Source organism: Staurois parvus, unplaced genomic scaffold (genome assembly GCF_062004578.1).
Source record: "Staurois parvus isolate SC_StPar_1 unplaced genomic scaffold, SC_StPar_1.0 ptg003158l, whole genome shotgun sequence".
Classification (NCBI taxonomy): Eukaryota; Metazoa; Chordata; class Amphibia; order Anura; family Ranidae; genus Staurois; species Staurois parvus.
Genome location: NW_028320954.1, coordinates 1 through 144179, shown reverse-complemented (window position 1 = coordinate 144179; position 144179 = coordinate 1). Strand labels below are relative to the sequence as shown.

The window sequence follows — 144179 nt, the reverse complement described above, 5'->3', positions numbered from 1 at the left end:
TTGACTTCTATCAGTGTCCAGCCGAGCACAGGTTAAAACTCGGAGGAGAAATTTTATTTCTGCTCTAGAAGGATGCAGAACCTCTGACCTCTGTCTGGACAGTGCTGGTTGGCCCTGTGCTGATCACATACACTCTCCCAAGAAAAAAATAAACCTCTCTAGTAATACAAACCAAACTGAGCATGTGCAGACTGTCTCCACACTATATGTCTTATCAGGAGATAAGAGGGGGACACTGGAGGAAGGGGAGGATCAGAGAAGACAGGATCAAACAGCCATTTTACACAACACAGAGGATTAACCCCTTAGGTTCCACAGTGAGTATAAGAAGCGTGCTTTACTGTATATACAGACTGATTGTACTGTGGGGGGTTTAGTAACACTTTAAGCTTCAATGGCGATGTTCAAATGCCATGGTTGCAATGGTCACAAACATATTGCAATCGGTAGGTGGCAAGCACACTGAATGAGACCCATTCAAGCAAACGGGGAAGCGCAGCAAACGCCTCGCGTTCACGTGCAGTGCGGATGGTTGTGCCGCATTTGTTTGGTGAAAAATTGGGTTAAAATAGGCGATGAGAAGGTGTCACATCACCTCCTCACCGCCCGTCAACTGCCTCTGAAAAGCTGTTGACCACCCATCACAACCAAGCTCAAACATATGACTGGTCCCTATGGGCAATGGTACAACTTTAAGGCTCTCCATACACAGCACAATTTAACGGTACAATCGCCTTAAGACTCCATTTACACGGCGTTCCGTGAACACACAGAAGGCACTTGTTGCACATGCGGTGCCGTTCATTATCAATGGCACCCCGAATGCGGCAAGCAGAAACGTGTTATTGGATTTGTTAAAATGCACAGTTCACAAACACATGAAGCCCGAAGCCATAAAAAGTACAGGAGCTTCTTTGTTACGTTTGTCGCACGTAAGCAGCACATTGAAATAAAAAATGCACAAAAAAGTACATGAAAATGTGTGTTCACGAGACGCTAGGTGCAAACCTGTGCTTTAACATGGTTGTAGACCTCAGACGTGAAATATGAACACAGCAAATCCCTCTATAGTGTGCACTTGTCCCAATCCAGAGCACGAAGTGTCATTTTTGTCTGCTGCCTCCTTTCTCTGCTATCAGCACAAGTCTCTTCTGACAGGTTTTCCTGACTCCAAAAGAAAAATGGTGACAGGGGAGGGACCTCCAGCAGATTGACTCAACTCTGGGCAACACAGTGGCTAAATGGTTAGCACTTCCGCCTGGCAGTACTAGGGTCGTTGGTTCGAATCCCAGCCATGGCACCTCCTGCCTGGAGTTTGCATGTTCTCCCTGTGCCTGCGTGGGTTTCCTCCGGGTTCTCCGGTTTCCTCCCACACTCCAAAGACATGCTGGTAGGTTAATTGGATCCTGTCTAAATTAGCCCTAGTATGTGTATGTATGAATGTGAGCTAGGGACCTTAGATTGTACACCCCTTGAGGGTTAGGGACCTTAGATTGTACGCCCCTTGAGGGTTAGGGACCTTAGATTGTACACCCCTTGAGGGTTAGGGACCTTAGATTGTACGCCCCTTGAGGGTTAGGGACCTTAGATTGTACGCCCCTTGAGGGTTAGGGACCTTAGATTGTACGCCCCTTGAGGGTTAGGGACCTTAGATTGTACACCCCTTGAGGGTTAGGGACCTTACATTGTACGCCCCTTGAGGGTTAGGGACCTTAGATCGTACGCCCCTTGAGGGTTAGGGACCTTAGATTGTACGCCCCTTGAGGGTTAGGGACCTTAGATTGTACGCATGTGTGGTGAGCATGAATCTAAAGTTGATTGTATGGTCAGGTTATAACGTGTGTGGTGATCCTTGGTTTTACCAAAGCTATGTAATATGGGGACAATGTTAAACTATCCAAGCAATTTGTATCCAATCAGGCAGGTCCTTGCACTACATACACGACCATAACTTGGCGCTGTAAACGGGTCTAATAGGGAGCAAAGCTTTTTACAATGTCTTCACTGGGACTGTGTTGGGCACCTTGTATTTGCCATGTCTTGTGTCGGGACTGCCCTGGGCACCTCGTCTTTGCCATGTCTTGTGCTGGGACTGCCCTGGGCACCTCGTCTTTGCCTTGTCTTGTGCTGGGACTGCCCTGGGCACCTTGTCTTTGCCTTGTCTTGTGTTGGGACTGCGCTGGGCACCTTGTCTTTGCCTTGTCTTGTGTTGGGACTGCGCTGGGCACCTTGTCTTTGCCTTGTCTTGTGTTGGGACTGCGCTGGGCACCTTGTCTTTGCCTTGTCTTGTGTTGGGACTGCGCTGGGCACCTTGTCTTTGCCTTGTCTTGTGTTGGGACTGCGCCGGGCACCTCGTCATTGCCTTGTCTTGTGTTAGGACTGAGCTAGGCATCTCATATTTACCATGTCTTGTGCTGGGACTGCCCTGGGCACCTTGTCTTTGCCTTGTCTTGTGTTGGGACTGCGCCGGGCACCTCGTCATTGCCTTTTCTTGTGTAGGGACTGCCCTGGGCACCTCATCATTGCCTTTTCTTGTGTAGGGACTGCCCTGGGCACCTCGTTATTCCCTTGTCTTGTGTTGGTACTGCCCTGGGCACCTCGTCTTTGCATTGACTTGCATTGGATCTGTGGTGACCATCTTGCCTTTGCCATATCTTGCTTTAGACTGCGTTGGGCACCTTGTCTTTGCCTTGCCTCACTTGGGACTGCGTTGGGCACCTTGTCTTTGCCATTCCTCACTTGGGACTGCGTTGAGCACCTTGTCTTTGCTATGCCCAACTTGGGACTGTGCTGGGCACCTTGTCCTTGCCTCCTTTTTTATTGAGACTGCGCTGGGCACCTTGTCTTTGCCATGTCTGGTTTGGGACTGTGCTGGGCACCTTGTCTTTGCCTTGCCTCACTTGGGACTGCGTTGGGCACCTTGTCTTTGCCTTGCCTCACTTGGGACTGCGTTGGGCACCTTGTCTTTGCCTTGCCTCACTTGGGACTGCGTTGGGCACCTTGTCTTTGCCTTGCCTCACTTGGGACTGCGTTGGGCACCTTGTCTTTGCCTTGCCTCACTTGGGACTGCGTTGGGCACCTTGTCTTTGCCTTGCCTCACTTGGGACTGCGTTGGGCACCTTGTCTTTGCCTTGCCTCACTTGGGACTGCGTTGGGCACCTTGTCTTTGCCTTGCCTCACTTGGGACTGCGTTGGGCACCTTGTCTTTGCCATTCCTCACTTGGGACTGCGTTGGGCACCTTGTCTTTGCCTTGCCTCACTTGGGACTGCGTTGGGCACCTTGTCTTTGCCTTGCCTCACTTGGGACTGCGTTGAGCACCTTGTCTTTGCTATGCCCAACTTGGGACTGTGCTGGGCACCTTGTCCTTGCCTCCTTTTTTTTATTGAGACTGCGCTGGGCACCTTGTCTTTGCCATGTCTGGTTTGGGACTGTGCTGGGCACCTTGTCTTTGCCTTGCCTCACTTGGGACTGCGTTGGGCACCTTGTCTTTGCCTTGCCTCACTTGGGACTGCGTTGGGCACCTTGTCTTTGCCATTCCTCACTTGGGACTGCGTTGAGCACCTTGTCTTTGCTATGCCCAACTTGGGACTGTGCTGGGCACCTTGTCCTTGCCTACTGTTTTATTGGGACTGTGCTGGGCACCTTGTCTTTGCCATGTCTGGTTTGGGACTGTGCTGGGCACATTGTCTTTGCCATGTCTGGTTTGGGACTGTGCAGGGCACATTGTCCTTGCCTACTGTTGCACTGGGACTGCGCTGGACATCTTGTCTTGCTTTGCGACATCTCTGGACAATTTGTTTTAGCCTTGTGGCCTGTTGGGACTGCGCTGGCCCAGGTGTGTTGGGACTGCCTAGTGTTGCTCCAACACATTTGGATCGAACAAGCCCTCGAAGTTTGCAGACGAACAACACAGTCCTTTACAACATGGACTTGAACTTAAAACTAAGAATAACAGATGTACAGTAAGCACACATTACTACACAATCTACACATTGAACCCGAAAGGGGGGCAGCTGTGCATGGCGGCGGCGGAGGAGGAGGAGGAGGGGGGGTTTGACTACAATTTTGGAATGTGATCAGCAGCTTTTACATAACAGGACTTCTCTTTTGGCTCGTTTTGCCCGTACACAAACTGTCCCAGATTAAAAACCAAGGAAGATATATATACGGAAGGGACTTACCATGATCTCTCGGGGGTCTTGCTTGAGGGTGAAGGTGGTCTTGGGTCTGGGCAGCATGGTGCCAGGTCTGGAGATGTGTAGAAAGGACAGAGCTGTATAAACAGGCAGAGTCAGCCTCTTTCTGCTGTTGCGGCTTCCATGGTGACTGTATAAAGAGGACTTTGTTCTGCTGCTGTGCGGACGAGAATGGCCCTGGGTAGGGGCTGGGGACAGTTAGTCACCCCGAACGGCAGTGAGAAGTCTACAGCAGGCAGTGGCGATCGTTGTGTGGCTGGGATTCCCGTTGATGGAAGGAGGGGGAAGAAGGTTACAGGCTCCCTCCCCTGCGTCTGCTTTTCAGTCTCATCGCCATAGTGAAACTGACACTGTGACTGCAAGTGCCCAACTCTTAAAGGAGAACTTTCTGTGCTTTCCGTCACTTAAAGCAGAACTTGGACCCGAGCCGAATACTTTTTGAACAGGAAGGATTTTTATTGTATAAAAGATGTATTAAGTCTCTTCTGCAATAAAGGCGTATTACAAGACGCCTAAAGCTGGCCGTACGGGGTTAGGTTTTAATACCAACAGTCTTCCAAATGTTCTATGGCGTTCTTTCTTGCTAATGAGTCAGTTAATTTTGTTTGAAATCCTTTAACATTTTTGCTAGATCTGCCATTTGTACGAAATCCTAGATACGATTTCACATGGGCAGCCCGGGGACATTAAAAAGTAGGTGATTGACCCCTTGATTTTACCATCCCTTATTACCCATGTTAGATTGTGCATTTATTTATTTATTACAGGTACTTGTATAGCACTGTCAATTTACGCAGCACTTTACATATATATTGTACATTCACATCAGTCCCTAACCCTCAAGGGGTGTACAATCTAAGGTCCCTAACCCTCAAGGGGTGTACAATCTAAGGTCCCTAACCCTCAAGGGGTGTACAATCTAAGGTCCCTAACCCTCAAGGGGCGTACAATCTAAGGTCCCTAACCCTCAAGGGGCGTACAATCTAAGGTCCCTAACCCTCAAGGGGCGTACAATGTAAGGTCCCTAACCCTCAAGGGGCGTACAATCTAAGGTCCCTAACCCTCAAGGGGCGTACAATCTAAGGTCCCTAACCCTTAAGGGGCGTACAATCTAAGGTCCCTAACCCTCAAGGGGCGTACAATCTAAGGTCCCTAACCCTCAAGGGGCGTACAATCTAAGGTCCCTAACCCTCAAGGGGCGTACAATCTAAGGTCCCTAACCCTCAAGGGGCGTACAATCTAAGGTCCCTAACCCTCAAGGGGCGTACAATCTAAGGTCCCTAACCCTCAAGGGGCGTACAATCTAAGGTCCCTAACTCTCAAGGGGCGTACAATCTAAGGTCCCTAACCCTCAAGGGGCGTACAATCTAAGGTCCCTAACCCTCAAAGGGCGTACAATCTAAGGTCCTTAATCCTTAAGGGGTGTACAATCTAAGGTCCCTAACTCACATTCATACATACACATACTAGGGCCAATTTAGACAGGATCCAATTAACCTACCAGCATGTCTTTGGATTGTGGGAGGAAACCAGAGTACCCAGAGGAAACCCACGCAGGCACAGGGAGAACATGCAAACTCCAGGCAGGTGGTGCCATGGTTTGGGTTTGAACCAACGACCCGAGTACTGCCAGGTGGAAGTGCTAACTATTTAGCCATTGTGCTGCCCATGCATTACTGCAATGGGCAGCACAGTGGCTAAATGGTTAGCACTTCCGCCTGGTAGTACTAGGGTTGTTGGTTCGAATACCGACCACGGCAACACCTGCCTGGAGTTTGCATGTCCTCCCTGTGCCTGCGTGGGTTTCCTCCCACACTCCAAAGACATGCTGGTAGGTGAATTGGCTCCTGTCTGAATTGTCCCTAGTATGTGTATGTATGAATGTGAGTTAGGGACCTTAGATTGTACACTCCTTGAGGGTTATGGACCTTAGATTGTACGCCCCTTGAGGGTTAGGGACCTTAGATTGTACGCCCCTTGAGGGTTAGGGACCTTAGATTGTACGCCCCTTGAGGGTTAGGGACCTTAGATTGTACGCCCCTTGAGGGTTAGGGACCTTAGATTGTACACCCCTTGAGGGTTAGGGACTGATGTGAATGTACAATATATGTAAAGTGCTGCGTAAATTGATGGCGCTATATAAGTACCTGAAATAAATAAATAAATAAATGTGCAGCACCTCACTGTAGATGAGCATTTCTTGTTGTTGCAACGCAAAGGTAATTGCAGCCCAGTGAATGTCTAGATGCATATGCCCTGTGCGTTTTGTTACCCTGCTTTGAAAAGAAAGCCATGAAGGGCCTATTTTTCCATGACATGAGGTGTGCTGTAGCACACTATTTTTTTTATGTGAATAGGCGCAAAATGTTTTTATTATTATTTTTGCCTTCCTCTGGATCAACTGCAAGTTTAGGTTTCTCAGAATGCAAGGGACTTGTAGTAATTTATTTTTATTTTTGGTGGAACTCAAAGAACGTGTGTATTCTTTAAGCTCAAGTAGTGATCTTACTATGTAAGATTAGTGTCGTGATATTTAAAGTTCTTTTCATGTAGTTGTCACATGTTTACTTTCCTGTGTTGCCGTTTAAAGACCATGTCTTGGAGATTTGTAGACTGTCCCGGTCTAGTGGCTGTCTGTACACCAGGGAGAGTGATTGGCTAGAACAATGAGGCACATAGAGAGGTCTTTGTTTTCAGTCAGTCTAAGCAGATGGATTTGATGGGCATTTAGAGGTAGGTTAGACCAGCCTTTCTCAACCAGGGTGCCTTGAGGTTTCTTCAGGGGTGCCTTGGCAAAATGTCTAAAAATTGCCCAAAACTTGTATACAAGTCAACGGGTGGAACAAGCCTGCCTTTTAGTTACACAAAGCTGCAGGTTTTAATTGCGCACCATTTAAGACCTTCTAGCCACCATGTCCTGATAACCAATGGCATCATCAGTTGATAAGGAGGATGTCAGCTGCCTACACAGCATCCTAGTTTGACCCTCCCCATCAATACTGAGGCCACATTAGGTCAGCGATGGAAAAAACTGAGGGGGAAGAGAAACATTGGAATACTAGTCAGTACCAGTGAGCAACAGTGTGTTGGCTCTGGAAGTATAATCGCCTCTAATGTTGGGTGTCCTACATGTGTGGATGTTGCTGCGTTATATAAAACTATTAGAATAGTTTTTCACATTTTAGAATGGGGTGCCCTCTTAAGATTTAGGATAGTTTTGAGGCACCCTTTAAAATTATGGACAGTCTTGAGGCACCCCATCTAAAGATGCCTTCCGTTCTCGTTTTCATAGGTACTCAGATCTGATGAGTGTTTAGGGTCTATGCTGTGGAATGAGGAGAAAGGTGGTAAATGGTGACATCTAGGTCTATGCTGTAGAATGAGGAGAAAGGTGGTAAATGGTGACATCTAGGTCTATGCTGTAGAATGAGGAGTAAGGTGGTAAATGGTGACATCTAGGTCTATGCTGTAGAATGAGGAGAAAGGAGATAAATGGTGACATCTAGGTCTATGCTGTAGAATGAGGAGTAAAGAGGTAAATGGTGACATCTAGGTCTATGCTGTAGAATGAGGAGTAAGGAGGTAAATGGGGACATCTAGGTCTATGCTGTAGAATGAGGAGAAAGGAGGTAAATGGTGACATCTAGGTCTATGCTGTAGAATGAGGAGTAAAGAGGTAAATAGTGACATCTAGGTCTATGCTGTAGAATGAGGAGAAAGGAGGTAAATGGTAACATCTAGGTCTATGCTGTAGAATGAGGAGTAAAGAGGTAAATGGTGACATCTAGGTCTATGCTGTAGAATGAGGAGTAATGAGGTAAATGGTGACATCTAGGACTATGCTGTAGAATGAGAAGAAAGGAGGTAAATGGTGACATCTAGGTCTATGCTGTAGAATGAGGAGAAAGGTGGTAAATGGTGACATCTAGGTCTATGCTGTAGAATCAGGAGTAAAGAGGTAAATGGGAACATCTAGGTCTATGCTGTAGAATGAGGAGTAATGAGGTAAATGGTGACATCCAGCACTGGTGCTTGGTTAAGGTTTTCCAACTTGTCAGTTGTGTTTGTAAGTGCGAACAGATCAATGTCTGGGTCAACCAGCTGGATTTGGCGATGATCACCTGTAGGCTCGCTCTCTGAAAAATAACTTGAAATAGATTGTAGGTTGGGTAAACTTTCTTTTAAGCCCCGGAGTCCAGAAATGACATGGCCAGCCAGCTGCTCCTGGGACAACCCGAGGCTTTGATAAGATGTTCCTGAACACTTCTCTCTCAGCCCTTGGTCTGACCACTTGCTACAGACAAATCTCACTTTTCCAGCATGTAAGGCTAATCATATATGTTGTGATCTGATGTTCCTGATTAGACAACTTGTAGGGTTTACTTAAGAGGCCATGCTGACCCACTTCCAAATATTTGGAAGCTGACCCTTCTGTTTTTCTTAGAAGGAAAGAAAACAAGTATACTTGGCTTTGATGAAGTGAGCCAGCCTCTGGAGTCTCTATACTGTATGTCTTGGAAGCTCCAGTGGTGAGATCTCCTGGCCATAATTCCTGGCCACCTGGAAGATTTGGGTGTTCTTGTTTTACTTGGTGTGTGTTCCAGCTTTTCCTTTTAGAATCTATATTATATAAAACATAAACAAGATCCACAAGGGATGGTGTGAGACCCTCATAATTGGCGCAACAGATGTGTAGACCTGGAATTTCGGAGATCTCCTCAGAAAGAAGAAGATAGTAGAGACTGGAAGGGGGGTAACTTTCCAGTAGGTGACAAGCTTCGGTTTGGTCCAAACCCAGAAGTTAGCTGTCATTGTTGGGCCAATTTGCTAAACACAGGATCTTATTAGGTCATATTGACCCAGTATGGCTTTGTGCCCAAATGAGGTTGATTTTGTGTACATCAGCTACGCTGCATGGAACCTCTTGCCCACGGCTCATTGGCCTAGCAATGACTGAAAACTTTTGGGTTAAGACCAAACCCAAGTTCATCCTATTTTTCACCATTCACTAAATAAGAAAATATGGGTTTTGAGTGGACTGACCCTTTTAGCGGTTAGGGCTCATGCAGCACTGGGACTTGATTTCAAATCCTACCAGAGATACCATTTGTGTAGAACAGGAGTCTCCAAAATTTCTAAGCAAAGGGTCAGTTTTTTTGTCCTTCAAGCTTTAGGGGGTCCGGACTGTGGCCAGTGGGAGTAGAAAATGTGCTGACATAAGTGCCCCATCATTGCTTTTAATGGGAGCAATAGTGCCCCATCGATGGTGTCAGTAGTGGGAATGGTGCCCCATCATTGGTGTCAGTTGGTGGAATAGTGGCCCAAGGGCTAGATAAAGGCAAGCAAAGGGCCACTTCTGGCTCTAGGGCTATAATTGGAGACCACTGGAATGCTATAGTTGAAAACATGCCATAAAACACGTGTTTGTATTGCAGAAAATCAGCTGGGTGTTACACATCCTTTGGTTAATAAGGAATCATCCGAATGCAGAGTTTGCTCGCTGTCCTTAGTGTGAACTGGTCATTAGGAGAACTTTGAGTTGGAATTTAATTTCCTGACTCTTCACAATATTCTCAGAACAGCCAGCCAGTCCAAGCCGCCATAAGTTCCAGTTTGAGCAGTCAGGTTTGCCCCTTAGGGCTAGGTTCACATCTCCGTGTTCCTTCGGGCCACGTTTTGTGCGGGCACTAGAGCTCATTCATTTGAATGGACTCCCGTACCTCGGGACACACAGGGAAGACGTCCCTGCACTTCTTCTGAAAACGCAGCAAGCACGGGAACCTCAGTTCCCAGTACAGTTGTGATTTCCAGTGCGGGCGGCATGCCCAGGGGCAGACTGACCATTTGGAAACTCGGGCACCGCCTGGGGTCAGTAGGGGGCCCCATGAGATGCCCCTGGTACCTTTTTCATAGGCTTTTTTGAGTTTGGGCAAGGACACAGGGGCCCCATGATCCCCTATTGCCCGGGGGCCCCATGAGTTGTCAGTCCGCCCCTGGGCATGCCATTAGAATTAATGGCACTCGCACGCGGGTCCGCATTCCTCTGTGCGGGTGCACGGATTTTTGTGTGGATCCGCAGTGGCACCACCCACACAGATGTGAACCAGGGGTAAGTCATGGCATGGGAAAAACTGGGAACCCTTATTGAAGATTTAGATATTGTTTACGTTCATTCCATTAGATGCTTCGTTAAATGGGACCCACTGCGACCATCTCCCAGGCAAGGAAACTAAAAACGTTTGCAACGCAATAAATAAAAGCTCAACCTATGATTAAAGCAGACCCTTCCCCACTACACTAAAAATCCCTGGTACGGCACCTCTACAGCATTGGTGACATAGCCAGGACCTCACAGATGCCCCCTGGAAAGGCTATGTCACCAGTGCCCTACAGGGCCATCTTGGCTGTACCATGCAAGATCTCAGGAGAAAGGGCATTTGCTTTAATCAGATGACTGCAGGGTTTACATTCGTGTCCATGTGCAGATTTATGCAAGTACCGCCATATGCCCATGTGTAGCCGTGGGTGGCTCCACGCAGGAGCTGTTGAAAGCAGATGATTTTCATGCAGGCTCTGTACACTCCTGCACGCTATATAGCCACCTTGGGGCTGTGTGCATGAGCTCTTAAATTCTCTGTTTGCACACTGTGGTGAAGTGATTCTTAACCACTTCCAGTCCGGACACTTTTACCCCCTTCCTGACCAGGGCAATTTTCAGCATTTAGCGCTATCACACTTTGACAATTGCGTGGTCATGCCACACTGTACCCAAATGAATTTTTTACCATTTTTTTTGAGACAGATAAAGCTTTATTTTGGTGGTATTTATTCACCGCTGGGATTTGTATTTTTTTTGCTATGTAAATGAAATGTCCAAAAATTTTGAAAAAAAGTGTTTTTTTAATAAAATTTTGCAAATAAATAATATTTCATCATAAATCTTAGCCAAAATTTATTCCGTTATCTTTTTTTGTAAAAAAAAAAAAATCCAAATTAGTTTATAACCAAAAATTATAATTTTTAAACATTTTGTTTTACATTTTTATTTTATTTTTTTATATTATTATTTTTTATTTTTTTTTTTTTACATACTGTCACCCTAGCATTACAGTGTCACCATGGTGACACTGTACTACTTGTGGGGGGTGATGAAGATTTTTTTATTTTTTTTTACACTGATTGCTTTTACACCAATATAGGATGTAAAAGCAATCATTTCTCTTTCTCTCTGTCTGCATTCTTGCACTCATTGAGAAGTACTGAGTGAGCTGTGATTGGTCACACCTTGTCACATGGTACAAGGCTGTTGTGAATAGCCTTGTACCATGTGACCTCTGTGATCATTCACAGATTTCACACGTAGTAAGCAATGATGTCACAAGTGACATCTTGCTTACTACTTTGCATGTGATCACTGATTGGCCAATCAGTGATCACATGATCGGGACCTCGTACAGAGGTCCGGTCCGACGATCGGTGTTTCACTGTGTCCGGAGGACACAGCGGGCACCGGATCGTGGTGCTGCGCGCTCCCAGGGAGCGCGCACAAGCAGGGTGCAGGGAGGCCATTTATAAACGGCCACCCGACCCTGCAGTGCCACCGTCCGGCCGATTATATGCAACGGCCGGTCGGGAAGTGGTTAATAATGGACTGTTCATCTTCCTCAAGCGTAGAAGAAAGTTAAATTAAAGCGGAGCTCCAGTCAGTTTTTTTTTTTCCCCTGCTAAAAAACACCCCAGCGATAGTCGCAGTTTATCTAATCCATTCCAGCATATGTTGTAAATGTAGTCTTTTTTGTGTTAGGCCCCATGTACACGGGACACTTCTGAACGATGGAAACTGACTGCTGGAAAACGTAGGTTAAAAACGTCTGTTTAGCCACATTCGCATACCGCGTTTATGAGCGTTTGTGTTTAGAAGCGTTTTTTTAAGATAACCTCAGGAGACCTTCCAAAATGCCCAGAATGCACTGAAAAACAGTAAAAAATTAACTAATTCAGACATTTTGAGAGGCATAGAGAGAGCAGTACACCGTGTTCCAAATTATTATGCAAATGATATTTTTCTCATTTACCTAAATAATTGATGTAAATAACATTCAGCATAATTCTCATGTTATCAGCTATTAAGAGTACAATTCAACTTTTATTGAACAAACCTCCTAATGATAACAGGATTTTTGTTCCAAATTATTCCGCACAGTAAGTATCAAAACACTTTATAGGTTGTAAAGAACTGAAAATTGTCATTTGTTGTGTTTGCAGCATATTTACTGAAATCAAAGCTATTTCAATCAAACTTTTAACAACATTTTAACTTTTTAAACATTTTAACAGATCACGTTACATTGTAACATCGGACCCCTTATTTGCTAGCAGCTTCACAAGTCTTGCATCCATTGAACTTGTGAGTTTTTGGACAGTTTCTGCTTGAATTTGTTTGCAAGATGTCAGAATAGCCTCCCAGAGCTGCTGTTTGGATGTAAACTGCCTCCCAGCCTCATCGATCTTTTGCTTGAGGATGCTCCAAAGGTTCTCAATAGGATTGAGGTCAGGGGAGGATGGAGGCCATACCATGACTTTCTCTCCTTTTATCCCCATAGCAGCCATTGATGCAGAGGTATTCTTTGCAGCATGAGATGGTGCATTGTCATGCATGAAGATGATTTTATTACGGAAAGCATAGTTCTTCCTTCTGTACCAGGGAAGAAAGTGGTCAGTCATAAATTCCACATACTTTGCAGAGGTCATCTTTACACCTTCGGGGACCCTAAAGGGGCTGACCATCTCTGTTCCCATGATTCCGGCCCAAATCATGACTCCACCACCGCCTTGCTGACATCGCAGCCTTGTTGGAACAGGGTGGCCGTCCACCAACCATCCACTACTCCATCCATCTGGACCATCCAGGGTTGCACGGCACTCATCAGTGAACAGGACTGTTTGAAAATTAGTCTTCTTGTATTTTTCTGCCCAATGCAGCCGTTTCTGCTTGTGAGAATTGGTTAGTGGTGGCCGAATAGAAGGTTTCTGCACAGTTGCAGGACTCTGGAGGACTCTACACCTTGATGTCCGTGGGACTCCAGAGGCACCAGCAGCTTCAAATATCTGTTTGCTGCTATGTAATGGGATTTTAGCAGCTGCTCTCTTGATCCAATGAATGGATCTGGCAGAAATCTTCCTCAATGTGCCTTTATCTGCACCAACCCGTCTGTGCTCTGAATCAGCCACAAATCTCTTAATAGTGCGATGATCACGCTTAAGTTTTCGTGAAATATCTAATGTTTTCATACCTCGTCCAAGGCATTGAACTCTTTCACTCTTTTCGGCAGCAGAGAGATCCTCTTTCTTCCCCATATTGCTTGAAAATGGTGCTCTGCTTAATAATGTGGAACACCCTCCTTTAGTAGTTTTTCCTTAAATTGGGCTCACCGGCCAATCTAATGATCACAGGTGTCCGACATTGTTTTCAGTGATCAAAAGAGCCCTGACACACAATGCCACCCATGAGTTACACTGAAAAACAAAATATTTCATCTTTGTGACACTTAAATAGAATTTGCATAATAATTTGGAACACGGTGTATATGTTAAGATTAGCTGCCTTTTTTTTTCATGGTATTTGGATGTGTTCCGGCTCATTTCTGTGCAGAAATTATTGCAGCAGTGTCTAACATATTTTTTTTTTCATGACTCCTGGGATTGATGACACTTCTATCCCAGGAGCCAACGGGTGGTTGGATAATGACGCACCTTGCCACGTCCAGGTACAGCAGAAGCAGAGATGTTTATTGACCCTAAAAGGTCTTGTAAAAAAAAAAATCCGAACATTAATGGCATTGCGATCAGCGACACCGGGGGCCGAGCTTTTTACAATAGTGTGGAAATCCACTTGAAGAGATATCCGGTAAGTTCCCAGCTAGGAATATTTTTATATTCGTGAGTTAAATCCCCTCGTAGGCAGCTGTCACTGGAACAAGTTTCCCAATTGAAGGATATTCCCTCTAATCTGTTCTGGTGGCAGCTGAAAATTTTGGATTTAGCTTTGCTTTCGTTCCTGGTGATATTGGTGAATGTAGATCGGGGGGGGGGGGGGGTCTAAAACGTTCTAAACAAAGGGCCAGTTTACTCTCCTTCAGACTTTAGGGGGGGGGGCAGTTGAAGTATAAAATGCCCCAGTGTCAGTGGGGGAAGACAGTGTCTCATGCTTAGTCATTGTAAGTAAATAAATGACATGGTACCTGTAGTCAGTAGTAATAGGAATATTACTCCAGCTCTGGCATTTAGTAAGGAGACTAGCACTCAATTATTTATATTAGTCGGAGGAGTTATGCCCCATCGGTGGTATCAGTGAGCGGAATTAAGTCCCATCTGTGGTGTCCGTGGGAAGAATAGTGCCCCATCATTGGTATCAGTGCGAAGAATAGTGCCCCATCATTGGTATCAGTGCGAAGAATAGTGCCTCATCATTGGTGTCGGTGGGAGGAATAGTGCCCCATCATTGGTATCAGTGGGTGGAATAGTGCCCCATCATTGGTGTCAGTGGGAGGAATAGTGCCCCATCATTGGTATCAGTGGGAGGAATAGTGCCCCATCATTGGTGTCAGTGGGAGGAATAGTGCCCCATCATTGGTGTCAGTGGGAGGAATAGTGCCCCATCATTGGTATCAGTGGGTGGAATAGTGCCCCATCATTGGTGTCAGTGGGAGGAATAGTGCCCCATCATTGGTATCAGTGGGAGGAATAGTGCCCCATCATTGGTGTCAGTGGGAGGAATAGTGCCCCATCATTGGTGTCAGTGGGAGGAATAGTGCCCCATCATTGGTGTCAGTGGGAGGAATAGTGCCCCATCATTGGTGTCATTGAGAAGACTTGTACCCCATTGTTGGTATTCGAGGAAAGAATAGTGCCCCACTGTTGGTGTCAGTGGGAGGAATAGTGCCCTACTGCTGGTCTCAGTGAGAGGAATTATGCCCCGTCATTGGTACCAGGGAGAGAAATAGTGCCCCATTGTTGGTGTCAGTGGGATGAATAGTGCCCTATTGTTGGTGTCATTGAGAGAATTGGTGCCCCATTGTTGCTATTAGAGGAAGACATAATGCCCTATTGCTGGTATTAGTGGGAGGAATAGTGGCCCATTTTTGGTGTCAGTAGGAGGAATCTTCCCTTATTGTTGGTGTCAGTGGGGGGAAAGGGTGCCCAATTGTTGTCAGTAGGAGAAATAGTGCCCCATTGTTGGTATCAGTGTGAGGAATAGTGCCCCATTGTTGGTGCCAGTGGGAGGAATAGTGCCCCATCATTGATATCAGTGGGAGGAATAGTGCCTAGTTGTTGGTATCAGTGGGAGGAATAGTGCCCCATTTTTGGTGTCAGTGGTGTAAAGAGTTCCCCATTGTTGGTGTCAGTAGGAGGAAGAGTTCCCCATTGTTGGTGTCAGTAGGAGGAAGAGTTCCCCATTGTTGGTGTCAGTGGGAGGAAGAGTGCCCCATTATTGGTGTCAGTGGGAGGAACGTTTAAAAGCAAGTGCCTTCATTATTGACACCAATGCATGTTTCCCAAAGGGCACAATTTTTCTGCATTCTCCCAACTTTTGCTGAATTTGGGGGAAAAGAAAAGTCAGTTTTGCACATTCCTAGTAAACCTGAATGATGGACATAGCCTAGGTGTCTATGTTTGGGAGGGCAGCACCAGGGGCGGACTGACAACTCATGGGGCCCCCAGGCAATAGGGGATCATGGGGCCCCTTTGTCCTTGCCCACACTCAAAGCACACACAAAAAAGCCTATAAAACGGTACCAGGGGCATTTCATGTGGCCCCCTACTGACCCCGGGCCCTCGGGCAGTGCTCGAGTGCTCAGTCCCCCCTGGTCAGCACACATTGTGAGTGCCGGAGCGCAGTTGGACCATATACAGTGAACATGCCGGATGCCCCATGGAGAATCGGTGATAAAAATAAATGTCTGTCCAGCTATTACCAGCATCCAAAGGAAGTCTATTGTCAGAATCGGACGTCTTTAAAATGTTAATAAAGTTGTGTAAATTTGGATAAAAATACAGGATTTTGCCAGTTCATGAATATTCAGCCGACCTCTGATAGTGAATGGAGGAATTTATCAACGAGTAAAACAGACTTGTGTGTGAGCTGACAGAGAGCCGATTATACAACAAAGGAAGGAATGTAACAAAGGAAGGAATTTGGATTTGTTTCACTTGCCAAGTATAAGCCGATCGAGTGACCGAACCTTAAACTGGCGCTGACACACCCTGAATAGACAGGTGTCTGGAACCCGACACTGCGAGACACCCCAGATCCCATTACTCTATGGATCGCCACAATCAACAGATCCCTATTCATTATTAAACAGCAGTGACAACCCCGCTGGGTCATCACCTATTATGTGACCTGAAAGGGAACCGGAAAAAATATCAACTGCTAGAATTCTGATTTCTTTTTTCGTTACAGCGAAGGTACACATCAGTCAAGAAAGATTTACATTTAAAGAGCCAGTACATTCAGTGGGAGGAATAGTGCCCCATCATTGGTGTCAGTGGGTGGAATAGTGCCCCATCATTGGTGTCAGTGGGAGGAATAGTGCCCCATCATTGGTGTCAGTGGGAGGAATAGTGCCCCATCATTGATATCAGTGGGAGGAATAGTGCCCCATCATTGGTGTCGGTGGGAGGAATAGTGCCCCATCATTGGTGTCGGTGGGAGGAATAGTGCCCCATCATTGGTGTCGGTGGGAGGAATAGTGCCCCATCATTGGTGTCGGTGGGAGGAATAGTGCCCCATCATTGGTGTCGGTGGGAGGAATAGTGCCCCATCATTGGTGTCAGTGGGAGGAATAGTGCCCCATCATTGGTGTCGGTGGGAGGAATAGTGCCCCATCATTGGTATCGGTGGGAGGAATAGTGCCCCATCATTGGTGTCGGTGGGAGGAATAGTGCCCCATCATTGGTATCAGTGGGAGGAATAGTGCCCCATCATTGGTATCAGTGGGAGGAATAGTGCCCCATTATTGGTGTCAGTGGGAGGAATAGTGCCCCGTCATTGGTGTCAGTGGGAGGAATAGTGCCCCATCATTGGTGTCAGTGGGAGGAATAGTGCCCCATCATTGGTATCAGTGGGAGGAATGGTGCTCCATCATTGGTGTCAATGGGTGGAATAGTGCCCCATCATTGGTGTCAAGGGGAGGAATAGTGCCCCATCATTGGTGTCGGTGGGAGGAATAGTGCCCCATCATTGGTATCAGTGGGAGGAATAGTGCCCCATCACTGGTGTCAATGGGTGGAATAGTGTCCCATCATTGGTGTCAGTGGGAGGAATAGTGCCCCATCATTGGTATTAGTGGGAGGAATAGTGTCCCATCATTGGTGTCAGTGGGAGGAATAGTGCTCCATCATTGGTATTAGTGGGAGGAATAGTGCTCCATCATTGGTATTAGTGGGAGGAATAGTGTCCCATCATTGGTATCAGTGGGAGGAATAGTGTCCCATCATTGGTATTAGTGGGAGGAATTGTGTCCCATCATTGGTGTCAGTGGGAGGAATAGTGTCCCATCATTGGTATTAGTGGGAGGAATAGTGCCCCATCATTGGTATCAGTGGGAGGAATAGTGCTCCATCAATGGTGTCAGTGGGAGGAATAGTGTCCCATCATTGGTATTAGTGGGGGGAATAGTGTCCCATCATTGGTATTAGTGGGGGGAATAGTGCCCCATCATTGGTATCAGTGGGAGGAATAGTGCCCCATCATTGGTATCAGTGGGAGGAATAGTGCCCCATCATTGGTATCAGTGGGAGGAATAGTGCTCCATCAATGGTGTCAGTGGGAGGAATAGTGCCCCATCATTGGTATCAGTAGGAGGAATAGTGACCCAGCATTGGTATCAGTGGGAGGAATAGTGTCCCATCATTGGTATCAGTGGGGGGAATAGTGCCCCATCATTGGTGTCAGTGGGAGGAATAGTGCCCCATCATTGGTGTCAGTGGGAGGAATAGTGCCCCATCATTGGTGTCAGTGGGAGGAATAGTGCCCCATCATTGGTGTCAGTGGGAGGAATAGTGCCCCATCATTGGTATCAGTGGGAGGAATAGTGCTCCATCATTGATGTCAGTGGGTGGAATAGTGCCCCATCATTGGTATCAGTGGGGGGAATAGTGCCCCATCATTGGTGTCAATGGGTGGAATAGTGCTCCATCATTGGTGTCAATGGGTGGAATAGTGCCCCATCATTGGTATCAGTGGGAGGAATAGTGCCCCATCATTGGTATCAGTGGGAGGAATAGTGTCCCATCATTGGGGTCAGTGGATAGACTAGTGCCCCATCATTGGTGTCAGTGGATAGACTAGTGCCCCATCATTGGTGTCAGTGGGTAGAATAGTACCCTATCATTAGAGCCTGTGGAAGGAATAGTGCCCCATCATTGGTGTCAGTGGGAGGAATAGTGCCCCTTCATTGGTGTCAGTGGAAGGAATAATGCCCTATTATTGGTGTCAGTGAGAGGAATAGTGCCCCATCATTGGTGTCAATGGAAGGAATAGTGCCCCATCATTGGTGTCAGTGGAAGAAATAGTGCCCCATCATTGGTATCAGTGGGAGGAATAGTGCCCCATCATTGGTATCAGTGGGAGGAATAGTGCCCCATCATTGGTGTCAGTGGGAGGAATAGTGCCCCATCATTGGTGTCGGTGAGAGGAATAATACCTCATCATTGGTGTCAGTGTAAGGTATTGTTCCTCATCATTGAGGTCAGTGGGAGAAATTATGCCCTATCTTTGGTGTCCGTATGAGGAATAGTGCTCAATCATTTATATCAGTGAGATGAATTATGCCCAATTGTTGGTTGGAATATCATTGGTGTTAGTGTAAGGAATAGTTCCCCATCATTGGTGTCAGTGGGTGGAAAAGTGCCCTATCATTGGTGTCAGTGTAAGTTATTGTTCCCCATCATTGGTGTCAGTGGGTAGACTAATGCCCCATCATTGGTGTCAGTGGGTAGACTAATGCCCCATCATTGGTGTCAGTGGGTAGACTAATGCCCCATCATTGGTGTCAGTGGGTAGACTAATGCCCCATCATTGGTGTCAGTGGGTAGACTAATGCCCCATCATTGGTGTCAGTGGGTAGACTAATGCCCCATCATTGGTGTCAGTGGGTAGACTAATGCCCCATCATTGGTGTCAGTGGGTAGACTAATGCCCCATCATTGGTGTCAGTGGGTGGAATAGTGCCCCATCATTAGGGTCAGTGGAAGGATAGTGAAATGAGATGATAACCAAACTGGAAGTGCGTTGTTTTTCAATGGGTCAGCTGACCCTTTTTAAAAATGTGTGTGTGTATATATATATAAATAATTTTATTCTGTATAAATTTATCATTTTTAAATGTAAAATTTAGTTAGTTTTTTTTATATATACATATAATTTTCAAATTGGATTTGAAAATACTTTTCAAATTGCAAATATGTGTGAATCCTGGGAGAAAGTTGCAAGAAAATCTTTATAAATGCCCCCCCCCCCCCCCCCCATAGACTTGCCTTGTGGGAAGGAACAGTAAAGCACAACCATGCTGTATGATGCTACAAACCAGGAAGCAGATTCTGTATGAGGAGCAAAAATGCTTCAAGCCAGGAACAAATATGGCCCCCATACACATAAATAATGATAGATGATACATAGAAGGATTTGTAAACATGAAAACACTTCAATAAGATTTGTTGTGGGGGGGATAACGCTTCTTTACTTGGTTTTTGAAATATAAAATGGACAGGACAATCCCTTTAAGGAAACGCCATGATAATGTTGTGGTCACCTGGAATAGCTGTGAGAAGGCGCAGTGCGGGAGGGGGGGGAGAGCCCGGGAAGGAAGGGGGGGGGGAGAGCCCAGCCCTGTCTGTACAGAAGTCCATCTGGAAGAAATCAGCACACAGGCCTCTCGCTCTCCTTCTCTCCTGAAAACCGTTCATTTCTTCCACATCATATAATCCTCACATACATATTTAGCCTGGAAACGTGCGGCAGAGCCCTTGATGTGTGACGGCATCACGTGGACTCGTCTGGCTGTACCCACAGAAAGAACTGGCCGGAGTTCAGTCACGGCTCGCCACTAAGTAATCCCCTATCCTGGCAGCCATTTTGTTCTGCTGAGATAAACACAAAAACGAGGGTCTGTAGAAACACGAGCACCCTCTGTTTTAGTCTCTTTTGCCGGGTGGTGAGCGAGTAGTATTTTAGCGTATTGCACTGTTTATTTTTTTTTCTAACTTTATTGAGACAGTACAAAGTTACACTCCAAGTTTCTGCACTGTAGCGCGTTGTGCTGCGGTAACATCCAATGTGCTATGGACAAATGCAGCATGTCTGAATTTTTACACACCAACGTTGCATATCTGAATTTTTACACGCCATTGTTGCATGTCTGAATTTTTACATGCCATTGTTGCATGTCTGAATTTTTACACGCCAACGTTGCATGGCTGAATTTGTACACGCCAGAATTTTTACACGCCAGCGTTGCATGGCTGTATTCATACGCGCCACCATTGCACGGCTGAATTTTTACATGCCATTGTTGCATGTCTAAATTTTTACACGCCAACAATGTATGTCTGAATTTTTACATGCCAGCGTTGCATGTCTGAATTTTTATACGCCAACGTTGCATGGCTGAATTTTTACACGCCAACGTTGCATGGCTGAATTTTTACACGCCAACGTTGCATGGCTGAAGTTTTACACGCCAACGTTGCATGGCTGAAGTTTTACACGCCAAAATTTTTCCACGCCAGCGTTGCATGGCTGAATTTATATGCGCCACCATTGCACGGCTGAATTTTTACATGCCATTGTTGCATGTCTAAATTTTTACACACCAACGTTGCATGGATGAATTTTTACATGCCAACGTTGCATGTCTGAAGTTTTACACGCCAACATTGCATGATTGAAGTTTTACACGCCAACGTTGCATGATTGAAGTTTTACACCCCAACGTTGCATGGCTGGATTTTTACACGCCAACGTTGCATGGCTGAATTTTTACACGCCAACGTTGCATGGATGAATTTTTACACGCCAACGTTGCATGGCTGAATTTATATGCGCCACCATTGCACGGCTGAATTTTTACATGCCATTGTTGCATGTCTAAATTTTTACACGCCAACGTTGCATGGATGAATTTTTACACGCCAACGTTGCATGTCTGAAGTTTTACACGCCAACATTGCATGATTGAAGTTTTACACCCCAACGTTGCATGGCTGAATTTTTACACGCCAACGTTGCATGGCTGGATTTTTACACGCCAACGTTGCATGGCTGAATTTTTACACGCCAACGTTGCATGGCTAAATTTTTACACGCCAATGTTGCATGGCTGAATTTTTACACGCCAACGTCGTAGAGTGAATGGGGCACCAAGAAAACAATTGCCAGCAGCTGTTTTGCTCTGCTGAGGTTAACACGGAAGGGCCATCAAGGTCTGTTCACAGCAGCAGGATGATGTCCCTTTTTCTGGGCAGTGAGGGGGCAGTATAAGGGACAGTTTTTGCGTTTTACATTTCTTCTAACTTTATTGAGACTGCACAAGGTTACACTCCATTCAAGTTTTTGCACTGTAACTCGTTATGCTGACTTGCGATACCATCCATTGCGCTTTGGGAAAACGCAGCATGTATGCTTTTCTCCACACTGCGCATTACGCCGGAATTGCAGTGTAAATGGGGCACATAGAAAACAATTGTCAGCAGCTGTTTTGTCCTGCTGAGGAAAACACAGAAATTTAGGGCTTTTCAAGGCCCAGTCACCGCGTTTTCACTTGCGGGTTTGTGTTTGTTTTCCCAGGTGGTGAGGGAGTGGGGCAATGCATCACACTGTTTACATTTTTTTATAACTTTATTGAGAGTGTATAAGGTAACACTCCGTTCAGGTCTCTGCACTGTCTGTAGTGCGTTGAGCTGACCTGTGGGGCCATCCGATGTCTGTACATGCTACTTTCTGTGCTGCACATCATGCCAGTGTTGCAGTGTGAATGGGGCACATCGAAACAATTCCCAGAAGCCATTTTGTCCTGCTGAGATAAAAGATGGAAACTAGGGGCCTTTGAGGCCCATTCACATGGTCTAAGCACACAGTCTGGTGTCCTTTATGGTGGTCGGTGCGGAAACCGTGTGATGATCTGCTTTTGTGCAGCACACTGTTTACATTTATTTTCGAACTTTATTGAGACTGTACAAGGTGTTCACTTGCCGATAGGTGTCTGTTTTGCTGGGCGGTTATGGAGCAGTGCAATGCTCTGTGTAAGTGCATCACACTACATTTTTTTTAAATTTATTGACAGTGTACAAAGTTACACTCCTTCAAGACTCCGCACAGCACCCATTCACATGGTCTAAGCATACAGGCTGGTGTCCTTTATGGTGGTCAGTGCGGAAACCATATGATGCTCTGTTTCTGTGCAGCACACTGTTTACATTTATTTTCTAACTTTATTGAGACTGTACACAGTTACAGGTCAGGTCTCCGCAATGCTGCTTGCTGTGACCTGTGGTGCTGTGTGAGGTGCTGGGGAAAAATGCTATGGATGCCATATTGTATGGTGAACGGGGCACAAAGAAAAAAAAAACATTGCCAGCTACCCTGCTGAGGTATACATAGAACGTAAAGGCCTTTAGGGCTCATTCACACTAAGCTGCTCCATTTTTCCAGGGAGCAGTGAGATGTGCTGTTTACATTTTTTTTTTAACCTTTATTCAGAGTGTGAAATGTATTAGCAGGCCGGCTATTTACGGCAGAGGAGACATGCAACGTCTTATCTGCAATAAGATTTACTTACCTGCCTGCTCGTGGTCTTCTGTGGCATGTAAAGGGAGCTCTGCACGTGGACGTAGCTCAGTTGACATCACCGGCATAGTCTTTGTGTGCCATGACGACGGACTTCTGAGCATGTACAGGAGTTACATCATCCCGCACCAGCCATTAACCCCCCTGGCGGTATTCTCGAGTGTAGCTCGGGGTAAAGTTTCAGTACCACAAGCGGTAACCCCGAGCTACACTCAGGCTTACCATGCGGCGCTGCTCCAGGATCTGTTCTTCACTTACCTTGTCCTGCGCTCCCGCGATGTCCCTCCTGCAGTGTCCCCTGTAATGTCCTCCGGCCGATGCCGGCATCTGTCTTCTGGGTTCCGTTCCCTGTGACGTCATGACGTACGGGGGACGGAACAGCGGGAAATTTGAAAATGACAAAAAGTGACATTCACTAAATTCACTAAAATCACATAGTAAAACATTACTGTATCAAACCATTTCACATACATTTTGTCCCGAGTGCTTTGTCCGGCGCCCTGCCTGCATTTTTACTGTTCTTTCTGCCTGGAAACTGAGAAACGTCCATGGCGTCCAAAAAGCGTCCCTTTAGGTCAAAAGCGGTTTTAGATCAGCTAGAGAACAACGATAGTAAATCAGAACCACTTGCAGAATTGAGTGATAATTATTCATGGGGGAAATTCGTCATCAGACACTGAAAACGATTTTGCGAGTTTGTTAGTGATGTGCGAACTTGGCGCTATATTTCAAATTTCAGTGTTTTTGGTTTGATTATATTATTGAATTAAATGTATTATTATATTATTATTTTTTATGATTATTTATTAAATTATAATTTATGATTTCGTGTTTCAAATTTTATCATACCCGGGATGTTTACTAGACTCTTGTTCGGACAGATTTCAGTGAGTTATTCCTAAAAATTACAGGCCTACAATAAAAAAAATACATATTTCCATGCAAAAAAATGTACCGCTTTGAGCACAGAAATACTGACATAATCAGACCGCTAGGGAGGTTAGAGATGCTAGAAAACCAGCAACTTGGAAAAAGATGCCGTCGTGGGTGAAGGACACCTTGAAGACTTTAGATCGTTAGAGAAATCGTCATTATAATTCCCTTAGTTCCATTTTAAAGCGTAAATAACACATTGATTGAACTGTTTCCCAAAACGGGCAATGATTACAGTTGCTTGTGCTCTCAACTGAACGGTCAAACCATCAAATGGTTGGTGTCATAACTGATCACGCATGCAGAACAATGGCAACTGTGGATTAAACCAAAGCCAAGATGAGAAGATTGGGTGTAAGAGAGAGGAGGGTCTAGTTCAGCTTCAATGCCATGCATGCCTCATTCTCATTGGTGCTGAGGCCCTTTGTCCGTGAATGGGTCTTGTGTTTCTGTGGCTTGAGTTCCCAGGTACTGCAGCGTTGGCGTGATCAGTGGTGCCGTCCGATGGGCTGTAGAAAAATGCAGCAGGTAACCTTGTGGTGAATGGTATTGATCAGGTGTAGAAAAACGCCAGTTTTCAGACGTGGTGCGAACAGTCCTGAGCCGAATGATTCAAGCAAACCTCCAGCCCGAATTTTTTTTCTCATTCTTCGTTGGAGTGGAAAAGAGGGCTCCTTTACCAGCAGTGTTGGACCGTGTTGGGCAGCCCTGCTCAACGCAATCCCAATGCAAGAACAGAGCAACTGGCTTTATATCCTATGGCTTAAATCTTGATTCACACTAATGTAAACACCGGTGAAGCGCTAGTACTAAAAATGTAAATGACATATAAAATACATATAAACAGCAACAAATATAATGCATAAAAGTGTAGTGAACCTATAAAGTGCAAATCCACTTGAATCAAATAATGTGCTGCAAAAATGGAGTAGATAAACCTCTATTTATAAACGTGATCCCTTTCCAAATGGAAAAAGATTAAACAAATCAACCCCCCCGTCCACACAGGGGACTAATGGTGGATATATGGGTGACCCCTCGGGGGGTAAGAACACACAACAGCTGTGACAAATACAGTGTCCACATAATAGAACCTCAGCCAAATAACATAATAAATGCACATGCAAAAAAACATGTAAACACATATAAATGTCCAGACAACACTATGTTCAACACACAGGTGTCTATATGTAATAAAATCCCAAAGGATTGCAGACAAAACATGTAGGTGCTCGTGATGGGTGATCTTCAAACAAGGTGACAGGAATCCTGAATGGCAGAAATGCCCCCTCACCTCCAAGCAGTGACCACAAGGGCCAGATCGCTTTATGACTCCCACCACGATACCACGTCCAGATCAAGATGTTGCACAGGGTACTTGTCCACTAATAATTCCAGGTCACACTCCCCACAGAGCCACACCGTCAAAAATACAAGCACAGAACATACTCCATAGTGTAACACGTTTATTAAACAGCAATTAGTAAAATAAGATTGCCAACTCACATATACAAGGTGAAAAAATCGCTTTGCCACCACTTAATATGGGTGTACAGCATGGATCCTCAGACAGAGCCCAGCCTGGCGTCCAACCGGAAGTGCATCACTGGAACTGGCGTACCGACGCGTTGCGTCACGATCACGTGACTTCCTCAGGGTATCTGTCAGGCATGCGGGTGTGACCAGAAGTGTGTGGACTGACACAGGGAAACGCAGGCTTCAGATATGGTATAAATAAGACAATTTATTAAGACTAACAATACAAACATAAACACAGTGCACCAAACCCCAAGCTAACACAAATACATACAACAAGGTGAAACAAACCTAAACTGATATAGATACACAGGTACATACATATACAGTATAGAGCACAACGTAGTCAGGCAGGCCGGGTCGATAACTATCAGGCAGGTAGGTACAGGAGGAGCAGACGGAGAGTAGTCAGGTCACGAGCCGGGTACAGCAACTAACGGACAGGTAGGTACTGGGGGTCAGGCAGAGAATGGTCAGGGTCACAAGCCAGGGATCAAACAGGAGAAGTCAGCAGAGGTCAGGATCAGGCAGGGTCGGCAACAAGTCAGGCAGAAACAGGAACAGGAATGCAGGTTACAAGATACAGGGGCCCATGGAAAACCACACACCAAGGCACAGACTGCAGGTCTGGCCATCCCTTAAATACACCACCTGCAATCAGCCCCAGGTGATGGCTAATTGCCGAAGTGAACCTCTGGTTGTTGAGAGCACCCGCTGGCCAGCCCTGGTACTGCAGCCCACAAGGCAGGTGAGTCCCTCCACTATTGGCAAGTCCATTCCTGACAGTATCACTACACTTAATGGTAGATGTCCTTCAGCCAGGAAATGAGGTGGAGCTTCCTTGCTGCAGCTTCTAATGCACATTGGGAGTAGCTCACAGTGTGCGGTGAAATCAGAGTAAGTCCAGGAGAGGAGCCGGTACAACTGGGCAAGACTGAAGGGAAGAGCTAGGTTCAGCTTTAAATCGATGAAGATTTTCCTTTACTTCCTGTCCTATAGACGCAACAGGAAGTGAGAAACAAACTTTCCAGAATGAGAGAAATCCCCTCTTAGATCAAGGAAGGGTTCCCCCTCTATTCTTTTTCCTGGTGACAACTCCATTTTTTATTTGTTCATCACTTCCTCTCCTGGTGTTATTGGTCTATGCTCAGCGCTTTTCCCACTTCCAACTGAAGGTTCTCCAAAGCTCTTAGCTGGTCATGTGATGTCATGGATGCCTGCCTCCACCCTGGGCTTGGCAATGCCCAAATATGCAGCAAGTAGCATTGAATTGATAATGTAGGCAATGCTTTCTGCTCCATTACACAGTGACCGCATGGTACCATGGTGACAGGCCCATGACACCCTGTACTCACAGTATATTCTAAGTCTCAGTTGGATGACTTTGGGTGTCATTCAACCTGGAAGACTGAAGACATCTTGTGGCAGTAATGCAGCGGACAGGAGTGTAGGTGAGTACTGAAGCCTGAGCTGCCTTTTTTTTTAATACAAACACTTTTAACCCAGAATTGGGCTTTAAATACACATAGAATATCCAGCTTGCTGTACAGTCTCTGTTCACATGGGCATGTATCATTCCCCTTTTTAGGGAGAAGTGGGAATATCTGCATTATTACAATGCCAATACCTGCTGATTGCAGCAGGTCACACTAGAGCAGCGACCAGTTTAATGTATAACGAAAGGCAAACATTTTTTTTTTTTTAGATGGATTAGAACACCTGTCAGATTGTATTGCTGTCTGTGCCCCCATTAGGGAGATTCAGCCTATTTTGTTCTGCATACCATTATCATTGAAAGTAAAAGAAAATCTCAAGCTGCACAGATTTTGCACTCTCCACTTTTAGTAAATCAACTTCCATGATTGGCTCATTTCTTACATACAAAGTTAGTCTGGCTGAAAAAAGACAAAAGTCCATCCAGTTCAACCATAGAAAAAAAAAAGTTCTAATCCTATACCCACAGTTGATCCAGAGGAAGGCAAAAAAAACCCAGCAAAGAACAATCCAATTTGCTCCTGCAGGGGAAAAAAATTCCTTCCTGATCCCCCGAGAGGCAATCGGATATTCCCTGGATCAACTTTACCTATAAATGTTATATCCAGTTATATTCTGTGTATCCAAGAAAGAATCCAGGACTTTTTTGAAGCAATCCACTGAGCTGGCCAGAAACAACTTTTGAGGGAGTCTATTGCACATTTTCACAGCTCTTACTGTGAAGAAACCTTTCCATATTGGGAGATTAAATTTATTTTCCTCCAGATGTAAAGAGTGCCCCCTTGTCCTCTGTGATGGTCTTTGTCTGTAAACCCCTCCCTCCTCTCCTGCATTCATGGCTGTCCTATTGACTAGTTTAAAGTGTTCCTAAACCCAGGACCCTGCTTTCACTATATCTGGTCTCCCACAGTATAAACAACGTGGAAATGCAGATTTTTTAGTAAAGATAAAAGGCTAAATACGTTTTCTCATCAGCAGTATATAGCAGTCTTGTGACTTCTATCAGTGTCCAGCTGAGCACTGGTTAAAGCTTGTAGAAGGAGTTTTCATTCTGCTCTGGCTGTCCTATAAGGCTACATAACCCCTGACCCTCTGTCTGGACAGCGTTGATTGGCCCTGTGTTGATCACATGCACCCTCCCAAAGAGAAAAAAAAAACCTTTCTAGCAGTACCCAGCTAACTGAGCATGTGCAGAGTGACTCCTAGATCTCTGCACTATGAGTAGATGGATTGAGGTCAGAAGAAGGGAAGGATCAGAGAAGTCAGGATCAAACGGCTTTTTACACAATGCAGAGGATTAACCCCTTAGGTTCCACAGTGAGTATAAAAAGAATGCGTTACTGCATCTACAGACTGATTGTACTGTTGTGGGTTTAAGGATACACTTTAACTGCTTTCCGACCGCCCTATAGCAGAAATACTGCTACAGAGCAGCATGGGTGGGCAAAATCACGTGTATATATATACGTGATTTCGCATTTACGGGTAGGGGGCGCGTACTCGCCTTACCCGTGCCGCCAATCGCTGCCGCGAATGTCAATCACCAGGTCCAGGCCGGTGACTACTTACCGGCGGCTGGTGATTGCTGAGGATCTCTGACGGGGAGGAGAGCTGTTTGTAAACAAAACGGTTCTCCTCCCTGTCAGCTCGTGCACACTGCTTTGGATGGCTCTGCACAGCACAGCCATCCAAAACAGTGTGCTTACAGTGAAGAACACGGACACGGCCCCCTAGTAAAACACACCCAGCACACAGTTAACCCTTTGATCGCTCCTCATATTAACCCCTTCCTGCCTAGAGCCATTAGTACAGTGTCAGTGCTTTTTTTTTTAGCACTGATCACTGTATTGGTGTCACTGGGGATGTCAGTGACACCAAGTCAGTGCCCCCCCCCCATGTCAGAAGGAATGCCCGCCGCAGTTCCACTATAAGTTGCTGATCGCCGCCATTACTAGTAAGAAATAAAAAATCCCAATATATATACCAGTGTTTCTCAACTCCAGTCCTCATGGACCCCCAACAGGTCATGTTTTCAGGATTTCCCTCAGATGAAACAGCTGTGGTAATTACTAAGGCAGTGAAACTGATCAAATCACCTGTGCAAAATAATGGAAATCCTGAAAACATGACCTGTTGGGGGTCCATGAGGACTGGAGTTGAGAAACACTGATATATACCAACATTTGTAAACACTATAACTTTCACGTAAATCAATTAATTTACACTTATTGGGATCTATTTTAGGAAATATTTAATAGCAAAAAGTCAAAAATATTGTTGTTTTTTTTTCGCAAAATTGTCAGGTTTTTTTTAATAGCGCAAAAAATAAAAAAACCGCACAGGCGATCAAATACCACTGAAAGAAAGCTAAATTTTTGTGAAAAAAGGGCGTAAATTTAATTTGGGTGCAGTGTTGCATGACCGCGCAATTGTCAGTTAAAGTAACGCAGCGCCGTTACGCAAAAAAATGGCCTGGTCAGGATGGGGGGTAAATCCTCTGGAGGGCGAGGGGTTAAGGATAAGCCAATGGTATTAGTGGGACTTCATCTTGCTAATGCCCAACATAAGATGAACCATACATTGTCTGATAACGGCAATCTTCTTGGGCAGGGGGAGACGAAAGTAGAGTAACAAAGTAACAAACTCCCCGTAATTACTGGGGTGAGGATGTAATTACAGTCCTTCTAGAAAAGCAACCGGTTTAAAGGATAAGCCAATAGCCTCAGTGAGACTTCAACCTATGGTGGAGCCAGGGGCGAACTGACAACTCATGGGGCCCCCGGGCAATAGGGGATCATGGGGCCCCTGTGTCCTTGCCCAAACTCAAAAAGCCTATGAAAAAGGTACCAGTGGCATCTTATGAGGCCCCCTACTGACCCCAGCCCTCGGGCAGTGCCCGAGTTTCCAAATGGTCAGTCCGCCTCTAGGTGGTGCATACATTGTCTGAGTAACACACTCTCTCCCACGATCACCATGATTGGCTCGTTTCTGTCTCATTCTGTAAGCCCCTGAGCCACATATAAACAAGGCAGTCCTACTAGAGCTGCGACCAGTTTAACCACCTCCCGTCCGGCCATTGTATATAAACGGCCTCCCCGCCCCCTGCTTGAGCGCACTCCTCCGGACACAGTGGAACACCGATCGTCGGACGGGACCTCTGTGCGAGGTCCCGATCATGTGATCACTGATTGGCCAATCGGTAATCACATGCAGAGTAGTAAGCAAGATGTCACTTCTGACATCATTGCTTACTACGTGTGAAATCTGTGAATGATCATAGAGGTCACATGGTACAAGGCTACTCACAACAGCCTTGTACCATGTGACAAGCTGTGACCAATCACAGCTCTCACAGTATTTCTCAATGGCTGCAAGAAAGCAGCCAGAGAGAAGGAGAAATGATTGCTTTTACAGCCTTTATGGGTGTAAAAGCAATCAGTGTACAAAAAAAAAAAAATCTTCATCATCCCCCACAAGTAGTACAGTGTTACCATGGTGACACTGTACTGCTAGGGTGACCGTATGTAAAAAAAAAACCCAAAACATAAATAATATAAAAAAAATAAAATTGTAAAAAAAAAAGTTAAAAAATTATAATTTTTGGTTATAAACTAATTTGGGTTTTTTTTTTTTGTTTTTTTTACTAAAAAGATAACTGAATAAATTTTGGCCAAGATTTATGATGAAATATTATTTATTTGCAAAATTTTATAAGAAAAACACTTTTTTTCAAAATTTTTGGACTTTTTCATTTACATAGCAAAAAAAAAAAAAAAATCCCAGTGGTGAATAAATACCACCAAAATAAAGCTTTATCTGTCTCAATAAAATGCTACAAAATTCATATGGGTACAGTGTTGCATGACCGCGCAATGTTCTTTCAAAGTGTGACAGCGCTGAAAGCTGAAAATTGGCCTGGGCAGGAAGGGGGTGAAAGTGTCCGGACTGGAAGTGGTTAAGGAGAAGCCAGTGGTCTCCTCCACCCTGCTGATGCCCAAACTAAGGTGAACCCTCCATTCTGAGATAACGGCGATCTTCTTGGGAAGGAAGAGAAGAAAGTAGAGCAGCAAAGTAACCAACTCTTCTCATAATCACTGTGATTGGCTCATTTCTGGCTCATTCTGTAAGCCCCTCCCCTGTCGCCTGCACGCGTGGCTCTAGCTTCTGAATTGCATATAAACAAGGTGGCCCGGGGCCTTCAGGACACAAGCGGTTAAGGTGGTGATGAAACGGAATCCCCTGCATGGATATAACAGGAGGATTACGCAATCTCACATCTGGCTGGCTTTACCGTGTTTGTGTCTGGTGTTCAAATTCTTCACCAGAGGATCGGGGATTAATTACCGCACAGTCCGCTTTTTGCACAACATGCTTGTATATCGTACAGGCGCATTAAAGGGCCAAACTCATAATATATAGAGCTCCAGGATAACCTAAAGTCATTTTAGGCCACGTACACCGGTCAGCCATAATATTTTGACCACCCGTCGTACCACCTACCGAGGCATGGATTCCACTAGGCCTCTGAAGGTATGCTGTGATATCTGGCACTAAGCCATCAGTAGAAGATCCTCTAAGTCCTGTAAGTTGCGAGGTGGGGCCTCTGTGGATAGGACTTGTCTTTCAAGTACATCCAACAGATGCTCCATTTGGATTGAGATCTCAAGGATTTGGAGGACAAGGCAACACCTCAAGCTCGTTGTGTTCCTCAAACAATTCTTGAATTCATCAGACCAGGCCACTGTCTTCCATTGCTCCGTGGTCCAGTTCTGATGCTCACGTGCCCATTGTAGATGGGCTGTGGAGATGGGTCAGCATGGGCACCCTGACCCATCTGCTGCTGTGCAGCCCCATACACAGCAAACTGTGATGCACTCTGTTCTGACACCTTTCTATCAGAACCAGCATTCACTTTTTCAGCAAAGTTGTTCTTCTATTGAATTGGACTACTCGGCCAATCTTCGCTCCCCTCGTGCGTCAATGAGCCTGGGCCACCCATGACCATGTCGCCGGTTCCAGTTTTCCTTCCTTGGACCACTTTTGGTCGGTCCTGACCATGCAGACCAGCAACATACCACAAGAGCTGCAGTTTGTGGAGATGCTCGACCAAGTCTGGAGGAAAAGAAATGTAATCTCCAAACACGGAAAGGTTTCTTCACAGTGAGAGCTGTGACAATGTGGAATAGACTCCCTCAAGAGTTGGTTGTGTCAAGCTCAGTGGATTGCTTCAAAAAAGTCCTGGATTCTTTCTTGGATACACAGAATATAACTGGATATAACATTTATAGGTAAAGTTGATCCAGGGAATATCTGATTGCCTCTCGGGGGATCAGGAAGGAATTTTTTTCCAAGCAGCAAATTGGATCGAGCTTTGCTGGGGTTTTTTTTTTGCCTTCATCTGGATCAACTGTGGGTATTGGATTATAACTTTTTTTTCTTCTGTAGTTGAACTGGATGGACTTTTGTCTTTTTTCAGCCGGACTATGTAACTACGTAAGTCCTGCAGCCATTAAAATTTGGTCCTTGTCAAAGTCACTCAAATCCTTTCACTTGCTCATTTTTTCTGCTTTCGGCACATCTACTTCAGGGACAACATGTTTTTTTTTACAGATATATTTATTGCATTTTAACACATACAAGACATACAAAACCCCAGGACCAAGGCCCAACAATCAAAACGTTGAACAGTCAAAACTTCTCACATTGCCATACATTTAGGGACAACATGTTTACTTGCTGCTTAATGTATTTCACCCACTTTCAGATGCCATTGTAATGAGATGATGAATATTACTCATCTTAGAATGGTCATAATGTTATGGTGTGTATTACATAACATTTTCTGTTCCACTCTGGGAGTTTACAGGATGCTGTATGTTCTGTTTCAATGGCAGCAGTAGTCTCTGGTACAATGCATTGGGGGCTGAAATCAAAATAATCACAGAATTCCCTGAGATGTATGTAAACTAAAATCTAGAATTTGTAACATGTAAGTGTCACACCAAAAGTCATTTTCAATCTTTTTAAAACATCTGTCGCTTCCATTAACCATTAGCCACCCAGCCTATAGCCGTTTGGCGGCCGCAAAAATGGTTTAGCTTTCCGGGGTGTACGAATTTGGCGTCCTCCCGCACATGCGCGGTTGCAGAGCCGCGCAGCAGCGCGATCTGTCACCGGCCGTGTACCTCGGACACGGCCGATGACAGATCTGAGTACCGGCCCCCGTTGCCGGTACCATGTGACCTGCTGTGACCAATCACAGCAGGTCACATGACAGTTGTATACAATGGATGGCTTCATTCATGCCATCCATTGTATACTAGTGCCTAGCTGTGAATGGTCACAGCAGGTCACATGCACATGTCATGTGATTAGCTGTGGCCAAATCACAGCTAAGCACAAAAAAAAAAAAAAAAAACCTGAATGAATCGATGTCATTCAGGTAAATGCTTGCTTATAACAAAGTAATTCTTTGCTATAACCAAACTGTGTAAAAAAAAAAATAAATAAATAAAAATACTGATCACTTCCCCAAAGTTGTACAATGTTACTATGGTAACATTGTACTACTTTGGTCATAGTAAAATATGAAAAAATTAAAAAAAATGTAATTAAAAATAATAAAAAAATATATATATTTTTTTTCATACTGTCACCAGTCAGTGTCCCTGTTCACCGCCATGCCAGTTATATGATGACGCTGTACTGCACTGGTGACAGTATGTAAAAAAAAAAATAGTGAAAATAATTTTTTTTATTTTTTCATTTTCCGAAAAATTATGACAAAAAAATAAAACTTCAAAAAACTCGCCATGCCTCTTATGAAGTACATCAGACTGTCTACTCTGCAAAAAGGGGTCATTTGGGGGATATCTGTACTGTTCTGACATTCTTGGACCTCAAGAAATTAGATTGGTTGTCAGTACTTCAGGATTGATCAATTTTCAGATCTATACCATAGTTTGTGAACTCTATAACTTTCCTACAAACTAATAAATACATCCTAATTTGGGTTATTTTCACCAAAGACATGTAGCAGAATACATCTCGGCCTAAATTTATGAAGAACAATTATTTATTGGTAAACTTTTAAAACAGAAACAAAGAAAAACGTGTTTGTTTTTCAAACTTTTTGGTCTTTTTTTGTTAATTTAGCAAAAAATAAAAACCCCAGCGGTGATTAAATACCACCAAAAGAAAGCTCTAGTTGTGTGAAGAAAATTATAAAATTTTAGTTTGTGTACAATGTTGTATGACCGCGCAATTGTCATTCAAAGTGTGAGAGCGCTGAAACGTGAAAAATGGCCTGGGCAGGAAGGGGGGAAAAGTGCCCGGTATGGAAATGGTTAAAATAATCCCCGGCAATCCTGCCATATAACAGGCCGTGTCAAGGCACCTCCTGTTATAGGGTGATAACCAGGGCTTTGTTTTCCCTCATGGAATAGGTGCAGAAACTCAATCCTGTCCCTCTCCAAAACAACCCCCCCCCCCACATGTACACCGCCAAGCGGCATCAAATAGGAGGTGTGGCCAAATTTCACTAAGAGTGCGAGGGTCTTAAAGAGGCATTAAATATCAGGAGTACATTACAGCCAGAGTGCAGAATTCAGGGGTGCGTTCCACCCAGAGTGTATGGGTGTGCACTGTGTTGAGAGTCTGGGGGTGCGTTCCACACAGAGTGCAGGGGTGAACACTGTGTTGAGAGTTCAGGGGTGCCCCACACATATAGTGCAGAGTTCAGGGAGTGCAGATTTTAGGGGTGCAATAGGTACAGATTGCAGAGTTCTGGGGTTGCGCTAAACACAGAGTGCAGAGTTCAGGGATGTGCTAAGCACAGAGTGTAGACTTCAGGGGTGCACTAGGTACAGATTGCAGAGTTCCGGGGTTGCACTACACACAGAGTGCAGAGTTCAGGGATGTGCTAAGCACGCAGTGTAGATTTCAGGGGTGCACTAGTGTCAGGGCTCCGGGTATGACCAGAGGTTTGTGGACCAACACAGGGAAACACAGACTTCAGGTATAGCGTGTAAATAAGATAATTTATTAAGGACAACACAAACATAAACGCAGTGCAACAAACCAAACCAAAAAAACTAACACAAATACATACAACAAGGTGAAACAAACCCAAACCTAAACTGATATATGTATATGTGTATATATATATATATATATATATATGTGTATGTATGTATGTATATATATATATATATATATATATATATATGGAGCACAACGTAGTCAGGTGGGCCGGGTCGGTAGCTAACGGGCAAACGGTAGCAGGAGCGAGCGGAAGAGTGGTCAGGAATAGCCGAAGTCAGGACAGGCGGAGTTCGTTCAGATTCAGGATCAAAGCAGGAAGCAGACAGGATGCAGGTACAGGGGCTCATGGGAAACATACACCAATGCACTTATCACAGGCCTGGTCCTGCTTAAATACACCTCCTGCAATCAGCCTCAGGTGATGGCCTGATTGCAGGAGTGAGATTCTGGCTGCTGAGAGCACCCGCTGGCCAGCCTTGGTACTGCAGCCCACAAGGCAGGTGAGTCTCACCACCATTGGCAAGTCCATTCCTGACAACTAGGTACAGATTGCAGAGTTCCGAGGTTGCGCTAAACACAGAGTGCAGAGTTCAGGGATGTGCTAAGCACAGAGTGTAGACTTCAGGGGTGCACTAGGTACAGATTGCAGAGTTCCAGGGCTGAGCTCCACACGCAGTGCAGAGTTCAGGAGTGCCCCACACACAGAGGTAGAATTACTACAGCTGGTTCACTCAGAATCTCTTGCACCTGTGCATGGTATACAATCTACTTTCTAACCTCAGCTTGTTCAATTGAGCTTTAGCAATAAAACCTGGAAACTTATTGGCTACCATGCAGAAGTGCACGAGATTCTGAGTGAAGCAGCTTTAATAAATAACCTCCACAGAGTGCAGATATCAGGGGTGCACTAGGTACTGAGTGCAGAGTTCAGGGCTGCGGTACACACAGAGTGCAGAGTTCAGGGCTGCAGTACACACAGAGTGCAGAGTTCAGGGCTGCAGTACACACAGAGTGCAGAGTTCAGGCACGTACTAAACAGAGTGCAGAGTTCAGGGGAGTGCTAAGCACAGAGTGCAGAATTCAGGGCTGCACTAGGTACTGAGTGCAAAGTTCAGGGTTGCGGTACACACAGTGCAGAGTTCAGGGCTGCAGTACACACAGAGTGCAGAGTTCAGGGCTGTAGTACACACAGTGCAGAGTTCAGGGCTGCAGTACACACAGTGCAGAGTTCAGGGCTGCAGTACACACAGTGTGCAGAGTTCAGGGCTGCGGTACACACAGTGTGCAGAGTTCAGGGCTGCGGTACACACAGAGTGCAGAGTTCAGGGCTGCAGTACACACAGAGTGCAGAGTTCAGGGCTGCAGTACACACAGAGTGCAGAGTTCAGGCACGTACTAAACAGAGTGCAGAGTTCAGGGGAGTGCTAAGCGCAGAGTTCAGGGGAGTGCTAAGCGCAGAGTTCAGGGGAGTGCTAAGCACAGAGTGCAGATTTCAGGGGTGCACTAGGTACTGAGTGCAAAGTTCAGGGCTGTGGTACACACACAGTACAGAGTTCAGGGGAGTGCAGAATGCGGGTGCACTAGGTGCAGAGTTCTGGGGTTGCTCTACACACAGTGCAGAGTTCAGCCTTCTTCCGCAGCTGCTTACCTCTGCATCTCCCATCGACATCTCACTTTCACCCGTCTTCAGCTCTGACCTATGCATGCAACCCCCCCTCCACTGCTCTTCTCTCCCCTCCTAAAAGCTCCACCATCTTTCTCACTTTTGCTGCAGTATTAAGCTGAAGCACCCAGCCAGCTCTACTACCTCCCTGCACACTGTAGGCGACTCCTCCTCTCTCACTTGCAGGGAGATCTTCCAGTGGGGGCATCGGCATCCGGGCACCAGGGGGGGAAAAAAAAGGAGATCACAGAGGGTGCAGCCTGCCACATGATCCTTCCCGCCCAGGACTGCACTGTACCCCGTGCACCTGCATGCTTGGCCAGTTGTGCTCTTGCGTTGTCACCCTGCTTCTGATGGAAACCACAAGTGGCCGCTTTGCCACATATTGCACAGGCATGGTCCACTGTTGTCACCATCGGGGAACTCTGAAAAATGCCATGTGGCTATAACAGTTTTATTTTCTCCTAACAAAAGTTTGTTACAATAGTAATTCACTGATTTTTTTTTATATTTTTGTTTTATTATAGGTATACAATGTTTGTTTTAAGAAAAAGGAAAAACAAATACAAAGGATTTCCAGAGCACCATGGGTTAGCTATAGAGACAGCACAGCCGTTCTTGAATGTTTTGAGCCTTGCTCTGTCTAAATGAAACCCTTTAATGAAGCCACTGGATAAAAGGTGAGTGAGTGCTGTGACAAAGGCGCTAAGGTAAGAGAGGAAAACATGAAATGTACAAAGTCCTTATTAACCCCAAAAATGTGTTGATAAGCCCTAAAAAAACCCCCAAACTGTAGCCCTATTTTTGTAGCTGTAAACGCTGTACACCCTATTTCTTGGCCTTAACACTAACCTAAACCTTAAGCCCGGGTTCACATATATGCGGCGCGGTATATCGCATATGATTCGCACAGGAACCGCACTGCATTCCTGTGCAAATCACGTGCGGTTTGTGTGCTGTGCGATTGGAGCCATATATTATGTATGGCTCTATTCACACCTCACCCGCACCAAAAACGTACAGGACCTTTTTTGGGGCCTCATTAGAATCAGATCGCATGGGTATTCACACCTATGTAATCCGATTCTGCACATCGCACCACGTTTTGCGGACCCCTTTCGGGGTGTCGTTAACATACACGCGCGCAGCGGTTCGTATGAACGGGGTGCGATTCTGATGCAGTGCAGAATTTGCACTGAAAACGCTGCAAATTCTGTACCGCATCAGTGTGAACCAGGGGTTGTGCAGACAAAATGTTAAAAACCAACAGGAAACTGATGGGGGTCATTGTGACCAGAGATGCCCGTTTTACTCATCGGTGCCCCATTTTTTTTGTTTTTTGCATGCCTCTCCTTAATTTAAATACACCCCCACCCACTTATACTCTCTCCTGTGTCACAAAGATTCCAGGTATGGGGGAGCATGTGACTTCCTCCTCTTCCTCCCAGAATGCACTGTTCAGGTATGGGCAGCCAATTGTCAGGTCCATTTTTAAGGTAGGGGGGGTGTCAGCACATCTAAGCTCTCAGCCACTGAGCTTACATTTTTTGGACTCCCAGCTACAATAGAAGGAAGGTGCACTGCCCATTGAGATCCTTTACACCACGGGTGACAAACTGGCACCCCTCCAGCTGTTGCCAAACTACAAGTCCCATGAGGAATTGCAAGATTGACAGTTACAAGCAGGGGCGGACTGACAACTCATGGGGCCCCCGGGCAATAGGGGATCATGGGGCCCCTGTGTCCTTGCCCAAACTCAAAAAAGCCTATGAAAAAGGTACCAGGGGCATCTCATGGGGGCCCCCTACTGACCCCGGGCCCTCGGACAGTGCCCGAGTTTCCAAATGGTCAGTCCGCCCCTTGGTTTCAAGCATCTAACAATTAATATCCCTTCTCGTGTATGCTCATCCAGCTCCAGTGGCTTCTGTAAGAATCCACTATCCCGATACCAAAAACATACAGCACCAAACCCCTGGACCTGAAAATGACCACTTTGTGGGGGGTCACATTATTTTAAATAACTCAAGATGGGGTTGTAATGGTGCTGAAAAGTTCCAGGTACTGTTGCCAGTGAGGTAAAGGGGGAATGTAACATTATTATTATTAATATACAGGAGGATAACAGCGCTTTACAATATAAAGGGAGACAATACAGTAACAATACAGTTCAATATGAGAGGGTTAGGAGGGCCTGATCCTGGGAGCTTACAATCTAATAGCAGATGTTCCCTGTTGCAGAACATTGTTACATAGGGGTCTAGTGATAAAAAAAGATTGCTGTGCGAATGTCAGGGCAATCGGAGGTTTTCCGTTCTCTCAAACAATAAAAAAAGCAATTTCCAGCTCAACTTACCAGGCAGCTTGCAAGAAACCGAATTGACTTGTTTAACAGTTTATGGTAAAAACAGGGGTTTAGTTTGCACACATTTGCAAATAAATGCATAAGCTGCAGAGCCTCTTCATGGCACCCCAATATTCTGCAGTCCTAACTCTATAAATTGTGAGAGCCTTCATAGTAGAAGCACATACAGTTGCAAGAAAAAGTATGTGAACCCCTTGGGATTACGTGGAGTTTTGTATGAATTGGGCATAAAATGTGCTCTGAACGTCTTCTAACTCACAACAATAGAAGAACACAGTCTGCTGAACATAATACTACACAAACATTAGATGTTGCCATGGTTTAATTGCACATAACATGTAAACATTCACAGTGCAGGGAGGAAAAAGTATATGAGGCCCTAGCTTAATGACTTCTCCCAGAGCTAATTGGAGCCAGGAGTGAGCCAACCTTGACTCCAATCAGTGTGATGATATTGGATGTGTTGCTGACAGCTGTCCTGCCCTTAAAAAACACACACCTGTTTTGGGTTTACTGGTTTCAAGAAGCACTGTCTGATGTGAACCATGCCTCGCAGAAAAGAGCTCTCAGAAGACCTACGATCAAGAATTGTTGACTTACATGAAGCTGGAAAGGGTTACAAAAGTATCTCCAAAAGCCTTGATGTTCATGTGTCCACGGTAAGACAGACTGTCTACAAATGGAGAAAGTTTAGCACTGTTGCTACTCTCCCTAGGCGTGGTCGTCCTGTAAAAATGACTGCAAGAGCACAGCGCAGAATGCTGCATGAGGTAAAGAAGAATCCCAGAGTGTCAGCTAAAGACCTACAGAAATCTCTGGCACATGCTAACATTTTTGTTGACACATCTACAATAAGGAAAACATTAAACAAGAATGGAGTACATGGGAGGACACCACGGAGGAAGCCATTGCTGCCCAAAAAGAATATTGCAGCACGTTTGAAGTTTGCAAAAGAGCACCTGGATGTTCCACAGCACTACTGGCAAAATATACTGTGGATAGATGAAACCAAGATTGAGTTGTTTGGGAAGAACACACAACACTATGTGTGGAGAAAAAAAGGCACAGCACACCAACATCAAAACCTCATCCCCACTGTGAAACATGGCGGAGGGAGCATCATGGTTTGGGGCTGCTTTGCTGCCTCAGGGCCTGGACAGATTGTTGTCATTGATGGGAAAATGAATTCCAGAGTTTATCAAGACATTTTGCAGGAAAACGTACAACCATCTGTCCGCCAACTGAAGACCCGCAGAGGATGGGTGATGCAACAGGACAATGACCCAAAGCATACAAGTAATTCAACAAAACAATGGCTGCAACAGCACAGAATACGCCTTCTGGAGTGGCCCAGTCAGAGTCCTGACCTCAACCCGATTGAAATGCTGTGGCATGACCTTAAGAGAGCGATTCACACCAGACATCCCAAGAATATTGCTACACTGAAACAGTTTTGTGAAGAGGAGTGGTCCAAAATGACTCCAGATCGTTGTGCAGGTCTGATCTGCAACTACAGGAAACGTTTGGTTGAGGTTATTGCTGCCAAAGGAGGGTCAACCAGTTATTAAGTCCAAAGGTTCACATACTTTTTCCTCCCTGCACTGTGACTGTTTACATGTTATGTGCAATTAAACCATGGCAACATCTAATGTTTGTGTAGTATTATGTTCAGCAGACTGTGTTCTTCTATTGTTGTGACTTAGATGACGTTCAGAGCACATTTTATGCCCAATTCATGCAAAACTCCACGTAATCCCAAGGGGTTCACATACTTTTTCTTGCAACTGTATACAGGCGTACCTCGGTTTACGAATTAGTTTTGCGAAAAATTTGTAAACCGAAACGCGGTTTTCCATAGGAATGCATTGAAAACCAATTAATCCGTTCCGGAAGTCAGAAAAAAGTAAAAAACAAAAGTCTTTTATCTGTTCAAAACTCTTTATAAAGCGCACATTAACCACTTGTCGCCCTGCCACTGTAGAAATACGGCGGCAGGGCTGCATGGGCAGGCAACACCACGTTCTAAAACGTGTTTTGTAAACAGGTAGGGGGCGCGCGCGAGAGCTGCGTCTCCGCTCTACCTGTCCCGCCGATCACAGCCGCGGATGTCAGTGGCCGGGTCTCAGCTGGTCCTTACCGGCTATCTCCTGGCGATCGGCGGCAATCAGTGACAGAGAGCACAGCTGCAGTAGCTGTGCTTTCTGTCACTTCCCTGACAGCTCCAGGACAAGCTGATCGGGACAGGATCTCCTTATCAGTCGTATCCCCTACAGTACACCCCCCCGCCCCCTAGTAAAACACTCCCCTCACACAGATAACCCTTCCCTGAAAAATAAACTTAACCCCTTCCTCCCCAGTGCCATTAGTACAGTGTCAGTGTTTTTTTTTTTTTTTGCACTGATCACTGTATTGGTGTCACTGGGGATGTCAGTGACCCCAAGTCAGTACCCCCCCAGTGTCAGAATGTCCACCACAGTCCCGCCATAAGTCCCTGATCGCCGCCATAAGTCCCTGATCGCCGCCATAAGTCGCTGATCGCCGCCATTATTAGTATAAAAAAAAACTAAAAATCCCAGTATCTTTCCCACCATTTGTAGACGCTATAACTTTCACGTAAACCAATTAATTTACACGTATTGTTTTTTTTTTCTAGCAAAGACATGTTGCAGAATGCATTTTGGCAGAAATTTATGACTAAATTTGATTTTTAAATTTTTTTTTTACTGGACATGTTTTATAGCAAAAAGTCCAAAATATTGTTTTTTTTTCCTCAAAATTGTCAGCCTTTTTTTTTATAGCCCAAAAAATAAAAACCGCACAGGCGATCAAATACCACCGAAAGAAAGCTCAATTTGTGGGGAAAAAAAGGATGTAAATTTCATTTATGTACCGTATTGCATGACCGCACAATTGTCCGTTAAACTAGCGCAGCGCTGTATAGCAGAAAAATGGCGTAAATTGCAGTATCTATACCATAGTTTGTAGACGCTATAACTTTCACACAAAGCAATCAATATACACTTATTGGGATTTTTTTTACCAAAAACATGGAGCAGAATACATTTTGACCTAAATTTATAACCAACTTTTGAGTTTACTATATATTTTTTATAGCTGAAAGTAAAAAATATTGTTTTTCTTCAAAAATTTTGGCCTTTTTTTGTTTATAGCGTGAAAAATAAAAAGCGCACAGGTGATCAAATACCACAGAAAGAATGCTCTATTTGTGTGAAAAAAAGGACGTAAATTTAGTTTGGGTGCAGCATTGCATGACCGCGCAATTATCAGTTGAATTAGTGCAGCGCCGAGTAGCAAAAAGAGGCCTGGTCATTAAGGGGGGTAAATCCTCTGGAGGTCAAGTGGTTAAAGGTATAAATACTGTACAGGGACATGATTAAAAATGAATTCGTAAGTGCACTGAAAACCAATTAATCCGAGGTCAGAAAAAAAGTAAAAAAAAAAAGTTTTATCTGTTCAAAACTCTTTATCAAGTGCACTTTAAAGGCATAAAAGGACAAGTTTAAAAAAAAATGTGTAGATGCATTGAAAACCAATTAATCTGTTCTGGAGGTCAGAAAAAGTAAAAGTCTTCTCTGTTTAAAACTCTTTATAAAGTGCACTTTAAAGACATAGTACTATATGGGGACATCTTTAAAAAACAATTCGTAAATGCACTGAAAACCAATCAATCCGTTCGTATTGCGAAAAAAATAGTAAACCGAGGAGTTGTTTTCAATGGATTTTCATTCGTAAGCCGAAAATGACGTTAACCGAGGCGTTTTGTAAACCAAGGTACGCCTGTATAATAATGGATAGATTGAGGGCAGGTTTTGTGTTCTCAGGCTGAAGCTCTAGTCTGGGGAAAGATCCTGATTCAGTTAAGTAACCATTACTGGCATGTGATCCAGCCGACATTGATTTGGAAGAATAATTTGCCCGCACTTCCTGTCTGCAGCCACTAAAGTAGAATAGTGTACCCTGACTACAATCCTTCCACCCCCCACTGCCGCCACCCCCACTGCCCATTGTATTACATTACATAGTTACATAGTTAGTCTGGCTGAAAAAAAGACAAAAGTCCATCCAGTTCAACCACAAAAAAAAAAAAGTTATAATCCCACACCCACAGCTGATCCAGAGGAAGGCAAATTATACCATTACAGGATCAACTGAAAGATAATAATACTTACAATACTCTGCCTATCTATCTATTAGTTATCGATCTATCTATTAGTTGTCTATTTATTAGTTATCTATCCATCCATTATCTATCTATCTATCTGTCTATCTATCTATCTATCTATCTATCTATCTATCTATCTATCTATCTATCTATCTATCTATTATCTATCTATCTATTATCTATCTATCTATCTATCTATCTATCTATCTATCTATCTATCTACCTATTAGTTGTCTATCTATCTATTAGTTATCTATCCATCTATTATCTACCTATTAGTTGTCTATCTATTAGTTATCTATCCATCCATTATCTTTCTATCTTTCTATCTATCTATCTATCTATCTATCTATCTATCTATCTATCTATCTATCTATCATCTATCTATCTATCTATCTATCTATTAGTTATCTATCCATTATCTATCTACCTATTAGTTGTCTATCTATCTATTAGTTATCTATCCATCCATTATCTACCTATTAGTTGTCTATCTATCTATTAGTTATCTATTCATCCATTATCTATCTATTAGTTAGCTATTCATCCATTATCTATCTATTAGTTAGCTATCCATCCATTATCTATCTATTAGTTAGCTATCCATCCATTATCTACCTATTAGTTAGCTATCTATCTATTAGTTACCTATCCATCCATTATCTATGTATTAGTTTATCTATCTGTCTCTCTCTCTCTATATATCTATCCATCCATTATCTATCTACCTATTAGTTGTCTATCTATCTATCTATCTATCTATCTATCTATCTATCATCTATCTATCTATCGTCAGTTTTGGGTGGACCGACCCTTTCACATGCTTGCCATCTTCTCTGGATAAAATTAGCCGTTTGGCAATTTATTTGACTTGTCAGAAGCTTGAGGACTTTCCTTCCCATTGATTTCGGTGAGAGGCGAGGAGAAAGTTCCTTCTAATTGGTTGCACAATGATTTAATCCAGTTGTATTGCAGCACCTGTCACAGCACTAACGCGACGTCTTGGTTCACTCACAGTTCACATCAACACAAGGAAACCACCGTGACAAGCGGGAATTGTTCTGCCGAAACCCAAACTCTGAGAGACAATTAAATCTGAGATGGTGACATCGGGGAAGTTTGTTTAGAATGAAATCTGCGACTTTGTTAGAGGAAAATGTTACATTTGAACTCCAGGAAGGAAGAAGGAAACAATTTATGCATCATTGAATGTATTTTATAGATGCTAGCAGCATAAGTACACCTTTTTTTTTTTTTATCTCTGGATAATTTGAATAAGGGCTCATGCACACAGTGGCAGCAAGATACTATGTAAAATCTTGTCCGTACATTGGGGGTACATTGGATATAAAAAAGTCTACACACCCCTGTTAAAATGTCAGGTTTTTGTGATGTAAGAAAATGAGACAAAGATAAATCATTTCAGAACTTTTTCCACCTTTAAAGTGACCTATAAACTGTACAACTCAGTTGAACAACAAACTGAAATCTTTTAGGTGGAGGGAAGTAAAAATAAAAAAACTAAAATAATCTGGTTGCGTAAGTGTGCACACCCTTACACTAATCCTTTGTTGAAGCCCTTTTTGATGTGATTCCAGCACTCAGTCTCTTTGGGGAGGAGTCTATCAGCATGGTATATCCTGACTTGGCAATATTTGCCCGCTCTTCCTTGCAAAAACACCCCAAATCTGTCAGATTGCGAGGGCATCTCCTGTGCACAGCCTCTTCAGATCACCCCACAGATCTCCGATCGGATTCAGGTCTGGGCTCTGGCTGGGCCATTCCAAAACTTTCATCTTCTTCTGGTGATGCCATTCCTTGGCTAATTTGGATGTATGCTTTGGGTCGTTGTCATGCTGAAAGATGAAGTTCCTCTTCATGTTCAGCTTTCTAGCAGAAGCCTGAAGGTTTTGTGCCAATATTGACTGGTATTTGGAACTGTTCATAATTCCCTCTACCTTGACTAAGGCCCCAGTTCCAGCTGAAGAAAAACAGCCCCAAAGCATGATGCTGCCACCACCATGCTTCACGGTGAGTATGGTGTTCTTTTAGTGATGTGTAGTGTTGTTTTTGCGCCAAACATATCTTTTGGAACTATGGCCAAAAAGTTCAGCCTTGGTCTCATCAGACCAGAACGTGTTTTACCACATGCTTTTGGGAGACTTCAGATGTGTTTTTGCTAAATTTAGCCGGGCTTGGGTGTTTTTCTTCATAGGAAAAGGCTTCCCTCTTGCCACTCTACCCCATAGCCCAGACGTATGAAGAACACGGGAGATTGTTGTCACATGGACCACACAGCCAGTACTTGCCAGATATTCCTGCAGCTCCTTTAATGTCGCTGTAGGCCTCTGGGCATCCTCCCAGACCAGTTTTCTTCTCGTCTTTTCATCAATTTTGGAGGGACGTCCAGTTCTTGGTGATGTCACCGTTGCGCCATATTTTCTCTTCTTGATGATGACTGTATTCACTGTGTTCCATGGTATATCTAATGCCTTGGAAATTCTTTTGTACCCTTCTCCTGACTGATACCTTTTAACAGTGAGATTCCTCTGATGCTGTGGAAGTTCTCTGCGTACCATGGATTTTGCTGTTGGATGCGACTAAGAAAATGTCAGGAAAGACCTACTAGAACAGCTGAACTTTATTTGGGGTTAATCAGAGGCACTTTAAATGATGGCAGGTGTGTACTGACTCCTATTTAATATGAATTTGAATGTGATTGCTTAATTCTGAACACAGCTACATCCCCAGTTATAAGAGGGTGTGCATGCTTATGCAACCACAAATATTTTCCGTTTTTTATGTTTACTCCCCACATTTTAACATGGGTGTGTAGACTTTTTATATCCACTGTATGTAATGTCTGTGCTAACATTTACATGCCTACAGAACAAAGGGTGCCAGCTGTTCCTGCCTCTTAGAGTCATCGGTTGCTAAATCATGGGTGGCTCCTGCTGCCTAGCATCCTCTTTTACTAGGATGCAGGTGGATTAATCTGCCTAGCATCCTTGGCTGCTAGGATGCGGGCACCACCGACGCAAGTGCAGTTGTTAGGATGCAGGGTGCTCCTGCTTCCTAGTGCCCTCAGTTACTAGGGCACAGGCAGCTCCTGCCACTCAGGTTCCTAGGTTGCTAGGACACAGTTGGCTTTGTTGCCTGGATGTAGGTTCCTCCTACTGCCTAGTGTCCTCAGTTGCTAGGATGCAGGTGGCTCCTCTCACCTAATTTCCCCAGTTGCCAGGTCACAGGCGGCTTCTGCCACCTAGATTTCTTGGTTGCTAGCACACAGGTGTCTCCTGCGGTCCAACATCCTCAGTTTCTAAGGCGTAGGTAGCTCCTGCCACCTGCTTGCTAGGACAGGATTTCCAGGATGTCTGGCTGCGTATTATCTTTGTTTGCTAGGATGCGGGAAGCTCCTGCCACCTAGTGTCCTTTGTTGCTAGGTTACAGGCGGTACCTGCTGCCTAGCTTCCTTTGCTGCTATGATGCTATTACTCCACTCTCCCACTGACCCCAACACCTCCACTAGGAGTTTCTCACGCTCCTGCACATCCCGCTCCCATGCCACCTTTCTCACCCTTCTCCTCCTCCTAGCCGCGGGGGACATCTCCCCAAATCCTGGCCCTCCACCTCCCTCACCCGCTCAACACCCTCCCACTTCCACGTCCTACTGCAACCCCCGCAACTTAGTATCTGTCTCCCTGCTCCCTAAAATCTCCCCCCCGTTTTCATGTGCACTCCTGAACGCCCGTTCCGTGTGCAACAAGCTTACCGCCATCCACGACCTCTTTGTTTCCCGCTCCCTCAACCTCCTGGCGATCACGGAAACCTGGATCCAGCCCACTGACTCTACCTCCCCTGCTGCACTCTCCTATGGAGGTCTCACCTGGACCCACTCACCCAGGCCTAACGGTCGTAAAGGTGGTGGGGTTGGTCTGCTCCTGTCACCGCAGAGCACCTTCCGAGTCCTCCCAAACCCCCCCTCCCTATCCTTCTCCTCCTTCGAGGCCCACTGCCTCCGACTATTCTCCCCAACCCCCCTGAAGATTGCTGTGATATACCGGCCTCCTGGATCCATACCCCGCTTCCTGGATGACTTCTCCTCCTGGCTACCCTTCTTCCTCTCCTCTGAGCTACCCACCATCATTCTTGGGGATTTTAACATCCCTGTCAACCTCGACAACCCGGACACAGCCCGTCTCCTCCACCTAACCTCCTCCTTTGCACTTGCACAGTGCATACAATCCACCACCCACTCCGACGGAAATATCCTTGATCTTGTCTTCTCCAACCGATGCGCTCCCCACAACCTCACTAACACCCCCTTCCCTCTCTCTGACCACAACCTGATCACCTTCTCTATCTCCTCGTCCTCCAACGCCTACCCCTCCAAATGTCACACTACTACCAGCCGTAACCTCCGCAACCTTAACCCTGCCTCCCTCCACTCTGCAGCTGATCAACTCCACGACCGCATCCTCCCCCTGTCCTGCCCTGACTTGGCTTTGACCGCCTACAACAATGCGCTCTCAACAGCCCTTGACTCACTAGCGCCTTTAACCACACGCAACACCAGACCCCGACCGCTCCAGCCCTGGCAGACTGATCACACCAAAACCCTCAAACGACAAAGTCGTGCCCTAGAGCGACTATGGCGCAAAACCAAATCCAAACAAGCCTTCACCCGCTACAAATCTGCCTTCCGCACCTACACCTCCTCCCTCCATGCTGCCAAACAGGCCTACTTCTTGACCCTCATCAAGGCCCTCTCCTCCAATCCTCGCCGACTCTTCTCTGCCTTCAACTCTCTACTCTCTCCACCCCCACCTCCACCCAGCACCTCACTCACTGCCCTTGAGATTGCCAATCACTTCAAAAACAAAATTGACACAATTCGCAAGGACATTGCCGCAACTCACACGCCCTCTCAACCTGTCCCCTCTCACACAGCTACCCCCTTATCCCCCCTCCCCCTCGACATAACCCGCAGGGACTTCGTCGCTGCTCAAACTCTCTCCAACCCCCTTCACCCTCACTCAGCTACCCCCTCATCACCCCTCTCCCACGGCCCCACCACTGCTCTGACCTCCTCTTCCACCCCACCCTACATTCCTCATACTGAAGCTCCCCCAACACTCCACACCTTTGACCTTACTACCATCGAGGAAGTCTCCAAGACCCTCTCTGATGCCCGCCTCACCACCTGCCCCCTCGACCCTATCCCCTCACAACTCCTACGACCTTCCTCCTCCTCCATCCTACGCTCCCTCACCCACATCTTCAATCTCTCCCTCTCCTCAGGCACTTTCCCCTCCCCTCTGAAACATGCACACATCACCCCCATACTTAAAAAGCCCTCCCTGGACCCCAATGACCCGAACAACCTCAGACCCATCTCCCTGCTCCCATTTACATCTAAACTCCTCGAGCGCCTAGTCTACACCCGCCTATGCTCTCACCTCAACGACAACAACCTCCTCGATCCCCTACAGTCCGGCTTCCGTCCCCTACACTCCACCGAAACTGCCTTACTCAAACTCTCCAACGACCTGCTAACCGCCAAAGCTAATGGACACTATTCAGTGCTCCTACTCCTTGACCTCTCTGCGGCCTTCGACACAGTCGACCACCCCCTCCTCCTCAAAAAACTACACTCCCTCGGCCTCAGAGATTCTGCTCTCTCCTGGCTCTCATCCTACCTGTCACAACGCTCTTTCAGCGTTACCTATAATGCTACCACCTCCCCCTCACTCCCCCTCTCTGTTGGGGTCCCTCAAGGCTCTGTCCTCGGGCCCCTTCTCTTCTCCATCTATACCTCCTCCCTTGGCCAACTCATACACTCTCACGGCTTCAACTACCACCTCTATGCCGACGACACACAAATCTATCTCTCAACCCCCCACCTCACCCCCTTGGTCTCAGCCCGAATCACACACCTACTGAGCGACATATCAGACTGGATGTCGCTCCACTTCCTTAAATTGAACCTCTCCAAAACCGAGTTTCTTGTCTTCCCCCCAGCCCGGACACCACCCCCCATTGATTTCTCCGTCACATCCAAAAACGCTACCATCAAACCCGCCCCGCAGGCCAGAGTACTGGGTGTTATTCTGGACTCCAACCTATCCTTCCAGCCCCAAGTCCAATCTTTAACAAACTCGTGCAGACTCCACCTCCGCAACATCACCAAAATCCGCACGTTCCTAACCCCAGAAACCACTAAACAGCTCATCCACTCCCTCATCATATCACGACTCGACTACTGCAACTCCCTCCTCACTGGCCTGCCTCGCCGCTGGCTATCCCCTCTTCAGTCCATCCTGAACACGGCTGCCAGACTCATTCACCTTTCCAACCGCTCTGTCTCCGCCACCCCCCTCTGCCAATCCCTCCACTGGCTTCCGATTGCGCAACGGATCAAATTCAAAATCCTAACGCTGACGTACAAAGCTGTCCACCATACTGCCCCGAACTACATCACTGACCTAATATCCAAGTACCGCCCAGCACGCACACTCCGCTCCTCACAGGACCTCCTTCTCTCTAGTTCCCTGGTCTCCTCCTCCCATGCCCGCCTCCAGGACTTCTCCAGGGTGTCACCCATCCTCTGGAACTCCCTGCCCCAACCCATCAGATTATCACCTACTCTCCTCTCCTTTAGGCGCACCCTGAAAACCCATCTCTTCAGGGAAGCCTACCCCACCCCCTGCTAACTTGCCTCCCTCCTCCACTCTTCCTACCACTCCATCCCCCACAGCTATCTCCTCCTGTGCCACCACCCCCTCCCTCCTAGATTGTAAGCTCGAAAGAGCAGGGCCCTCGATCCCCTCATGTTTTGCATTGTATTGGTATTGTTCTGTCACATGTTCTGTCCCCCTTTGTAATGTACAGCGCTGAGCGAACTATTGGCGCTTTATAAATACTGTATAATAATAATAATAATAATGATGCAGGCAGCTCCAGCTGCCTAGCACTCTCAGTTACTAGATCATAGGCATCTCCTGCCGCCCAGCGTTCTTGGTTGCTAGGATGCAGGCGGGTCTTGCTGCCTAGCATACTCGGATGCTAAGACGCAGGCAGGTTCTGCCACTCATCGTCCTTGGTACACCGGGCCAATAGTATACTTAAATACTGTATGCATGTAGACACAAACCTTTCCATGAAGAATAGAGTTAAATTCAGCCCATATGCAGGACCACAGATGCAGATTTTTCCAATTTTTTCTATACAGCTGAATGCAGCACCAGATTATAGAGCTTTGCACAGCTATATCCATGTGCCCGCAGTTTAACTGATCCACAAAAAATGTCAGCATTGAGGATCTTTATGGCAGTTTATGCGTTGAAAGGCCCTCGTCACATTGCTTCCTTGCAGGTATTTGACACTTCAGGTAGATTAAGTACCTGCTAGCTTGTATGTCCTATAGTGACATATACCAAAGGGTTTGTACTTCTGTCCATCCATTCTTGAAATTTACACAGATCTGCAAGTCATCAGTGCCAGAAGGATGCCACTGCTTGAAGTATTCTCCCCCAGACTGCTACCTGGATAGACAAAGAGCAGCAGTAGATGGATTGGGTCATCTCTCTGCTCACTGTGCTTTCTCCTATTGTTAGCATGTTTTTTCTCAAATCGGTTTGCATGCAGTAAACGTGAATGCCCTGTCCTGACCCTCCTTCCCCCAGTCTGGGCTATTCTGTACAGGGGATTTACAAGAGGCTGATACCAGCAGGTAAGCCACAGCAACACTCTCCCCCATGTACCGCCAAACACAAGCTCAGGGGTACAGGTCGTGTATGCACAACCCATCGCCCTTCTACAATGCAGAGCTTGTGCGACCTATCACCAGACTCAACGTGGGAAGAAAACAAGCTCTGTGCTAATGGTGAAGTCATAACTCCTGCTCTGCACATTTGTTTTTGCCTATCAGCTCAAGAAGTATTGAAGCCAGATGACTGGTATGGGAGCCAGGCAGCTAACATTTCCAGAAGCTGGAGAGAAGTAACAAAGTCTGACCACATTGATTACAGTACAGATAATATTAACCACTTGAGCTCCAGAGGATTTACCCCCCTTAATGACCAGGCCTCTTTTTGCTACTCGGCGCTGCACTAATTCAACTGATAATTGCGCGGTCATGCAATGCTGCACCCAAACGAAATTTACGTCCTTTTTTTCACACAAATAGAGCTTTCTTTCGGTGGTACTTGATCATCTGTGCGCTTTTTATTTTTTCACGCTATAAACATAAAAAGGCCAAAAATTTTGAAGAAAAACAATATTTTTTACTTTCAGCTATAAAAACTATATAGTAAACTCAAAGTTGGTTATAAATTTAGGCCAAAATGTATTCTGCTACATGTTTTTGGTAAAAAAAATCCCAATGAGTGCAGGCTCTCCCCGCTCCAGACCATCCTGAACTCAGCGGCGAGACTCATCCACCTCACCACCCGCTCCACCTCTGCCACCCCCCTCTGCCTCTCCCTCCACTGGCTCCCGATTGCCCAACGCATCAAATTTAAACTCCTAACCCTGACCTACAAAGCCATTCACAACACTGCCCCTGACTACCTCACCAACCTGATCCCCAAGTACCACCCTACCCGTACCCTTCGCTCCTCACAGGACCTCCTTCTATCCTGCTCCCTGGTCTCCTCCTCCCATGCACGACTGCAGGACTTCTCCAGGTCCTCCCCCATCTTCTGGAACTCACTGCCCCAATCCATCAGACTGTCGCCTTCCCTCTTCACATTCAGGCGCTCCCTCAAAACCCATCTCTTCAGGGAAGCCTACCCCACCCTCACCTAACGGCCATTCTCCCTCTTTCCTCCCACCCCTCATTCCCCTCAGCCACTTCCTACTGTACCTCTACCCCATCCCTCCTAGATTGTAAGCTCGAAAGAGTAGGGCCCTCTTATCCCTCGTACGTTGTTTGTTGTTGTTGTACTGTGCCATGTATTGTCCCCCCCTATTGTACAGCGCTGAGCAAACCCTCTGGCGCTATATAAACTCGAAGTAATAATAATAATAATAATAATATATTGATTGCTTTGTGTGACAGTTATAGCGTCTACAAACTATGGTATAAATACTGCAACTTACGCCATTTTTCTGCTATACAGTGCTGCGCTAGTTTAACGGACAATTGCGCGGTCATGCAATACGGTACATAAATGAAATTTACATCCTTTTTTTTCCCCACAAATTGAGCTTTCTTTTGGTGGTATTTGATCGCCTGTGCGGTTTTTATTTTTTACGCTATAAAAAAAAAAGGCTGACAATTTTGAGGAAAAAAAACAATATTTTGGACTTTTTGCTATAAAACATGTCCAGTAAAAAAAAAATGCAAAAATCAAATTTAGTCATAAATTTCTGCCAAAATGCATTCTGCGACATGTCTGTGCTAAAAAAAAACCAATATGTGTAAATTAATTGGTTTCCGTGAAAGTTATAGCGTTTACAAATGGCGGGAAAGATACTGGGATTTTTAGGGTTTTTTTTATACTAATAATGGCGGCGATCAGCGAATTATGGCGGCGATCAGGGACTTATGGCGGGATCTGCGGCGGACATTCTGACATTGGGGGGTACTGACTTGGGGTCACTGACATCCCCAAAAACACTAATACAGTGATCAGTGCAAAAAAAAAAAACACTGACACTGTACTAATGGCACTGGGGAGGAAGGGGTTAACTTTATTTTGCTGGGAAGGGTTATAGGCGTGAGGGGAGTGTTTTACTAGGGGGCGGGGTGTATACTGGGCAGGACAAGGCTGATCGAGAGAGAGAAACTCTTCTTTCTCGATCAGATCATCCTGGAGCTGACAGGGAAGTGACAGACAGCACAGCTACTGCAGCTGTGCTCTCTGTCACTGTTTGCCGCCGATCGCCGGGACATAGCCGCTAACGAGCGGCTGTGACCCGGCCACTGACATCTGCGGCAGTGATCCGCAGGACAGATAGGGCGGTGGCGCGCCTCGCGCACGCCCCCTATTTGTTTACAAAACACACGTCTTAAAACGTGGTTTTGCCTGTGAGTGCCGCCCTGCCGCCGTATATGTACAGTGGCTGGGCGGCATGCGGTTAATGAAACCTAGGCACAACAATTCCAGGGGCACCTGTCCCTTTAAATAAAGGAAGGGAAGCATTTTTGGCCTTATAGAAGAGATTTTAGCTCACTTCCTGTTACAACAGGAAGTAATGGGAAATCTCTGTGGTGGGGACACAGGCAAAACTACAGAATGGAGAAGGTTGAGAACAATCTTTGACTGCTGTGTATGCCTTTCTGTCTGGGTGACAACCACATACCCTATTTTTTGTACATTGGCTACAGGCCTTTGAAGGATGCTTTGACATGCTGACACAACCCAGCTATCTGAAGATGTCTTTATTTCAGGCGTTAACATAATCATTCAGATTCATTGAACATCCACATATATCCTCTGGCGTGGGGACGATGGAGCTGCAAGAAGGTACCTCCTTCTTTCGTCTTTTTTTTTTTTATAGAATGGAGAGTCTTTAAAGCCTCGGTCAGATTTTTATTGCCCAGCCCACGCATTGTTGAAATATCCTTTCGATTCCTGTCCTGGTGACCACGTGGGAAGTAGGAAGTTAAGAGAAATCTCCCCAACAGGGACACAGCAATGAAAATGGCAGAAGATTTAAACCGTTATCATCTAAAGCACAATAACTGGCTGGAGATTGACTTTAAAATCTGTGGTTTTGGATTACTGTGCGATGAAGAATTTTTGGCCGCGGAGAACCGGCTGTGGAAGCCACATTAATATCTAAGCAGCATAAAAGGGGCTGTTTTCCACGTAAAGGAGAAGCAGCTGGAACATGGCAGGGTGAGGTCATCGTCATCCCCGCTAAAATATTTAGGCCACTCAGGATCTAAAGAAGTCCAGCCAAATTTGGGAAGACTGCACTGAGATAAAGTCTGCAGACTGTGAGGAATCTCTTAGCAATGACACGTCGCTGGCTAAGACAAAACTGAAGCAGAGAGGAACCGGACGTTAGACTAGGTAGTCCTTCTGCTGCAATTATATATGCGCTAATGCTCTCCTTACTGTCTATTCCAGGGTTCCATGGAACCCTAGGGTTCCTCCAGAGGTTGCTAGGAATTCCTTGAGGAATCCGCAACTTCTGCCTCTCAGGGGGGTTCCCACTGACACCATTGATCTTTTTAGCTATCTGTAAGGGGGTAATTCTCCCCCATGACCACAAGTGTAAGGAACATTCTTCCCACTGACCATCACCCTAATGTGTCATGAGTTGTAGACATTGTAATTTTTAGCAAGGCTTCCTTGAGGCTGGAAAGTTATTTCAAGGGTTCCTCTGTATTGAAAAGCTTGAGAAAGGCTGGTCTATTCTAAGGATGGTTGGATCCATCAAGAAGTGACCACAGATAATTAAAAAAATCTCAGGCCAGGCTCACAGTATTGGGGTGAATCCTAAGGTCCAGGGGCGGACTGACAACTCATGGGGCCCCCGGGCAATGAGGGATCATGGGGCCCCTGTGTCCTTGCCCAAACTCAAAAAAGCCTATGAAAAAGGTACCAGGGGCATCTTATGGGGCCCCCTACTGACCCCGGGCCCTCGGGCAGTGCCCGAGTTTCCAAATGGTCAGTCCGCCTCTGCTAAGGTCCTTCAAGGTTAGCTCCACCAAAAGCTGACATCTCAGTCATTTGTGGTTCATGTTATGGCCTAAAGGTTGTGAACATCAGACCATCACACCTATATGGCAAACGTAGGTGGAGACTGCTTCAAATGATGGTGTTTCCAGTAAGGTGCTGTAATTGATACAGCAGAGAAAGGCATTTGAAACAATTGGGCACTCTCAACTTCTTGGAAACAGTTTGGTGAAGGCCCTGTTCTGTTCCAGAATGATGGTGCCCCTTTGCACAGATCCAGAATCATAAAGACATGGGTTGACCAATTTAATGTAAAGGAACTCCAAGGCTTGATCTGAACCCTACTGCACACTCTTGGGTTGAACAGGAATACCGATTGCTAACCAGGCTTTCTCATCCAACTTCAGTACCTGACCTTACTAATGCTTCTTTGGCTGAATGGGCAAAAATTCCAAAACACGCCCTCTAAAATCTTGTGGAAACCCTTCAAAGACAAGTGGAGGCTGTTATGGGAGGCCCAAACTGTTATATTGCCCATGTTTTTTGAGTGGGATGACCAACAAGCCCATGCAAGTGTGATAGTCAGGTGTTCACCAGCCTTGAGGTTTTTTTCATATACATTACAGTATATGGCCCAACTGTGTGGTTTTTATGACATCAGCACAGCTGTAGAGATATCAGTAGAAAACATTTTTCCTTCACTGTTGACCAGAACAGAGTTTCTTCTTAAGTAGAAATAGAATTTAGAGTTAATTGTTGGACAGATGTGGTGCTGCTGATAGCCCCCTCATATGACGCAAAAATGTCCCCAGCACCCCTTGTATGATACAGGAATGTCTCCAGCTCCCCCCTCCCATGACACAGGAACATCCCCAGCTCCTGGCTCATGACACAGGAATCTCCCCAGAATCCCATGTCTGAGACTGGAAAGACCTCAGCACCCCTCATCTGACACAGGAATGTCCTCATAACCCCTCATCTGACACAGAAGCCTCCCCAACACCCCTCACATGACACAGGAAGGACCCCTGCCCTTCTCATATGGCACAGGAATGTTCTCAGCCCCCGTTATCTGACAGAGGAAGGTCCCCAACTCCCCACACGCATGATGCAGGAACATCCTCCGCTACCTGTGCATGACACAAGAACGTTTCCAGAACCCCTTGTCTGACACAGAAGCCTCCCAAACACCCCTCACATGACACAGGAAGGACCCCTGCCTTTCTCATATGGCACAGGAATGTTCTCAGCCCCCGTTATCTGACAGAGGAAGGTCCCCAACTCCCCACACGCATGATGCAGGAACATCCCCCGCTACCTGTGCATGACACAAGAACGTTTCCAGAACCCCTTGTCAGACACAGGAAGGTCCCCAGCTACCCCTTGCACGACAAAGAAATGTCCCCAACTCCCCCACAGCTGATACAAGAACATCCCCAGCCCCCCCTCGTATGACACAGGAACTTCCCCAACTCCCCAATGCATGATGCAGAAACATTCCCCAGCCCTCCTCCTATGACACAGGAATGTCCCCAGCCCCCCTCCTATGACACAGGAACATCCCCAACTACCTGTGCATGATACAAGAACATCCCCAGAACTCCTCGCCTGACAGGAAGGTCCCCAATTACCCCTTGCATGACACAGGAATGTCCCCAACTCCTCCACACCTGATACAAGAACATCCCCAACCCCCCTCGTATAACACAGGAACATCCCCTGTCCCCCTCCTATGACACAGGAATGTCCCCAACTCCCCCATGCATGACCCAAGAATGTCCATAGAACCTCTCGTCTGACACGGGAAGGACCCCAGCCCCCCTCGTTTGGCACAGCAACGTCCTCACCCCCGCCCCATCTGACAGAGGAAGGTCCCCAGACCCCCTTATATGACAAAGAAACATTGAACAGTGACATGTGGCACAAAGATGTGAAGAGCTTGTGGAATTCCCTGACAGGTGTCTACATTCATGGAGAAGCATTTTATTTCTGTTGAGAATTCGGGAGGAAGTCCTTGTTTTCCGACTCTGGCATTTTTCCTTCATTGTTGAGTAGAGTTTCTCTTTAAGCAGAAATAGATTTTAGAGTCAAATTTTGGTTAGATATGGTACTGCTGATAGCCCCCCTCATATGACACACAAGCACCCCTTGTATGACACCGGAATGTCCCCAGCACCCCTCGTATGATGCAGGAACATCCCAAGTCCCCTTGTATGATGCAGGAAGGTCCCCAGCAGACCCCCGTGTGTGACACAGGAATGTCCTGAACAGTGACATGTGGCACAAAGATGTGAAGAGCTTGTGAAATTCCCTGACAAGTGTCCACATTCACAGAGAAGAATTTTATTTCTGGCAAGAATTTGGGAAGAATTTTTTATTCTCCATCTGTGGCCATGAGGAATCTAATCAAAATCATTCTTTTGTTTCATATATATATATATATACACACACACACACATATATATACAGGCGTACCTCGGTTTATGAATTTAATGCGTTCTGTGGGACTTTTCGTATTGCGATAAGTTTGTAAACCGAAACGCGGTTTCCCATAGGAATGCATTGAATACCAATTAATCCATTCCGGAGGTCAGAAAAAAAGTTAAAAAAAAATCTTTTATCTGTTCAAAACTTTATAAAGTGCACTTTAAAGGCATAAGTACTGTACAGGGACATGATTGAAAACAACTTGTAAATGCATTGAAAACCAATTAATCTGTTCGTATTGCAATAAAAATTCGTAAGCCGAGGCGTTATTTTCAATGGATTTTCATTCGTAAAGCGAAAATTACGTTAACCGAGGCGTACGTAAACTGAGGTACGCCTGTGTGTGTGTGTGTGTGTATATATACACTGGTTAGTATGTGGAAGGGTTGGGACCCCTCTCTAGTAGTTTAGTGCTGTCTGTGTCCCTGCTGGGACGATCATTTTTATTATTACTATTATTATACAGGACTTATATAGCGCCAACAGTTTACGCAGCACTTTACAACATACGGGCAGACAGTACAATTGCAATACAAATTAATACAGGAGGATTCAGAGGGCCCTGCTCGTTAGACTGTAAGCTCTAAGAGGGAGGGTTGAGATATACAAAAGGTGAATAACTGTGGGGGATGGGCTGATGGATAAAATACATGTACGGTTGTTAGGTGGGGGCAGGATAGGCCTCTCTGAAGAGATGAGTTTTCAGGGATCGTCTAAAAGTGGACAGAGCTGGAGATAGTCGGACACATTGGGGAAGGGAGTTCCAGAGGATTGGAGCTGCTCTGGAGAAGTCCTGGAGGCGAGCATGGGAGGAGGTGACAAGGGAGCTAGAGAGCAGGAGGCCTTGGGAGGAACGAAGAGAACGATTTGGTGGGTATTTTGAGACCAGGTTAGTGATGTAACTAGGGGCTGAGTTGTGGATGGCTTTGTACGTTGTAAGTATCTTGAATTTTATTCGTTGGGTGAGCTGGAGCCAGTGGAGGGATTGGCAGAGAAGGATGGAGGACACTGAGTGGAGGCCAGTGGAGGGATTGGCAGAGAGGGGTGGAGGACACTGAGTGGAGGCCAGTGGAGGGATTGGCAGAGAAGGATGGAGGACACTGAGTGGAGGCCAGTGGAGGGATTGGCAGAGAGGGGTGGAGGACACTGAGTGGAGGCCAGTGGAGGGATTGGCAGAGAAGGATGGAGGACACTGAGTGGAGGCCAGTGGAGGGATTGGCAGAGAAGGATGGAGGACACTGAATGGAAGCCAGTGGAGGGATTGGCAGAGAAGGATGGAGGACACTGAATGGAAGCCAGTGGAGGGATTGGCAGAGAGGGGTGGCAAACACTGAATGGTTGGGAAGGTGGATGAGTCTGGCAGCAGCATTCATAAAACTGGCTGAATAGAATTACAAATCCATTGGAAGTTAAATACAGAACTGAAATACATCCATTTAAACTTTTTATCAGCGGTCCTAGAAGTTCTGCTTTAAATGGTTCAAATTACTGACTTGTGCAACGTACGTTGTTAGGACAGCCCAAAATAACACACCGAACACTCGTTTTCTGGCAGGCTATTACGACATACACATACACATGAATGCTGGGGCTCCAAATATGTCATCAGATGCATACACTGGGCACAGGGGCTGCTACTTCAAATGTTTTGCACCCAGGTGAACGGTGACAGTCAGTGGCAGTTGCTTTTGGGCCCAGGAAAGTGACGGTGAGAGGCCCAGCAGTCTGACAGCCAGTCTATTGGTTGTATTGCTCTGGATGTCAGGACAGGAAGTGATGGGAAATCTCTTGAACAGGAAATGTTTTTATTGAGGTCTGTGCCTTCCTGTCCTGGTAACAACCGCTCTCCCCTTGGTGTCACAAGGACAGGAAGTGAGCAAAAAATCTCCAAATGGGAGAACAGACAGGAGCAAAAGCCTGTCAGAAATATTAACTTTTGGCAGCCTATCCTATTCCCAGCCATTAAAATTGATACAGATCTTTAAAATACACCAGTGGTTTCCAAACTGTGACCCTTTGCTTGCTTTTATCGGCCTTTGGGCCACAATTTCATCTGCTGATACCAACAGTGGGGTATAATTCTCCCCACTGACACAAATGAAGGGGCACAATTCCTCCCAATGACACCAACGATGGGGCGCAGTTCATCCAACTGACACCAATGATGGGGCGCAGTTCACCCAACTGACACCAATGATGGGGCGCAGTTCACCCAACTGACACCAATGATGGGGCGCAGTTCACCCAACTGACACCAATGATGGGGCGCAGTTCATCCCACTGACACCAACCATGGGTGCAGTTCATCCAACGGACACCAGCGAGGGGGCTCCGTTCATCCAACGGACACCAGCGAGGGGGCTCCGTTCATCCAACGGACACCAGCGAGGGGGCTCCGTTCATCCAACGGACACCAGCGAGGGGGCTCCGTTCATCCAACGGACACCAGCGAGGGGGCTCCGTTCATCCAACGGACACCAGCGAGGGGGCTCCGTTCATCCAACGGACACCAGCGAGGGGGCTCCGTTCATCCAACGGACACCAGCGAGGGGGCTCCGTTCATCCAACGGACACCATGAGTCAGGGACCTTAGATTGTACGCCCTTTGAGGGTTAGGGACCATAGATTGTACGCCCTTTGAGGGTTAGGGACCATAGATTGTACGCCCTTTGAGGGTTAGGGACCATAGATTGTACGCCCTTTGAGGGTTAGGGACCATAGATTGTACGCCCTTTGAGGGTTAGGGACCATAGATTGTACGCCCTTTGAGGGTTAGGGACCATAGATTGTACGCCCTTTGAGGGTTAGGGACCATAGATTGTACGCCCTTTGAGGGTTAGGGACCATAGATTGTACGCCCTTTGAGGGTTAGGGACCATAGATTGTACGCCCTTTGAGGGTTAGGGACCATAGATTGTACGCCCTTTGAGGGTTAGGGACCATAGATTGTACGCCCTTTGAGGGTTAGGGACCATAGATTGTACGCCCTTTGAGGGTTAGGGACCATAGATTGTACGCCCCTTGAGGGTTAGGGACCATAGATTGTACGCCCCTTGAGGGTTAGGGACCATAGATTGTACGCCCCTTGAGGGTTAGGGACCTTAGATTGTACGCCCCTTGAGGCTTAGGGACCATAGATTGTACGCCCTTTGAGGGTTAGGGACCTTAGATTGTACACCCCTTGAGGGTTAGGGACCTTAGATTGTACGCTCCTTGAGGGTTAGGGCCCTTAGATCGTACGCCCCTTGAGGGTTAGGGCCCTTAGATTGTACGCTCCTTGAGGGTTTGGGACCTTAGATTGTACGCCCCTTGAGGGTTCGGGACTGATGTGAATAAACAATGTACAGTTGTGTTCAAAATAATAGCAGTCAGACATCACTAACCGGATCAATCACTGTTTTTGGTAGAAGTGATATTTCTACATGGCACATAATTTACTAGCAGGTGTAGTAGAGTAATAGAAATCCAACAGAGCCAACAGTCATGACATGCATGCTGCTGATTCTGTGTCATTGAATCACTCATTGGAAGGGACATGTTCAGTATAATAGCAGTGTGGAGTTCTATTAGTGAGGTCATTCATTCTTTGAAAAACAGGTGGCAATTATTGCCCTTATTTAACTACATGCCGCCCAGCCACTGTACATATACGGCGGCAGGGCAGCACTCGCAGGCAAAACCACGTTTTAAAACGTGTGTTTTGTAAACAAATAGGGGGCGCACGCGAGGTGTCCCGCGGATCACCGCCGCAGATGTCAGTCGCCGGGTCACAGCCGCTCCTTAGCGGCTATGTCCCGGCGATCAGCGGCAAACAGTGACAGAGAGCACAGCTGCAGTAGCTGTGCTGTCTGTCACTTCCCTGTCAGCTCGAGGATGAGCTGATCGAGAAAGAACAGTTTCTCTTTCTCGATCAGCCTTGTGCCGCCCAGTACACACCCCGCCCCCTAGTAAAACACTCCCCTCACACAGATAACCCTTCCCTGCAAAATAAAGTTAACCCCTTCCTCCCCATTGCCATTAGTACAGTGTCAGTGTTTTTTTTTTTGCACTGATCACTGTATTAGTGTTTTTGGGGATGTCAGTGACCCCAAGTCAGTACCCCCCAATGTCAGAATGTCTGCCGCAGTCCCGCCATAAGTCCCGGATCGCCGCCATAATTTGCTGATCGCCGCCATAATTCGCTGATCGCCGCCATTATTAGTATTAAAAAAAAACTAAAAATCCCAGTATCTTTCCCGCCATTTGTAAACGCTATAACTTTCACGTAAACCAATTAATTTACACGTATTGGGTTTTTTTTTTTAGCAAAGACATGTCGCAGAATGCATTTTGGCAGAAATTTATGACTAAATTTGATTTTTGCCTTTTTTTTTACTGGACATGTTTTATAGCAAAAAGTCCAAAATATTGTTTTTTTTTTCCTCAAAATTGTCAGACTTTTTTTTTTATAGCGCAAAAAATAAAAACCGCACAGGCGATCAAATACCACCGAAAGAAAGCTCAATTTGTGGGGAAAAAAAGAATGTAAATTTCATTTATGTACCATATTGCATGACCGCGCAATTGTCCGTTAAACTAGCGCAGCTCTGTATAGCAGAAAAATGGCGCAAATTGCAGTATCTATAGTTTGCAGATGCTATAACTTCCACACAAAGCAATCAATATACACTTATTGGGATTTTTTTTACTAAAAACATGGAGCAGAATACATTTTGGCCTAAATGTATAACCAACTTTGAGTTTACTATATATTTTTTATAGCTGAAAGTAAAAAATATTGTTTTTCTTCAAAATTTTTGGCCTTTTTTTGTTTATAGCGTGAAAAATAAAAAGCGCACAGGTGATCAAATACCACCGAAAGAAAGCTCTATTTGTGTGAAAAAAAGGACGTAAATTTTGTTTGGGTGCAGCATTGCATGACTGCGCAATTATCAGTTGAATTAGTGCAGCGCCGAGTAGCAAAAAGAGGCCTGGTCATTAAGGGGGGTAAATCCTCCGGAGGTCAAGTGGTTAAGGAAGGAAGGCAGCAAATGTTGGACATGCTGGTTACAGTGCATTTCTCTCTGAAATTCTGAGGAAAATGGGTCGTTTCAGACATTGTTCAGAAGAACAGCGTACCTTGATTAAAAAGTTGATTGGAGAGGGGAAAACATATAAAGAAGTGCAGAAAATGATCGACTGCTCAGCTAAAATGATCGCAAATGCTTTAAAATGGCAACTAAAACCTGAAAGAAGTGGAAGAAAGCTAAAAACTACCATTGGAATGGATAGAAGAATAGCCAAAATGGCGCGGACTCAGCCAACAATCAGCTCCAGGAAGATGAAAGAAGGTGTGACGTTCCCTGTGAGGACTGTTACAATTAGAAGACGCCTATGTGAAGCCAAGCTATCTGCAAGAAGTCCCCGCAAAGTCCCACTGTTGGAAAAAAGACATGTGCTGAAGAGGTTACAATCTGCCAAAGAGCACATTGACCGGCCTAAAGAGAAATGGCGCCACATTTTGTGGACTGATGAAAGTAAGATTGTTCTTTTTGGGTCTAGTGGGCGGAGACAGTTTGTCAGACGACCCCCAAACACTGAATTCAAGCCACAGTACATTGTGAAGACAGTGAAGCATGGTGGTGCAAGCATCATGATATGGGGATGTTTCTCATACTACGGTGTTGGGCCTATTTATCGCATACCAGGGATCATGGATCAGTTTGAATACATCAGAATACTTGAAGAGGTCATGCTGCCTTATGCTGAAGAGGAAATGCCCTTGAAATGGGTGTTCCAACAAGACAATGACCCCAAACACACCAGTAAACGTGCAACATCTTGGTTCCAGACCAACAAGATTGACGTTATGGAGTGGCCAGCCCAATCCCCGGATCTTAATCCAATAGAAAACTTGTGGGGTGACATCAAAAATGCCGTTTCTGAGGCAAAACCAAGAAATAGAGAAGAACTGTGGAATGTCGTCCAATCATCCTGGGCTGGAATACCTGATCACAGGGGCCAGAAGTTGGGTGACTCCATGCAACACAGATGTACAGCAGTTCTCAGAAACAGTGCGACTACAACCAAATATTCATGAAGTCATTCAAAGGAAAGCAAAATCTTCAAACATTTCTCAGTTTATATAGTGAATGTTTGAGTTTGTAAAGAAGAATACAAACACTGCGATTTTTTTGAACCGTCTAATATTCACTTTTCTTCCATTTTTTTAGAGGAACAACACAAATTTGATGTATTTTTCTTCATGTTTTGATTTGGAATAGAATGTGTCGTGTTCCCAATGCATTTGTGTGGATGGAAATAAAAGCTATTAGAAGGATTTTGAGCTTTATTCACTTTTTTCAACACACTGCTATTATTTTGAACACAACTGTATATGTGAAGTGCTGCATAAATTGACGGCGCAATAGAAGTACCTGAAATAAATATCTTACCAGTTTTATTTGTCATTTTTAAAAGGAAAAAGTGGAATCTCACTTTGGTTAAAATTCAGTCCTTTTAATTTATTTATATCCCTGTCCATTTTCATTAGTGCATGCTGAAAGTTGTAGTTCATCCCTTGCTGGCTCTTGTAGTAATGCTCCCTGTATGTAAACTAGGCTTCCCATCTGCTGGCCAGCTTCTCCCTTTCTTAGAATGTTCTTGCTTTTCCAGGTATTTTCTTTTTTTTTTTTTTCCATCAGCTGTGAATCAATATAAAGCAGACGTCCCGTATACCAACTGTGCGTGGGGCTAGTGACACCATCTGGTGCCGACACTGTGAACTGACCTACAAACAGCCGATTCCATATTTACTTAGACAGGCGTACCTCGGTTTACAAACGCCTTGGTTAATGTAATTTTCGGTTTACGAATGAAAATCCATTGAAAATAACGCCTCGGTTTACAATTTTTTTTTTTTGCAATACGCAGTAAGTTTCCCCAGGATGCATTGCGCCTGGGAGGTTTATCGCGCCGACCCCGTGCCTTTAAAGTGCACTTTATAAAGAGTTTTTAACAGATAAGACTTTTTTCTGACCTCCGGAACAGATTAATTGGTTTTCAATGCATTTACGTTTTTTTTGTTTGTTTTTTTAATCATGTCCCTGTACAGTATTTATGCCTTTAACCCCTTGCCTACAGGGCACTTATCCCCCCTTCCTGCCCAGGCCAATTTTCAGCTTTCAGCACTGTTGCACTTTGACAATTGCGCGGTCATGCAACACTGTACCCATATGAAATTTTTAGCATTTTTTTGAGACAGATAGAGCTTTCTTTTGGTGGTATTTAATCACCTCTGGGTTTTTTATTTTTTGCTAACCAAACCAAAAACAGACAAAAAATGTTTTTTCTTAGTTCTGTTATAAAATTTTGTAAATAAGTGATTTGTCTCCTTCACTGATGTGCGCTAATGAGGCTGCAGTGATGGGTGCTGATAGGCAGCACTGATGAGGAGGCACTGGTAGGTGGCACTGATGGGTACTGAAAGGCAGCACTCATATATGGCACTGATAGGCAGCTCAGATGGGCACTGATACAGTGGGGCAAAAAAGTATTTAGTCAGCCACCAATTGTACAAGTTCTCCCACTTAAAAAGATGAGCGAGGCCTGTAATTGGCATCATAGGTAGACCTCATCTATGAGAGACAAAATGAGAAAAAAAAATCCAGACAATCACATTGGCTGATCTGGAAAGAATTTATTTGCAAATTATGGTGGAAAATAAGTATTTGGTCAATATCAAAATTTCATCTCAATACTTTGTTACATATCCTTTGTTGGCAATGACAGAGGTCAGACGTTTCCTGTAAGTCTTCACAAGGTTGGCACACACTGTTGCTGGTATGTTGGTCCATTCCTCCATGCAGATCTCCTCTAGAGCAGTGATGTTTTGGGGCTGTCGCTGGGCAACACGGACTTTCAACTCCCTCCAAAGGTTTTCTATGGGGTTGAGATCTGGAGACTGTCTAGGCCACTCCAGGACCTTGAAATGCTTCATCTTCATCTTCAATGCCCTTGCTGATGGAAGGAGGTTTGCACTCAAAATCTCACGATACATGGCCCCATTCATGCTGTCCTGTACATGAATCAGTCGTCCTGGTCCCTTTGTGGAGAAACAGCCCCAAAGCATGATGTTGCCACCCCCATGCTTCACAGTAGGTATGGTGTTCTTTGGATGCAACTCAGCATTCTCTCTCCTCCAAACACGACGAGTTGTGTTTCTACCAAACAGTTCTATTTTGGTTTCATCTGACCATATGACATTCTCCCAGTCCTCTTCTGGATCATCCAAATGCTCTCTAGCAAACTTCAGACGGGCCCGGACATGTACTGGCTTAAGCAGGGGGACACGTCTGGCACTGCAGGATCTGAGTCCCTGGCGGCGTAGTGTGTTACTGATGGTAGCCTTTGTTATGTTGGTCCCAGCTGTCTGCAGGTCATTCACTAGGTCCCCCCGTGTGGTCCTGGGATTTTTGCTCACCGTTCTTGTGATCATTTTGACCCCACGGTGTGAGATCTTGCGTGGAGCCCCAGATGGAGGGAGATTATCAGTGGTCTTGTATGTCTTCCATTTTCTAATTATTGCTCCCACAGTTGATTTGTTCACACCAAGCTGCTTGCCTATTGCAGATTCAGTCTTCCCAGCCTGGTGCAGGTCTACAATTTTGTTTCTGGTGTCCTTCGACAGCTCTTTGGTCTTCACCATGGTGGAGTTTGGAGTGTGACTGTTTGAGGTTGTGGACAGGTGTCTTTTATACTGATAACAAGTTCAAACAGGTGCCATTGATACAGGTAATGAGTGCAGGACAGAGGAGCCTCTTAAAGAAGAAGGTCCAGGTCTGTGAGAGCCAGAAATCTTGCTTGTTTGTAGGTGACCAAATACTTATTTTCCACCATAATTTGCAAATAAATTCTTTCCAGATCAGCCAATGTGATTGTCTGGATTTTTTTTTCTCATTTTGTCTCTCATAGTTGAGGTCTCCCTATGATGCCAATTGCAGGCCTCTCTCATCTTTTTAAGTGGGAGAACTTGCACAATTGGTGGCTGACTAAATACTTTTTTGCCTCACTGTATGTGTCATTGATTGGCACTGACAGGTGGCACTGCTGGGGCTACACTGATCATCAGGGCACACTGATTATCAGTGCCCTTGCTGATCAGTGTAGATGTCCCCTCAGGAATGCCGATTAACAGCTCTCCTCTCCTCTGTCAGCGTGACAGCTCGTGAGGAGAGAAATGCCGATAAGCGGCATTTCCCTGTTTACATGCGATCAGCTGTGATTGGACACAGCTGACCACATGACCGAGCCGACTTCTTCGGCTCTTTCCGTTGATCAGTGATCCGCTGTGTCCCAGGGACACAGTGGATCGCCGCGCTGCGCACCCCCAGGGGTGCACACGCGTGGTTAGAGTGGGAGGACGTCATATGACGTCCTCAGAGAACGAGAGAACTGCCTTGTGTCCGTCATTCCCTTATATGGCGGTCGGGAGGCGGTTAAAGCGCACTTTATAAAGAGTTTTGAACAGATAAGACTTTTTTTTTACTTTTTTCTGACCTCCAGAACGGATTCATTGGTTTTCAATGCATTTACAAATTCATTATTAATCATATCCCTGTATAGTATTTATGCCTTTAAAGTGCACTTTATAAAGAGTTTTGAACAGATAAGAGACTTTTTTTTTTACTTTTTTCTGACCTCCGGAACGGATTAATTGGTTTTCAGTGCATTTCTATGGGAAACCGCGTTTCGGTTTACAAATTTTTCGCAATACAAAACGTCCCGGAGAACGCATTAAATTCATAAACCGAACCTGTACTTTGAGTCGTTTGCCCTGATTAAAGATGTAGATAGACATTCAAAGGATTGAAGCATTTTTCTCAGCCAGGAAACTGACCTTGCAGACTGAGTTTTAGCAACGTCTGTTTACATATTTGAAGAGGAGTTCATATGCAGTATTAGGCAGAGGAGTTGAATAACTGTCAGGCAACAGGCATTTTCAAAAGGCAGCAATTGACTCCATATTTACCTTAAATTAAGTATGCGTATGCTCTGTATAGGCACTTGACAAATATTCATTTAATTCTGCAGCCACAAAGACAGTCTTTCTCAAGCAGAGGTTGCTAGGAATTTGAGTAATCAGCATTTTCTGCCTCTGAGATAAGCAACCACTGAGGCTTGTTTTATTTTTTTTAAGCCATCTGTCAAAGGGACTTTTTTCCTCACTGACCACCAATATAAGGGGCATTCTTACCAATAACCACCAGTGTAAGGAGCATTCTTCCCAATAACCACCAATGTAAGGAGCATTCTTCCCAATAACCACCAATGCAAGGAGCATTCTTCCCAATAACCACCAATGCAAGGGGCATTCTTCCCGCTGGCCACCAATGCAAGGGGCATTCTTCCCAGTAACCACCAATGCAAGGGACATTCTTCCCGATGATCACCAATGTAAGGGGCGTTCTTCCCAATAACCACCAATGTAAGGGACGTTCTTCCCAATAACCACCAATGTAAGGGACGTTCTTCTCAATAACCACCAATGTAAGGGACGTTCTTCTCAATAACCACCAATGCAAGGGGTGTTCTTCCCGCTGATCACCAATGCAAGGGGCGTTCTTCCCGCTGATCACCAATGCAGGGGGCGTTCTTCCCAATAACCACCACTGTAAGGGGCATTCTTCCCAATAACCACCAATGCAAGGGGCATTCTTCCCAATAACCACCACTGTAAGGGGCATTCTTCCCGCTGATCACCAATGCAAGGGGCATTCTTCCCAATAACCACCACTGTAAGGGGCATTCTTCCCAATAACCACCAATGTAAGGAGCATTCTTCCCGCTGGCCACCAATGTAAGGGACATTTTTCCCGATCGCCACCAATGGAAGGGGTATTCTACCAATGACCACCATAGTAATATGCCTCTTTTTTCCATTAATCAGAGTTATGGAGTCCTACCCCTGACCTCTATGGTAGGGGGGCACTTTTCCCAGTGACCACCAATGTAAGAAAGCATTCTACTGACCAGCATTCTAAGCAGCCATTCTCCTCTAACCACCATTTGACGGGAATACTAAGTCTGTTGTCTTCGTTTTTTTTTGTTTTTTTTTCTTGACTATTATTTGTCTTGACATTTCATTATAGCGACTTCACAGTTATTTCAGGGGTTCCTCTCTGTTAAGATGGCTGAGAAAGACCGCTTAAAAAAAAGGAATCCACACGAAAACACATAAAACTATTTTTATTGAAAGAAAAAAAAATTCCATCCCATAATTTACGGTAAAATTAACTCTTTACTTTTCTACGATGCAAAATATTTTTTTTGTAATTCAAGGCACTTAGAACCAACTTACAGACAATTCCATTTGATCCCTTGCCGCTGGGTCAGCATATAAAACAAAAAACACAAGAAACCAATAAAAATCTAACGTTGCTAATACATTTTTTTTTTTTTTTTTTAATTATTGTCTTTATTGCAATCCATTTTTTAAGTGGCACTGCTGCTTGAAACACAAAGAGTTTGTTATTAAAGCTTTTGTTGAAAAAGGAAGAAAAAAAAAGTTGAAAAACACACTTGTTACAGTACACCACACACACCCATCCTCTGCCTTAATGATCAAACTGTCTGAAGGTTGCCAATAGCATTCCCTTTTGCTGGTCACTCACGGACACAATTGGATTGTACAGTCTGTTAGATTTCAGTTAGGAATAGTTCAAAAACAATCTTTTGACATTTAAAAAAAAAAAAAAGGAAAAAAATATATATTTATTTATTAGTCCTGGTTAAAGAAATTTTTTTTTAAAGTATATTTAAAAAAGTATAATAAATGTATAATTAAATATACATACATACAAAAAGAAAAGAAAATTTTATATATATATATATATTTTTTTTTAAAAGAATATCTGTACGCGTGTGTGTATATATAATATACAATTTACAGAAAACTACATAGTCCCTGTAAAGAAAAAAAAAATTCTATAAATTTTTTTTTTTTTTTTTTACAGGGACTATGTAGTTTTTTTTTTCTTTTTTAAAGGTTTTTTTTTCTTTATTTTTATAAATATATATATATATATATATATATAAAAAAAATTTTATTACAGGGACTATGTAGTTTTTTTTTTAAAAGGTTTTTTTTTTATTTTTATATTAAAAAAAATTATATATATATATATTTTTTTTTTATATTTATAAAAATAAAGAAAAAAAACCTTTAAAAAAAAAACAAAAAAACTACATAGTCCCTGTAAAAAAAAGAAAAAAAAATTATATATAATTTCATTTATTTTTTTTTTTACAGGGACTATGTAGAGTTTTTTTTTTTTTTAAAGTTTTTTTTTATTTTTATATTAAAATATATATATATATATATATATATATATATATATATATATATATATATATATATATATTTTTTTAATATTTATAAAAATAAAGAAAAAAAAACTACATAGTCCCTGTAAAAAAAAAAAAAATTATATATAAATTTTATTTTTTTTTTTTTTTACAGGGACTATGTAGAGTTTTTTTTTTTTTAAAAGGTTTTTTTTTATTTTTATATTAAAAAAAAAAAAATTATATATATATATATATTTTTTTTAATATTTATAAAAATAAAGAAAAAAAAAACCTTTAAAAAAAAAAAACTACATAGTCCCTGTAAAAAAAAGAAAAAAAAAATTATATATAATTTTTATTTTATTTTTTTTTACAGGGACTATGTAGTTTTTTTTTTTTTAAAGGTTTTTTTTTCTTTTTTTTATAAATATTAAAAATATATATATATATTTATTTATTTTTTAATAATATAAAAATAAAAAAAAACCTTTAAAAAAAAAAACTCTACATAGTCCCTGTAATAAAAAAAAAAAAAGAACTATATATATATATAATCACACCCTGTAAAAGAAAAAAAGCTCTACATTGTGTGTGTATATAATATATATATTGCTTGAGAAAATTGTATATTATATATACACACACACACGTACAGATATTGTTTACAGAGGACAGGAAGGAGAAATCTGCAAAGGGATACATTAATCTGGAAATACGCAGACAGATTTTTATTTTATTCAGATATTTTTTTACATTTCCATTGCCTTTGGGGTATTTTCTTGATGCACCTCCTCTTTTATATACACATAAATCACGATATAATTTTCATTTAATTTTTTGCATGCTGTAAAAAAATTAGATGATGTCACACATGCTAAAACCCCATTGAAGCGACTAAAAATGTTTCTGACCGTCCAATTTTTTTTTATTGGAAGAAAAACATCGGTTTGACAGTGCTGTACAAAAACAATTTCTGGTGGTTTGCTATGGCAACGGGATTTCCATTGAAACATTTTGATCATTAAGGACCAATTGTGCTCTACAGTTTAGAGATATGTGCAAAATACTGCGAAAGTTCACCTCCGATACGGGCGTGTCTGCGCACGGCGTGGTCAGTTCAGGGGAGGGCGGGGAACCTGGGGATTTTTATAGACACGCAGGCTTTATGTCAGAGTAAATACAGTTTTCGTCAAACGTGCAAATGGCCGCATTTGCATATTACAAGTTATAAAATGCAGGACGCGATGCGTGATGAATGCGGTTAATCAGGATTACATTTGGTAACTTGATCACCTGAAGGCAGAGAATTATGGAACCTAACAATGGAGACATTAAAATGGTCACAGATTGAAGTGTACCTGTCACTGACACAGTGGTGGGAGCGGATTGGTGGACAGAATGACGACGTGGCATGGATAAAGTGAGACAGAAATGTCACCGGTTCCTGGTGGACTACGGACCTGCAGCTTGAAAACACTCGGGGAAAAATGGCTGCTTTCTTGGGCGGAACATACACACGATTGAGGTTTACATCCCCCCCCAGGAATGAGTCTTCCATGCAGAGGTGTATGTGCAGAGTGATCTCGGCCAATTCCAAATGAAGACGCCTGTAGTCTCTCTGCGCATGCATCGTCCCATGAATGCAGGGGAATGCCGCTTTCACACCGCGCCGTTGCAAAAACGCATTTCTGGTTGTCTGATCATGTGAAAAATAGACATGCGACTCAAGAAATGCAAACATGGTGCACTTTCCATTCATTTCAGAGGGGAGGTGCATTTTTTTCCTTTTTTTTTTACATGCAGCAAAAATGCAACAAGCAGGACTTTTAGAAATGCAACTGACTGGTGTGAAGAGTTTCATAGGATTTAAAAGGATGCATTTTTCTTTCACTGACTAGTGTGTATTCAGAGGCTGCACTTTGCTGATACATGTCAACCCTGAGCTGTGGCAGGGGCCCATACAGCCCATGGCATACAGTATTTCCAATGCATCGGGGCGTACATGGGACCATAGCAGCCAGATCACAAAGTAGCTCAGTGATGTCATCCAGCGATGGCGATTTGTACATTTGCTGCATCCAGATCTGTAATTTTCTACAGATATGAACACATCAGTATTGAATCCGATGTGGAATCTACCTGCAGGATCTCTAAAATGTCTTAAAGGAAGCAAGAAAATACTGTTTTGTTTTTTTTTTTTCCTTTTGAAAATACTAGTTGCCCGGCTGCTACACTAGATACGCAGATTGGGGAGTTGAAGCTGAGCTCCAGGGGGTCATAATTTCAGTGGAGTTAGTAGCAGTTTACCTCTGCTGTAATGACGTGTGAGGGTTCAGCCCGGGTTCACACGTGTGCGCCGCGGCATTTTGCATAGGAACCACACCGCATTCCTGTGCACATTACATGCGAATTCTGTGCGGCACAATTTGAGCCATACATATTGTATATATAATATATATTGCTTGAGAAAAATTGTATAATATGTATTATTTACACACACACACGTGTACCGATATTGTTTAATGTGTTTTTTTTGCGGATTTCTCCTTCCTGTCCTGTCAATACGCACAGATTTTTATTTAAAATTTCAGTTGGCTCAAATCGCACCAAATAGGTGCAGGACCCTTTTTTGGTCCATACTAGAATCGGATCGCAAGAGTATGCACACCTATCCGATTCTGCGCATCGCACCGCGTTTTGCGGACTGATTTTGGAGTGTTGTTACCATCCACACCCACATCGGTTCGCATTAACTGGGTGCGATTGTGCCGCGGTACAGAATTTGCACAGAAACCGCTGCAAATTCCACACCGCACCAGTTTGAACCCGGGCTAGTATTGTGTGCCCCCTCCCCCACCAGGGCTAGTACTGTGCGTGTCATCCCCCCCCCACCAGGGCTAGTACTGTGCGTGTCATTGCCCCCCACCAGGGCTAGTACTGTGCGTGTCATTCCCCCCCACCAGGTCTATTACTGCCCCCCACCAGGGCTAGTACTGTGCGTGTCATTCCCCCCCACCAGGGCTAGTACTGTGCGTGTCATTCCCCCCCACCAGGTCTATTACTGCCCCCCACCAGGGCTAGTACTGTGCGTGTCATTCCCCCCCCCCCCCACCCCACCAGGGCTAGTACTGTGCGTGTCATCCCCCCCCCCCCCCCCAGGGCTAGTACTGTGCATGTCATTCCCCCCCCCCTGAGCTAGTACTGCCCCCCACCAGGGCTAGTACTGTGCGTGTCATTTCCCCCCCCCCCCCCCCCCAGGGCTAGTACTGTGCATGTCATTCCCCCCCCCTGAGCTAGTACTGCCCCCCACCAGGGCTAGTACTGTGCGTGTCATTTCCCCCACCAGGGCTAGTACTGTGCGTGTCATTCCCCCCCCCCCCCCCCCACCACGGCTAGTACTGTGCGTGTCACTCCCCCCCTTCCCCCCCCCCCAGGGCTAGTACTGTGCGTGTTCCCCCCCCCACCAGGGCTAGCACTGTGCGTGTGTCCCCCCCCCATGACACGCACAGTACTGTGTGTGTCATTCTCCGCCCCACCACACCAGGGCTAGTACCGTGTGTGTCCCGTCCCCACCACCAGGGCTAGTACTGTGCGTGTTATTTCCCCCACCAGGGCTAGTACTGTGTGTGTCCCCCCCCCCCCCCACCAGGGCTAGTACTGTGTGTGTCCCCATCAGCGCTAGTACTGTGTCGTCCCCTTCCCAATTGAACGGCCAATTGTAGACGGGTAGACAGATGATACTAGTGCTGGTGTTTGTTATATCTGCAGCACGGATGGGGGTCAGGGGAAGGTGGCAGAAGCTATACTTTCTGCGCAACCAAAAGCCCACCTTTTGGGTAATATGACGCAATCAAACAGCTACCAACCCCCCTAAAACTAGCAAAATGATACTGCCCAATGTTCTGCTTTACAGCTGAACCCCGGCAACAAACACTTTCATTTGGATAAATTCCTCAATAGCCACAAAGGATATAAAACCAAATTTGTGTGTGGCTGACGCTGTTACTTTTATATGGTAATATCTGAGTTTGTAACAGTGACGTCACAGCAATAGCCTGCTCAGAAAACAGAAATGTGGGAGGAGCCAGCAGCTCCACCCACTTTAGGCAGCATGCAGATAACAACAGGGGGGCGGAGACCAGACCAGTCACCCTGCACAAGGAGAGAGTGTGACCAGTGACAACACAGATCTGGAACAGGGGCGGACTGACAAGTCATGGGGCCCCCGGGCAATAGGGGATCATGGGGCCCCTGTGTCCTTGCCCAAACTCAAAAAAGCCTATGAAAAAGGTACCAGGGGCATCTCATGGGGCCCCCTACTGACCCCGGGCAGCGCCCGAGTTTCCAAATGGTCAGTCCGCCCCTGATCTGGAAGTAATACACACGCCACTTCTTTGATTGTCTCAAAGTTCCGCTTTCAGACCTGATAGGTCATGTGACCCCATACCAGCCAGTTAGGCAGCAAACCCATTCCTGTGTCAACCAATGCCCCATCAAGTAGATATCGGGGTCTCATAGTGACATTTTCACCACCACAGTGCTCATGTGACAGACACTTCAAACAGAACATTGACAGTTACATAAAAAAAAAAGCGCCTAAAAAAGATGAATACCTTGTAAATTTAATTAATTCAGGCAACAGTAAACAATTCAACTTGTTGGAAAAAAAAAAAAATAACGACCGCAAACAATGATAGTGTTTTGTGATGGCGAAACCCACAAAGAAAAGTCTGAACAGACAAAACCAGTCAGAAAAATAAATGGCAGTTGATAAAATACTAAATCCTGAGATGACACTACTATCCATGAGATGAAAAATGTCAAACGGAAGTTAGAAGTGAAAGCTATTTTAGTGGATTCTTTTTTTTTTTTTCTTTTTTTACTTTGCCCCCCTCCCCTCCCCATATCAAAAAATAGCCATTCTCCCACTCTCCTCAAGGTCAGATACAGAATTTGAAGCTCTTCAAAACAGAGCCAACAACTATAATTATATATATAATATTTTATATATATTGTAATAACAAAATTTTAACTTTTCGGCCAGAACAGAGGTAGTGTGGAAAATGAAAAAAAACAAAAAAACGCAGGCTGAAAGCTGGATAGCAGCATTGCAACGATCGCCAAAGAATGGGACTTGTCTACGTTTCTGTACAGGGACTGGGCTGGGCGGCGGGATGCTGGTTATGGCTGGGTCTGCGACCGTGAAAAGACATTCTAAAACCAGCGGGAGACGGTTATTGCTGTGTGATGGATGCGGTTTTCTTTTAGCCCGGGTTCACATATATGCGGTGCGGTATATCGCATGTGATTCGCACGGGAACCGCACCGCATTCCTCTGCAAATCACATGCGATTTGTGTGCGGTGCGATTGGAGCCATATATTATGTATGGCTCAAATCGCACCAGAAACATGCAGGACCCCTTTTTGGGTCTGCACTGGAATCGGATCGCATGGGTATTCACACCTATGCGGACCGCTTTCGGGGTGTTGTTAACTTAACATACACACCCCCATGAACGGGGTGCGATTGTGATGCGGTGCAGAATTCGCACTGAAAACGCAGAGAATTCCGCACCGCATCAGTGTGAACCCGGGGTTGTGCAGACAAAATGTTAAAAACACCAACAGGAAACTGATGGGGGTCATTGTGACCAGAGATGCCCGTTTTACTCATCAGTGCCCTCTTTTTTTTTTCATGGCTCTCCTTAATTTAAATACACCCCGACCCACTGATTCTCTCTCCTGCGTCACCCCCACCCACTGATTCTCTCTCCTGCGTCACCCCCACCCACTGATTCTCTCTCCTGCGTCACCCCTGCGTCCTTGAAGGGAGTTCCATCAGAATACTGGTGGGTGGGGGAGTTGTGACACAGGAGAGAGTATCAGTGGATGGGGGTGACGCAGGAGAGAGTATCAGTGGGTGGGGGTGACGCAGGAGAATCAGTATTCTCTCTCCTGCGTCACCCCCCACCCACTGATACTCTCTCCTGCGTCACCCCCATCCACTGATACTCTCTTCTGCGTCACAACTCCCCCACCCACTAGTATTCTGATGGAACTCCCTTCAGGAAGTAGCCAAAGATTTCCAGGGATGGGGGGGGAGCATGTGACTTCCTCCTATTCCTCCCAGAATGCACTGTTCAGGTATGGGTAGCCTATTGCCAGGTCTATTTTTAAGGGGGAGGGGTGTCAGCCCATGTAAGCTCTCGGCCACTGAGCTTACATTTGTTGGACTCCCAGATACAGCAGAAGGAAGGTGCACTGCCCATTGAGATCCTTTACACCACAGGTGTCAAACTGGCGGCCCTCCAGCTGTTGCCAAACTACAAGTCCCATGAGGCATTGTAAGATTGACAGGTACAAGCATGACTCCCAAAGGTAGAGGCATGATGGGACTTGTAGTTTCGCTACAGCTGAAGGGCCGGCAGTATGACACCCCTGCTTTACACAGTTGACTGCAGAGACTTTGTCAGGTAGGAGGCAGCAGCCATCTACTGGAGACCAAATTACCATTGGCCTGTTCATTTTGAGTTTATCCCTCTTTTAGTAAACTTAAACTACAATATTTAAAAAAAAAAAAAAAAACCTGCCATATTCTTTTTTTTTTTTTTTGCCAGGGGTCTCAGGAAACTTCTTGTTTCCCTCAGCAGAATACCAACATCACTGTCAGGTAAGTGCAAGTGGCCTATCCCAACCCCTTGAGTGACTATATCATCTCAATGGAGGTCGTATTGGGGTTGATTTACTAAAAGCAAACAAACTGCGCACTTTACAAAGTGCATGTACTCTAGCGCTTCGTAAATGAAGGGAGGCTCTGGTGACTGCCACCCTCCAATCATGTGCAAGTAAAAATGTTTTTTTTTTTTTTTCATTTTCCTTGCAGGTGATTGGGTAATCTTTGCAAAGAGAAGCTTTACCTCATTTACTAAGCTCTGGCGCAGCTACACGCTTTTGGTTTGCCTTTAGTAAATCCCACCCTATATGGATACATAGATTTCTGACGCACAGTAGGTGGGGCTTAGACATGGCTGCATATACTGCGATTGGTTTGAAATGTTGGCCAGAACTAGACTTGAAAACACATTCCCGATTAACTAGGAAATCCAACCTCAACCCCAGGATGGGTAGCTGTACTTTTGGCTGATGTTGCTAATAAAGTTTGAGTTGTTGAAAATGTGGAAGGAACCAGGTGTTAATGGATCCTTTTGTATGATAAAAGAAGCATTTTTCTGTTCTTACTAGATCAAAAAGGGATGAGCTGAGGTGGAAGGCCTTGGGATTGCTATCTGAATGGGCTCAGGTCACAATGGTGTTGATTTTTTAAAACTGGAGAGTGCAAAATTTGCCGCAGCTCTGCATAGAAACCAATCAGCTTCTGGATTTTTTTTTTTGTCACGTTTGGGAACATGCTACATGTTCCCCCCGTTTTAAGGGTAGAACATGTAACATGTTCCCATAGCTGCAGCTGCCCCCCTCCCTCTCCAAGATAATATGGGGAAAAGGTCTCCCTGTACTATCTGTCAAATTTGAAAACAGCTCCGCCCCCAAAGCCACATCATTAATTCCTGGACTTCCGTGAATGAATGAACTGCAAGTCCCAACGGCCTTAGAGGTAGGTTTCAGTGAACTACCACGGTGCTGTGGAGCTGCGAGGTAATCCATTGAAGCTTCCTGTCAGAATATCTGCTTGCTCGTACATCCCGTACAGGAAGGCAGATATTCTGACAGGTCTGCAGGATACCTGCATGGCCTCAGCAATCCCACATGGAAGAAAAATATATTTAAAATAGATTTTAAAAATATTCTTCCCAAATATATTACCATATATTTGAAATGCTACAATTTTGGCCGTATTCAATATATTTCAATTAAAAAAAAAATATTTATTTGAAATGCTTTTTTAGTACAATATATATGAAAAATATTTTTAAAAATCCATTTCAAATATACTGTGTCTTTGTAAATGCATTGCAAAAATGTAGATTTGTATTTTTAAATATTTGTAAAAATGTTAAAAAAAAAAATCTGAAGTATATTTTAAAATATATATTTTTAAGTATATTCTTAAAATGACTTTTTTTATATGTTAAAAAAAATGTTTTTAAAATAAATTCTTCAGATTTTTTTTTTTAAAATATAAAAAAGTCATTTTAACATATATTTTTACATTAATTCTAAAAATGTAGATTTGTATTTTTAAAGACATACAGTATATTTGAAATGTATTTTTTTAAATATTTTTCATATATTTTGTAATAACGCATTTCAACATGCAGTGTGTGTGTATATATATATATATATTTATTGCATATGGTCAAAATTGTAGCATTTCAAATATATGGCAATATATTTGGGAAGGATATTTTTTTTTAAATATATTTCAAATACATTTTTCTTCCAGGTGAGTTTCCAGGCTTCTTTTGGACAAAAATAAATAAATGCACAGTTGTTTACCTGCAAAATAATTTGCATTATTTTTGTCCAAAAGGTGAACTTATCCTTTAACTGAACAATCTAGAAGCTGATTGGCTACTATGCACAGCTGCCCCAGATCTTGCACTCTCCAGTGTTACTAAATCAACCCAAATATGTCTACCACTAGACTAGAGAAAGAGGGAAGGGGACCTGGGACAAAGCAGCAGTTTCATTATACAGTCCCCCGCTATGAAGATCAGCCACTGAGAGCCCTTTGTAGGAGCTCACACAGGACTAGGGTCACCAGCCGCCCCCGTATGACAGTGTTGGGCCAATCACCAAGTACTGTCACATGATCCTCTATACCCAAATTACTGGGTACTTTCTTTGCTCCCGATAGCTGAATGGAGTGTAGGAAAGGAGAGTATGTGATGCTGGGGAGGGAGGCCATTGACTCTGCAGGAGACCATCTATATTAGGAGGAGGAATATGGAAGAGTAGACCCTTTGGAGATATATCAAAGTTGGTCTGAAGCAAGCTCTGAAATGTTCTTACAATACTTTCCTGGCTATACGTAAAGCTCCCACTTTACCTAGAAATGTTGGCTACGGGTTCATATTGAGGTTCTCTGACATTCTAACCTCCCTCATTCCTTCTACCAAAACCATCTTCTCCCTGATAATAGGTGCAGCTCAACTTTTCCACTCCTTCAAGGTCAACAATGTGTGTCCAGGGGAGGATTGGAGAAGGTGGCTCTTCAAGAAGGGATGAGAGAGGATGGAACGAAGATAGACAAGGTAAAAAGAAGGTCATCCTCAAAGAAGTCCACCCCATGTTCCACCCTCAGCAGTGTCCAGTCATTAGTGTCTAGACAGCTCAGACTATGGCTATTTTTTGCCACCACGTTAAATATTAGAACATTTCACAACTCATTCATGTGGGTGGTGCTGCTGTTCTCCTTAGAAGCTGATGGAAAGAAAAAAAAAATAAATCTGCTGACAGAAGGCCAAGGGGACAGAAAACTAGAAGGGTAAAAAACTAATTCTCCACCAGTTCCAGTCATTTCAGCTTTGCTAGTTCTATAAGAAACTGGAGGAAGCAAGGGGGGTAATTTACTAAAGGCACATAGACCACGGGTGTCAAATTGGTGGCCCTCCAGCTGTTGCCAAACTACAAGTCCCATGAGGCATTGCAAGATTGACAGTTGCAAGTATGACTCTCAAAGGCAGAGGCATGATGGGATTTGTAGTTTCACAACAGCTGGAGGGCTGCCAGTTTGACACCCCTGACATAGACTGTTGAATGATGCAGCTGCTCCAGAGCTTAGTAAATGTTAGGAAGTTCTGCTGATTTCCATTATCCAATCATGTGTGAGCTAAATGCAGTTTTTTTTTTTATTTTGCCTGCACCCTCCCCTCATTTACTAAGCTCTGCAGTCTATTTGCCTTTAGTAAATGAACCCTTAGGTGTCTTGGTGTTGTTGGTTAGTCTTCTGCTCTGTAAAGCTCAACAGCGGCACCATTTGGCCCTAACCGGCATTCAACCTAACCAATGGCAATGTATACCAGTGGGATAGGACGTTTCTCCAGAAAAAAATGCATCCCCGTGCCCCTGTCACAAATGCCGCTATTCAGTGCTTTATATTTCTCAGCTCATCATAAGGGAAACTGTAGTGTAGCAAATCCTTGGTAGAGAGCACCATTCTGGAGTCAGTAAAGAAGGATCAGCTTCACCGCTCTGCAACTTGACAAGGACTTGCAATGGTGCCTTTCTAGCTGATGTTTTTGGTTTTTTTGCTTATACACAGATGCCTCTTTACCTTCCATGAAAAATAAAGGCTGTGTGAAGTCTGAACCCTTATTGGAAACCAAACATGCCAAGATGACCTGGTTAGGAGGCTGCCATAGATATCAACAAAGAGTATAAATATGGCAGTACATCCCAGTATAACCAGTCCATCCCAGTATAACCAGTCCATCCCAGTATAACCAGTCCATCCCAGTATAACCAGTCCATCCCAGTAAGGTTTTAAATAGAGGATACAGACTTAAAGTAGGACTACTGATAAGAGTAACCAGTTAGATGATTTTTTTTTTCTGTCATCTGTGTCCCATTGGGGAGATTTCTCTTCGCTTCCTGTCCCATAGCCAACACAGGAAATCCCTTGGGGACCCCCAGATGACTAGAACTAGTGTCCCCCTTGGAAGATTTCCCCTCTATTACCTTTCTGGGGACAACCCAAAATTTAGAATTTTCTTTCAATAACAGCAAATAGGACAAATGGAGAGGGTGAATCTCCCCAATGAGGGCACAGACAGCAATAAAAACCTGACAGGGGCTCAGATCCTTCTCCACTCTATCCAAAACTAAAATGTTTTGCCTTTATACTTTAAAGTGGAGCTCCACCCAAAAGGGGAAGTTTTGTTTTAAGCCTTTGTCCCCCCCCCCGCTCCCCATTAGGGACTGGCACCTTTGGGGAGCAGGTACCCGCTCCCACTGCGATCGCCCAGGTGATCGGAAGCGGAAGTCGTCCTCCCTCCCCGTAGTCTTCTGGGACATGTGACAGGTCCGACTACGGGGCCGTTCACAAAGCGCAGCGCTTCTCACGCATGCGCAGTGGGCACCCAGCTGTGAAGCCGCAAGCTGTCACAGCCTGGTGTCCACACTGAAAGATGCCAGCCCTGGGGAGAGAAGACAGCCGGTGAAACCAGCCGTGGTGAGGACACTGCTGGACCAAGGGACAGGTAAGTGGATGTATTTTAAAAGTCAGTAGCTACAGTTTTTGCATCTGCTTTTATTTATTTTTTTAGGTGGAACTCCGCTTTAAGAAAGCCCTCAGATCGCCCAGCTTGTTAATGGAAATAAATGAGCTGAGTACTATGAAGCACTAAACAGACTCCACTCTGGGGGTGAGAAGAGTTCCTTCCCTGAAGAACCTCTAACAGACCCACTTGATTGGGGGACACAAGCCCCGCCCAGAGCGAATCCTCTTAAAGGGCAAGCTAAAACGTGGGAGTGGTTCTGCGGAGCACACATTACAGCGACAGGATTGGTCAAACCGCTCACTGGATTTATTGTGTATGTAGAAAGTAGCCAAATTCTGAAATACCATGTTTGGAATTACGCTCTCGGGGGGGGGGCAGGGAATAGGATAAACACCTTTAAAACCAGGTTAAGCATAACAGCTGTGGTTTTAAATTATATAAAAAAACAAGATGTCAGTATACTTATACTTTTACCTAAAGTGCTAAAAGAGACAATCAAAAATTAGGTTGTCACATAAAAATATCAAATTGCATTTTTTTTAAGTCCTGATTTTTTTTTTTTTTCCTCTTCTATTTCGCTCCTGGGAACCAATGGGTGCCTGTCCCGGAACACCCTCCAAAGTTTCATCGGCTGGTTTGAACGTACTCTAGACGGAGATCTAAGCACCCAGGCAACACATGAAGGAGAAGTCCGATCAACACTATTGCATCCTCCCCTTTGCTGCCCCCTGCTGGAACACTTTGTGGAATACAAGTCAAACACACGAGGTTTGTTAGCTCGTCAGAACCTGTGAATTAAAGCCTCTTTCTCCCTCTCTTTCCGCCTCATTTCCTCCTTGTAACAGCACGAGCAGTAGTTCCCCGTTTCGGGATGTCCGTAAAAAGTGCAGTGAACTTGCTTACACTTGGTCTGCTGGACATTATAGTGTGTCCGGGTTTTGCTGCTGTCAGAGTTCACGGATCTGGACAGGGAGGTGGGGTCTGTGTATTCTCTGTAGCCGTTGCTGTGCATGATGCAGACCGTCTGGTCGATGGCTTCGGGGTACACCGGAGGAAGCTCAGTCTCTGAGGGAGAAAGGCCGCCCACTTGTAGCGGGCTAGCATGGTAGGCGTTGAGCCGACCCTGTACGGGTTGCCGGGGGAGAGTGACGTAAGAGGGCATGCTGTTACAAGGACCACCTGCGACTTGCCGTCTATTGTCCTGGTAGCTATGAGCACCATCCGCATTCACTAGGGAAGGTCTCGGGATGGTAAATCCTCCAGAGTAGCTGGAAGGTAGTGCTCCTTTCACGCCCACACCATAGTCCATGCCCGCCATTCCATAGTTACCAGTTGCCTGGGCGTAGGTGGGCAACGGAAGCAAATCGTCTCCTTTAGGTTGCAACATGTCCTGCTCCAACCGCTTGGCTGCGCCGCAGTTCATCAGAGTCTTTTTCTCTGCCTCTCGCTGCTTCTGCTCCGCTACAAACCTCTCCTGGGCATCGGCCAGATACCTCTGGATCATCTGCTTTTGGTACGGCTGACGATCGCTAGTTTTTAACAGGCAGGCAAATATAAACTTGCGCTCACCTTGCATGGCCGCCCGTAAGATGCTGAGACTCAACTTGACATCGTTACTGTACTTGTAAGGGTCGCCCTGGCTTTTGTCAGTTGTGGATTTGACGGAAGATTTCTCAGATGACGTAGACAAGTCCCCTTGGGAGGAGTCTTCTTTGCTCCCTTTCCGACCCTTGAGGGAACCCTTCTTTTTCTTTTCAAGCGTGTCGCCCTGTCCATTGGTCATGCCGGACTTGCCGCCCTTGCTATGCATCAGTCCTCCCATGTTCTTCTTCAGCTTGCTCCCCAAGCTCTTGCCAAAACTGCCCAACTTGTTGGCCACTGAATCGGCTCTCTTCTTGTCTTTCTCCTTATCTTTCTCTTTTTTGGACTTGTCCTTTTCCTTGTCCTTCTCCTTTCCGCTCTTGCTGCCTCCATTGCTTGCCGAGCTGCTGCACACAGACTCTTTGTCCGACTCTCCAGATTCTGCGGCAGACCTCGCATCGTCCCCAGCAGATGCCGTTGGTGACTCCGGCTGGGCGAGAGGAGCCTATTGTACAGAGACAAAAGAATCAGCATTTTGTAGAAAAACGGGTATCAGGTTAGTAAAACATAGTTAGTCTGGCTGAAAAAAGACAAAAATCCATCCAGTTCAGCCATAAAAAAAAAAAAAAAAAAAAAGTGTAATTTCTTGACACAAAACCTAATGCCTTTAGAACCACTTTAACCCTTTGAGGACCAAGGGATGTATTTGTCCCAGGTTTTGAATTGCCTGTATCATCTGATTAAGAACTTAAAACTTTTTTTTTTTTTTGAGTCAAAATATTAGTTATCAACAAACAACAAATGGATCTAGCTTTGTGCCAATTATTTCATGAAATGGCTTAGTTACAGCAACTGAAGTGTACAAACTTTAAAAACAAAAAAATGGATTCTTTTGGTGTTCCAAAATCTTACGGTCCTCAAAGGGTTAATAAAGAGTGACTTTCTGAGATATATCATATACTATGATATACAGATATTATAGTAGATGATAAATCTCAGATGGTCACTCTTTAATAAAGTGATTCTAAAGGCAGAAGGTTTTATTACCTTGTTGCATTAAGGTAAAAAAAAAACAACCTTTGCCTAATGCACGTCAGTCTGTTCATACTCTACACAGCTAAAGGCCACTTTATTAGGCATGCAGGATTGTTAAAAAGTGAACTCCACCTTTAAATACTTTAACAAAAAAATTATAAATGCACTTTTTTTCTGCAAGTAAAAAAAAATATGTGCGTTTACAATTTTTTTGAAGCCCGGAAAGCACTGCACCAGCGATCAGCAGATTGCTGGTGCCATGCAGTACTCCTGCAGGCCTGTCAGTATATCTGTGTACATGGTAGTCGGAACTTGTAGTTTTCTCATTTACAGTGGACAGGGAGATATTATCCAATGTTTAGGTAGCTGCTGAGATCACTTGTTAATCAAGCATAAAAATGATCTTCCTCCATTTGTATTCATCTGATAAAACCGCATGGAATAAGTTGGTTACATTACTCATTCTCCTTATCATGTATCCAAATGTGCACACAGGACAGAAGTGCTGATAATCCATTCACGGGGTATAAACTGTAAATCCACAAAGCTGTATAACTCCATCCCACAGGTATCATAAAAAACCGTCGTGGAAAGGATCCCTGTGCAGCACTGCCCGTAATATGGTTGGGTATATCTAGGTAGCGCACCCTGTGGTGATGTCACACACAGCGTCACTTCTGACACATTTCAACAGTAATGGTCTTTAGGCTGGTCAATGCAGAGATGTGTGCCTTTGCCAAGATGGACAATTTATTCTTTACATTCATCAACCGCTTCCCGACCACCCTATAGCAGAAATACTGCTACAGGGCGGCACGGGTGCGCAAAATCTTATATATATATATATATATATATAAAAGATTGTAAGCTCGAAAGAGCAGGGCCCTCAAACCCCTCGTGTATTGTATTGTTACTGTCTTGTCTCATGTTCTGTCCCCCTTGCTACTGTACAGCGCTGAGCAAACCCTTTGGCGCTATATAAATAATGTAATATATATATATGATAAAGATTTTTCATTTCCGGGTAGGGGGTAGACGCGCCCTACCCAAGCCGTCATTTGCGGCCACGGCTGTTAATCACTGAGTTCCGGCCAGTTATTACTCACCGGCGCCCGTTGATTTCTGAAGATCTCCGAAGGGAAGGAGAACGGTTTTGTTTACCAACAGTTCACCTCCATGTCAGCTCTGGCACACTGCTCTGAATGGCTGTGCACAGCCCAGCTATCCAGAGCAGTGTGCTTACAGTGAAGCACACAGATACCGCCCCCAAGTAAAACACACACAGTTAACCCTTTGATTGCCCCTGATGTTAATCCCTTCTTGCCCAGTGCCATTAGTACAGTGTCAGTGCTTTTTTTTTTTTTTAGCACTGATTACTGTATTTGTGTCATTGGGGATGTCAGTGACACAAAGTCAGTTCCCCACCCCAGATTCAGAATGTCTGCAGCAGTCCCGCTATAAGTCACCGATCGCTGCCATTACTAGTAAAACTAAAAAATAAATAAAAAAAGACCAGTACATATACCGCCATTTGTAAACGCTATAGCTTTCATGTAAACCAATTAATTGACACGTATTGGGATTTTCCAACAAAATTAGATTTTTTTGTTAATGTTTTTACTAACATTGCTTAACATTGCATTGTTTTGCTTAATAACATAGCAATGACACAGCAGATCACCGGGTAAATGCAGTTGCCAGTTATTGGCTGCATTTTCCTCACACTGTCATAGTACAAAATACTGCCGCTAACCGGCAATTGTCAGAGGATGGATTGGCACTGATGATCAGTGCTGCCCATCAGTGCAGCCTCATCAACGCACATCAGTGAAGGAGAATAACTACCTGTTTGCAAAATCTTATAATAGAAACAGAGAAAATGTTTTTTTTTTTTTTACTTTTACATTTTTTGCTCTTTTTTGTTTATAGCACAAAAAAATAAAACGCACCCAACGGCGAGTAAATACCACCAAAAGAAAGCTCTATTTGTGTAAAAAAAAAAATTCTAAAAATGTCATATGGGTACAGTGTTGCATGACCGCGCAATTGTCATTCAAAGTGCAACAGTGTTGAAAATTGTCCTGGGCAGGAAGGGGGTATAAGTGCCCGGTAGGCGAGAGGTTAATATAAATAACTTATTTTACATGTTTTCATAATAAAGTATTATTTTATGAGAGTGAAGAACTAATTTGTGCATTCAAGGGTTCCTTTACACATCAACAAGCTGATTATCTTGTGTACTTGTACCAACAAACATCTTTGCCCATAAAGTTTACTGCTTGTTTACGATACCTGGGAGGATTTCTACAGCTTTGTGGATTTTATGTTTATAACCTTTGAATGGATTGTTATTCGCACGTCTGTCATGTGTGCACATTTGTATATACAAGGACAACTGAGTCACGTAATTATCGAATAATGCAGTTTTCAACACATGAATAAAACTAAAGGTGAGTGCTGGAGGGTTGTTTTATATCCCTTCACTTCCTGTTCCAAGGACAAAACACAAGTGAAAGGAAATGAAAAATCCCCTCTTAGGAAGTTGTCACCAGAACAGCGGTACTCCATGGGAGATTTCCCTTCTATTACTGTTCTAAAAGTCTGGAGTGCTCACCATTCTCTGTCCAGGTGACAGTGTTTACCAGGACAAAGAGTGAGTGAATCATACCTAGGTCTATGCAGGCAGTGTGGCTCGTGATCAAGCCCACATGAGTGCCCCCATAACACGCGGCTTGCTATGGGTGCACTTGGAAGGGAGAACGAGCCAGGCACCGGCGGGGAATCTGAGATGAGGAGGTTTAGAGCCACTCTGTACAATTCCATTGCTCAGAGCAGGCAATTATAACAAGTTTGGTATATATTATATATAAAAAAAAAAAAAAAAAGATTTAACAATCAACAGCTTGCTGACCCACCACAGTAAATTTACTGCAGTGAGGTGAGGACTTTCCCCATCTCATTTCCAGAACAAAATCTATCAGGGGCAGGGCAACCTTGTCTAGGGCCCCAGTCTACCCGAATCTTTCTCTGGATTATATCCCACTTCATCCTTTTAAAATGTCTGACCCCCGAGCATACCTGCGTCTCGCATGGCAGAGAAAGCCAGGTGACCGTCATGTAATTATGCAACAAATTTAACTTGGCTTCCAGAGATAATGTGACGCTGTAAGACAAGAAAAAAAAATGGAGGTTAATAAATTTGTATTTTCAAGCTGCAACTTAACAACCACAACTAAGATGGGTTCAGATTCTGCCTGGCCTGGTAATGTATACGGATCAGAGCAGTGTCTCTTGAGGCTCTCGGCTGCGAGGGAGACAGCAGCAGCCGGAAGATTTGTTTGTAAATGAACCCCATGTGACCATCACAATTGGCTGTAAACAAGTCTTGTGATTACCATGATTGGCTATCTTGGTGATCACATGATCAGGAATGATGTTGACTAGTTCCCAGGTATCAGCCCAGGTTCACATTCTATAGACTTCAATGGAAACACTGTAGAAAAGCAAGTATTGCAGTTTTGTGTTTTAAATCTTCCTAGCAACAAAAAAAAAAAAAAAAAACTCAGGTGCAAAAACACAATGCAAAACTGGTCAAATGCAAACCTAGCCTTAATGCTAGGTTCACACTCGTGCGGTATAACGCATGTGAACCGCACCGCATTCCTGTGCAAATCACATGTGATTTGTGGGCGGTGCGATTGGAGCCACGCATCTTGTATGGCTCTATTCGCAACAAAAACGTGCAGGACCCTTTTTTGGTTCCGCATGATTATTCACATCTATGCGATCTGATTCTGCACATTGCACTGCGTTTTGCAGACCGCTTTCGGGGTGTTGTTAACTCAACATACACACCCGCAGCCGTTCGCATAAACAGGGTGCGATTCTGATGCAGTGCCGAATTCACACAGAAAACGCTGCAATTTCCGCACCGCATCAGTTTGTGATAGCTACAGTCTCAGACTTAGCCCAGGTTCAATCTATGAGGCTTGCAGTCAGGAAGGGGTTAACCCCAAATGCAGTCACAATGGTTTTCTCCAGTTATAGACAGAGCGGTAAAAACAAGAACTTTTTTGCATTTCAAATGATAATGGGGAGATTTCCCCTCTCTTCCTGTTCTGACACCTGCTGGACAGGAAGTAAGGGGAAATCTGTCAAATGGGGACACAGAGACCCATAACAATCTGAATAGGGTTGTAACCCTTTCTTACCCTATTCTTCCTCTATACTAGGGGCAGGCAATCACACCACTCCACTTATATGCGTGATGGGGATATATGGAATCTCAAGGCTTTTTGGATCCTGTTGATATTATGAAGGCAGTTTTAACTGGGTAAAGATCCATAGGAGGATTGTCTCCCACCTATCTTTTGGAAAGATATAAAAGTGTCTGTTTTTTGGAATATTGGTAAGGGTATGCATTCCTTACTGCACTTAGAAGCAACACAGTGCCAGTTTGAATAGAGCACTGAAGAGTGATTCAAAGTGATATTTCATTGTTTTGGATTCACAGTTTTTTTTTTTCCACTTTATTCACGTTTTCACTGATTGTTAATGTGATTGGATATCCACCTGAATGAAGTCATTATAATTTATTTGATTCAAAAAGATAATGCACTATGTAAATATTTTCTTTTTTTTTTAGGAATATTATCGGAGGAAGTTTCTGAAGGATTTTTGAACACAATATCATTTGAGAAGAACTATATTAAAAAATTTTTTTTGGACTGCACATATTTTTATTGAGGACTTATTGTATAGCATCTTCTGTTTATTAATCACACCACTCCAGCCAAGCTGAAACTACAAACCCCATCGTGCCGCTAGGATTCATGTCTGTGGTTGTCAGTCTTACAATGTCTCTTTTAGTTGCACAACAGCTAAAGTGCCAAGGTCGCCGACCTCTACTCTATACTCCAAAAGGCGGCGTTGGACTTTAACCAGCTGTGCCAAAGGCAAAAGACTTTACTATAAGATGCCTGAGCCAGGAAGATTACGGGGCTGCCGGCATTTGGCGCCAACACGGTAAATGCTCTATAAAAAGGATGGCTGTTATTGAAGGCCGAGAGAAGCAACAAAACGGAGATCCTGTTACATTCTGCGAACAGGAGCTGAAAGGCCGGGGCAAGAGATGCCTCATGAAATATTCACGGGCCGGGCCGCTCTACGATGACACAACAGAGCACAATACGAGGACACAGTGTCTCGTGACATGGCCGCCCAACTCCACCAACACCAAGCGGTCATATATACGAAGCAAAGGGTAACGACGATGTACAAAGCTCAGCAACCCATAGAGAAAGTTATATCCTAAAGCCCCGTACACACCATGAGAATATCGGACAAACGATCGCCCGTTTTTTTTTGCCTGCTAGTCTTACATCGAATGTGAAAAAGTTACTAAAAACACGAACATTCTCGTACGAAAGGAAAGAATTTTCGAAAGTGATGTCATGTAGTGTGTTTTTGGATGGCTATTGAACGGATTCAACGAAAATCGTACGGTCTGGTATCGTACGAGAAAAATTTTTGCGCTTGTCCCTTCGGAACTGTCGTGAGCAGCTTTTGAAAGCCGTGTACTAATGATCCGATTATTATTGGACGATCGGTCCTCCTATGATTTTCTTATAGTGTGTATGGGGCGTAAAAGATATATTCTGAATTCTACAGTAGCCAACCTCAACATAAGAATGTGAACGTACTAGCATTCCTGTCTCTTGTACAAAAGATCACTTAAAGCTGAACTCTGGGGAAATAATGATTGACCTACCCTAGTAGTGGGACCCCCACGGCAATGCAAGGGTTAATGCTCATTTTTCTCTGGGGGAACCATAAAAAAAGTCTCTTAAGCTAGCCATACACATGTAGATTTTCGGACGAGAATATTTGTACGAAAATTCTTTGAACATTCGCTGAATGGACGAACGTCGTTCAAAAATTGTCTTTTGCTTCTAACATTCGGTTTTAAAAGGAATGTAATTTCTGAACGATAACCACATATACTGGGCAAAAATTTTTTTGATCGAGCAAAGTTTTCCTTCCCGCCTCTTCGAATTTTCCCATCTTAGTCTTCGTTCACACCAGTGCGTTTTCCGTTGCGTTTTGCAGAAACGAACAGCCGTCCATTTAGTCAGGGTCTTTTTTTTACATGCAAAATGTTGCGTCTTTGGTTCACTAGACTTCAATGGAGACGCTGCAGAAATGCATGTAGTGTGTTTTTGGGGAAAAAAAACCAGAAAAATGCATCAAAAACGCACTGCAAAAGGGATCACATGCAAACTGCATAGGTGTGAACCTAGCCATACACATGTAGATTTTCGGACGAGAATATTCTTACAAAAATTCTTTGAACAGTCAGTGAATGAATGTCCGAAATTTGTCTTTTGCTTTTAATATCGGAGTTGTCATTCTGAACGATAACCATATATACTGGCTGAATATTAGTTTGATCGAGAAAAGTTTTCCTTCCTGCCCCTTCAAATTTTCCCGCCACTGCTGTCGAAAACAAACATCGATTTGACCCCACTAACGATTAGAAAAGCAAACTAATATTCTTGAAACGAAAATTCCCAAACAAAGATCTATACGTGTATGGCCAGCTTTACACTTATCCCTCCCTTCCGCAGGCTTCCTCCTCCTCCATGTGATTGGTCCCTTGAAGCCACTTCTCAGCTCTCCATCTGCCAATCGCACTCTGTTGTCACATACAATGCAGGGCCAGCAGTCCTGTAGTGTAGGCGGGAATGCCGAGGGTCCATCCACAACCTGGAGCATCAGAAATAAGAGCGGAGCGCCCACTGCCAGCGGAGTTATAAAGTAAAATTGCTTTTTAATGGTACCCCAAGACAAAGGGCATTTACAGGGTTAGTTCATCTCTACCAAAAAACTGCCTATGCAAGCTAAGAGACGCCTGGAGATAAAAACAAACTGCAGCTTTGACAGATATTAAATAATGCGTTTGCTGTAGTTGTAGGCCATTTATGTACTTCCCGAAGCCTGGCTGAAAAACTCCCAGAGATTGCATCATCCCAGCCTGCCTTGTTGCTAAGACACTCTCAGCCAATTTAAACCCATTCGTTCTCTCCCCCCTCTAACAGTAGTTCTGAAATGGAGGAGCTAGTGGACTATACATGTGCAGGGGAGCACTTGCTTCTGTAATGATGGGGGTGAGCAGTAACAGCTGGGAGTGTCTTAGCAACATCCTAGCAACAAGGCAAGATGGATATTGGTGGTCAGCACAGTGGCTAAGTGGTTAGCACTTCCGCCTAGTGGTACTAAGGTTGTCAGTTTGAATCCCATGGCACCACCTGCCTGGAGTCTGCATGTTCTCACTGTGCCTGCATGGGTTTCCTCCAGGATACTCCGGTTTCCTTCCACACTCCAAAGACATGCTGGTAATTAATTGGAGCCGGTCTAAATTGGCCCTAGTATGTGTATGTATGAATGTAAGTTATGGACCTTAGATTGTACGCCCTTTACTGATGTGAATGCACAATAATCATGTAAAGTGCTGTAAATTGATGGCGCTATACAAGTACCTGTAATAATAATAATGTCACATCTGGGAGTTTTTCAGTCAGGCTTCAGGAGGTATGTAAATTGCTTACACTTATAGCAAAGGCATTATGCAACTTTAGTAAAAAGCTGCACAGTTTGTTTTTATCTATAGATGTCCCTTATCTGCATAGGCAGTGTTTGGTAAAGGTGATCATCTCCTCTAGTAGGTCAGCCGTCTCCGGTCATCTCCCCTAGTAGGTCTGCCGTCTCCGGTCATCTCCCCTAGTAGGTCAGCCGTCTCCGGTCATCTCCCCTAGTAGGTCAGCCGTCTCCGGTCATCTCCCCTAGTAGGTCAGCCGTCTCCGGTCATCTCCCCTAGTAGGTCTGCCGTCTCCGGTCATCTCCCCTAGTAGGTCTGCCGTCTCCGGTCATCTCCCCTAGTAGGTCTGCCGTCTCCGGTCATCTCCCCTAGTAGGTCTGCCGTCTCCGGTCATCTCCCCTAGTAGGTCTGCCGTCTCCGGTCATCTCCCCTAGTAGGTCTGCCGTCTCCGGTCATCTCCCCTAGTAGGTCAGCCGTCTCCGGTCATCTCCCCTAGTAGGTCAGCCGTCTCCGGTCATCTCCCCTAGTAGGTCTGCCGTCTCCGGTCATCTCCCCTAGTAGGTCTGCCGTCTCCGGTCATCTCCCCTAGTAGGTCTGTTGTCTCCGGTCATCTCCCCTAGTAGGTCTGCCGTCTCCGGTCATCTCCCCTAGTAGGTCTGCCGTCTCCGGTCATCTCCCCTAGTAGGTTTGCCGTCTCCGGTCATCTCCCCTAGTAGGTCTGCCGTCTCCGGTCATCTCCCCTAGTAGGTCTGCCGTCTCCAATCATCTCCCCTAGTAGGTCAGCAGTCTCTGACCATCTCCTCTAGGAGGGTTGCTGCTTCTGATCATCTCCTCTAGTATGTCCAAGGTCTCTGACAGTCATCTGTTGTATACTAAACATTATGTGCGCCCCTTTGGAGCTGTCAGGGGCCACAGTTGATGCCGCCCCCCCCCCCCCCCACCACTGCTTTGCAGAAACAGTTTTACTTACCTGATCCTCCCAGGCAGCACTCCGGAGGTGGATTGTCCCTCATCATCCTCACATCTAGTGCAGGGCTATGGACCCTACTCTGGTCATGTGGATGTCAGGTCTCTACACAAGCAGACTGAGGGGGGGGGGGGGTTTACATACTCTGCAGGGACTGCTCTTGCCTCAGAGAAAAGCGGAGGATTGGGTAAGTAAATCTGTCATTGTTTCCCTAGGTATGAATAAGCCATTAACCCTTGCAATCCCCAGCCTCGCTGCAAGGACTAACTTTTTATTTACGCAGAGTTGGGCTTTATGTTACTACTCCAAAAAAAAAAAGTAGAGTAATTGAGGTGAGATTACAAAGGTGTATGTAACTGTACCTTGCCAGTCGGACATTATCGGAGTCGTATTTGCCCCATTCCCAGTCCTTGCCAGGATCCACTGCAAAGTGCACAGGAAGTAACTTGTGCTCAGAGTCCGTCAGAGGGATGAAAGGAGCTATACAGAGAAACCAAAACATACAGAGAATGAAAAGCTGCCTTTGTTCAACTCAAATCCTTTACAGAAAAAAAAAAGAAGAATGAGGTCCTCCAGTGAAACAGAACATGGAATTATTGTAGCGAGGTATGTGAGGCATGTACAGAAATGCAGAAAAATTGAAAATTTGCTCCTATAAAAGGGCTGCTTTCATCTCCTACAGGAATTGTATTTTTATACATCATTATTAAGGCCTACATTGATCTAAGGAACACAGAAACTTTATATATTAAAATCTACATTTTAACAATTTCTACAATAGATACTGGGACTCACAACACACGCCGCCTACTCTTTTCTCCTGATTGCACTTATCCCCTGAGCGCTGGCACCATTCCTGTTTTTTGGATGGCTCCTTCCCCTTGCTGGGTCCCATAGAGACCTGTAAGATGCAACTCTCCCCACATTGACAGTAATTGAATGCACAGGAGCTATGCCGGATGGGACTTGTAGTCCCGATGAACGAAACTGATGTAATAAGTACTTGAATTGAAAAAGAAGCACTGTGCTGTCTGGATGTACGCGATGAATAGAAATGTAATTAGTGCTTGCTCTCTGACAGGGAGATTGGGGAAGTGGCGCACAGGAGGGGGAGGATGTAAAGTAAGTTTTTCTGAAATAAATATAATGGACTTAATTACTGCACTGTGCAAAACCAATCCATTCTGAGGAGTGTTTGTAAGAATATTTAAAAATAGAAAAAGAAAGAAGAGACTTTAGTGCTACTTTAACCCCTTGACGCCGACAGTACGCAAATATGCGGCCTCTCGGCGCTTGGGCCTTGACATCGAGCGGCCACATATGTGCTGAGAAGCGCGCTCCCAGCACATATGTCGGTGTCTCACGGAAAGGTCCTGATCTCCCCTTGCGATCGGGACCTTTTCCAATCATGTGACCGTGAATCACATGACCCTAAAACCACGCCCCACCTCCCGGGCATCTGAAGCCTCTTAAAGGGCCAGGAGGTGCCGGTGTGAAGAGGTTAAGCTATATTTAGCTGTATTATGCAATCTATAGTCAATAATTAAATATAGCTTAACCACTTGCCGTCCGCCTGCTGTTTATAAACGGCAGGGCGGTGGCAGTCCAGGGGCGGGTTGCCGTTCATAAACGGCACCCGCCTTTTCTAGCTGTGCGCGCAGCACCGCAATCCGGTGCCCGCTGTGTCCTCCGGCCACAGTGAAACACCGATCGTTGGACGGGACCTCTGTACGAGGTCCCGATCATGTGATCACTGATTGGCCAATCAGTGATCACATGCAAAGTAGTAAGCAAGATGTCACTTGTGACATCATTGCTTACTACGTGTGAAATCTGTGAACGATCACAGAGGTCACATGGTACAGGGCTATTCACAAAAGCCTTGTACCATGTGACAAGCTGTGACCAATCACAGCTCACTCAGTACTTCTCAATGACTGCAAGAATACAGATAGAGAGAAAGAGAATGATTGCTTTTACATCCTATATGGGTGTAAAAGCAATCAGTGTAAAAAAAAAAAAAAATAATCATCACCCCCCACAAGTAGTACAGTGTCACCATGGTGACACTGTACTGCTAGGGTGACAGTATGTAAAAAAAAATATAAAAAAAAATGTTTAAAAATTATAATTTTTGGTTATAAACTAATTTGGATTTTTTTTTTAACTAAAAATAACGGAATAAATTTTGGCCAAGATTTATGATGAAATATTTATTTAAAAAAAACACTTTTTTTCAAAATTTTTGGACTTTTTCATTTACATAGCAAAAAAAATAAAAATCCCAGCTGTGAATAAATACCACCAAAATAAAGTTTTATCTGTCTCAAAAAAATGGTAAAAAATTCATATGGGTACAGTGTTGCATGACCGCGCAATTGTCATTCAAAGTGTGATAGCGCTGAAAGCTGAAATTGTCCAGACAGGAAGTGGTTAATATACGTGTTTGATTCGGCCTGTACAGGAGTCTATTGTATTGAGGTACTGATATAGTGCTGAGATATTTCTTCATAAAGTACTGATTGTCTGGAAAGTTACAAATGTTTAAGGTGATTTTTTTTCTGATTAAGGCAAATAAGTTACTTTGGGTTGCATTGTGAAGTTTTTAAGATTTCTCTTAGGAGTGATGGCGATATTGTTTATGTTCTCTGTGTGCCGCTTACATTTTAGCTACGGGGCAAGAGAAAGGGAAGCTGAGAGGAAAACCCTGCAATCTATGGTGAAATGTGAGAGGTGCTGAGCTTTTTATTTTTTTGTAATTTAATTTTTTTTATTTTCTCTACAGTACTACTCTTAAACCACTAGGTGACCTCAGTTTTCTGGTCAAATGACAGATGGCTTCATTCAACCCAGTGCCTGCGGTTCCTCACACAAGCTGGGCTCACAGTACTCCTGGACTAGGTGGTGCTCACACGTCACTGCAAGAGGTGAGAGGCGCGCCCACCACCGCGGAAGAAAAGTAAGGACCTGAGAAGTCACTGGACCAACCATAAAATTCACTACCGTATTTTTCGCTCCATAAGACGCACTTTTCCCCCCCCCCCCCAAAAAAATGGTGGAAAATGTCTGTGTGTCTTATGGAGCGGCTGGACTGGTATTCCCGCTGCTGTGTTGAAATACCGGGCCGGCCGCTCGGCTATACTGTGCAGAAGAACCTGTTCCTCGGTCCTACCTGTTCCTTGGTCCAGCAGTGTCCTGCTTTCACCGGCCGTCTTCTCTCCCCGGCGCCGGCATCTTCAGTGTGGGCACCCGGCTGTGACAGCTTACGGCTTCACAGTCGGGTGCCCACTGCACATGCGCGAGATTCTTTGTGAATGGCAACCTGTAGTCTTCTGGGACCTGTCACATGTCCCACAAAACTACGGGGAGGACAACTCCGCGGAAGTGGGAACCTGCCAAATTGGAGCTGGACGGTGTGCCTTTGACTTCTACCGCACCAAAAGCCCAGGATCTCATGCTAAACATCCAGTGGGTGTAGCACGAGGTCCAAGTCTCAAAATAGAAATCTGCTATTGATGTTTACCTGGTACAGACATCTACAGATACGAGAACTATTATATTAAAAAGCATCCATTTGGATACGCTTCCAGTCCACTGCAAGTAATGAGCAAACACCCTAGAGGGATGCCAGGGACGCTTTCTTTGCAAAATAAAATGAGTAGCAGGATGTCTCCCTCTTCTCTCACTCTTTTTTTTTTTTTTCTCTTTACTGGGGCCCCTTGACTACTGCATGGTACATTTCAATACAAAGGTGAACTTCACATTTAAAAAGGAAACTGTTAGATTTGCCAAAACATGTTTGAAATAAAACGTTTTTCACTTATATTGACTTCCAAAGCTGGCTGTCATGCAGGAATCTACCTTTGGAAACCCACTAAATTGCAACAACAAAAATGCACATATTTAAAAAAAAAAAAAAGAGACATAAAAATATCACAGGTCCACTAAACACACACACACACACACTTACACACACACACACACACACACTTACACACACACACACACACACTTACACACACACTTACACACACACACACACACACACTTACACACACACACACACACACTTACACACACACACTTACACACACACACACACACACACACACTTACTTTCAGGTGCTCTTTCCCCCATTACTGGTATTACTATGGTACTGGACCGTGTTAGAAATGTACCTTGTTCCTTGCTTTGCTCATTCTGTTCCATGGACACCAGGGCAGAGAAGTGGGCTTGGTCATACGCCAGCACAAGCGGGGAGCTGTGGCACTTGGTGGGTGGGACCTCCAGGGGAAGGTAGATGCCCCCAAAGGGTATTGGAGCAAAGGCTGCGTGTACAGAGAGACCAGTGTCAGTGATAACATGAAGAAAGTGACGGCACCAAACTTGTACAATATCAGGATAATAGAGAAACATTCCATGAGATAGAAGATTAGAAAAGTAACTAAATGTGGCCACCCATGCCAATCGGGTTCAAACATTAGAGAAGAAATGCTAAGAAACTGCAAAGTGAAAGGAGGGAAAGTTTTTAATTCGACTTAAAGTAGTTGTAAAGGCTGAAGGATTTTTACTTTCCTTGGTATAAAAACCTTCTATGTGCAGCTCCCCCTCTTCCCCCATACTCACCCGAGCCCCCTCTCAAATCCAGAAAGGTGCACAGGAGCCTTGGCTGTCCCAGGTCTCTTTCTCCTCATTGGCTGAGACACAGCAGCAGGAGCCACTCTCACTTCTGTCAATCACAGCCAGTGGGCCAATGAGGAGAGAGAGTGTGTGGGGTAGAGCACAGCCACAGTTCTGTGTCTCTTAGGGATGCATAGAGCAGGGCTCCGGAGTGAGCACACACCAGTACCCTTATTGCTATTGGGGCCACTGGCAAAGGGGAAGGAATCATGAGCGCTGACGTGGGACCCGAGAAAGGAGGATCGGGGGTGATCTGTGAACAACCACTACACAGGGCAGGTAAGTATGATGTGTTTGTTATTTAAGAAAAAAACCCCATAAACCTTTAAAATCACTTTAACCTCCCTAGCGGTATGATTATTTCCGATTTTTGATGCTGAAAGCAGTACATTTTTTTCCATGGAAATATGTAGTTTTTTATTGTAGGCTGTAATTTATAGGAATAACTCACTGAAATCTTTCCGAACAAGAGTCTAGTAAACATCCCGGGTATGATAAAACTTGAAACACGAAATCATAAATTATAATTTAATAAATAATCATAAAAAATAATAATATAATAATAATAAATGTAATTCAATAATATAATCAAACCAAAAACACTGAAATTTGAAATATAGCGCCAAGTTCGCACATCACTGAGCAAAGTCGCAGAATCGTTTTCAGTGTCTGATGAGGAATTTCCCCCACCAATCATTATCACTCAATTCTGCAAGTGGTTCTGATTTACTATCGCTGTTCTCTAGCCGGTCTAAAACCGCTTTTGACCTAAAGGGATGCTTATTGGACGCCATGGACGTTTCTCAGTTTCCAGGCAGAAAGAACAGTCAAAATGCAGGCAGGGCGCAGGACAAAGCACTCGGGACAAAATGTATGTGAAATGGGTTGAAACAGCAATGTTTTACTATGTAATAATCATTTTTAAAAAAAATGATATTTTTAAAAAATTTCAAATTTGCCGCTGGTTCTGGCGCCCGTACGTCCCGACGTCACAGGGACCGGAACACGGAAGCCGGATGCTGGCATCGGCCGGAGGAGATGGCCAGGGACGCTGCAGGGGACACATCGTGGGAGCGAAGGACAAGGTAAGTGCTGCAGGGACTCCCTGAGCAACGCCGCATGGTAAGCCCGAGTGTAGCTCGGGGGGGTTACCACTTGTGGTACTGAAATTTTACCCCGAGCTACACTCGGGAATACCGCCAGGGAGGTTAAGCAGACTGAGTGCAATTCAGAGTCACTGCTTCTATGGTCGTCAGTGGGGTTGTTCAATCAGAATCTCTGTGTATGTGGGATAAAACACAAAGATTTTCCAATTTATGCACGGCCTAGAGTAAAACCTTCCTTGAGGAAAGATATGGGAAAGGCCCACTAGCCCTCTGACTACTTTTCGGACCCCATGACTTCACCGACTCAGAAAGGTCACAAAGCCCCATGCGCGTTCTGGCAAAGGACTTGCCGTATTCATGAAGCTAGAGGGTGACCATTACGGCCCGGTAACTAGTTTGCAGAACATACCGACCAAACACAACATACAACCAGATCTTTACTATGTTAGCTGGATCCAAAGTATTCCAATGTTTATGAGGAAATTAAGCTGCTACTAAAACACGAGCTTGTGATCTAATGTAACTTGTTTGCAGAAAATGACAGAAGAAAGAAGAACAAATCAGACAAACAGCAGAACCTTCATGGAGAAATACAACGATGGCTCCCACTGCCAATGAGGAGTGAGAGAGCCGGGACAGCCGAGGCTCCCATGCACATCGCTGGATCGAGAAGGGGCTCGGGTTAGTTTTGAAGGAGGGGGAATAGAATGCATAGAGGTAATAAAAAAAAAAACCCTCAAAAAGCAAGCAGGTCTAAGGGCTCATGTATACTGCAGCTGCTAAACTGATGTTCAGGAGCTGCTGAGCGTTTTTTTTCAGCAGCCCCTAAACTCTCCCTAAGTGTCCATGTACACATCGTCATTTACAGGCAGTTATTTTTTTGAACGCACCAAACTTGCGTTCAGGAGTAGATTTTACCAGCATTTCAAACACCAAACGCTTGTAAACGCGGTTAACTGCGTTTATAAGCGTTTGCCTTTAGAGGTGTTTTTTAACTGGTCCATGTCCAGATCCCGTCCAAAGCCTTTTTTCATCATCAAAAATGCATACAAAGAGTTTTCCCATGTATTCAAATGGACCTGGTACACCAGCGCAATCAGTTCCAGGTTTCGCGTGAAGGAAAAAATGGTAGAACGCGCCGCATTATGCTCATGATGGGATCCATAGTGAATACAACCCGAAAAGACAGGTCGTCTCCACACATACTGCTCTCTCGATTTCTCTCAAAATGTCTGAAATAGTTCATTATTTACTGTTTTCAGTGCATTCTGGGCATTTGAGAAGGTCTCCTGAGGTTATCTTTTAAAAAGGCTTCTGAACGCAAACGCGCATAAACGCGGCTAAACTGATGTTTTTTAACCTACGTTTTCCCGCAGTCAGTTTCCATCGTTCAGAAGAGTTTTCCATATGCCCCGTGTACATGGAGCCTTAACTATGGAACCTCAAAGAACCAGGCAAGCAGGCTAAACCAGGGATCCCCCAATGAACTGGGCAAAACCAAGAACCCCAAATATACAGTGGGGATCGAAAGTTTGGGCACCCCAGCTAAAAATTTGTATTAATGTGCATAAAGAAGCCAAGGAAAGTTTTCTAGACAACTGCTTAGAAGAACCCATGGTGCTGATTGTTGGGGCAAGGTCAGATGAGTCCGGGCATTTAAAACCTTTGAGATTGACATCACCTGGTCTTCCCAGACGATGATTGAGAACAATCCATGACACTGGCAGGTCTCAGCTTGGCAAAGGGGGCAGTGCATGCTATAAATTCTGCAGGGTACCCAAACTTTTGCAGACGCCATTTTTTTGTTTTCTGTTATTTTGAAAGTGTAAATGATGGAAATAAAATCTAACTTTTGTTGACATATTATAAGAATGTCTAATCTGTAGTTTGATGCCTTTTGGAGATTTTTCCATCTTTCCTTGGCTTCTTTATGCACATTAATACAAATTTTTAGCTGGGGTGCCCAAACTTTCGATCCCCACTGTAAATGCCAAGCAAGCAAAACCAGGGCTCCAAGACAAACCTGCAGGAACATCATGAAAGCAAACCCAGGGCAAGCAGGTGAAGCAGAGAATCTCAAGCTGTAGGAAGAGCAGCTCACGCTGAGAACTTCGAGGACAACAAGGTGACACACAAGGAAGACAAGCAGCAATACTAGAGAATCCCAAAATGGATAAATCACAGAATCCTGAGCTAAGACGATGGAAAGCCTTGCAACCCAAAGTGTGGAATGGCACATATCACAAATCTATAAACGTCACCAACGTGACAGAACTTCCCTGGCCTGGGGGGAACATACAAGTCATATGTTAACTAGCCCTGCAGGCAGTGTATATGGACATAGAGAAGGTGGGCGGAGGACGGCGGTTGTCTATCAGTCATCACGTTCTATTCTTAGCATGTGGAAAGAATTTCACTATCAGATATAACCGAGGAAAAAAAACGTAATCAGGCGTCCTGAGGGTGGTGGTGATGTGTGTTGCACGAGGACGGCTACAAATTGTGTCCAATTCCAATGAGTTACACAACACTGACTTCAGATGAACTGGTCACAACTTCCCATTATCTTCATCTCCCAACAGAAGCTGCCTGCTCCAGATCTAATCTATTATTATGTGTCTAACTGGTCTGACCAGGAGATGAAAGCGGAACTCCGGCCTTCCCTCCAGTCTTCCACAGTTGTACCGGCTCCTCTCCTGGACTGAAATGGCTTACTCTGATTTCACCGCACCCTGTGAGCTTCTCCCAATGTGCATTAGAAGCTGCAGCAAGTCACATATAGCCCACCTCATTTCCAGGCTGGAGAACATCCAGCATCATCTAGCCCTTTCCTCCCCAGCATGATTGGCCTGCCCCTTTCATTAATTGGATTACAGTTCTTTTAACCTCAGAGGCTCAGTATCACATGTGGGTGTTACCTAGGGCAATTTACATGCAAATACAACCAGCCTAAGGCCCCATGTACACGGGACACTTCTGACTGCTGGAAAACGTAGGTTAAAAAACGGCTGTTTAGCCGCGTTTGCAATACGCGGTTTTTAAAGATAAGCGCAGGAGATCCTCCCAAATGCCCAGAATGCACTGAAAAGTGGTAAATTATTAACTATTTCAGACTGTTACAGAGAAATACAGAGAGTAGAAGCAGAGAGAGCAGAATGTGTTGAGATTAGTTTAGGTGTGAGTTGCTCATTAACATTTCTTTTGTTTCCAAGGGTGGGAAAGGTGTCTGGTGGAGGGAGTCATTAAGGCCACCTGGCAGGGGGTCTTCATGAGGAATTTGAGGTGTGAATGGTCATTAACATATCTTTTGTTTCCAAGGGTGGGAGAGGTCTGAGGTGTGAACTGATCATTACAATGTGTGACAAGCTTGGTAGGAACATCCTGTGTTCAGTGTTTTGTCCATCTTAGTACCTTAAAAACTCTTGCATGATGAAAAAAGGCTCTGGACAGCATCGGGAACTGGAAGAGTTTAAAAAAAAAAATTTTTTAAACGCAATTTGCCGCGTTTACAAGCATTTTGCGTTTGAAACGCTGATAAAATCGACTGCTGAACGCAATTTTTCTGTGTTTAAAACAAAAAAACAACTGCAAACTGAACTGCCTGTAAACGAAGATGTGTACATGGACACATAGGAAAACATTAGGGGAAGTTCAGGAGCTGCTGATAAAAAGGCAGAAAAGCTCCTAAACGTCAGTTTATCAGTTGCAGTGTACATGAGCCCTAAGAACACCCAATCCTCCAGACTGATGCTCACAAGTTCAGTGATTCTAGAAATCCTCCTAAGATCCAGCCCACTGCTTGTATCAGACCTGAGGGCAGGGTCCTGTGATGTTTCTGTACAGCCCCCTGCTGGCCCCTCCCACCAGCCATAATCTGCCTCCATTGTACAGAGGCCTAATGATGGTGTCACTGGATCTAAAACAAGGTGTATAATGAAAACAGAAAGATTTTAACTAAAAATGTACCGTATTTTCCGGCGTATAAGATGACTTTTTAACCCCTGGAAATCTTCTACAAAGTCGGGGGTCGTCTTATACGCCGGGTGCTGGGCTGAAACCTTACCGTGCTTCCGTGCTGACGCTTCTGCGCATGTCTTCGGCAGCAGTAGACGATCGCTGATCACCATAGCTCGCAGAACTGCATGAGACGTCGGATGCAGCAGTGCTCGATTGAGCTTGACTGAAACTGTGATATGCAGAGAAGGGATACACATCGGGTAGCGGCTTCTGCGCATGTCACAGTTTCAGTCACGATCAATCGAGCACTGAACGGCTGCATCCGACGTCTCATGCAGTTCTGCGAGGAATGGTGATCAGCGATCGTCTACTGCTGCCGAAGACATGCGCAGAAGCGTCAGCTCGGAAGTACCGGTATGGTACTGCTGCATCCGACCTTGTCCCCTTCATTTCTATGAAATACGGTAATTAATTATTAATATTATAATGTGGCAGTTTTGTGCAATTTATGGTACCGCTCGGATCATCTTGGAGACAGGCAGGGCTGGGCAGGCAGGGAGAGCTGACCCACCCAATCCAAGCAGGCTTTGTATGCAGTGTGCACAGAAAATACTGGTACATCGCTTGCCGTGATTGGTTGGTAGAGGGGTAGTCTTATACGGCGAGTATAGCCCAAACCCTATATTTTAACAGGAAAAGTAGGGGGTCGTCTTATACGCCGGAAAATACGGTAATTAGTAAGTTATTACATTGGGGCCACCGGTGAACAAATAATAAACGAATAGAAGCAGACTGAATGCCACTATCAAACTAGGTGTCAACCAAAACGGAATGACACCGAGGCTGCTCTGTGCACAACTTCCATTATAATTTCATCCTTCTGATCTCCTCCAGCCTTTCTATATGTCTGCTGCACATCACTGCTTTAGACCAGCCTCCTGATAGGGACAACGGTGGATTGTGCCTGTGCAATATGCATGGACATGGCTGCTTGAAGACTCTACCACAGATGCATGTGACAGGGTGACAATACAGGCGTTAAGACCTCATGCACACTGCAGCCCCTCATTGTTCGCCTGTATGTCCATGCACACGTAGGTGTTTAGAGGCTGGAGCATACAGAGGCCCATCAAAACTCACATTGAGGAGAGGTGCTTTATCATTTATCATTTACAAAAGCCCCAGTGTGCATGAAGCCTAAGTGCCGCTTCACATATATGCGGATTGGATGCAGTTTGAACCTCATCCAAGCCGCATGACATGTGAAATAACATTGCTTCCTATGGTGCCTGTTTACAGATGTCCGGTGCACTGGAAGTGCAGATTCAGTGCCGGTTCACATATATGCGGATTGGACCGCATCCAATCCGCATGACGTGAAAATACATTGCATCTTTTGGTGCCTGTTTACATGCAGTATCTCCCAGAAGTGAGTCCACCCCTCACATTTTTGTAAATATTTGACTCTATCTTTTCATGTGACAACACTGAAGAAATTACACTTTGCTACAATGTGACGTAGTCAGTGTACAGCTTGTATAACATGTAAATTTGCTGTCCCCTCAAAATAACTCAACACACCGCCATTAATGTCTAAACCGCTGGCAACAAAAGTGAGTCCACCCCTAGGTGACAAGGTCCAAATTGGGCCCAATTAGCCATTTTATCGCTCTCACTCTCTCATACTGGTCACTGGAAGTTCAACATGGCACCTCATGGCAAAGAACACTCTCAGGATCTGAAAAAAAGAATTGTTGCTCTACATAAAGATAGCCTAGGCTATAAGAAGATTGCCAAGACCCTGAAACTGAGCTGCAGCACGATGGCAAAGACCATACAGCGGTTTAACAGGACAGGTTCCACTCAGAACAGGCCTCGCCAAGGTCGACCGAAGAGGTTGAGTGCACGTGCTCAGTGTCATATCCAGAGGTTGTCACTTCTGTGAGATACTGCATGTCTGGTGCACTGGCAGTGCGGATTCAGTGCAGTTTTAAAGACTCATGTACGATTTCTGAGCATTGCCTTCAGGTTCAGGTGAGGCTTACAGGCAATTGACTTCTATGGCAACCGTTTCTAAACCGCATATGTGTGAACAGGATAAGATCCTGAGCTAATCCTGTCCTGAATCTGATGTAAACCTGACATGAAGCGCTGAACTACTGTATCAATTAGCTGCAAAATTTGAGCTTCAATTCACACTGCACATGTATGCATCAGCTCTCTCTGCGGATTGAAAAAGAGTCCAGTCCAATTTCTGAGCAGTGCAGTCCGGTTTAGGTGTGGATTACAAGCTATGGACTTCTATGGGAGCCATTTCTAAACCGCATGTCATCAGTTGTGAACAGGATAAAACACTAACCTGAACCTGATACAAACCTGTCCTGAACCAGATGTAAACCTAACATGAACCGCTGAACAACTGCTGTGTCAATCAGCTTTGGAACCTGAGCTTCAATCTGCACCGCACGTGTGAATCAGCACTAAGTCTAAAAGTCTGAAGACACCCAACCATCAGACTGCCTGTTGGGCATTCCAATACCATGGCCCGGGTGTCGGCAACCCGCGGCTCCGGAGCCGCATGCGGCTCTTTTTCACCTTTCCTGCGGCTCCGGAGCACACTGCCCACCAGGTGACAGGCAATAGGGTCGGCAAGCCGCGGCTCTTTTAATACAGCTCTTCTGTGTGCCGGGCGCCCGCTGGCAAACATTGGCTGTCAGGATGTAGGTGGGGCAGCCCGGATGTAGGCGGGGCAGCGTGACGAACTCCTCTCCTCTCACAGTCCGCCCTGAAGACCAGAACGGCGCGGGAACCCAGCGAGAGGAACGCGCGGAGCAAAGGTAAGTGAATTCACACAATATGGGGAATGAATTACTATATGGGGGATGAATTACTATGGGGGATGAATTACTATATGGGGAATGAATTACTATGGGGGATGAATTACTATATGGGGGATGAATTACTATAGGGGGGATGAATTACTATAGGGGGGATGAATTACTATATGGGGGATGAATTACTATATGGGGGATGAATTACTATATGGGGGATGAATTACTATATGGGGAATGAATTACTATAGGGGGGATGAATTACTATGGGGGATGAATTACTATATGGGGGATGAATTACTATATGGGGGATGAATTACTATATGGGGGATGAATTACTATAGGGGGGATGAATTACTATAGGGGGGATGAATTACTATATGGGGGATTAATTACTATATGGAGGATGAATTACTATATGGGGGATGTATTTTCAGTTTTAAAAATGTTTCTCTCAAAATAAATTTCAATCGTGGTTTTGGCGAGATTTGGCTCAGTCGAAAAAAAAGGTTGCCCACCACTGACCTAAGGCTATGATTGTGATTATGACGATACACTGTGGCCCTGATTAACCCTTTGCTTACTGGGCCCTTAAACCCCCTTCATGACCAGAGCGTTTTTTGCAATATATGCAGTGTCGGATTTGTTTTAAATGTTGCAATGGTTTTGCGGCTCCCAGTCTTTTTTTCCCTCTCGGAAACGGGTCCAAGTGGCTCTTTATGTCTTAAAGGTTGCAGACCCCTGCCATGGCCAATAGTATGCCCCACCCCCCTTCGTACTTAAAACATCCTACACTCCCTTGGGAAGGCTTTCCACAAGATTTCAGAGTGTGGGAATTTGTGCCTATCCAGCCAAAAAGGTCTGGTGGTGGTGTCTGAAGGCGGACCTAGTTCTCACCCGGAGTCACAATTCATCTTAAAGGTGATCAGTAGGGTTGAGGTCAGGATTCAAGTTCCTCCACCCTAAATTCCTCAAACCTTGTCTTTATGGAGCTGGCTTTGTACATAGGGGCACAGTCATGCTGGAATAGAAAAAAGGTACTTCCAACAATGTTGGAATCATACAATAGTCTAAAATGTAGTTGCATGGTGTAGACCAGTGGTCTCCAAACTGTGGCCCAGGAGCCAGATGCGGCCCTCTGCTTGCTTTTATCTGGCCTTTGGAGCACTATTTCATCCACTGACACCAACAATGGGACATAATCCCCCTCAACTGATACCAATGAAGGGGTGCAATGACACCAATGAAGAGGTGCAATTCCACCCAATGACGCCAATGAGGGGGCACAGTTCCACCCAATGACGCCAATGATGGGGCACAGTTCCACCCAATGACGCCAATGATGGGGTACAGTTCCACCCAATGATGGGGCACAGTTCCACCCAATGACGCCAATGATGGGGCACAGTTCCACCCAATGACGCCAATGACTGGGCACGATTCCCCAATGACGGGGCACGATTCCCCAACGACACAACGATAGGGCACAGTTCCTCTAATTAGCACCAAAAATGGGGCACTGTTTGCTCCCACTGACACCAGGACATTTTCTATCCCCGATGTCCACAGTCCGACCCCCTGAAGTCTGAAGAACAGTAAATTGGCCCTTTGTATATAAAGTCTGGCGACCCCTGCTGTAGAATTAACAGCGCCCTTCACTGGAAACACCCAAGCTCAATCAGGAAGCGTGTCCACATATTTGTGACCTTATAGTAGGTGTCATGGCCATTTGTCCCAACCCTTTGTTATGGAGTGTATTATCTGAAATGGAACATCGCATTTAGAGGAAAAAAAAAAAAAAAAGCAATTATTACCTTCTCCACCAGAATCCCTCAGCATGGTGTCTGCCACCACCACAATGGGTCTCTTAAGAACATGTGCAAGTACAAAGACGTGAAACTCCTCCAGGCTCTCGTACACCGGCTCCTCCGAGCTGTCGATCCTGTCACACACATATAGAGAGTTTGTTACTTTCACAGTGCTGTGTATAGGCAGTTCGCAAACACAATTGTCTCCATGTCCTCCCAGCTGCTGAATCGAATTTCTAGACACTGGAAGGAAGAACGTGTCCATTTCTCCAGTTACATAGTCTGGCTGAAAAAAGACAAAAGTCCATCCAGTTCAACCATTAAAAAAAAAGTTATAATCCTACACCCACAGTTGATCCAGAGGAAGGCAAAAACCCAACAAAGCATGATCCTATTTGCTCCTGCAGGAAAAAAAAAAAAATTCCTTCCTGATCCCCCGAGAGGCAATCGGATATTCCCTGGATCAACTTTACCTATAAATGTTATATCCAGTTATATTCTGTGTATCCAGGAAAGAATCCAGGACTTTCCTACAGCAATCCACTGAGCTGGCCAGAACAACTCTTGAGGGAGTCTATTCCACATTTTCACAGCTCTGACTGTGAAGAAACCTTTCCCTGTTTGGAGATTACATTTCTTTCTACAGATGTAGAGTGCCCCCTTGTCCTCTGTGATGACCTCAGTAGCCAACTGAATTCAGTTTTTTTTTTTCTACTGGTGCAAGCTGGTAAATAAAAGGAGGAATCTGATTACCGTATATACTCGAGTATAAGCCGAGTTTTTCAGCACATTTTTTGTGCTGAAAAACGGCCCCCTCGGCTTATACTCGAGTCAACGTCTGCAGATGGCTCCCCCCCCCTTCCAACAGAAGGGAAACTACGGTAAGTACAGGGGTGGGCAGGGGGCTGCTGTCTCTTACCTGGCTCCGGTCCCACGACGATCCGGTCCAGGAAGCGCGGCTGCTCCTTCATTCGGTTCGTCCACTGGATGTTCGCGCGGCTGCTCGGCTCCGCCTTCTCACCGGTAATTGGCCGCCAGAACTGTAGCTCAGGAAAGGCATGCAGGCGGCCAATCACCGGCGAGGAGGCAGAGCTGAGCGGCCCAGCGAAAATCGAGTGAAGGAGATGCAGGTAAGTGTGCCGTGCTTAGGTGCTGCTGCAACCACATATGCTGGCTGCAGCAGCACCATACTGGAACAGGGGTCAGCAAGTGTCAGTGGGAGGAATAGTGCCCCATCATTGGTGTCACTGATACCAATGATGGGGCATTATTCCTCCCACTGACACCAAGGATAGGCCACTTTTCCTCCCCCCCACTGACACCAACGATTGGGCACTATTCCACCCCCCACTGACACCAATCATGGGATACTATTCCTCCCCCCCACTGACACCAACGATGGGGCACTTTTCCTCCCCCCCACTGACACCAACGATGGGGCACTATTCCTCCACCCCCCCACTGACACCAATGATGGGATACTATTCCTCCCACTGACACCAATGTTGGGACACTATTCCTCCCACTGACATCAATGATGGGACACTATTCCTCCCACTGACACCAAAGATGGGGCACTATTCCACTGACACCAATAATGGGGTGCTATTCCCCCACTGATACTAATGATGGGGCACTATTCCTGCCACTGATACCAATGATGGGGCACTATTCCTGCCACTGACACCAATGATGGGGCACTATTCCTCCCACTGACACCAATGATGGGGCACTATTCCTCCCACTGACACCAATGATGAGGCACTATTCCTCCCACTGACACCAATGATGAGGCACGATTCTTCCCACTGACACCAATGATGAGGCACGATTCTTCCCACTGGTGTTCCCACCCTCGGCTTATACTCGAGTCAATAGTTTTTCCCAGTTTTTTGTGGTAAAATTAGGTACCTCGGCTTATATTCGGGTCGGCTTATACTCGAGTATATACGGTAGCTGCATTTGTCAAAGCAGTCACTGCTAGTTCTCTTGTTTTGTTCATACCTTGAACAATGATTTCTTTGAAAAGTAAAGGAATAGGAGTGGGCCAATAGATTCGGGGTTACCCTTTAATGCATATTTGACCTCTGTTATACAGAGAGGAAAAAAAAAAATCACATGCGATTGCTGCTTGAGCAATTACATGCAAGAGCCGGCATTCTCCCATTCCTCTCAGTGAGGTTGCCTACTGGCAGCTAATAGCAGGAACCCCCGAGCCGAGGTGAACGCACCCTAAAAATAAAAAAGTAAGAGAGCACCATGCAATCCATTCATCAGAAAATCGATCCTCTCTTTTACATCCTGAATATTACACGGCACTCACCCTCCACTGCTGCCACCATTGGTGCCATAATGCATCCGTGGCTCACTGGAGGCAAGCTTTATTAAATCATTCCACTCCTTCTGCCACTCCTCCTCCGTGTAGACCAGGCCGGACTGCGACAAAAGGAAAAAACACATCTGGTGAAAACTAGTTTTCGAAAATAAATAAATTAAAAAGTAGCCCAGAATGTTGTAAAGTAATAAAAAAAAATGGCTACCGCAGCAATACTTCCACTTCAGCGCTGTCCAAAGCAAATCCCCTACCTCTACTGTAAGAGCAACAGGAGGGATACCTGAGCATGTCATGTTACCAAAATACTGGAGTTCTGCTTTAGCCCGGATTCACATATATGCGGTGCAGTACATCGCATGTGATTCGCATCGGGAACCGCACCGCATCCCTGTACACATCACATGAGATTTGTGTGCGGTGCGATTGGAGCCGTATATTTTGTATGGTTTTAATCGCACCACAAAGGCACAGGACCCTATTTTGGGTCCACGCTAGAATTGGATCACATGGGTACGCACGTTCCTAACCCCAGAAACCACTAAACAGCTCATCCACTCCCTCATCATATCACGACTCGACTACTGCAACTCCCTCCTCACTGGCCTGCCTCGCCGCTGGCTATCCCCGCTTCAGTCCATCCTGAATATGGCAGCCAGACTCCTTCACCTTTCCAACCGCTCCATCTCCGCCACCCCCCTCTGCCAATCCCTCCACTGGCTTCCGATTGCGCAACGGATCAAATTCAAAATCCTAACACTGACGTACAAAGCTGTCCACCATACTGCCCCGAACTACATCACTGACCTAATATCCAAGTACCGCCCAACACGCACACTCCGCTCCTCACAAGACCTCCTTCTCTCTAGTTCCCTGGTCTCCTCCTCCCATGCCCGCCTCCAGGACTTCTCCAGGGCGTCACCCATCCTCTGGAACTCCCTGCCCCAACCCATCAGATTATCACCTACTCTCCTCTCCTTTAGGTGCTCCCTGAAAACCCATCTCTTCAGGGAAGCCTACCCTACCCCCTGCTAACCTCCTCCACTCTTCCTACCACTCCATCCCCCACAGCTATCTCCTCCTGTGCCACCATCCCCTCCCTCCTAGATTGTAAACTCGAAAGAGCAGGGCCCTCGATCCCCTCATGTTTTGCATTGTATTGGTATTGTTCTGTCACATGTTCTGTAATGTACAGCGCTGAGCGAACTATTGGCGCTATATAAATACTGTATAATAATAATATTCACACCTATGCGATCCGATTCTGCACATCGCACCGATTTCGGGGTGTTGTTAACTTAACATACGCACCCGCATTGGTTTGCACAGACGGGGTGCGATTCTGATGCGGTGCGGAATTCGCACAGAAAACGCTGCAAATTCCGTACCGCATCAGTGTGAACCAGGGCTAAAAGAGATGCTAGCACCCCAATTCTGACCCGAATATGTTCACCTAGCCTGCGGTTGATGAGATTACCTGGGACTCACAGTTATGGGTGACAATGTGACCTCTCCCTCGGGTCACCAACACAGCCAATCTAAGCACCAGCTGCAGGGGGCACAGGTAAATTGAGTATATGGGGGGGGGGAGGGATAGAGGGGTCCTTTTAAAGACATGGTCATGGAAAAGGTGACAGTGTTTCTTGAGAGTTAGTCTTTTGTATGTTCCCAGTTCAGGTCATGTAGGAAGGAGACATGATATGTACATCTACGGAAAACATTTTGGGCCTTGTGTGTGCTGAAGGTTCAAATGATTGTTGCCCATAAAATCCAGCTCCAACGTTGTCATTTTTTTTTTTTTTGTAAATAAATGCGATGATATTTTTCCTTTAGCAGACTTGTCATGCATCAGGCCCTTTGTCACCATCGCAGACACTGGCTCTTTGTTACATCGGTGGTCAGACCATAGGATTCTCTGCCAAAGGCAGCGGTGCCGGTCAGAAGGACAATGACATTTGTATTTCCTCCCAGCAGCCAGAATCATAGAGCTCAGGGAAGAATCCGCCAAAGTGTAAATGAAGCTAGAAGAAGCAGCTACGCTCCACAGCCAATTTCACACTCTCTACGCCCCTATTATACAACGCAATAGCTTTTTGGGGCAAGCAAGGTTTTCTTTTTGGTGGTTTCGTCAGTCTAGAACAACTTCATTTTCTTCAAAAAAAAAAAAAAAAAAAAACCAAACACTTCTTCCTGACCAGTGCTAATTTAAAACAATTCACCCCAGGCTCATATGTAAGTGTTTTCTGCAGCGTTTTGCAGAAACGCACAGCAGTCCATTTACCATGATGTCCTATGGGACAGGTTCACATCTCCACATTTTCACCCGGCTTTTTGGAAAGGATCAGGGACTTTTTTTTTTTTTTTTTTTTTAACGCAAAATGTTGCGTTTTTGGTTCTATAGACTTCAATAGGAACGCTGCAGAAAAGCATGTATTGCGTTTTTTTATGCGTTTCGTGTTTAAAATCTGCCTAGCAACAACAAAATAAATAAAAAACGACCCCCCCCCCCACCACCACCACCACAGAACGCATCAAAAACAAGTCAAAATCGCATCAAACACAACCTGCATAGGTGTGAACCTAGACTAACTGTGTTACAGATATAAAGGTATAATTTTAGTCAGCAGCTTGTCTTTTTTTTTCTCATTAAAATGATGCTTCCAATACCAAGCTTGGTCTGGCTATATCAAATTGGATGAAGGCTGATAAAAAAAAAAAAAAAAAAAAAAAATTGTGTAGAATTTTTGTTTTTAAACTCTTAGGCCTCATTCACATGGGCATACCGAGGCCGGGTTTTCCTGCAGGGGGGTGCATCCGCATGCAGGCACAGTCCTATTCATGTCAATTGGGACTTGTCTGCTGCTCCCAATTTGACATCTACGGCACTGCGTTACTTTAACTGACAATTGCACGGTCATGCACCCAAATGAAATGTACATCCTTTTTTTCCCACGAACAGAACTTTCTTTCAGTGGTATTTGATCCCCTGTGCATGTTTTATTTTTTGCACTATAAAAAAAAAAAAGACCGACAATTTTGAGGGAAAAAAAAACCAAAACAATATTTTGGACTATTTGCTATTAAACATGTCCAGTAAAAAGATTTAAAAAATAAATTTTCATTATAAATTTTGGCCAAAATGTATTCTGCTCCGTGTCTTCGCTAAAAAAAATCCCAATATGTGCAAATTAATTGGTTTACGTGAAAGTTATAGCGTTTACAAATGGTGGTATATATACATTATATTATATATATTTTTTTTAATTTTTACTAGCGATTGTGGCTATCAGCGACTCATAGCGGGACTGCGGTGGACATTCGGACACTGGGAGGAAAACTAGGTTTTTCTTTGTTTACGTTATAAAATTTTGAAAATAAGTAACTTTTCTTCTTCACTGATGAGGCAGCACTGATGAGGAGGCACTGACGAGGCAACACTGATGGGCACTGACGAGGCAACACTGATGGGCACTGACGAGGAGGCACTGACAGGCAGCACTGATGGGCACTGATGAGGAGGCACTGACGAGGCAGCACTGATGAGGAGGCACCGACGAGGCAACACTGATGGGCACTGATGAGGAGGCACTGACAGGCAGCACTGATGGGCACTGATGAGGAGGCACTGACAGGCAGCACTAGTTGGTTGATTGCTGATGATCAATGTCCTGATTATCAGTGTAAACATCCCATCACAATCGCTGGTTACTGGCTCTTCTCATTCTCTGACAGTGTGAGGAAAAGACTTCCAATAAATCGGCATATCTATTTACGATGTGATCAGCTGTGAGTGGACACAGCTGACCACATGGTAAAGGGATGCTGTGATTGGCCCTTTACTGCAATCAGGTCACACGAGCGCCGGATGATTGCCCTAGGGGGTGCGCAAGAGGCGTGGTTCCGGAAGGACATCTATAGGACGCCCTCCTAGAACTGGAAGGCCGCGCTGTAGCCGGTCAAGATCTGGTTAACCAGGTTGTAAAGGTTGGGTAAAATTTGGGAAATGTACGGATGCCGCGGAGCCACTGTACTCCACCCCATTCTTTCACATATCCCACAACTGCTGAAGGAATCTATTCCATCGTGACTTACATATGGACCAAATGTAAAACCTCACCAACCGAAAGTGCCCGTCCATACCTCTTTATTCTGCATAGTTTGCTGAAACCGCCATCTCCGCTTCAGCGCCTCTTTCTCCACACCCTTGTCCATCAAAGTGTAGAGAGATTTGCGAAGCATGAGGTCTCTGTCATGAAAGCCCCACATCCCTGAAACAAGAAGGCGAGAACAGTCAGGGACTGAAGGCTTTGAATTCTGGTTTCCGGTTCTATAAAACGCAGACTCACCAAGAGAGGCCGCGTGCAGCAAGCAGTTCCCATCGCCTGTCGTTGCCAAAGGGAGGAGCCTCTGGTATGACGGGTCCACCTGTGTCCACCAGTTGAGGCGACCTGTGAAGACAGGAAATTCACTATCATTAGGAGGATGTAAAACCTGGAAGCTGTACAGAAATGAAATGAGAGGATGAAGGACTGGACACCAATACTTTATGCTCCCTGCAGCTGATCGTTTCCCCGTTACTGACTTACCATGACTTGTTCTGCATGTGTGGGGGCAGCCATTTTGGCAGAGGAGCAGGGCTTTTCTGTCACGTCAGAGCTGCCCCCCATCATGACTGGTGAGGGAATATATTTAAAAAGAAAACAGGAGTGGTGCAGAAAGCAGAGAAGTAGAAGATTAGAGATGGATGTTTATTCACCTCATATTATGGAGAATGTAACAGAAAAAGATGGATCACCCCAAACATCCAGGTGGTGAGGAATGAAAGTGTTACTAAACCCACAGCAGTACAATCAGTCTGTAGATGCAGTAAAGCATGCTTGTTATACTCACTGTGGAAAATAAGAGGTTAATCCTCTGCATTGTATAAAAAGGAGGTTTGATCTCGTCTTCTCTGATCCTTCCCTTTTTCTACTGTCCCCAATCCATCTGCTTATAGAACAGAACCTTGGGGGCAAGCTGCACATGCTCAGTTTGGGGTGTATGGCTAGTTTTTTTGTTTTTCTTTCTTGGGAAAGAGCATGTGACCAGCACATAGCCAATCAGTGCTGTCCAGACAGAGGGTCAGGGGTTATGCAGCCTCATAGGACACTCAGGAGAGAATGAAAACTCCTACAAGCTTTAATCAGTGCTCAGCTGGACACTGATAGAAGTCACAAGACTGCTCTAACTACTGATGAAAAAAGGTATTTAGCAGTTTATATTTACTATAATTGCATTTCAATGTTGTGTGTACTGTGGGAGACCAGATATAGTGGTCCTGGGTTTAGTAACACTTCAAGACCAGAGATCTCACTGTCTGAGTATGCAACACATACAAATGCAGAGGCTTGTCCAACCCCCCCAGACCCCCCACCTGTAGCTAAATTCCACTTTCGTACAGATAGATCCCTTAACCACAAGCCTACAGGGCACTTGTACCCCCTTCCTGCCCAGGCCAATTTCCAGCTTTCAGTGCTGTCACACCTTGAATGACAATTGCGCGGTCATGCAACACTGTACCCATATGAAATTTTTATCTTTTTTTGTGACAGAGCTTTCTTTTGGTGGTATTTAATCACCTCGGGGTTTTTTATTTTTTCTTAAACAAACCGAAAACCACTGAAAATTTTTTTTAAAAAAATGTTTTTTCTTAGTTTTTGTTATGTGATTTTTCTCCTTCACTAATGTGCGCTAATGAAGCTGCACTGATGAGGAGGCACTGATAGGCTGCACTGATGGGGAGGCACTGATAGGTAACACTGATGGGCATTGACAGGCATTACTGATGGGCACTGAAAGGCAGCACTGATACATGGCACTGATAGGCAGCATTGATAGGCGGCACTGATTGGCATTGATAGGTGGCACTGAAAGGCAGCTCAGATGGGCACTGATATGTGGCATTGATGTGCACTGGTAGGCACTGATATGTTGCATTGATGTGGCACTGATGGGCTCTGGCACGAGGCACTGATGGACACTGACAGGTGGCACTGCTGGGGCTACACTGATCATCAGGGCACACTGATCATCAGTGCCCTGATGATCAGTGTACATGTCCCCTCCGTGGAATGCCGATTACCGGCATTCCACGGAGGGGACACGTGTGACAGCTCGTGGGGAGAGAAATGCCGATAACCGGCATTTCCCTGTTTGCATGTGATCAGCTGTGATTGGACACAGCTGATCACATGACCGAGCCGACATCTTCAGCTCTTTCCGTGATCAGTGATCCGCTGTGTCCGAGGGACACAGTGCACCGCCGATCGCCACGCTGCGTGCTCCCTGAGCCGTGCATGCGTGGTGAGAATAGAAGGACGTAACTACCTTGCGTCCATCATATTACTATATGGCAGGCGGGAGGTGAGTAACCAGTTGCCTTCCAAGCCTATTCTGACACTTCTCTCCTATATCATTGTTTTCTGCTAGAAAAATACTTACAACCCCCAAACGATATATATATTTTTAAGCAGAGGCCCTAGAGAATAAAATGTTGGGTGTTGCAATTTTTTTTTTTTTAGTCACGCGATATTTGTGCAGCGGTTTTTCAAAAAAAAAACAATTTAATGAGTTTTATATTTTACCAAACAAGTGGGTATTATATTTTGTTTTTCTGCATTAAGTGATAATGTTACGCTGAGTAAATAGATACCAAATATGTCACGCTTTAAAATTGCGCAAATGATGTTTGCATATGATTACAGGACTGACGCATATGCAGGGACTTTTTTTTTTTTTTTTAATTTTAGACTGTCCCTTTAATTTCTTTTTTTGTCATCTGAGGGAATGTAAATATTCACTTAGATTGCATTGCAATAGACAGTGACAGGTCCACTTTGCTGAGCAATCTATTAGATCCCAGATCTCTCCTCTGCCCTTCAAAGCTTTGGATCGTACCAAGATCAGTATAAACTGAGTGAGGCATACGGGATTGGGGGGAGTGAGGCATACGGGATTGGGGGGAGTGAGGCATACGGGATTGGGGGAGTGAGGCATACGGGATTGGGGGAGTGAGGCATACGGGATTGGGGGAGTGAGGCATACGGGATTGGGGGAGTGAGGCATACGGGACTGGGAGGGAGCGAGCGAGGAGGCGGACGGGATTGGGGGAGGGAGCGAGCGAGGCGGCGGACGGGATTGGGGGAGGGAGCGAGCGAGGCGGCGGACGGGATTGGGGGAGGGAGCGAGCGAGGCGGCGGTCGGGATTGGGGGAGGGAGCGAGCGAGGCGGCGGATGGGACTGGGGGGGAGCGAGGCGGCGGACGGGACTGGGGGGAAGCGAGGCGGCGGACGGGACTGGGGGGGAGCGAGGCGGCGGACGGGACTGGGGGGGAGCGAGGCGGCGGACGGGACTGGGGGGGAGCGAGGCGGCGGACGGGACTGGGGGGGAGCGAGGCGGCGGACGGGACTGGGGGGGAGCGAGGCGGCGGACGGGACTGGGGGGGAGCGAGGCGGCGGACGGGACTGGGGGGGAGCGAGGCAGGCGGCATAAAATATGGGTTTGTTGCAGAATTGCACTTATCCTTTAAATAAACTTCCTAAAATAAAGACGACCGTCAAAACAAAATTCAGCAGAAAGTCTGTAAGTGGAACGGGTCCATAAATATTGATTGAAAAGAGACGTCCAACTCCCGGCCTCAATTGTTTACTGGCATTTCTGGAAAATTCTGTTTATTCAGCTCAGTTGAAGCAGAAGGTTAGCATTATTAAAATGTCACAGTACTTCCGACACAGCCGCTGATTTGCATTCCTGCGTGCGCTACGACGTCCGGAACAGTTTTCTATTTAAAAAACCCCCCCAAAAAAACAAAAGCAAAAAAAAACTTCAGAGCTGCGGCCCCAACCAGAAGCCAGGAGGAGATAAGATGGCAGATATCAGGGGAAGGAATCACCCGCCTGGTAAAAGGGCTCCTGGGGACAATACGGCCACAATGAATCCGTGGGGTTATTTTCCCTCCGTATATCTGCAGCCAAATGGAAGAGGTCCAGGAGAGAGGTGGAGAGTAATACGGCCCTGCCAAGCAGGCGGAGGCTGCAGTGCACTGCGGGATTAACCCTCTGCCACACCTCAACCAATCGGTTATCCCCACACACCTGAAAACCTTTTACAATCAGGAAACAGACACAAAGTTTAAAGAAGAACTCCGGGTATGGACATTCTATACATTGTTACATTGGTCCAGTATGTACATACCATACCTGTGGGATCCCCCTAGAAGCTGGAAATCACTGTAGCAGATACTGTTACTCCTGTGATCTCCGCTTGCTTTTGGGTCCCGTGTTGAGCAGTTGCCCCGCAGCATTCTCACAACAGAAGGTCAGCCATTCAAGGGTGCCATTCAGAGACCACTGTGCATTTTCTCAATGAATGCAAAGGGTTCTCTGATTGGATGAAGTAGAGAGGTTGGACAGTGACTTCAGGAAGAAGAGAACGACGGAGGAAGATTTTTAAGGGATAAAAAAAAAAAATCAGCACAAGGGACAAATCATACCAAGCTATGTCCCTTGTGCTAATTTTTTTTGTTTTTGATTTTAGCTAAGCTCAGGCTTTACAAAAAGGTTTTTTACAACCTGGAAAAGGGAGAACATTTAGTGGCGGATTGGGACTGGGGGGTGGTTATTACAGCCCAGACAGAGATGCCTTTCTGTTTTCCGATGTTGCTTGGGGGGCTAATGTCAGAGTTGGACTTTATCGCCTCACACAATACCACAGCAACAATGTCAATCCACTGTTAGGCCTCATGCACACAGGACATTTTGAACTCTGCTTTAAGAGGGGTTTTATTTTTTTTTATGCCGCTAGACACCCCTGTTTTTGTCAGCTTATGTGTCCCTGCACACATGGGCATTTGTAGGTGTAGAAAAGAGGCAGAAAAAAATAAAAAAAACCCCGGAGGGGGCAGTGAATTCAGGAGAGCAGTGTTCCAGTGTCAAAAAATGCTTGCTGTGCCTCAATACGTGTTTAAAATGGGCTTTATCACTAGGCGCATCAAAAGCGCTTGGGCATTCATTCCAATGGGCAGAACAAGTTCATATTGTGGCCAATGGAATGAACGTTTACAAAGCTTTAGGCAAGTTAATGCTTTTAAAAACCCATTGAAAAAGGAGTTCCGTTAAGCTGACTGCTTTCCCCTTTAAGAAACGGTCCTCTTTAGCATGTAGTGGGATGGAGATTGTAAGCTCCCAGGACCAGGGCCCTCCTATCCCTCTTGTATTGAACTGTATTGTTGCTGTATTGTCTCCCACTATATTGTAAAGTGCTGAGAAAACTGTTGGCGCCATATAAATCCTGTATAATAATAATAATAATAATGGAGATATCAGGCCTAGCTTGGCTCTGCCTGACATGGCAGCTGCTTAATTGTTGTGGCAATAATGCCAACACAGTACTAGTAGCCAAACCAAATACCAAGGAGGAACCACAAGCAACTGTTTGAGTCAACAGAAAGAAAAGAAAAAATGTTATTTATGTCAGCCTGGCTCCCAGTACACTGCAGCTTGATGACGTTAGATATCAATGCCGAGTGTCAGAGGAGATATGAACGGTGGAGGAGTCACGTGGGCAAGAAGAAAAGTGCCACTTCAGAATGCGCGTAACTAAGAGAACAGCCTGTGATGCAAGTGGAAACTCGGCCAAAGGGCTGTGTCGCTTAAAAAAATTAAATAAAATAATAAAAAATAAAATACTAATAAAATACTACTAATAAAATATTTATAATAATTAAAATATTTATAATAAACTTATAATAATAAAAAATACTTATAATAAAAAAATACTAATAAAAAAAATACTAATAATAATAATATAATAATAATAATAATAATAAAATAATAATAATAATAATAAAATAATAATAATATTATATATATATATATATATATATATATATATATATATATATATATATATATATATATATACACAGTGGGGATTGAAAGTTTGGGCACCTCAGCTAATAATGTGCATAAAGAAGCCAAGGAAAGATGGAAAAATCTCCAAAAGGCATCAAATTACAGATTAGACATTCTTATAATATGTCAACAAAAGTTAGATTTTATTTCCATCATTTACACTTTCAAAATAACAGAAAACAAAAAAATGGCGTCTGCAAAAGTTTGGGCACCCTGCAGAGTTAATATCTTGTACTGCCCCCTTTGGCAAGTATCACAGCTTGTAAACACTTTTTGTAGCCAGCCAAGAGTCTTTCAATTCTTGTTTGAGGTATCTTTGCCCATTCTTCCTTACAAAAGTCTTCCAGTTCTTTGAGATTTCTGGGCTGTCTGTCACGCACTGCTCTTTTAAGGGCTATCCATAGATTTTCAATTATGTTGAGGTCAGGAGATTGTGAAGACCATGGCAAAACCTTCAGTTTACGCCTCTTGATGTAATCCCCCGTGGATTTCGAGGTGTGTTTAGGATCATTATCCATTTGTAGAAGCCATCCTCTCTTTAACTTCAGCTTTTTCACAGATGGCACCAAGTTACCATCCAAAATTTGCTGAAATTTTATTGAATCCATTTTTCCGTCTACTCGTGAGATGTTCCCTGTGCCACTGGCTGCAACACAACCCCAAAGCATGATTGATCCAACCCCATACTTAACAGTTGGACAGAGGTTCTTTTCATTAAATTCTGTGCCCCTTCTTCTCCAAACGTACCTTTGCTCATTCTGGCCAAAAAGTTCAATTTTACCCTCATCGGTCCACAGAACTTGTTTCCAAAATGCATCAGGCTTGTCTATATGTTCATTTGCAAAGTTCAAACGATGATTTTTGTGGTGAGGACGTAGAAGAGGTTTCCTTCTGATGACTCTTCCATGAAGACCATATTTGTACAAGTATCTCTTTATAGTGGAATAGTGTACCACAACTCCAGTGTCTGCCAGATCTTTCTGGAGGGATCGTGCAGTCAAACGTGGGTTTTGAATTGTTTTTCCTCACAATCCTGCGAGCTGTTCTGTCTGATATTTTTCTTGGTCTTCCAGATCTTGCTTTAACTTCCACTGTTCCTGATGACTGCCATTTCTTAATTACATTCCGAACAGAGGATATTGACATCTGAAAACGCTTTGCTATCTTCTTATAGCCTTCTCCAGCTTTGTGAGCGTCAACTATTTTCAGTTTCAGTTTTCTAGACAACTGCTTAGAAGAACCCATGGTGCTGATTGTTGGGGCAAGGTCAGATGAGTCTGGGCATTTAAAACCTTTGAGATTGACATCACCTGGTCTTCCCAGACGATGATTGAGAACAATCCATGACACTGGCAGGTCTCAGCTTTGCAAAGGGGGCAGTGCATGCTATAAATTCTGCAGGGTGCCCAAACTTTTGCAGACGCCATTTTTTTGTTTTCTGTTATTTTGAAAGTGTAAATGATGGAAATAAAATCTAACTTTTGTTGACATATTATAAGAATGTCTAATCTGTAATTTGATGCCTTTTGGAGATTTTTTCCATCTTTCCTTGGCTTCTTTATGCACATTAATACAAATTTTTAGCTGGGGTGCCCAAACTTTCGATCCCCACTGTATCTATATATATATATATATATATATATATATATATATATATATATATATATGTCACTCGAAAGATGAAGACAGAGAGGGAGAAAAATAGGGATTAATATAAAACGTATATTGATCTCTATTTCTCTCCCTCTCTGTCTTCATCTTTCGCTTTCTCTATAGATCAGCAGTAGGCAAACCTTTCTATTTGGGCTCCTTATCATGGTAGCCAAGGCCAGCAACATGCAAGAGCCAGAGCACCGCGAAGAGCCAGAGCACCGCGAAGAGCCAGAGCACCGCGAAGAGCCAGAGCACCGCGAAGAGCCAGAGCACCGCGAAGCTGCATGCAGGCAGCCTATGTTAGCCAATGGAGACACAGCGTCTGTTTACCAAGCATGCAGGGATGGGTGCAAGGCCCCAAATGCAGACCAAATGTATTCGGACTGCATGCCTGTCCCTAACATGACTGTCAAAACGCAGATGTGCGGGTGAGTCTGTACAGTCATTGCGTCTCGACTGCATGCAGGTCCACCGTGCTCCAAAAAAACAAAACAAAAAAAAAAAAAAAACAGGCCCTCTGTTTTTTTGGCTGAAGTATCTGCACCACAAATTTTCAAGCAAAGGTTTCTGAAAATTGTTAGGGCCAGTTCACACTCCATGCGTTTCAGTTGCTTTTTTCTGCATCCAAAACGCACAGAAAGTAGATGATCTGGTTGTCAATGTCATAGTTCACATCAGTGCTTGCAGTTTCGGTTGCAGGAAAAAAAAGTAGAACAGGCTGCATTTTTTCTGCACAGAACTGTACTGGAGCGCAGTAAAACGCATCAAAAATGCACCAAAAGTGCACATGTCCCTATTTATATTGAAGAAAAAGAGGGGGAAAAAATGAACTGGAAAGCATAAAAAATACACTGGAACCCATCAAAAAAGGCACCAGAACGCTTCAAACACGCATGCAAAAACACATCCGGAACGCATCTGGACTGCAGTTCTATAGTACCGGCCCCTTAGGGCTAGTTCACATTAGATGCAGTTCAGTGCTCTTTTTTCTGCATCAAAAATGCATGCACAGTGTTTTCCATGTATTTCAATGGCCCTAGTTCACACCAGTGCAGTCAGTTCCCAGTCCATGCTGCATTTTTTCTGCACAGAACCATACTGGAACACAGCAAGCTGCATCAAAACTGCACTGCAACTGCGCGTGGTGCGAACTGTAAGCAAAAATGTATCCGGAGTGCGTTTTTTGTAGTGAGAACTGGCCCTTCGAACCAATAAAAGTCATTGAAACAGAAAAAAAAAAAAGCAACTCCTGCTCTTTGTGTGAATGAGCCCTTTCTCTGCCTATACGCAGGCTCTTGTATGCTCATTGTTCAGGCAGAGAGAGGAATGTGAGCAGGCAGTACACATGCCATCAGCCAGGTCCAAGATGATTCTGGGGCGTTAAAAATGCCCCTCAAATGCCTGCTCTCCACGCTAGTGTAAACTAAGCCGAACACTAGAAGGGCGTTTTGTAGGAGTTTGAAATGTAGTCACGTGAGAAGCGGAAGGTAAACAAACAAGAACGCTGAACGGAGGTTTCATCAGCTTTTGTGGGCCTAACAACTCTGGAGCTCCACTAATTACCCAGCAGACACTGCTCCACATTGGTCACGAAAGCAGTGACATCATCCTCCAAGAATCTGCCAGCTACCCAAAAGCAGGTTGAACAACAGTGGGTGTCACTCCCTCCCTCCCTAGTGAAGGAGGGTTTGTTCATCAAATGAAAGGTCTGACATTCCTCTCCCACTATCAGAGGCTACATGTGGAGCAGCCGATTATTACCATCGTTATGATTGATGGACATAGCTCCGCCGTGATCTGTACAATGGGAGCCGGAACACGGGTGACTAATACCGGGACACATACCAAGGACATGTTCAGCCATGATTTCATGGAGCACAATGTACAGCTTCCTCCACACAAGTGCCCTGATTCAGTGCCTTCCATGAACTGCCACTCATTAAACAACTGCCTACCCTAAATGTCAACCCAATCAGATTTATTAATTATTATGTCAGATACTTATATAGCGCCGTCAGTTTACGCAGCACTTTACATATATATTGTACATTCACATCAGTCCCTAACACTCAAGGGGCGTACAATCTAAGGTCCCTGACCCTCAAGGGGCGTACAATCTAAGGTCCCTGACCCTCAAGGGGCGTACAATCTAAGGTCCCTGACCCTCAAGGGGCGTACAATCTAAGGTCCCTAACCCTCAAGGGGCGTACAATCTAAGGTCCCTAACCCTCAAGGGGCGTACAATCTAAGGTCCCTAACCCTCAAGGGGTGTACAATCTAAGGTCCCTAACCCTTAAGGGGTGTACAATCTAAGGTCCCTAACCCTCAAGGGGCGTACAATCTAAGGTCCCTAACCCTCAAGGGGTGTACAATCTATGGTCCCTAACCCTCAAGGGGCGTACAATCTAAGGTCCCTAACCCTCAAGGGGCGTACAATCTAAGGTCCCTAACCCTCAAGGAGCATACAATCTAAGGTCCCTAACCCTCAAGGGGCGTACAATCTAAGGTCCCTGACCCTCAAGGGGCGTACAATCTAAGGTCCCTAACCCTCAAGGGGCGTACAATCTAAGGTCCCTAACTCACATTCATACATACACATACTAGGGACAATTTAGACAGGAGCCAATTCACCTTCCAGCATGTCTTTGGAGTGTGGGAGGAAACCGGAGTATCTGGAGGAAACCCACGCAGGCACAGGGAGAACATGCAAACTCCAAGCAGGTGGTGCCATGGTTGGGATTTGAACCAACGACCCTAGTACTGCCAGGTAGAAGTGCTAACCATATATATATATACACACACACACACACACACACACACACACACACTGTACAGTTGCAAGAAAAAGTATGTGAACCCCTTGGGATTACGTGGAGTTTTGCATGAATTGGGCATAAAATGTGCTCTGAACGTCATCTAAGTCACAACAATAGAAGAACACAGTCTGCTGAACATAATACTACACAAACATTAGATGTTGCCATGGTTTAATTGCACATAACATGTAAACATTCACAGTGCAGGGAGGAAAAAGTATGTGAGGCTTTGGACTTAACTGGTTGACCCTCCTTTGGCAGCAATAACCTCAACCAAACGTTTCCTGTAGTTGCAGATCAGACCTGCACAACGATCTGGAGTCATTTTGGACCACTCCTCTTCACAAAACTGTTTCAGTGTAGCAATATTCTTGGGATGTCTGGTGCGAATCGCTCTCTTAAGGTCATGCCACAGCATTTCAATCGGGTTGAGGTCAGGACTCTGACTGGGCTACTCCAGAAGGCGTATTCTATGCTGTTGCAGCCATTGCTTTGTTGAATGACTTGTATGCTTTGGGTCATTGTCCTGTTGCATCACCCATCCTCTGCGGAGCTTCAGTTGGCGGACAGATGGTCGTACGTTTTCCTGCAAAATGTCTTGATAAACTCTGGAATTCATTTTCCCATCAATGACAACAATCCGTCCAGGCCCTCATGCAGCATTCTGCACTGTGCTCTTGCAGTCATTTTTACAGGACGACCACGCCTAGGGAGAGTAGCAACAGTGCTAAACTTCCTCCATTTGTAGACAGTCTGTCTTACCGTGGACACATGAACATCAAGGCTTTTGGAGATACTTTTGTAACCCTTTCCAGCTTCATGCAAGTCAACAATTCTTGATCGTAGGTCTTCTGAGAGCTCTTTTCTGCGAGGCATGGTTCACATCAGACAGTGCTTCTTGAAACCAGTAAACCCAAAACAGGTGTGTGTTTTTTTAAGGGCAGGATAGCTGTCAGCAACACATCCAATATCATCACACTGATTGGAGTCAAGGTTGGCTCACTCCTGGCTCCAATTATCTCTGGGAGAAGTCATTAAGCTAGGGCCTCACATACTTTTTCCTCCCTGCACTGTGAATGTTTACATGTTATGTGCAATTAAACCATGGCAACATCTAATGTTTGTGTGGTATTATGTTCAGCAGACTGTGTTCTTCTATTGTTGTGACTTAGATGACGTTCAGAGCACATTTTATGCCTAATTCATGCAAAACTCCACGTAATCCCAAGGGGTTCACATACTTTTTCTTGCAACTGTAGTACAGTATTGTATATAGTATTGTATAGTATTGCTGTGTTTTGCTGTCATCTGCCATTTGCCTAAAGTTGAGTTTTGACACTTGCTGTATACCAACACATACACTGGGAGCGTGGAGAGATCTGCCCTGCAGATGCTCAGTAGATCACTCACCGGCATGCTCCAAGGCGACCAGCATGGACTGCTCAATGAGATCCCGCTCGATGAAGCTGCGGAAGTCATCGCTGTATACCGTCAGGTCTGGCAGCTGGAAGGTGCACACCGGCGTTTCCAGTGGGTGCTCGCTACCGCCGTTGCTGGAGACATGCGATCGGGCCAAGGAAACAATGGACGAGCTGGCGTGGGAGATGCCTCTAGATAGGCGTTTCTCTGCGGGACAAAAGGAGAAAAATGTGTCATAACAACTGCAGATCCAAAGAGAGCTACAACTACATGGAGGATGAAGGCGGACATATTATAAAAATATAACAAAAAATATAAAAAATGTTGTGGTTTTTGGTACATTTAAAATGTTTAAAGCCTGCAGGTTAATCGATGTTTTACAGAATGATAAATATACTCTTTATTCTCAGACTTTTACTGCGGGGTGCCTCCGTTATATAAAAGCCCAACTCCTCCTTCCTCTGTGCCACCTCTCTGGCCTGGGCTGGTCCTCTGCTGACCAGAGTGGCTCTGATATACCAACATCCACACTCTCTGCTTCAGCCTGGGTTCACACTGATGCGGTCCGGAATTTGCAGCGTTTTCTGTGCAAATTCAGAATCGCACCCCATTCATGCGAACCATTGTGGGTGTTTATGTTACGTTAATAACACCCCAAAATCGGTCCGCAAAACGCGATGTGCAGAATCGGATCGCATAGGTGTGAATACCCAAGCGATCCGATTCTAGTGCAGACCCAAAAAAGGGTCCTGCACCTTTTTGGTGCGGATGCGGTGCGATTTGAGTCATACATCATGTATGGCTCATATTGCACCGCAAGCAATTCGCATGTGATTTGCGCAGGAATTCGGTGCGGTTCCTGTGCGAATCACATGCGATATAGCCTTAAGGCTAGGTTCACACCTATGCAGTTTGCATTTGACCAGTTTTGCATTGCGTTTTTGCACCTGAGTTTTTTTTTTTTGTTGCTAGGAAGATTTAAAACACAAAAAACGCATCAAAAAAACCGCAATACTTGCTTTTCTGCAGCATTTCAAGTCTATAGAACCAAAAACGCAACTTTTGGCATTCAAAAAAGTCCCAGACCCTTTCCAAAAAACGCACCGGGTGAAAAACGCGGAGATGTGAACCTGTCCCATAGGAAATCAGGTTAAATGGACTGCACTGCAAAACGTTGCAGAAAACGCTCAGGTGTGAACCAAGGGTAACACAGAATGAATGAAGGGGCCCCGTGGCGATACCCCCTGATGGGGCGGGGCCATGATGCCCATTCATTCATAGTACGTCCTTAACCTAGAGATGATACAGAAGTACGAAAAAGCAGGAAGGAGGGGGAACAACTCCAGATTATAAGTAAGGATGGCAGCCTGAGCTGCTTTTGTTTTGTTTCACACTGCCTGGGGGCCAATTTACAAAAAAAAAAAAAAAAGCTGGGGGTGGGGCTTTAAGGTTGCAAAACACGGCAATATGTTGCTCACTTTGCTTCCTGTATGTGGCTGCCAAACATTGGATGAGTTTCCTTTAGCAAGCTCAATAGATAGCAGGAGATTTGCTGGTGGTATTCACAGCATAGTAGTAAAAGGATTCAACATATATGTGACTTATGCCACCCATTGGATACAAGAGGTTATATAAAAAAAAGGTTTTTGTATGCTCAGGACTAAAATAAGTCAACTATCTTTTATATGTTAGGTTAAAATAAAACAAACAAAAAAAACCCCAACAAACACACATTTATAATTGTTCTTCAGGTATCATTCACGATTAGTATTTGCTTCCTGCTGGTAAATGTCACCCTTAGTCATGTAAACCCTGAGAGAAAACAGCAAAACCGCAGCGGCCTAACACATTATCCCAAAAAGACTGATTGTATTATAGAGGAAAACACACAAATGTGTGATGACAATTCTGGAGCAGCCAACTCAGGCTCCGATATCCACTCCGTGGGGCTCCGATCACACCTAGGCGGTTTGGGAGCACGACAGAGTCGCTACGATTCAGCCTGCAATCTCAAAACGCACTACAATCATAAACCACAAGTTCAGGTGCCAATATTTTCAATGACACCTAAAACGTGATGCGACGTTGCTGCGACTGTTAGATGATTTATCACGCAGCAATTTCCGTAAATCGCTGCATGTGACGCTTGTCACCCAAAAGAAGCTCTTGTTCCTTTCTGTGTGATAGATCATGGAACAATCCCGGCAACACCGCACTGCGTTTTAGATGCCATTGAAAAGAATGCATTTTGCGACTGCAGTGTGTTTTGAGATCGGAGGCAGAATCACTGCAATCCCAAAACGCCCACGTGTGAATGGGGCCTTAGTCCCGGTCCACACCGTTACGAATATGATGCGACATGAAAAGGCAAAGATTTGCACGGCATCTGAAAATACATTTGTTTTTATGAAGGACATGCACATCTATGTGATGCGATTTTGATCGAGTTATGTATTAAAAAAAAAAAGAAAAAAAAAGAAAAAAAAAAAAAAAAGGGTTCTGTGTGAGTTTCGAGTGATATGTTCCAAACTTGCACAGCACACAGTATAGTGGCATTCTGAGATAACTGTTCACATAGGATGCAATTCATAGCCAGTTTTGCATACAAGTGGCTGGAAGACAGAGTTGAATCGCACTTGAACACCTACCTTTGACAATGACTCTGAAAACTGACACGAAAATCACACTGCTTAAAGCAAACCCTGCTGCTTGCCCACAACCCAGAGCTGCATGTCTCGTCTTCAGGCCCAGACGGCGCCGTGGCCACCCCTTCACGCCCACACGGTGCCGTGGCCACCCCTTCACGCCCACACGGCGCCGTGGCCGCCCCTTCACGCCCACACGGTGCCGTGGCCACCCCTTCACGCCCACACGGCGCCATGGCCGCCTCCACGCAGAGACGGCGCCATGGCCGCCTCCACGCAGAGACGGCGCCATGGCCGCCTCCACGCAGAGACGGCGCCATGGCCGCCTCCACGCAGAGACGGCGCCATGGCCGCCTCCACGCAGAGACGGCGCCATGGCCGCCTCCACGCAGAGACGGCGCCATGGCCGCCTCCACGCAGAGACGGCGCCATGGCCACCTCCACGCAGAGACGGCGCCATGGCCGCCTCCACGCAGAACAAGGCAATATGCTGAGCAAACTGTTGGCGCTATATAAATCCTGTATAATAATAATAATAATGGTAAATCAGTAATGAGGAAAAGATCAGCGGCAGAAAGACGCATACGCAATACTGTCCTCTGTCTAGTCCTCTGCCTGCCTTAATTTTGGTCACGGCTTCAGCTCTTCATTAAAGCCCCAAATGGCCGGCATTCCCGCTATAACCGCTCCGTATCGCTGAGACGAGGCAAGAGCTCTGAAATCCCTCTGATTGCATAATGCCTGTTATTGCGACCTATAAACCAGGAACGTCTTGTCATCTGCCCAACTGCTATACAGGTCTTCCACCATGAATGATCCTTGATGGGACCGGAATTCTTGTCATATTGTAAACGCCGGAGATAACCAGAATACCGGAGAAGGTTGCGGGCTTTTAGTGGGCCTGTCAATGGGCGGCATGTGTCAGACTGCATACAAACGGTTACTGGAGGAGCTTTACCAACTGACATTTCCTGTCCTCACCTGCCGCCGTCAGTGGGAGGCCTGTCTGTGTGTTCTATACCTTCTATTTTTTCCTTACTCCAAGTTTACACAGCGATCAAACAACCAAAGCCGTAAAAAATGTTTTTCACTCGAGGCATTCATGTGAAAGAGAACCAATCACAATGGGGCTTCTGCAGAGATTGAGTTTCATTCTTGAAATGATTACAGCTAAGCGAGCCTACGTACGGGAAATGTAAACTTCGCCTCACCGTGTCAGAGAATGACTGGAGCTCAGAGTCAGGCCTGGGTCACAGCAGGACGCGCCGTGCCGCAGCACACAGCAGGACGCGCCGTGCCGCAGCACACAGCAGGACGCGCCGTGCCGCAGCACACAGCAGGGCGCGCCGTGCCGCAGCACACAGCAGGACGCGCCGTGACGCAGCACACAGCAGGACGCGCCGTGACGCAGCACACAGCAGGACGCGCCGTGCCGCAGCACACAGCAGGACGCGCCGTGCTGCAGCACACTCATTTTTGGACTTAGTGGTTGTGAAAGATCCAGGTTTGTTTGATCTTAGTGCATACTCTGCATTAACCACTTCCTGTCCGGACACTTTCACCCCTTCCTGCCCAGGCCAATTTTCAGCTTTCAGTGCTATCACACTTTGAATGACAATTGCGCGGTCATGCAACACTGTACCCATATGAATTTTTTAGCATTTTTTTTTGAGACAGATAAAACTTTATTTTGGTGGTATTTATTCATTACTGGGAGTTTTATTTTTTTGCTATATAAATGAAAGTCCAAACATTTTGAAAAAAAGTGTTTTTCTTATAAAATTTTGCAAATAATCAATCTTTCTTCATAAATCTTGGCCTAAATGTATTCATCTATCTTTTTAATAAAAAAAAAACTAATTAGTTTTTTTATATATATATTATTTATGATTTTTTTTTTCTTAACAGTGTCACCCTAGCAGTGCAGTGTCACCATAGTGACACTGTACTGCTTGTAGGGGGTGATGAAAATTTTTTTCTTCTTTTTTTACACAGTGGAACACCGATCGTTGTACGGGACCTCTGTGTGAGGTCCCGATCATGTGATCACTGATTGGCCAATCAGTGATCACATGAAGAGTAGTAAGCAAGATGTCACTTCTGACATCATTGCTTAATACGTGTGAAATCTGTGAATGATCACAGAGGTCACATGGTACAGGGCTATTCACAACAGCCATGTACCATGTGACAAGCTGTGAACAATCACAGCTCACACAGTATTTCTCAATGGCTGCAAGAATGCAGCCAGAGAGAAGGAGAATTTATTGCTTTTACAGCCTTTATAGGTGTAAAAGCAATCAGTGTAAAAAAAAAAAAAAAAAAAAAAAAAGTCCTCATCACCCGCCACAAGTAGTATAGTGTCACTATGGTGACACTGTACTGCTAGGCTGACAGCATGTAAAAAACAAAACAAAAATAAAACAATATAATAAAATAAAAATGCAAACAAATTATAATTTTTGATTATAAACTAATTTGGGTTATTTTTACGAAAAGATAACTGAATACATTTTGGCCAAGATTTATGAAGAAAGATTATTTATTTTCAAAATTTTATAAGAAAAACTTTTCAAACTTTTTGGACTTTTTCATTTATATAGCAAAAACAATAAAAATCCCAGGGCTGAATAAATACCACCAAAATAAAGTTTTAGTGTGAGTGGAACTCCGTCTTAATAAATGGTGGAGGGCAAAATGAAGCTACTAGACTGAGCCATAAAACTGGCATCCAGGCTGGAAGTCAATGATGTTGTACAACTAAACCCGAGGCTAGCTATAGATACGAGACAGCGCTGTGAAATCCTAACCCCGTACTCGCCTCCTCTGTGACATTTGCTGCATAAACACTCATGCTTTCAGAAGCTTGGCACGCACGGTCATCCCCCTGTAAATACCGCAGATACAGACTCTTACTACAGGGGGGTACAATATCAATTACCGTATTTTTCGCTCCATAAGACGCACCCTAGGTTTTAGAGGCAGAAAACAGGAAAAAAAAAATTCTGAACTAATGGACTGCAGACATAGTAGAGGAGATGACCAGAGACTGCGGACAGTACAGGGATGACCAGAGACTGCGGACAGTACAGGGATGACCAGAGACTGCGGACAGTACAGGGATGACCAGAGACTGCGGACACAGTACAGGAGATAACCAGAGACTGCGGACACAGTACAGGAGATGACCAGAGACTGCGGACAGTACAGGAGATGACCAGAGACTGCGGACAGTACAGGAGATGACCAGAGACTGCGGACAGTACAGGAGATGACCAGAGACTGCGGACAGTACAGGAGATGACCAGAGACTGCGGACAGTACAGGGATGACCAGAGACTGCGGACAGTACAGGGATGACCAGAGACTGCGGACAGCACAGGGGATGACCAGAGACTGCGGACATAGTAGAGGAGATGACCAGAGACTGCGGACAGCACAGGAGATGACCAGAGACTGCGGACAGCACAGGGATGACCAGAGACTGCGGACAGCACAGGAGATGACCAGAGACTGCGGACAGTACAGGAGATGACCAGAGACTGCGGACAGTACAGGAGATGACCAGAGACTGCGGACAGCACAGGGATGACCAGAGACTGCGGACAGTACAGGAGATGACCAGAGACTGCGGACAGCACAGGAGATGACCAGAGACTGCGGACAGTACAGGAGATGACCAGAGACTGCGGACAGCACAGGGATGACCAGAGACTGCGGACAGTACAGGGATGACCAGAGACTGCGGACAGTACAGGAGATGACTGCTGACCTTTGGGGAGGGAGGGGGAGCGGGTACTTGAATTTGACAGGTACCCGCTCTTACTTCCGCAGAGTTGTTCTTTGATCTTACCTGTTCCTCGATCCAGCCGCGCGCTGTCTTCCCGGCTTTCTGTAGTGTGGGCGCTCGTCGGACAGCCGGATTCCCAGTGCGCATGCGCGAGAAGCGCTGCGCTTTGTGATTGGTCCGGCGGCTTCTGGGATCTGTCATGTGTCCCAGGTACCGCCTTACCATTCACAAAGAGCACTGCTTCTTCCGCATGCGCACTTGGGTCCCGGCTGTCACGCACACTACAGAAGCCGGGAAGACAGCGCGCCGCTGGATAGAGGGACAGGTAAGGTCCCACTGCCGAGCTGAGCGGCCGGCCCGGTATTCTGACACGGCGGCGGTGGAAATACCGGTCCGGCCGCTCTATATTCGCTCCATAAGACGCACTGACATTTTCCCCCCTTTTTTGGGGGAAAAAAAAGTGCGTCTTATGGAGCGAAAAATACGGTAGCTGTGAAATCCATTCCAGCCTACAGAATACTCCCTCTATTCTGATTGGCCCAGAGGTGTCTGCAGCAGTCCAGGAGAACTCACACACGTGCAATCATTCCCCTGACCTGATGTGGATCATCTCATGTCAACAGGTGACCTACATCATGAGCCTTGCAGAGTGCTGTCTGCCAAACCAAACCTAACCAGTAAAACAAAAAAACAAAAAAAAAACAAAACAAAAACAACAAACACAAAAATAACAAACAAAAACAAACAAAAAACAAAACAAACGGAAAAAAAAAACAAGCAAAACCAAAACAAAAACAACAAACACAATCCCACATAGGTTAAAAAAAAGAAATTCACCTTGTATATCATCTTGCCGCTGCAGCGCTGGCCTCATGGGTCGAGCTGAGTCTTGGGGTTTGTAACTTCGAGGGTCGTTGAAGTTTTGGGCTGGGCCGCCAGCATGTGGCTGCCGTAGCTGATCGTAGTCATTGACTGCTGCGTTGAAGTCCCATTTCTTACCTAAGACAAAAGCAAAAAAAACGTATATCATTAGAAACTCGGGATTTCATTCTCCGACAATCATGTCTCCTTAATACGTCTTGGCCGCCATTTTGTTGGTGGGTTTAGATTTTAAAGCATTTGTTCAGGCTATTAAAAAAAAACAGGAGCACAACTATTGTGGATTCGGTTTCAACACAGGAAAGAAAATAAAAATAATAACAATAAGTCACAGATCGATGTCCAAAGAAACTACAAAGAGGATAATATGCAACCAGTGGCCGTGGGAATAATAGGCGTAGTGGCATTGAGACCGCGTCCTGATCACTGATTCAGCATGGGATCATTATGTTGGTGCTTTACTCTATAACACGACAAGAACATTTATGCACTAATGCCGGCCATACATGGGTTGAAATTCGACCGATTTTTCGACCGAAAATCGGACCCAAGAATAATCGGCCCATTTTCGCTCTGTTAGTGGGTCAGCGGCAGCGGCCGATTTTCGTGGTTCCTCCCCTTTTCAGTGTTGGAAAATTTGTGAAAAACTACCGATTTTTGACTCGATGGTCAAATCGTACGATCGTTTTTCCGTAAAGAATATGCGCATGAGCCGTGACCTGGAAGGAACAGAAGTTTCGCCTGTTATATAGGGTGAACTTTATGACTTGGTCGGCCGATTTTCGAAATCATTGGAGGCACCATCGGATTACCGAGCGAACTACGTTTTTGATTTTTGGACGAAAAAGTGTTCGGAATTCGAACCATGAATGGTCTGCATTAGAGCTTCCAATCTAGGAGATATTATGAATGTGTAATTTTAGATTATAAAAACAAAGTAAAAAAAATTTAAAAGGGACCAATGGATTACCGAGCGAACAACATTTTAGATTTTTGGACGAAAAATAGTTCGGAATTCGACCCATGTATGGCCTGCATAAGGCAGGGGTGTCAAACTGGCGGCCCTTCAGCTGTTGCGAAACTACAAGTCCCATCATGCCTCTGCCTTTGGGAGTCATGCTTGTAACTGTCAATCTTGCAATGCCTCATGGGACTTGTAGTTTGGCAACAGCTGGAGGGCCGCCAATTTGACACCCGTGCATTAAGGTAACAAACCTTTAACCCCTTCACGCCGGCGCCTTCCAGCACTTTAAGGGGTTTCTGACATCAGGAGGCGGGGAGGGGTTTAGAGTCATGTGACCGCTATGATTGGCTGTCATGATCGGAAAGGTCGGGAACGTTCCGTGGGACGCCGACACGTGCTGGGTGTGCCCAGGGTGCGCGTTCTCAGCATGTTTGTTTACAAATGTTAAGCAAATATGCGGCCGCTTGGTATCAGCCGCTGAGAGGCCGCATATTTGGCGAAGAGGTTAATAAAATACATAATATTTCTGCCCACAAAGTCACGATAAAAACGCACGTTTTTCAGCATTTTTGCGTTAGCGTTTAGCTGTGTGTTTTTACACCCCCCAAATGGTTATAAAAAAAAAAATTCCAAAAATGCTGATTTGCTGCGTTTTACTGCGTTAGAACGTTTTACAGCTAAAAAACGTCTCTAGATACCACCTAGTTCTGGGTTTTTCTTTCCAGCCAAAAAATGCTGATTAATCCCTTCGCTCCGGCGCCTCCCAGCCCTGTAGGAGTTTCAGAAGCTAGGAGGCGGGGCTTAGGGTCATGGCGGTCACATGATCGTGAAAGGTCCCGATCGAAAGAGGAGATTGGAACCTGTGAGTACCGTATGTGTGTGCTGGGAGCGGGCGGGGTGCGCGCTCATGTCCTTTTTTTAATAGAATACAAATGAGCGGCGCTCTGTCTAGGCCGGGAGGCTGCACATTTGCGTTCGGCCTGCATGAGGAGGTTAAAGCCTGTGTGTGTATGGACACATAGGATAACATGCTGGGGGGGTTTACTGGCTGTAGGAAGAAAGAAAAAAAAAAGCCAAAAAGCAGCCGCTGTAAAAAAAAGTCCAGCGTGCACGAGGTCTTGGAGGTAAAAGTTTTTCTAGCTGCATGTGTTTGGATCTATTAAAGCAGCTACTGCGTTTCAAACCGTGAATATCCCTGAACTGACATATACCCAACAATGAAGGACAGCACTTTGCATTTGAAAACCCATTCTCCATGGTGTCACCCACAGCCTTCCTTGTTCTGACACCTAAGTGCCTGTGTCTGACATCAGCAGATGAAGCAGTCTCTCCATGATTAAATCTCACTCTGTGTATAGCAGTGACACCCGCCTGATTGATATCCTCTGCAAACACATGTGCAGCTCTTGTCTGCATGGAGGATGACGGATCCTGTTCATGACAACTGACTGTTACCCGCAGAGCTTTGACACTCACCACCAAAAACAAGGATCTCCAGAAAACCGTTACACAATATAGGAAGCAGAACTAAAAGGCAAAACATTTTTTTTTTACATTTTGGACACAGTGGAGATGGATTAGAACCCCCGCCAGGTGTTTATTGCCATCTGTGCCCCCATTAGGGAGACTCCCCCTCTCTACTGGTCCTGTTTATTATCATCAAAAGTGAAAGTAAAAGAAAACCCTACATTTTGGGTCGTCCCCAGAGAAGTATTAAAGGGGAAATCTTTCAATGGGGACACTAGTCCTAAAGGCCTGAGGGTCCCCAAGGAATTTCCTCTCACTTCCTGTGTTGGCTATGGGACAGGAAGTGAAGGAAAATCTCTCCAATGGGACACAGATGGAAAAACAACCCTTACAGGGGCTATGACCTTCCCTTGTTCTATACAGAATGAAAAAAAAAAAAAAAAAGGTTTTGCCTATAAAGGGTCCGGGGAGACCAGATATAGTGAATGCAGGGTCCGGGGAGAGCGGATATAGTGAATGCAGGGTCCGGGGAGAGCGGATATAGGGAATGCGGGGTCTGGGAAGAGCGGATATAGTGAATGCAGGGTCTGGGAAGAGCGGATATAGTGAATACGGGGTCCGGGGAGCCCGGATATAGTGAATGCAGGGTCCGGGGAGCCCGGATATAGTGAATGCAGGGTCCGGGGAGCCCGGATATAGTGAATGCAGGGTCCGGGGAGACCGGATATAGTGAATGCAGGGTCCGGGGAGACCGGATATAGTGAATGCAGGGTCCGGGGAGACCGGATATAGTGAATGCAGGGTCCGGGGAGACCGGATATAGTGAATGCAGGGTCCGGGGAGACCGGATATAGTGAATGCAGGGTCCGGGGAGACCGGATATAGTGAATGCAGGGTCCGGGGAGACCGGATATAGTGAATGCAGGGTCCGGGGAGACCGGATATAGTGAATGCAGGGTCCGGGGAGACCGGATATAGTGAATGCAGGGTCCGGGGAGACCGGATATAGTGAATGCAGGGTCCGGGGAGACCAGATATAGTGAATGCAGGGTCCGGGGAGACCAGATATAGTGAATGCAGGGTCCGGGGAGACCAGATATAGTGAATGCAGGGTCCGGGGAGACCAGATATAGTGAATGCAGGGTCCGGGGAGACCGGATATAGTGAATGCAGGGTCCAGGGAGACCGGATATAGTGAATGCAGGGTCCGAGGAGACCGGATATAGTGAATGCAGGGTCCGAGGAGACCGGATATAGTGAATGCAGGGTCCGGGGAGACCAGATATAGTGAATGCAGGTGGCCCAAAGAAAGCGGCCAGTGAAGTGAATGAATCCTGTAGAATAACAAAATGAAGACAACATAAAAAAAATGGAGAAAAGAAATACTAAAGCAGTGGTTCTCAACCTTCCTAATGCCGTGACCCTTTAATACAGTTCCTCATGTTGTGGTGACCCCCAACCATAAAATTATTTACCCAGTAATTATAATTCATGAGTGTCGTTTTACCTCCAATACTGCTGCTTTAAACACAGTAGCTGCTTTTAACAGAGTAGCTGCTTTCAACACAGTAGCTGCTTTCTACACAGTAGCTGCTCTTTACACATCGGAAATATGTGTTTTCTGATGGTCTTAGGGGACCCCTGTGAAAGGGTCGTTCCACCCCCAAAGGGGTCACGACCCACAGGTTGAGAACCACCGTACTAAAGGAAGAAAGCACCTTTGTTTAGAGCCAATACGATGCACTATAAACTCATCATAGGGTCCTAAATGGTGGTTCTACACCCAGCATCTGGCCGATCAGAGCCAATCAGCTGCAAGGGAACACTTTCTCTATGAAAACAGATAACTGCAACTTGAGGGCTCCCCGCACCCTGCAGCTGCAATGCGAATCCAATCCCTCGCCCAGCCGGTGGAACAAATATGTACAGTAGCTGTTGCCGGGGCCCCAGACTGCGATGGCATTCTTGGGTTACCAGGCTACACGTCTGGCTCGGTACACTGCATCTTTATTTAGTCTCACCTCCCATCTGGACTTGTTGGAAAGTCCCAACGTGATCCCCGCTAGCCAAGCGATGAGGTCACCGCTCAGCACAACGAGCACATAAATAAAAGGAACACTAATGAGGTCTGCTGTAGGCCGCCTGGCTATTCACAAAGGACGGTGGTGGAGGTCTTACATCATTGACAGGAAAGGTTACTGGCCACAGCTAGAGGAGCCATGGAGGCAAGTCCGGGCTTTTTCACATTACCGACCATCCAAGAGGTTTACTTTTAAAGCGGTAATAAACCCAAAAAGCAAACACATTAATTAGCTGCTTACCAATCATCAGATGTGATGGCTGCATTAGTTTTCCTTTTTTAAGGCTTTTTTCACTTGGTGATCTAGCCAGTAACACACCTCTTGTACTAGAGCGCCCCAATCCTGGATGAAGAAGCACAGGGGGCACCTTTGCCGGGAAGGGGGTTGTGAGAAGCACTAGCAGATTTAAATACACTAACAAACTGAATCCACTTGAAGCAGGACTGATTATCCCCATGACTTTTGGTGGGCACTAACAACCCTTGCAAGCGATAGTGGTTGCTCTTCAACTGCAGCATTTTGAGGGTTAAAGCAGGCAGTAAGAAGGTCAAACCGCCTTCTCACTGCCTGTCAGGTACCTCTGAACAGCGATCCAAGGCTAAACAAAAGAAAAACCCATTTTTCTTCCGTAAAAAAAAAAAAAAAAAAAAATGGATGAAAAACAGATGTAAACCGGACAAAAAAGACAAAAGAAAAAACGGGAAAAAAAATGGATGTGAACAGATGATGAAAACCCTGACGTGAACAGACAATGAGAAACGGACGCGAGCCGACGATGAGAAACGGATGTAAACTGATAAAAAACTGACAAACTGATGATGAAAAGGGGAAGAGAACTGATGATGAAAAGGGGACGTGAACTGATGGTGAAAAGCGGACGTGAACTGATGGTGAAAAGAGGACGTGAACTGATGGTGAAAAGCGGACGAGAACTGATGGTGAAAAGCGGACGAGAACTGATGGTGAAAAGAGGACGAGAACTGATGGTGAAAAGAGGACGAGAACTGATGATGAAAAGGGGACGTGAAATGATGATGAAAAGGGGACGTGAAATGATGATGAAAAGGGGACGTGAACTGATGGTGAAAAGGGGACGTGAACTGATGGTGAAAAGGGGACGTGAACTGATGGTGAAAAGGGGACGTGAACTGATGGTGAAAAGCGGACGTGAACTGATGATGAAAAGCGGACGTGAACTGATGATGAAAAGCGGACGTGAACTGATGATGAAAAGCGGACGAGAACTGATGATGAAAAGCGGACGAGAACTGATGATGAAAAGCGGACGTGAACTGATGATGAAAAGCGGACGTGAACTGATGATGAAAAGCGGACGAGAACTGATGGTGAAAAGCGGACGAGAACTGATGGTGAAAAGCGGACGAGAACTGATGGTGAAAAGCGGACGTGAACTGATGATGAAAAGCGGACGTGAACTGATGCGGTTTTTTTTTTTTATCCATTCAGTCACGTTTTTTCCAAGAATAAATGCAACACCCGTGTGAAAGGGGCCTAACAGCAGCAGAAGAAAAAAAAAAAAAAGTCAGGTCACCAGGCAGCCTGTGCTGTCTGCCAGAGCTATGTAAAATGAAGGACTGGATGGACAGGAAAAACCGCCTCCATAATGATCTATGCAAATGTCAGGTGTGTGTTGTGATCTGCCTGCCCAGAGGTGATCTTTCAGCTGATCACAGGCTGATACATAGATAAAGAACTCCCACTGACAGTGAGATTCCACGCTTCCAGCAGTAAAGTGAGCCTTCTCCATAGACAAACATGTTTACTGATGGCTGCCAAGCACACCTCCCTCCCTCCCTGCCGCCCCACGCAACAACCCAACACTAGAGGTCCCAGACACATATGATGCTACTGACACGGCCTACACGCCTCACACCGACACCCAGTGCCATGGTGTCATTGTCTCCATTCCTCAGCCAGATGGAAGGATGTGGCCGCAGTTCAGCACTCGGTCCAAGAAAACCGTTGTGTACGACGCGCACTCCACTACTACTGCACTTCGCTTGCAGCATCATTTAAAGTGTTACTAAACCCCGGACCCCGCATTCACTATATCCGCTCTCCCCGGACCCTGCATTCACTATATCTGGTCTCCCCGGACCCCGCATTCACTATATCTGGTCTCCCCGGACCCTGCATTCACTATATCTGGTCTCCCCGGACCCTGCATTCACTATATCTGCTCTCCCCGGACCCTGCATTCACTATATCTGCTCTCCCCGGACCCTGCATTCACTATATCCGGTCTCCCCAGACCCTGCATTCACTATATCCGGTCTCCCAGGACCCTGCATTCACTATATCCGGTCTCCCCGGACCCCGCATTCACTATATCCGGTCTCCCCGGACCCCGCATTCACTATATCCGGTCTCCCCGGACCCCGCATTCACTATATCCGCTCACCCCTGACCCCGCATTCACTATATCCGCTCACCCCTGACCCCGCATTCACTATATCCGCTCTCCCCGGACCCCGCATTCACTATATCCGCTCTCCCCGGACCCCGCATTCACTATATCCGCTCTCCCCGGACCCCGCATTCACTATATCCGCTCTCCCCGGACCCCGCATTCACTATATCCGCTCTCCCCGGACCCCGCATTCACTATATCCGCTCTCCCCCGGACCCCGCATTCACTATATCCGCTCTCCCCCGGACCCTGCATTCACTATATCTGGTCTCCCCGGACCCTGCATTCACTATATCTGGTCTCCCCGGACCCTGCATTCACTATATCCGCTCTCCCCGGACCCTGCATTCACTATATCCGCTCTCCCCCGGACCCTGCATTCACTATATCCGCTCTCCCCCGGACCCCGCATTCACTATATCCGCTCTCCCCGGACCCCGCATTCACTATATCCGCTCTCCCCGGACCCCGCATTCACTATATCCGCTCTCCCCGAACCCTGCATTCACTATATCCGCTCTCCCCGGACCCCGCATTCACTATATCCGCTCTCCCCGGACCCCGCATTCACTATATCCGCTCTCCCCGGACCCTGCATTCACTATATCCGCTCTCCCCGGACCCCGCATTCACTATATCCACTCTCCCCAGACCCTGCATTCACTATATCCTGTCAGTCAGTTGCTGGTGCAGAAAAAAAAGTTGCACATACTACATTTTTCCTGCACAGAACCGTACTAAAACATAGCAAACTGCATCAAAACTGTGTGTGGTGAGAACTGCAAGCAAAACCGTATCCGGAAAGCATCCGGAGTGCGTTTTTGTGGCGTGAACTGGCCCTTGGGTTCTTTTTGCCGTCTCTGACCCATCAGGGAGATTTCCTTTCACTTCCTGTCCCAGAGACACAGCAGGAATTAGGAGGAAATCTCTCCAAAACAAGGGGAAGTCCCCTGCAGGGACAGGGTGTCCCCATTTGAAGATTTCTTCTTACCTCCTTGTTCCTGTGTCTACCACTGTACTGGAGAAAACCATCAATAACGGAGGAAACTCCCCAGCAGGGGGGCCACAGGCAGAAATAAAAACCTGACAGGGGGGTCCCATTCTATAAAAAATTGGCTTTACATACACAAACTTTAAATAGCCGCGACTACCTACGGCGATTGGCAGGCGATGCAAACCCCGCTCCGTACAGGGACAGTGGGCCCATTAATGATGACAAAGGGCCGCATTATTCTGCGGTCAATTGGCCACCCGTCTCTCTATGAGGACGATCCGATCCTGGCCGGCGTGCAGGAAAGGACAAGTTTGCAGAATCCCGCGGCGCTGCGCGTCCCGTCATCTGAAAGGTTTCCTCTTCCTCACAATGAGCCTTTGTGTTTACAACACAACTTTCCTCTGTTATCAGGAGCCCGCGGAAGGTGTGGCCTGACATTCCTCCCAGGGAAGACCCCGAGGGCCCCTCTGCCCCAGGTGCCAGGAGTGCACAAGGAAGGCCCCCTCCAGCGCCCAGACTAAGCTGCCCACAGCAAAGCCTGCACGAGGATGGAAAGTTGGGCCGATTTAAAAGGAAATTCCCATGAGTAGAACAGAATGGCAACTGCCACTGCGGGCGCCCTGATCCAGGCTGATCTGCAGATCTGAGTAAGCATGCAGCCAGTAAAGTCTGCACTTCCAGCTGCATGCTTGCCAGGGCCAGAACGAGGTATTGATGTCAGGATTTCCAGAAGGGACGGCAGCCCCACCGAATGTCCATCGTCACAAGTGATCTCTGGCCAGGGGCGGACTGACCATTTGGAAACTCGGGCACTGCCCGAGGGCCCGGGGTCAGTAGGGGGCCCCCTGAGATGCCCCTGGTACCTTTTTCATAGGCTTTTTTGAGTGTGGGCAAGGAAACAGGGGCCCCATGATCCCCTATTGCCCGGGGGCCCCATGAGTTGTCAGTCCGGACCTTCCCTTCGGTCTCACCTAGTTGTACCGGCTCCTCTCCTGGACTGAAACGACTTGCTCCGATTTCACCGCACACTGTGAGCAGAAGCAGGTGGGCGCTATGGGTCTTACTGCCCCTTTTAATCTGCATGGTAAAAACACCATTGGAAGCTGCAGTAAGACCCATCCTGCCCATCTCATTTCCGAGGAGGACATCCAACATCATCTAGCCCTTTCTCCCCAGCCTGACACTCCCTGTCCCGTCCCTTTCATTTATTGGACTTCAGTTCTTCCAATCATAGAGGCTCAGCATTACCTAGGGTGGCAACTCATCCACGTTCAAAGATTGTCACAATTCCCACACTGCCTGAATCAGGGCTGAGGGCACTTGAGAGGAGTACTGAGGCAGGGTGCTGCGATGTTTTCAGGAAGCTATGTACAGCACCCTGCCGGCCAGCCATGATCTGTCTGCATTATATAGAGATGCACAGAGGCCCAGTGATGATGTCACTGGGACTCAAATAAGGTATGTAATGAAAAAAGAGGTTTACTTAAAGATTTCATTAGCATGACGATAAGGTGAAATTACGCTTCAGATTTAAAGTGGAACCACACCACATCTGATCACCACAGACCAAAAACACTCCTGTATTTTTAATATGCAATATTATGGGCAGCACAGTGGCTAAATGGTTAGCACTTCCACCTGGCAGTACTTGGGTCGTTGGTTTGAATCCCAACCACGGCACCACCTGCCTGGAGTTTGCATGTTCTCCCTGTGCCTGCGTGGGTTTCCTCCGGGTACTCCAGTTTCCTCCCACACTCCAAAGACATGCTGGTAGGTGAATTGTCTCCTGTCTAAATTGTCCCTAGTATTTGTATGTATGAATGGGAGTTAGGGACCTTAGATTGTACACCCCTTGAGGGTTAGGGACCTTAGATTGTACGCCCATTGAGGGTTAGGGACCTTAGATTGTACACCCCTTGAGGGTTAGGGACCTTAGATTGTACGCCCCTTGAGGGTTAGGGACCTTAGATTGTACACCCCTTGAGGGTTATTGACCTTAGATTGTACGCCCCTTGAGGGTTAGCGGCCTTAGATTGTACACCCCTTGAGGGTTAGCGGCCTTAGATTGTACGCCCCTTGAGGGTTAGTGCCCTGATGATTGGTGCCCACCAGTGCCGCCCAGCAGTGCTGCCAGTCAGTTCCCAGTGGTTGTGCCAGTCAGTGCCCAGTGCTTGTGCCAGTCAGTGCCCAGTGCTTGTGCCAGTCAGTGCCTAGCAGTGATCCCAGTCAGTGCCACCTATCAGTGCTGTCTATCCATGCCACCTCATTAATGCTGCCTATCAGTGCTGCCTATCAGTGCCCATCAGTGCAGCCTCATTAACGCACATCAGCGAAGGAGAAAAATTACCTTTTTCAAAAATTTTATAATAGAAACAAAGAAAATTTCCTTTTTTCAAATTTTTTGCACTTTTTTTGTTTATAGCGCAAAAAGTAAAACACCCAGCGACAAGTAAATATCACCAAAAGAAAGCTCTATTTGTGAGAAAAAAACAATAAAAATTTCATATGGGTACAATCTTGCATGACCGCGCAATTGTCAAAGTGTGACAGCGCTGAAAGCTGAAAATTGGCCTGGTAAGGAAGAAGGTAAAGGTGCCCGGTAGGCAAGTGGTTAAGTAAGGGCAGATGATTCCATTTACTTCCTGGAATTCATCTTCCCTTAGCCCAGGCATGCAGGCAGAAAGGTGTGCTTAGCTTACAAAACCCCTCCTCCCCTCCTGAAGTCTCCAGGGATGTATGAAATCATTTGCCTAGGCATGGAAACCAGGAAGTAACTGGAGAAATGTAAAGAAAAAAAAAAAAAAAACTTAAAACGAGCACATAATATACTTGCCTATCTATTCCTAATTCCAGGAGCATAAGCAGTAAAAATAGTCAGTATAGACAGAGTGACATTACAGTTACATAGTTAGTCTGGCTGAAAAAGTCCATCCAGTTCAACCATTAAAAAAAATATATATATATATATAAAAATAAATGTTATATCCAGTTATGTTCTGTGTATCCAAGAAAGAATCCAGGACTTTCCTACAGCAATCCACTGAGCTGGCCACAACCAACTCTTGAGGGAGTCTATTCCACATTCTCACAGCTCTTACTGTGAAGAAACCTTCTTTAAAGCGATTCTAAAGGTTCATTTTTTTTCTTTGTAAAACAACAAACCTGTCTATACTTACCTACTGTGTGCAGAGATTATGCACAGAGCAGCCCAGATCCTTCTCTTCTCAGGTCCCCCCGCAGGCTCTCCTGATGGGTGCCCCCAGAGCAAGCAACTTGCTATGGGGGCACCTGCTGCTCCGTGTGTCCATTCCCACACAGAGTCGTGGCTCGGCCCCCGCCTCCTCTCTCCTTCCTTATTAGCTGACTGGCTGTGATTGACAGCAGCGGGAGCCAATAGTTCCCGCTTGCTGTCTCAGCAAATGAGAAGGCAGAGACCTGGGACAGCCGAGGCTATCATTCACATGGCTGGATCATGATGAGGCTCAGGTAAGTACTGAGGGGGCTGGGGGGAAGGTTTTTTACCTTTATGTATAGAATACATGAAGATAAAAAAAAAAAAAAAAAAAACGTTAAGCCTTTACAACCACTTTAGGTTGGCCAAATATTCAGCCCTGAATAGGAATACTATTATGACTAGTTACTGTATGTCCTGATTATATCCAGATCACTCAACCTCTATTAAACACATCATTAAATATACCCCCCCCCCCCCCAATTTAATGTTCCTTAAAACCTGACTTTGTATCAGACTCTGAAGTCACTCTACAGCAGAGCTCAGACTGGGAAAGCAAGAATCAGCACAAGGAGCAAATCAGTTCTGTCACAGTACAAAGTGCACGCTGATAGTAGGCGAGAGCAGAGTGACAAGAGAGATGAGCTCATCCCTAAGCTGCTCATCCTTTCACTGTCCAGTCACAGGCTGGGAAAGGCACAGGACCTGAAGGTGTCAGAACTGCAGTAGCGTACAAATCAGGTCTCCTGCCCTTCCAGACAGGGCTGTGCTGTGTGACAGGGACTGGAAAAGCTACCAATCGTGCGGCAGGTAAATCTGCTCTGAGATCCGTATTATTCTGTGTATCGGTTTGCCTCGAGTTCAGCTTTCAGCTCACAAAGAGGAAGACAAAACGTGATCTGTAGAATCTCCAGTATGTGCAGAATCTGCGCCTTCAGGAAATCTGTCAAGCTGAGCTCCGAGGTGCGGCTCAAGTATTTTAGGACACATGTCTGCGAACTGCACCGACCACATGGAAGGCAGATCTCAGATGTCTGCGGACTTCACCTCCGCAACATCTCCAAGATACGCCCGTTC

The 144179-nt window shown here is 45.3% G+C and overlaps 2 protein-coding genes across 3 annotated transcripts in view; both read right to left on the bottom strand.

Annotated features, from left to right (window-relative positions):
* The window catches only part of LOC149428531 (myotubularin-related protein 11-like), a 136964-nt gene extending 132409 nt beyond the window's left edge, over positions 1 to 4555 (bottom strand). For both annotated transcript variants that reach the window (XM_089667295.1, XM_089667294.1), the window contains exon 1: positions 4183 to 4555. In XM_089667295.1, the coding sequence (XP_089523421.1) occupies positions 4183 to 4239 (57 nt within the window). In that variant the 5' untranslated portion in view covers positions 4240 to 4555. The remainder of the gene's footprint in view (positions 1 to 4182) is intronic.
* Positions 4556 to 81170: 76615 nt separating this feature from the next.
* LOC149428530 (OTU domain-containing protein 7B-like) lies at positions 81171 to 136392 on the bottom strand. Its single transcript, XM_089667296.1, has 11 exons — positions 136386 to 136392; positions 131892 to 132053; positions 124611 to 124826; positions 113128 to 113229; positions 112922 to 113049; positions 108773 to 108885; positions 106456 to 106583; positions 96246 to 96395; positions 92429 to 92546; positions 86581 to 86665; positions 81171 to 82972 (listed from the first exon to the last, which is right to left on the bottom strand). Exons 1-11 carry the CDS (start codon positions 136390 to 136392, stop codon positions 81668 to 81670), a joined length of 2514 nt encoding a protein of 837 aa, XP_089523422.1. The 3' UTR covers positions 81171 to 81667.
* Positions 136393 to 144179: the final 7787 nt, after the last annotated feature.

What these genes read in the sequence shown, in the direction of transcription:
- LOC149428530 (XM_089667296.1), bottom strand. An exon ending in GCTGCACGCGGCCTCTCTTG is followed by an intron (nt 113,050 to 113,127) that starts GTGAGTCTGCGT and finishes TTCTTGTTTCAG; the next exon opens with GGATGTGGGGCTTTCATGAC. An exon ending in GATAATGTCCGACTGGCAAG is followed by an intron (nt 86,666 to 92,428) that starts GTACAGTTACAT and finishes CTTGTCTTACAG; the next exon opens with CGTCACATTATCTCTGGAAG.